Here is a 109,236-nt window from a genome sequence, read left to right as displayed (position 1 = left end):
CGCTACTCCTAGCAACTTGCGCCGACCAAGTTCCGCCGGGCGTACGTCCGACAATGTGAACACGACTATTGAAACTTATCAATCTACTAGAACAATGCATGTATTGCTTGTGAGATAACGCCGCTCACACTTTCAATAAGGGATAACTTTTGAGTATTGGTTCTCTTTAATTTTTTAACAAAATACATGCTGAATCCGACCTTGATTGAGAGCAGAATAAACATCGGTTACACTTTCTATAGGCGATAGACCGGGCGATAGATAGTCTTGATTCTCTATAAATGTTAACAAAATATGTGCTGAATATGACCTCGTTTATTAGCAGAATAAATAGTGGTCACACTTTCTATAGGTGTTAGATAACTCTTGAGTATTGATTCTCTACAATCCTTATAGTTTTTAACAAAATTCAAGTTGAATCTGACCTTGCTTAAAGCCATAATGTGTGATTTGCTTCACAGCGACGCCCTCAATTTTACTCGGATTTCTACTTTTTGCATAATTATAATGCCCAGTGGTGTACTAAAGCCTGAAGTGCTTTAATAACAGTAAATTATAACTTTTTATATTAAAACTGGGTCGACCCGGTTTTATTCAGAGTTCATCGATCGACTGCTTGCTAACATCTCCTGTGGATGTCAGCTTATGTGTACACACGTCGAGCGCGATGCTCCGTGAATATACACGACGTGTTTAATCCAATCACAGATAATCTACAATAAATTACTGAGTTTGGCGAATTGGTAATGCTAAAAACTTTTACAGTTTTACATTGCCCAGAAATCCTAGAATGTTTTTCCCCTTTTTCATGTGTAGTCCTGGGGGAATATTCCTACCCTTCAGGGCAATTTTTGTTACTCTGTAGACTACGGTGGTGGATGGGGTTGTTTTTGTCTTTTTTTTACTGTCAGTGTATTCCTACAGCGGAATTCATTTAACAGATTTAACAGGAGTCCTATTTTCAATGACTGTAGTTGTACGCGGGACTTTTATTCTTTACCATGTTTACAGGGAGGGACTCTTCTGACGCCTTCAGAAACTAATCCTCCAATCGTCATAATATTTCAAAACTTGTCAACAATCAAATCCAAACTCCATGCATTTACGAACCGAGACAGATGGGTGATCTCCTAGTAACTTTTAAATATGCAGATGCAAATACAGGTTAGTACGTGTTATAATCAACTGTCAACTTTTTGGAATTGCTTGGCGTGAGACAGAGGAGTACCGGGATTTGCCGGGTTAGGGACAACATTTTTTTGACGATTATTTTGACGATGCATGAGATTTTACTCATTTTCCAGCTTTTTGCATGAGATTTACTACCTAGGCATGATATTTTACTACCTTGGCGTGAGACCGTGAGAAAGTGACCCAATGCGTGAGACTCACGACCAATGCGTGAGAGTTGACAGCCCTGGTTATAATTAATACTGTGTTGCGTGACGTGTCATGCATGCGAACAATTTACATAGATGGTAGCTGTCGTATTTGAACCTTGCATGATTGTGCGCTAGAGTAATTTGTCGCTAGCGGTATTTCCTTAATTGGCTATTCAAAATTTTACAGGGAAAAAAAAAGATACAGTAAAAAATGTAAAAGAAGAAAATGTGATGTAAATGGAATTAAAAAGGTGAAAAGTGACGGTTATGAATGAGGTTAATGACTTTGCATCAGTTATTTTTCGGGCATTGTGAAATATCTAAACATGGTGCTGTGGACCTTGGATTATCTCTCCGGGCTGCATGCACTCCTCAGGATATTTCTTGGGGTGACAACTCTCTAGGCTGAAGGTTCATTAGTCTGAAGACGCCTTAGTCTGAAGGTTCTCTAGTCCGAACACGTAATTTACCATTTGCTGGTCCGAATTCTGAAAAACGTTCGCTAGTCCAAATATCAGGTTCTCTAGTCCGAGGGTTCGCTAGTCCGAATAATAAATAAGGTCCTCTAGTCCGAATATAGAATAAGGCTTGCTAACCCTAACCCTAACCCTTATTCTATATTTGGACTAAAGAACCTTCGGATTAGAGAACTTAATTTGGTTTTCGGACTAGCAACACTTCTGACTAGAGAACCTTCGGACTAGCAACCCTTCGGACTAGAGAGAAGTCATGATTTCTTGGTTCTAAAGCACAATGTTTAGATATTTCACAATACTCTCAAAAAACTGATACACAGTCATTAACCTAATCATTAACCAAAGGCATCTATAATTACATCTGTAACATTATTGGTGGAATCGATATGGGGGTGAGATTCTCACTTTTAAGTACAGTAAATATACTATACTTTTGTTTTCATTATCAATAAACATAACATGTTGAATTTCTCCTATTGGCCCATTTGTTGGCTTATTTAAACATTGAATGCATACAATACCTCACAGTACAGCGATCTCATTCTACATTAACAAAACATGTGAAGTATCATCGTTGGGCAGGAAAAAACTTTTATGTGTCATTGGCCCCTGAACATGTTTAAAGCAAAACCTCCCATGTAATCTCTTGGCAGTTTGTTTTAAACATGTTCAAGGGCCACAAGTACATATTATGAGGTTTTTCCTACCCAACGATGGTATGGAAATGAGGAAGTGAGTCCCTGCCTGATTGGCTGAGGGAATGTGGCATCTTCATTAGATGATCATGATCCTCATGCCATAAAACTCTTTATTTAGACCAGGGGTTCTCAATTAATTTGTTTCAAGGGCCAAATTGTGTTGAACAATAATGATGAAGGGCCAAAAAAAAATCAATAGAGCGTCTTAGCGGGTGGGGTCCAGGAGCCTGCCTTAGGGCCCCCCTGCCAGGAGTCCAGGGGGCTCTGCCACCTGGAAGCTGAGAGGTTTAACCTATTTTTAACACAAATTTTGCATGAAAAAACATAGGTACAAGAACAAAGTCATATATATATATATTTTTTTTTATTTATTTATTTATTTATTTATTTATTTTTTAATCAGTGCCCGGCCACGGGCCACTTTTAAGGGCGCCGCGGGCCGGATTTGGCCCGCGGGCCGCCCTTTGAGAAGGCCTGATTTAGACGCTACAATATGTGGATCCTGGGTGTCTCTATCGGAAGTCAGTTTGACTGAAATTCTTCTTCTTCTTCCTATATACGTGCATACCTCAATTTGAGTATTGTTGCACAGGCTTAAGGGATCTGGAATGCGTTTTGAGCGTTTCAACAGTATTTTTTTGTGGGACATGAGAGCACATCAGACATATCGAATTGCATTCTGAAAACGAAGAATGTCTTTCTGATATCAAATAATTTTAATTTTTTGAAATTCACGATATAATACAAATTTTATGACAAATTATTAAAATTTGATATTTTTTCCCAAAACACAAATATATAACAGTCCTGGGAAAAAAGTAAATTTTATAAATCTAATTTTGATATAGATCTTAAAGTGTTCCTCCCAGCTGGGAGGAAAATATGTCGATCAATTTATAAAATTTGACCTTTGAGGACTGTAATATATCAAAAATGTGAAAATATTTTTAATAATTTGTCATAAAATTTGTATTATATCGTGAATTTCAAAAATGAAAATTATTTCATATCAGAAAGACATTCTTCGTACATTCAGAATGCAATTCGATGTCTGATGTGCTCTCATGTCCCACAAAAAATACTGTTAAAACGCTCATTCCAGATCCCTTAATAATAATAATAAAACAGCATTTATCCACGCTTTCTGGATACTCAGATCCCTCAAAGCGCACCAAGGGTCGATATGCTGCCAAGCCCCTAAGGGCAGCGCAAGTTGACCTCAATGCTGAGTGTGACAGACAACACTCAGCATTGATTAAATGAACAAATGAAATATTTGAAGAATGAATAAATGAATGATTGATTGAATACATGAAAGAATGAACAAATTACTGAATGAATGAAAGAATGGATGAATGAATGGATAACTGGATTGAATGATGAATAAACAAATGAATCAACAACCCAACTAGTAATGAAATAGACACATGAATAAATGGTAACAAAACAGTCAATATTTTCCAAATATACACATAATATTTATTTGATATTTGACAATAAACAAAGCAACTGAACTTGTTTACCTCTCACAAACTTGGTGGTTTCTAATAAGAATCTTTGAGACAGATTATCTTGACTGCTCAGTGCCAGAAGTAGGTAAGTACAATAGCTGCCCTGTGAGTATTTGGCAATATACACACTGTAGGCCTATATTGTACTCATCAACACATGGCAGCTATTTCACTTACCCACTTCTGGCACTGAGCAGTCATTATCCGTTCTTCAAATACTGAAACTAGTTAAATCCATGCATAGCAATCTATTTAAGTATTTTATACATTTGAGGTAAAGATTCAATTTCCAAGAAAACATTTGGATTCTCCTTGTAGGACTTTAAAAAGCCAGTTTAAAGTGTATTATTGTAATAATGAAGCTCATGGTCATTTTACTGTTCCATTAATGATTAGTATCAACTTGAACCACATCACTCAGAATTAATTGGCTCTTCCATTTAAAATCCACACTACCCCTGTGGAAGATTTTGGAAATATCTTCCACAGAGGGAGTATGAATCTCAAACGGAATTTGCACATTAAACAACTTTTTTTGAAACTGACCCTCCCACTGTGAAAGATTCAGGTTAAATCTTTCTCTGAGGATATATGGAATTCAAATGGAACAACCTAATGTGCTAATTCCATTTGAAATTCATACTCCCCCTGTGGAAGATATTTCTAAAATCTTTCCCATGGGTAGTGTGGAAGAGCCTGTGCATCTAATTAAATGATCAGCCTATTTTGGCTTTTGGGTTCCGAGGCTAAACTTCCTCACATACTATCTTCTGTAGTATTTAATGTTGTTTTCACGGTAGGTGAAGCATTTTACATTGAGAAAGAGTTCCATTGGTTCATATGTTTCAGTTGAAAATATTATTCCCTTGTGTATTGATATAAAAGACATGATTCTACATTCCATAACCTATTGGTTTGTTTGATGTCAAATTGATAAGGATTTATTTCATGATGAGAATCAGTAATGATGATAATACTAATTAATGTTAAACAACATTTTTGCTTAATGTTAATAGATTGAGATAGAAAAATAATTGAATGTATAGCAATATATATAGCCATCTAACGACATGAACATTGACAAAAGCAAAACTGGGGTAAATGATAACATATGTGTTATAATTCACTAGTTAGTTGTTACTCATGTAATGGAATCAATAAACTGGTTTAAACACATACAAGATATGTTAGTTAACTTGCTTGTAACTTGCTATTAAACCAGATTATTATGTTAGTAACAAGTAAGTGCAACTCATGAAACAACAAAGTAAACTGAGTTAAACATTGTAACTCGTAAGTATAACTTATGAACCAACAAAGTAAACTGAGTCAAACATTGTAACTTGTGAGTACAACTCATGAACCAACAAAGTAAACTGAGTTAAACATTGTAACTTGAAGTACAACTTATGAACCAACAAAGTAAACTGAGTCAAACATTGTAACTCATGAGTACAACTCATGAACCAACAAAGTAAACTGAGTCAAACATTGTAACTCATGAGTACAACTCATGAACCAACAAAGTAAACTGAGTTAAACATTGTAACTCGTAAGTATAACTTATGAACCAACAAAGTAAACTGAGTCAAACATTGTAACTTGTGAGTACAACTCATGAACCAACAAAGTAAACTGAGTCAAACATTGTAACTCATGAGTACAACTCATGAACCAACAAAGTAAACTGAGTCAAACATTGTAACTCGTGAGTGCAACTCATGAAACCAACAAAGTAAACTGAGTCAAACATTGTAACTCGTGAGTACAACTCATGAACCAACAAAGTAAACTGAGTCAAACATTGTAACTCATGAGTACAACTCATGAACCAACAAAGTAAACTGAGTCAAACATTGTAACTCGTGAGTACAACTCATGAACCAACAAAGTAAACTGAGTCAAACATTGTAACTCATGAGTACAACTCATGAAACCAACAAAGTAAACTGAGTCAAACATTGTAACTCGTGAGTACAACTCATGAACCAACAAAGTAAACTGATTCGAACATTGTAACTCATGAGTACAACTCATGAACCAACAAGTAAACTGAGTCAAACATTGTAAATCGTAAGTGCAACTCAAACATTGTAACTCATGGTATAAGCTTACACTGCTTAGTGATAAGCTTACAATAAATTCGTAAATTCTTTACAAAGAAAATTAACTGAGTAAATTAACTGATATGACTAGCAAGAAGCAAATAAACTTTTACAGTCATATTCTATGTATTTAGCATGGCAACCTTGGCGAAAAAATATTCAATCTGGCAACCAGCATTTATATGACACTTTTGCTTTATTGCTAATCTGAATAAAATAAGATTTAACAACTTGTAGAAGCATGAGTAATGAAACAAAAGCAAATTACATTGTTATAAATGTCATCAATTGTGTCATTTATAATTAAGCATGACTGCACATAAAGCACACAGCTCCAATGCACCATTGATTTTGGCAGCATCAATCATTAGATTGTCATATATTATGACTCAAACATCAAGTTTGATGAACAGATTTTGGCAGCGGTAAATATGTCATGATAACAAAACTTTAAAGCAATAACTCTTGATAGCTAAACCAAATTTGGTTAACGATCTAATTTACTCATAAAATAACAACAATTTTACACAAATGCAGATGTCAATCTTGTGTTTAACATCATGAGCTGAACAAAGCAACGACACCTGTTGAACTATATTAAATTACAAAAATCCTGATTATACCATTGGTGGGTTGATCTGATTGACTGAAAATGTATTAATCATTCAAATTAGTGATTGCTTTAATACTAGAAAGCAACTGGATACTATAATACCTCTCTCAATGTATCATTCAATGCGATATTTCAGGGGCCGGGGCTGTGCATTTTCATCTCTCGACATGAATATTTGAATGATGTGCATGAAATCTGACAATTCTAATGCTGGTTACATACTTTCCTGCTGCTTGCCGCTCTGACAATGATTCTGCTTCACTGCGCAGTCGCACAAGAAACTCTACCAGCAGCAAGCTGATATATTGATCACTCCATCGCTTTGGCCAAAGCGGCGGATCGCTAGGAGTTTAAAATAAATCCATGTTAAAATGGGAGTGGTGCTGCTCTGATGTGAGAGCACAGAGCGGTGCTTAGTGGCAACATTGGCTTTCAGAGTCATGCCACTCCCGCTCAGCGGTGTACCGCTCTGCTTGCAGAAAAGTGCAAGCGGCATGATGAAGTAGGCAAGCAGCAGAAAGTATGAAACCAGCATAATGCACTCAGGGGAATATTGCCAGTATGAAGCAGTGCATTATGGGATATGAATTAAAAAGGTCTACATTCAATTCGCCAGATGCTTTACTTGGTTCAATATCTTGACTGAAATATCTCTCACTAGGATCCACAACATGCTCATCTATCAGGGCACAGTTCTTTAACCCCAATACATTTGCACATTCATTGAATGACCTTTGAAAATTTGGGTACAAAAACTCATACTCTGAAACTTGAGGTCAAATTGTGCACTATGATTGTTTAATTGAGGTTATTGAACTATGTCATTGGGATGAGGCCATTGTGGTCCATAGTGTCTATTGCTCGGTCTATAAAACAGCAATAGGTTGATCCAAAACATAACATTGGTCTTTAACAATATTGTAACATTTCCATAGAAAGTAAATTGTTATTTTTTCAATAAACTAATTAGTTTTCATGTCGGATATACTCGGGGATTCCCCTTTTAATTTTGAGGCGAACAAATGAGGTAAAACAAAGTGTGTGTGTATCAAGTCTTGTTGCTCTTACCGAGGTCATTCAATTTGTGAACATTACATTATGTCACGTTTGATATAAAATTGGATAGATTGAGCCCATATTATTGGACAAGATGTAGTCGAGTCCAATATTTTAAAACTCATGACGAGACCAATAAATATTGGGCGTAAAGCATCAAATTTTATCATTATTATGTATTGGATCCAATATTTCCACACACTTGGATTCATCAAAACATAATAATGTACAAACTTAGATTTGATCACAAACACAGTACTTAAAACCTTGATTTTTTCAGGGTTTGTTAGAGTACAACACAATTGTGCAAAAATTTAGAATTTTGAAAACAATTGAGGGCATCCTTCTCAGCAAATGTTACAATACTGCTTCAAAGTTCCAATCACACAGCTAGCTACTCCTAATAGTACACCCTGTATAAGCCACACACTGCTTAGATTACAGCCGTCCATATTCAGTCCATTAGTACATCATAAGTGACAAGGCTGTTTTATCATTTTTTATATCTAGCCACTTTGTGTATTATAGGTTTAATCAAATCCACTTTCACCATCATTTGGATTTATGTCAAGCTGCCACAAATATTGACACAGTTCCATATTGTGCGCTGTTTTTGATCACACAACAAATTCTGGTTGCTTTTTAGGGATGCAATCCACCTCCATTTCTTAGAAATTGGTACAAAACAGAAGTTCAACATATCTTGTGGCAGTAAACACATGATCTCAATGGGCTATTCCATTTAAAAACTCTCGCCCTGCGGGAGATTAAGCTGATGTCTTCCACAGAGGGAGTATGAGTTTCGAATAGAATAGACAATTGGGTAACTTCCATTTGAAATGCTCACTCCAGTTGTGGAAGATATTGGTAAATCCATAATACGGGGGGAGTATGGGTTTCTAAATGATTAACCCTGACCAATTACATTTGAAAAACTTACTCCCCCTGTGGAAGATATTTCCAAAATCTTCCACAGGGGTAGTGTGGATTAAACTGGAATAGCTCATTTCTTAGAAATTGGTACAAAACAGAAGTTCAACATATTATCTTGTGACAGTAAATACATGATCTCAATATGCACTTGACTATAAACATAATCTTCAGCAAATTTACTTCCAAGTTATCCATTAATATGTTCTCTTTCAAGATGTTTGCTGCAAGATAGAGGACATTGATCTTTTAATGTTGCTCACATACATAACTATTTGCAGCATGATATAAACATTAAAAAAACACATCAATAATTAGGTGACCTGTACTTCAATGATTATTTACAGCAAAGAATAGAATGCTTGACTATTTGCAGACGACACTGAACTATTTGCAGCAAGATAATGTCTTGTTTTGCAATATGCAATACAATTCTCTTTAAAAGGCCATCAATGGAGTCTATATTAGGATCAAACCGAACTCGTGGACATCTTTAATCTGACCATTACTCTTGTTTTCCGAGAATTTGCATTTATAAACAAAATATGTTAAATGTACTAACTGATTTTATCATCCATCACTGAACTATATGTAGCAAGATATGGTCTTGTTTTGCAATACAATTCTCTGTAAGGAGCCATCAATGTAGTCTATATCAGGATCAAACAGAGCTATTGGACATCTTTAATATGACCATTACCCTCTTTTTCCAAGAATTTGTGTTCATAATATCACCAAACATATGTTAAATGAAGCAACTGATTCATTGTCAATGACGTATTAAAAGGCAAACTTTGAGCAAAGCATCATACATCACACTTTCTATATTTGTTAACCTTTCATCAAGATTAAAACCATCCTAAATACTTAGTGAATGCTTCTGGTAGCGTATCATTCATTGACAACATGGTTTAAATTTTTGAGTGTGTATCTAAACTTGATGCAGAAAAAAGAAACGTAGGCAATTTGACATCAATGGTACTACAGGCTTAATATGCACCTGTTTACACCAATTCATTCACACACACAAAACAGTGAAATCTCAGTGGATCTATAATACTAAACACTGCACTCGCATGTACAACTTGGGGTATATAGGGTTGATTTTAAATATACTGGACTTGAAATACATACAATATCATGCTCTCTTACATTAAAGGCAGTGGTTGGGGCAATGTGTTTAATATGAGGGCTACTAATATCTACCATTCATAGTGACTAACCGGGACATTGTTAAGGCATCTATACTAAGGCAGTGAATAATGGGTTAACAGGTTACCTACCAAATAGGAGTAAATATAAGGACTAATAATCTGTAATCACTAGGATCCACAACATGCTCATCTATCAGGGGCACAGTTCTTTAACCCCAATACATTTGTACATTCATTGAACGACCTTTGAAAATTTGGCTACTAAAACTCATACTCTGCAACTTGAGGTCAAATTTTGCACTATGATTGTTTAATTGAGGTTATTGGACTATGCCATTGGGATGAGGCCATTGAAAACAAATAAGGACTGAGGTAATATTTGAATCAAGATAGTATACAGGCCTAGTTGATGCCTTAAATTCTGTTTGCACATGACTGAATTCACGATCAGATGTATATTACTAAACTAAATATCATAGGGCTATAGATATGTTATACAATGGTAAATTGACAGTGCATGGTGCTATACAGTGCATAGATGCATTAGAAGTAGTTGCTTAACAATTTTGTATTTGAATATATTGAAACCAAAAATGTTGGCAGGGATGTTAACCTTGTACTTACTGTCATATGACATTGAGCAGTGACCGTGAGTGAAGGAGCACTCTTAATATCCTGAAATGAGATACTTATGTGAGCTATGACCTACATGTATGGAATCTAACACCAGTTTCTAGTCAACGTAATCAACTTTCGCTTAACATACTTGTTCATTTTACATGCTACACACAGATAGCACAGATATGTGATTATTCACTAGGATCCATGACATGCTCATCCATCAGAGGCACAGTTCTTTAACCCCAATACATTTGTACATTCATTGCATGACCTTTGAAAATTTGGGTACAAAAACTCATACTCTGCAACTTGAGGTCAAATTTTGCTCTATGATTGTTTAATTGGGGTTATTGACCTATGCAATTGGGATGAGGCCATTGTGGACTGGAGTGAATCATATTTGATACTGATCACTGGATGTAACATTATATAACATTGTACTTCAAGTGATGAGTATTTGATTCAGAATTTCAATAAATTAAGACCATAATGAGGTATGTGCACACTGTATTATCCACAGCTCCAAGTTAGGATCACAATATAAGGTGATTGAATACCTTGGTTAAATATTAAATTATCTCTAGGTTACTCAAGGCTTTTTCTCTTTCATATTTCTGCTATAAACATTGATAAAAAGTCCTCTATAGAGTTAAATGTTTTAATAAAATGAAGCCTGAAATCAACTTGAAAGCACTATCAGATGATTTAAAAGATTACCATGTGTAGTGAATCGCTATAAAATAGTGTATTTTAACCCCTGAGCACTACCTGCCAATCTAACATTGCCCCTGATTTGTCAATTACATGATATCTTCATTTTAATCACCGATCAGAATGGAATTTTGCACATAATTCATCCCAATTTTTTTTGTGTGGTGAAATTATTCTAACAATATTGCTGATTGGGCCAATTAATAATGAAAACTTCTTTTTGGCCAATCGGCAGGTAGTTCTCATGGGTTAAAGCAACCAGGAAGTAATGCAAATATATTTAACATCCAACAGTTAAGTTTACACATAACCCATAGAGCAGTCTTAAGAACAAGCATCGGAAGTTGTTTAAAGTACTCTTCAAGTGATCACTGTCTACTCGAGAGTCCTTCAACGACCGGATAGTTTCAATATTTTGCACCAGTGCTTATGTGAACAACCTGGACTTTTTATATTGAAGCCTATGGCTAGCACGCAGAACATTAAAGCAACCAGAAAGCAACGTAAATGTATTTGAACATCCACGAGTTATGTTTAAACACATAACCAGAAGTCTCAAGAACAAGCATCGGAAGTTGTTTATAGTACTCTTCAAATGATCACTGTCTACTCAAGAGTCCTTCAACGACGGATAGTTTCAATATTTTGCACCAGTGCTGATGTGAACAACCTTCTCTTGAGACAGCACATTTGTGTTGTCATTTAAGGTAGTATGTTAGCCACAAAACTGAACTAATTTGAGGATATGAAGAGAAAAGAGCTTTTTTCTCCTAGTGAAACAGCAAAGTTGAAATGAAAGATAAATTATCCACTTTCAATCAAATTGATAATGGTAAATTACCAGGCAATCAACCTTATAAATTGTCACATTATATTTTAATATATGACCATGTTAACATTTATAAGCTATAAACAAGCCAAACTACAAATTGAATAAATCAAAGCTGTATGGAATAAGGACACCAAATCATTTCCCTAATATTATAAACAGACCTTCATGATGAACTTAAGCACATTTATTGGCTTACTAAATTGCCAATTTGTTCAAACATGTATATACCATTAATGTAAATTTATGGATTGGGCAATACCAGACTTTGTATTCGTTGTAACATTCATATTAATATTCCATTTAAAATCAACACTACCCCTGTGGAAGATTTTGGAAATATCTTCCACAGGGGAGTATGAATATCAAATGGAATGAATACATTAGTAAGCTCCATTTGAGACTCACCTCCCTCAGTGGAAGATTTCAGGTTGAATCTTTCTCAGAGGGTGTATGAAATTCAAATAGAGCTGCCTAATGTGTTTATTCTATTTGAAATTCATACTCCCCCTGTGGAAGATATTCCCAAAATCTTCAACAGGGGTAGTGTGGATTTTAAATGGAATAGCCCATTTTGGCTAAATGACAGCAATGCTAGTAATCATTTATAGGTTCTGATTATTTTCTCAAAGTGCAGCCTAACAAACCATCATAAATTTAACTCATGTTGAGAGAATTGGCAATTAGTATACTATGGATATTTATGACCATGAGAAGGGAATTTTGATTTTGTTTTCAAGACCTTCTATTATTCCTGTGTGTGTTACTTGCTTCCTATACACCATCAATCAGGAACACACACATACGAGAAATTATGGTCAAAATGGGCCATTCCATTTAAAATCCACACTACCCCCTGTGGAAGATTTTGGAAATTGCTTCCACAGGGGGAGTACACATTTCAAATTGAATGAACACATTAGGCAGCTCCATTTGAATTTCATACACCCTCTTGAGAAAGATTCAACAGGAAAATTCCATAGAGGGAGGATGAGTTTCAAATAGAGTTGTCAAACGTGCTAATTAGATTTTAAATTGCTACTCCCCCTGTGGAAGATATTTCCTGAATCTTCTACTGGGGGAGTGTGGACTTTACATGCATTAGCCCAACTGGGACACATTACAAGCAACATCAGTGGTTTGGGTTGGCAGTAAAAGCTGACAAAACATTTGTCTATGCTTGCTGTTAGTTACATCAGTAGCGGCGCCAGGAATCTTTTGGGGGGGGCATTGGGGGGAAAAGTGAATTGGGGAAGGGGGGGGGCAAAATGCAAAATTGCAGCAAATGCAAAATTGCAGCAAAATTTCGGTAATTTCAGGGTTTTACTGGGGAGGCAATGGGGGGGGACCTGACTGGGGGATTCTCTCCCCCCCCACACACATGGTGCCATTACTGGGTTACATGTGTATGTGAGATCCTATATAACGGTTACAACACCACCAAGTCGTGCAGTTACCTTACAACATTTTATTTGAACTGAGGTAGAGAAATTCTGAACAAACTACAATTTTTACAGCAAATACAGGAAAATAGTTATAAGCTTATACAAATTTGCTATCTTTCCTATAATTATATGTTTGTTGTATTTATATTTACAAATTTATGCAACAATGCACAAAAATAATAATATCACTAACATGATTCTTTCATTATCTCTTAAAAACTCACAAAATGGGTTAAAAGGTTAAATAAAGGAATAGAGGTTACTAAACAATGAAAATAATAAAACTTCAAAAATAAAGAGTAAAAAATTGCATAATGAATTAAGAACCATACCCAATATGTCCATTTAGAATCTACGTCGTCTGGAATCATTTGGCAAATTTGTACAAAACAACGACAAAGCCTTTCATCATGGCAATAAAAGACATTACCAAATATCACTGATGATATTAGGTTTTTTATCGGAGGCATATGAACCAAATTAGTAATTAACATGGGATTGACATTTTCATGTTAATAAGTACCGCCCTGCATATATGTGATGTGACCAAGCCAAATGAGTCATTTATCGATCGAGTACTGTACAATCTAAATTCAGCTCTAAATTTCGTTGTATGTACCATTTTGAGAGCTTTATTTTGATGACAAAAAATCTAAATTACAAATGGACATACAGTTCCAAAGATATTGTATTTTAATACAATAAAATATAGGAAGATGAATACTATTATTGAATATTATATTAGTGATTTGTAAGCGACTCACTTATTTTGATCATATCACACATTCTTTTGATTTATCAACGTATGGAAAAATATTCCACGATTTGTAACGTAAAATAAATTTTCCAACTCAGAGCTATTGAGTAATAGTGCCTTAGCTAGCAAATATTTACCCATTAGAAATTTGTCTTCAAAATACATTTGCCAGGCTTCTGCAGCCTACTTTGGGTTCAATGGGTTTCCCTATAATGAAATACAAATTTGGTGTACTTCTGAGTTCACAGAACTGTTTCAACAAAGGATATAGTTCAGCATCTGTTAAAGATGTATAGATGGTAGACCCAAGACACTGACTAGGTAAACATCAAAGATGCATGTTTAAGCTGCTTGTACTCACTTATGCCACAAATGGCATGCTATACTGAAGAGCTACATTAGTGATATATAGACAGTGTGGCTCACCATAGATATACTGAGTTAGCACCAACAACTACAAAAACAATCTACTTTATGTAGATATTATATGCTATATACAAATTGTCCAATTGTTTTGTTTGGTGAACAGATTCTTTTTATCACTAGAAAAATATAACTACAAAAAAGGAACAAGGCTTCAACCAACCCTGTGAGATGTTTTCCTGCAAAAATGGGCTTCACAATAGGATCCACAACATGCTCATCTATCAAGGCACAGTTCTTTAACCCCAATACATTTGTACAGTCATTGAATGACCTTTGAAAATGTGAGTACAAAAACTCATACTCTGCAAATTGAGGTCAAATTTTGAGCTGTGATTGTTTAATTGAGGTTATTGAACTATGCCATGGGATGAGGCCATTGTATACTGAATCAAATATAACAACAGATCTGATCAAAGCCTTGTACAGGATTAGGAACATAAAAATGACAAGAAAAAAATATTGCATAAGTCACAATGTCAAATTGTGTTTTCTAGTTATTACTTAAGTACTTTGTTTCAAAACATTACAAAGTAGAAAAGATTAAAATCTATTGAATCAAAACTTCAAAAAACTCTTTTTTTTTAAATGAAGGAAGTCCAGAAATTGGTCACTATTATTAATGTAAAACCTCAAAATAAAAATTGTGTTCTTACAAAACATCAGTGTCTAATAGCAAGATTATTCTACAGTTGTTTAACAATGGCATTGATTTGAGCCATAGAATATTTTGAGCTATTCAACGGCTAAGAAAAGAATTTGTTTTATATCGTCATATAAAACAAATTGCCTGCCTGTTTGTGTGCACTGGTATAAAAATAACACTGTCAAATTTGGGCTGTTCCATTTCATCCGAGGTGAAGCCAAGTGACATGGAAAACTTAAAATTTGACATTGGTAATCAATTTTTTACCACTGCCCACTCAGGCATTCAATATTTTTATACTAGCCTATTTTTCAAGAACAACACAACAAACATCACCTTACACAGTGTTCCCACACCTTGAAGCGTTTAAAATTCAAGGACTTTTCAAGGACTTTCAAGGTCCAAAAGCATGATTTTCAAGGACTTACCACAACACAAAAAGCTGCGTATTAACGAAAGTGACAGCTCCTCTCCACTCCCCAAATTTTGTCAAAATTATACTTCACGTAAAATTCTAATTTTCAAGGACTTTCAAGGACCATGTGCAAATTTCCAGGACTTTCAAGGCCTTGAAAAGGTGTTTTCAAATTCAAGAACTTTCAAGGACCGTGGGAACCCTGAAGGAATCATCGAGTAAGACAAAGAACCCAAATTTTGTCTACATTGGTACACAAACAATAATAATTTCAATGATTTATACACTATATTTGTACAGATATGTATGATTTCTAAACTATGCCATACCACACAAAATGACATCGTATTGAATGGCACACCATTGATATTTGATATTTTCCAAAGTATTTTTTTTACTTTTCTATTTCAGTTGAGTGTGGTTTAGTATATGGATCTACTTTACACTTATTATATACAAACAGCGTCCAATAATGAAGAGGAAGAATCCACGATGGATTCTTATTTCAGAACCGAGGAGTTATTGAATTGCATATGACATCAGAATTGGCACAAGAGACAGATTTATTACTATGTAGCTATATATATATATGTTAGCAACTCGGTAGTATCATAAGTTTTAACCCCCTGAGCACTACCTGCCGATCTATCATTGCCTCTGATTGGTCAATTACATGATATCTTCACTTCTATCACCAATCAGAATGGACCTTTGCAAATAATTCACCCAATTTTTTTGCATGGTGAAATTATTCTAACAATGTTGCTGATTGGTCCAATTGATAATGAAAACTTCTTTTTGGCCAATCGGCAGGTAGTTCTCATGGGGTTTAAGGAAATTGATGCATTATCCGAATCAAAATTGATCAATAAGTATGAATGCCTTTTTAGCAGTTCTATACATAGTACCCACTTCATACAGGATTGCAGAAAGTGGAATAAAGGGCGCACTGCCACGGTGGCAATTTTCGCTTAAAGAATTGACTTAAAAGACCTAAAATGCACACAATTCAAAAATAATACTTTGTTCTTCATCATTTATGGGCTCCATTGTGTGAAGGATTACCCAGGGACTGAACCTATACTCAGCTACCCTACATGGTAACACTGGGCTGGGCTGGGCTGGACTTGAATCCATGTTCAGCTACCCTGCATTCAAACTGTGACCTGCAGCATATCAAGTAAGCACAATTCATTCATTTCTGAATTCCATCTGTCTAAAGAGTACCATACCTCTTCTTTCTAGAACACCTTTTCTCTTTTTACTTATCATCCACACTAAACAACACAATTGCACCTTTACCGCAAATTATTAACATCTCTACATAACTTCCTCATAACAGTTTGGCACACATAATGGACTGACAGCCCAAATCAGCATCCTTGCAGTGACCATCTTTCTCGTCTCATTTGATACAGTATCTAGACATGATATCCACAACATTTGTTCATAGCGTTCAAACTACAGTTGTATTTGGCACATAGCCGTCGTTAGTCAATGGTTTACCTTGTACAATGGCCGACATTGCGTGAGGTGTTGCCGGTGCATAACCTTCACTGATGCCATTAGGCATGGAATGCGCTTGATTTGTGGATTGTGGTTGAGATGATAGAAACCCACCTTGTGTCGGTGGTGAATTGTGTGGTATATAACCATTGCTACAAGACATGGGTACAGGTTTTGTCGCTGGCATTCCGTTAGGTATACTAAATCCGTTCGGACAACCATTTGGAACATACGGTGAGTCTGCGTTACATCGCTTGGGTGGGACACTACTTGGTGGGTTAGGGGTGTTTTGGGGTTGATTCTCGCATACTGTATTAGCCCCTATAACACTGTAACTGTGGTCATCTCCTTGTATCTTCGCTGCTTCATTTTGATTTGGTTTGACTTCAGGACAGGTCTTTCCCGGTTTCTTCAGCGCTTCAGGCTTCTGCTGTGGATGATTGGGCATGAGAGCGGTAGCAACGATAAATTCCTTCTGAGGCTGAACCAGCGACCCAACATCTACTGTTGGGATATTATTAAAGTGACTTGGGCTCTTGTTGTTGTTTTGTGCAACTACTTGGCTATCAGATGGATTGTCTATTTTGCCTTGTTCAGGGTCCCTCAATCCCATCTGATGATATTCAGGTGCATCCTCGTCAGATGCTGTTGCCGGGTGATCAAGATCTACCACTACATCTGGTGGAGGAGAAGGTGATGCAGGTATCTGCGACAGTTTGGAATAGGTTAATGACCCTACATCATTTGATTCCTTACTAATTGGGGCCAGCCCTTGGCTTCCCATCATGTGATAATTTACACCGGATGAGTCGCTACCTGACGACGAGAGACGCTGGTGTTGATTATAAGCCATTTGTGAATAAGGGGGTAATGATTGTAGTCCAGCACTACCATTGGAGAGCAAGGAGCTACTGCTTCCAATTCCATCTTCATTGGGACTAAGCGGAGGACTGGGATTGAAAGATGACCTTGCGTATGTGTGAGATAAACATGGCATAGAGCCATCGTCAATGTCTTGCGGAATTTCTTCAAACACAGCATCTTCATAATCCTCACTTAACACTTCCATACCTGGATTGGAAGTGCTTCGGGCGCAACCGAGTGTACCGCAATCGGACAATATCGACTGACCCATGCCACTGGAGTAACGGTTACAGCGTCGTGCTGAGTTTGACGTTGGGCCACCATTTTTTAAGTCTACAGAGTCAACATCCATGTCGTGGATACCCTGATCTGTGCTTGCTGTTGAGCTATCCTTTGATGACATACGTTCAATGACTGGTGAAAGCAGTTCTGTATGCGAAGTCTGCAGATCGCAAGGTGTCAAATCTTTCTTTCTCGTGCTTAGGGCTGTTCTTTCCCTCCCTCCATTGGAACTTAGTTGACTCCTGCATTTTTTAAAAATTGAAAAATAATTGAAATGTTATATTAATTGACATAAAGTGAGGGTACTCTGAAAAGGTTGATGTTTAGAGAATAAAGGTGTTGTTTTAGCAGCTGCTGTCTCATATAACAAAGGTGATATTATCCAAGTATTTTATGCCAAAAATAATGATGACGTTGCCTGTGTTATATGAGAAGATTGATGCATGACAGTGGCTAAAAACATTATACAGGGGGAGTATGGATTTCAAAATGATTAACTCTGACCAATTACATTTGAAAAACATACTCCCCCTGTGGATGATATTTCCAAAATCTTCCACAGGGGTAGAGTGGATTTCAACTGAAATAGCCCATTGTTTGCATGACGGACGGATGGACGAAAAGACAGACAGAATTGACTTTGGATTAGTCAACAATATGAAAAGCACATATGGTGTATCGATTTACTAGTACTTACCGTAGGACTCAGAACAGCATCAATGAAATAGGGTTCTGGTGCAGGTTTGGTGATGTCGGAATGTTTACACCAACAATAGAATATGATGATAAGTGCCCCCAAACTAAACACTGCTAGAAAAACTGCAAGGAGCACTATCTGAGAACCTGAAATGAAGCAATAAAAAAACAATTAATAATAGAATATCAGGAACACTACAATAAAATAAAGAATTTGTCTTGATTGAATTCAAGACTTATCTTATGGACAAATAGCTAACATCACTGCAATCATGGAAAAGAATGTTGGCACACTTTGACTGTATTTAAGTGTACCTATGTCCCTCCTCCTTCAATTCAATGTTGGACAAAGTCGCGTTGTCAACAGGTCCACCAGACCCTCTAACATTAAAAGATGGGGGGTGGGGGTGGAGAAGGGTGGATACAAGGTCAGGTCTGTTACGTACTTCAAACACATGACATATTTGTTTTACTCGCATTCATATTATTGGTATGGCATGCATTTGAATTGTTTTGAGCAAAGTGTGCAAACTACTTTTTTTGCTGATTGTAGCAATAAAGTTATGATCAGAAATGAGACGAATATTTGACCTCATTTGTCTATTATGAAAATGTTCAATTACTTAGGTGCACTGATTTCCTTTTGGTATTTTGGGTCAGAAAGCTAATAGTATTATGTGCTTTAGCATTTTCGACAAGCAAGATGCAATATTGGTTAGGTTACTAAATTATATTTTCATCCTGCAGAAAGTAAATTATAAGGAATGTAGTTCTTTTCTTTAGCCCTATCTTTGAATTGCTTTTTAACAACAAACTTGTCTCATTTGCTTGATCAAAAAAAGCCTGATAAAAAGACCCCAGAAGGGGACCCCATTACACAACTTGCATCCAGCATTCAAAATAAGCCCTATCACAGTGCAATTTGCACCCCAAAAGTTCACTTTTTACGATACAACTATAAAAGTATGGTTTGTGCAAAAGTGTGATACCACATTGTACTGACTCTATGTGTTGATTATCTGAGACTGCACTTCAAATTGCTCTGCATCAGATTAAATTGCACCACAACTTTCAAAATGGGGTGCAAAAGTACACCCCATTCGAAGACTGCTTGTATCTATATATAACATACCTGCAGGATTATCACACATATCCAATTGTCTTTCCACAGCTGTACTCTTTCCACCGCTGGTAATTGCTACCACTTCAAACGCAAATGTAGATTGTTTGTTGTTGACCATGGAACAGTTGACGCGTACTCGGACATCAAGATTCTGTGTCTGACTGGCATGTTGCCAGGCTATGACAGGTTTTCCTATTTCGGGGAGTGGACGATAACGTACTTGGTACGTCACAGTCTCATCATACGTTGTGGCGGGTGATTCCCAATATAACTCCGTCTCTGATGCACTAAGTCTCTTTGGATCATGAAATAATGGTTTACTGGGAACTGTTAAATATGCAAAAGAAACGGTTTTATTAGAATGGTACCAACATATTTGTACAAACATCTATTTAATCCAAATATATAAGAGCACTAAAGAATGTTATTGTGAGTATTCGGTTCTTATTACAACACATAGCTGATCTACCTCATCTGTTGCACCCTTGCCATAACTTAAGGTTACGGATGGAGGTTAGAGATTGGATTTGAGTGACTGGTAGACCTGCTATTATTAATATTAAATAAGTGTACTAAAATCTAAAATATCCCCCTTAACATTTAACAAAATCAACACTTCCTTTAAATGAAATTGTTAAAATAAATGTTTTTTTCAGCTATTCTAAATCCATCAATGCTGCTGTGATGGTGGCTTTGGGTAGCCAATCCAGTGTCACACTCTCCCTCCCCACTCTCTCTCTCTAGGCAAAAGTCATTGTTTTGCTCATGGTCTTTGATGCCTAGGCACAAAGGGTTTATAATACTTAAGTATATGCCACTACCCATTAATACACCTGGACAGAAAGAGGCAAGCTGAAGATTAACAGTGAGGCTTATGATTTGAGGATGCTAGTTCTTAAAGGGGAACAATCACATTGAAGGTTTGCAATATCTATGTAATGCTGGGTTGTGGTTATGCCACTGAAGTTTCAATTATTTGCATATGCCATTTGCACAGAGGGTGTAGATAATTAACCCCCTTGTAGCAGAAACTCACACTAGCTCCATTTTCATGATTTTGTGACTAAACCCCCTTTAAGAACTAGCATTCTCATTTTGCAAACCCATCCATTCAAATTTAGTGACAGAATTTCAAGGCTTCTGCATTCTCTAAGCTACTGGTTGATACCTTACAGAGCTTACTTTACATGAGAATCCAGACTTACCTCCACCTGCAGTTCGCCACGGTCCATACTTGGTCCATCCACTTGTGCCATCTGAATTTGAAAACCTCATCCTGACGTCATATTCGGTAAAAAGTTTCAAATTCTTGATTTCGTATTCGTAAATATTTTGTGCCCCTGACTCCCTGGTTACTATATCGGACCTGCACAATAGGACAGAAAACATGGTTAAAAGCCGACAAATGCTCATGCAATTCTATTAAAAAAATCTTTCAATAAACAACTTTCTTCCAGAGCTGACAGCAGTGGGCAGTGTGGACAATCATAGTTCTGCAGGTATAGATCTAGGCTTAGAGAGAAAATGCAATCTCGCAGTGAATCTTGCTTTTTTAATGCCTTTCTTGCTATTAAAAGATTTATTTCTAACCAGAACTGTTTCTGTGCCGGATGTATGCAGAATTCAACAACTATTGCAACTGTATAGGCTTAAGCTTGACCAGATTTTGCAGCTTGAGTTTGCCAAAAAAATTGGGCTGAATTATTTGCAAAGCTCCATTCTGATTGGTGATTAAAATGAAGATATCATGTAATTAACCAATCCGAGGCAATGTTAAATCACCAATGCATAGTTTTTGCATTTGTATTCCACCTTATTCCTTCTAATTCTATTCTCAATATGTATAAACATTGACGGTTTAATCTAATATCATCATGCTAAAATGGTTTTTCAATATCCTATAAATTACTAAACATTGGGCTATTCCCTGTGGGCTATTCCATTTAAAATCCACACTACCCATGTGAAAGATTTTGGAAATATCTACCACAGGGGGAGTATAAATTTCAAATGGAATGAACACATTAGGCAACTTCATTTGAAACTCACATTCCCTCAGTGGAAGATTCAGGTTGAATCTTTCTCAGACGGTGTATGAAATTCAAATGGAGCTGCCTTCATTCTATTTGAAATTTTTACTCCCACAGTGAAAGATATTTCCAAAATCTTCCACAGGGGTAGTGTGGATTTTACATGGAATAGCCCTATCCACACTTACCATTCCCCATCATTATGCTTCCATTGAAATCCATAAGCAGCAATAACTCCTGATGGGTTCGTTGCCTCATCCCATCTAAGTTTTAAAGTACTGTTGGTTTTGTGTGCCAATGTCACTTCAATTTCTTCATCTTCTAATGATGATGGTGCTACAGAGGAGACAAAAGTTCATATAATAAGCTTTAAAACATATTATTAATGGGCTATTCCATTTGATATTCACACTACCCCTGTGGAAGATTTTGGAAATATCTTCCACAGGGGGAGTATGTTTCTCAAATGTATCTAGTCAGGGTTTATCATTGTATTATGGCTTTATCTTCCATAAACTGGAGTGTGGGGGGGGGGGAGAGCTCGGCAGAGAAGTGAAATAAATTTTTTATAAGTTACACTATACTGAACTAAAATTCTGAAACAAACAACTTCGCAAAATTTACAAAAACCTCAAAATCACAAACAATTCTATGCACAAAAATAATAACAGCATTTGATTCATTTACAGTCAAAACTTTTCTGAGTAGTATACAAAAGAGTTTGCCGCAACCTAAAGGAATATTTTGTGATTCTAGCATCCTATTTTATAGTATGTTTGGGTAGATATCCGCAAAAAAGGTTATTCCCAAAATTTAAGATGATTTAAATTTTGTGTTTGCGAGTTATGCATGATTATGTATTAATATTATTGATACATAGGCCACTGTTCTGTAATTTTGTTCTTAACATAAATATAAATTTGACAATATTTTTGCTAAGCGAAATATGCAAGGATTTTTTTTTGCACATTTACATTATGTACCCAGAAGTTTCCGGTGGTATTAAAAAAATTTTTGGAGAAAAGTGGGGGATTAGGCTTTGGTCATGAAATGCCCCTTTAAAAGAAATTGAATTCAAACAGTGACAATCCTCACATAAAGTTTACATGTTTTCTACTTGACTCAAGTTTCTGATGATTCAAGACCATGAACTTGTAACGTGACAAAAATGTAAATGAAAAGCAACCCTGGCAAAAAAGCACCCCTCTACAAAAAAAAACACCCTAAGGCAGCTGAGCTAATGGTACCAACTGATTTGTCAGTTAGGCATGAACAAACTAAATTTAGACTCCCATCACCGAATTGAACCATTTCCTGAATGACTACTTTCCAACAACCTCATCTCCAAAGCAAAATCCAACTTCACATGAATGTTCCTACAATATTACCCCTTTATTTATTTAATGACATCTTTAACGAGGCTGTTTTCAACAGTGGGCCCCAGGTCATGATGGATCTGGGACTGAGACTAAAATGCTAATAGCATCTAAATAATAAGGCTATAAAAATAATCAGCCAAGCTGCTCTATATATTTTCAAAGTTTTAAATGAATTGGCACCAATATCTCACAAGTATCACTATGATCCACAACATGCTCATCTATCAGAGGCAAAGTTCTTTAACCCCAATACATATGCATATTCATTGAATGACCTATATACATTTCAAAAACTCATACTCCGCAACTTGAGGTCAAATTTTGCACTATGATTGTTTAATTGAGGTTATTGAACTATGTCATTGGGAAGAGACCATTGTGGTTCATAGTGATATGCAAGAGGTGTAATAAATTAAATACTAAATGGCTTTTATTGGGGAAATCAGAGCAACTATTTCCCCCTTGGTACCGGCTACCAGCTATTTACAACAACAAATCAGTCCTTACCAGAACCTCTGGAGACCAATTTGACCTATATCTCTGTTAACAACATAAGGCAAGTATACTATGCATTATGGTTACCTAATGTGTACATTACTACAAGTTACATAAACACATTACTGTTATGTGAATTAGTTTCCTCTAATGCCGTAAAAGTGGAAATTTTTGCGCAATTAGTTTTTCATATTTTGCCAATTTTAAACTGTTTCCCTTGCTTTTAAATTTGCAATTCTTAGTTTCCTTCCATTGGTCTATACACAAAAAGGAACATATTCGCACTTGTTATTTTCACAGTAGTAGCTTGGAAGAGCGAAAATAAATGTACCGCAAAATTGAACAACAAAATAAGTCAGCAATTGCCACACACAATTATCTGTAAGAATCCAATAAATCCTGTTTATAGCAAATTCTCTACAAATTACACTAAAACTTTGAAGTAAACATTGCCCTCTTTCAAATTCCCAATTGTATACAATTTTCATCATCAAACTCTACATTCATGGTTCAATGCGAATTTCTTTATTCCATAATTAGGGCTTACCCTCTTTCCTGGAAAGGTGCATAAGAAGGGCCTTTGACATTGCAAGGGGAAATGCAAGCTTAAGATTGCAGGCATTTGATGGGACATGATGTGTGACCTTGTGGCCTTCCATATATCATAAGATATATCAACAGCCAGACATCTTACAAGTTTTGGCAAAGTTACAACTAAACAAGGAAAATTATGCTATTCTTTTCCTTTTCGCCACATGTTATCAATTATGTTTAGTAGGGTAAGTTAAAGTTTGTCTGCCTTTGTCTGTTTTTGTGTCTGCAGAGAGAATGACATCACATAATTTGATCTAAGAGTTGGTTTTTAAATATTTTTTGTTCTATTACAGTGTGCTCTAATTTTCAACTCCAAATCTGTCATTTCAGAAACTTGGCACACAAATTCATGAAAGTATGTATTTGCCATTCACAGCCATAAAATTCAAATCTCCTGAGTATGTTAGGTGGCCTTCCATAACATTACCACTATTATAGGTACTTCAAGTAATTCTTGGCTAAGGAGAAACACTTGGCATGCTTGTAGCTCTGCAATAAAAACATGTGCATACAACACAGTCCAGAAGAACGCATACACTGCATACACATTTGGCACGCTACATGTACGCAACAGGTACGTTCCACTGCAGTATTTTCTTTCTGAACCTTGTGATCTTTCTTCTTAAACATCAACAGTAACATTAATTATGTATATGATCACAATTTTGTGTCTTTGTTTTACAGAGTTGCTACTTGGTGTTGACAACATTTTCTGCAAAATATGGAAAAATCCTGAAAACACACCTTTCCTTATTCTTTTGCACAGGAAGGGTAGAGCAAAAATTTCCTGAAATCTGTCCATTTTCTTTCTTGAAAATGTCTTGAAATCAGAAAATTTCATGAAAAGTGGCTTGTGAGTCTGTGCACTTACGTTTAGTTTCATCCTCAATTGTAACGGTAGCATTAGGTCCTCCTCCTAAGGCAGTGTGTGCGTTCACATATACTGTATACTTGTCGAATCTCTCAAGTTCTGAAAATAAATAAAACAAAAAATGCTGAAGTTTCCACCTCCTGTTCAAATATATCTTTGATTAGTGATGATAGTCTCCTCTTAGCACTAACCAGGACAAAATTAAGATAAACTATCGTATGTACTTTTGGCCCTTGAACATGGATAAAGCCTTTTAGGTGTAGACTTTATATTGAAGAGGTTGCTTCATCCATGTTCAAGGGCCAAAAGTACATGTAGGAAACACCTCATATTTACTTTTGGCCCTTGAAAATGGATAAAGCCTTGTAGATGTAGACTTTATATTGAATGGTTTGCTTCATCCATGTTCAAGGGCAAAAAGTACATGTGAGGTTTTTCCCGCCCAGTGACACTATGTATCTGCTGCTACTATTTGTTTTCTCAAAATCTTAAAGAAGATGTATTTCAAACTTGCTTCATACTTACTTCTTAGTTTAAATGCCATTTTTATGTGTCGAGGAACCGCCACGGCCCCTTCAGACATATAGTAAACAGAATAACCTATTATCTCTCCGTGCTGACTCTCTTCCGGCACATCCTGTAGACACACAAATCAAAACAAAATAATATAAACCATTAACTTCCAAATTTTTCTAACCTCATCCTTTTCATAGCATAGTTTAGGCATACCTGCACATATTTATTTAAGAGTGATCCTGCCTGCCACCTTAAGGGTTAGGAATAAAAATTTGCATCAGAGCTTAGATAGCTGTACTTTGGTTCACCGCTGGTCGTAGTATAGAATTGTGATCGTTAAGTTAACCATGTATACATGCATGTGCATAGGAGCAGTTTTTGACAACACTTGCGGCGCAAGCACGGAAAAACGTTGCTGTCACTACTGAAAATGAGGGGAACCAACGAATATGACGAGCGATTGCAATCACTGTCACAGACTTGGCTAATGCACAGTAAGATCATATTAAATACAATCAGGACCTCACTTCTGCCAACTCATTCCTTGTCAGAAATAACAATTAATAAATAATTAGTGTTCTGGATCATTCAATATCAAAATGGGCTATTCCATTTAAAATCCACACCAACCCAGTGGAAGATTTTGGAAATATCTTCCACAGAGGGAGTATGAATTTCAAATGGAATTAACACATTAGCAGCTCCATTTGAAACTCACTCTCCCTCGGGGGAAGATTCACATTGAATCTTACTCAGAGGGTGTGTGAAATTCAAATGGAGCTGTCTAATGCACCCATTCCATTTAAAATTCATACTCCCCCTGCAGAAGATATTTTTCCACAGGAGTAGTGTGGATTTTAAATGGAATATCCCATTCTGATTGGCTGACTAATCAATCAACGTCTCACTGTCTGCTACAAATCAAAGGACATTCTTTATGTAAAACATCAAACTGAAGTCATAACTTACAACACTTAAAGGCAAAGAAAATGATAGCAGCATCTCATGATTCTTACCTCCCATGTAAGAGATACATCTCTCAAAAAAGCACTCTCTGGTAATGTTTCAGAATTACTTATCAGATTCCGTACAGTATCGCCTGGAGCTGAAATGAGTCAAATGCATCAAAGTGACATGATGTTAGCTCTTTGTATATCGATGTTCTAACTGACAAGGATGATGAGTGTACCCATCTACATAAAACATATCGAAAAACCTTGTATGTACTTTTGGCCCTTGAACATGGATAAAGCCTGGTAGGTGTAGACTTTATATTGAAGAGGTTGCTTCATCCATGTTCAAGGGCCAAAAGTACATGCAGAAAACAGTTCATATTTACTTTTGGCCCTCGAACATGGATAAAGCCTTGTAGGTGTAGATTTTAGATTGAATGGTTAGCTTCATCCATGTTCAGGGGCAAAAAGTACATATGAGGTTTTTCCCGCCCAGTGATGATATGGCAAAAAACACTTCATATGCCGCAACACCTTCAATAACAAATTGTTACATCAAAAAAAAAATTGGGTAATGGTGAATCCAACGGACAAGGACACAAACACATCAAGGATAAAAAAAAGATGAAAGAGGATACCTAGAACATATGAACTGGAGAGAAAAATAAATAATAAATGTAGATATTTATATAGCGTATGAACTTATGAACTGGAGTGAAAAAGAGCAAGGTATACTAACTTGGCGTGGGGAAAGAAGTCAAATACATACTAGATGGTATGCAAAGGTGGACAAATAATAATAACATAATGTACCCTAAGTAGGTAAAGTTTGATTGAGGGCACGGTGCGTGGGTTCGATTCCCCATCCCACCACCGTGTTGCGCCCTTTGGCAAGGCGCTTTTTGCCTCGCTTGCCTCACCCCACCCAGGTGCAATGGGAAGCTGTCAGGGGTAGTCACAGTCATTGTACTGATGGACCCTGCGCCACTTGTAGGCTGCAAACGTGGTTCCGACATATTCTAATGATGGCGGAATAAATGTAAAGCGCTTTGAGGCTGTTTACGGCATAAAGCGCTATATAAATATCTACATTATTTTGTCATTTTTTTTTACTTCTATGCCTACATTTGTTGTTTTGTCATCCCCCACAATACCGACTAGTCACGGAGCAAGGTATACCAAGTCAAGTTGGTATACCTTGCTCTTTATCTCTCCAGTTGCTGCATCAAGTTTTTAATGCAGCCTTTTAAATGCAATGCATAATCCACACCACCCCTGTTAAAGATTTAGCTCAAGTCTTCCACAGAGGGAGTATGAGTTTCGAATAGAATAGACAGTTGGGGAACTTCTATTTGAAATACTCACTGCAGTTGTGGAAGATAAAGCCATAATACAGGGGGAATATGGGTTTCAGAAACTCTGACCAATTACATTTGAAAAACATACTCCCCCTGTGGCAGATATTTCACAAATCTTCCACAGGGGTAGTGTGGATTTCAAATGGAATAGCCCATTTCATGTGATAACTGTCTGCATATCATTCCCCGGCTATCATTCATATCGTGTGGACGGTGTGGTAAGAAGTGTGATTCAGTTTATCATAGATGGTTGCCCTTATGTTTCATCACTTTTCTATCAAAAATCCCCCTCCAAATAAATTGTTTGACAGAACTTCTCTTGAGGCGCCACATCAAAAAACAAGACTTGGTTGAAATGTGACCAGTTCAGTTAGAAAATCTTGACAACTCTGCATCTTAAAAGCCAACGGCTGTCGGACAACCAACCCTCAAACTATAGGACATAATATTTCTGCTGCTGTTGGCTTTGCCAGAGTACCCAACACATAAGCAAGTAACAAATGAGTTCACTGAACTGCTATGATATTATTTGATTTATTTTCAACACATTATTCACGCTTTTTTGCCTCTATATAATATTGATTGATTTAGCAATAACTGTTAGCGCAATACAAACACAACTTCCATTATCATTCCTTGTCACTGATCTACTGAAATATGCTTAAATATTACAAAGGGAGTTATTGACAGTTTTGATCTGTTCACAAGGAAAAACTTGCTATCAAAATCAATGTAATAGTGAACAGAACTGAACACATTTACATACATACATACATACATGAGAGCTTTTGTTACACGCCATTTCAAAAGATCACAGCGTGAAAAACCAAAACATATGCAAAATATATACAAGAAACAATTGAAAAACAAAAGAAAAATGAAGCAAGCAAAATTATGTTTATGGAAACAGGTGGGTTTTGAGGCCTTTTTAAAGGCAGAGACTGTTTCAGAACTTCGCACAGATGACGGTAAATTGTTCCAGATCAGAGGTGCATTGTAGGTAAATGCCTTATCGGCAGCGGATTGAAAAGTCCAACTGCGTATGATCGGCACATTCAAACGAGTGCGATCTGAGGCGGATCTAAGGCCCTCGCGAGGATTCTTAAGTTCCAGACATGATGACAGGTATTCTGGTCCAATGCCGGCAAGGCATTTAAAAACATACAGCATGGCTTTGAATGTTATTCTATCCTCTACAGACAACCAGTGGAGCTGATGTAAAAGCGGCGATACATGGTCCCTTTTCTTCGCACAAAAGATGATTTTAGCAGCCCAGTTTTGGAGGGTCTGAAGGCGAGCGATATAAGTAGTGTTGGCACCCATGAGGAGAACATTGCCATAATCAAGCCTGGATAAGATAAGTGAGCGGATAATGTCATTACTAGTATCAAAGTCCAAGAATCGGCTAATGCGAGAGATATTGCGAAGGTGGAATGAAACACTGCGTGTGAGTGAAGAAATTTGGGTACGCGTAGTCATGCAGTTATCGAAGATAACACCAAGATTTCGGACTGTTTCAGATGGTTCAATGGCCTCATTTCCAATTTGGAGTGTGACAGCAGGCATCTGGTTCTTAACATGAGATGAAGCGGCGATGAAGAATTCAGTCTTCTCACGATTGAGTTGAAGCATATTGCACGTCATCCATGATTGAATGTCACTTTGGTTGATTGGTTGTCATTTATTCAAATAATGATTTTAAAATCTTTTGAAGTGCATTTCACTGTAAGTTACCAAGGCAAAAACAGTTTGTCTCTGAGCTTGCAAAGATTTTACAATCCAATGCGGAATGCATTCCCTAAAGCTCAAAATTTTCTGCTTCATAATGTCAAATTCTGCTTTCTTCTGCTTTGTAAATATTGCAATTTTATAAATTTTCACTTTTTTTTTGCAAAATGCTAAATTTTATGATTTTTACCTACTGTGGAGTGTATTGCATAGCAAAACATTGCTTATTATGTTACATTTAGAAGCTAATTTTAATATTTATATAATTTTGTTCATCATTTTCTTTTTTGTGTGTGTTTTTTTGTATGTTTTTTATTCTCTTTTTCTCAAAACTGCGTTTTTCGATTTTCCTCGCAATTCCGTGAATTTCAAGAACCTCAGGCTTTAGCGTTCCCTTTTCCCCAAATCAAAATAAGCTCAAGATGCTTCAAAACTTTTAAAAAGTAAATTTTTTACACATATAATGGAATATTTTCACTAATTTAAAGTATTAATCCAACAATTCTTCCAACAAATGCTTTTCAAACATATTTTGACTGATATTTGGCCCGATAAACATTGCAGTAAAGGCCATAATGCGATTGAAGATGAAGGTTTGTTTGTTTTACAGTTCAATTCTGTTTATGCCATGTCTGAATTATGAAAATAAATCAATCTAAGAGGCACCTCCGGGCGGCGACTTATTGGAAATATGAACCTGTGGAAAGTATTTTCTGTTAGAGATTTCTCTTATTAATCTTCAGAAATGCAGAGAGATAATCTAGATAGAAGTGACACCAACCTGTCATGACTTATTTACAATGAAAAAAAACCCCATTCGATTGCTCAGTGCCAGAATTGGGTAAGTACATTAGCTGCCATGTGTTTCTGCCATGTATAGATGAGTACAATATACTGTGTGTAAATTGCTAAATATTCACAGGGCAGCTATTGCAATTACCCACTTCTGGCACTGAGCAGCCATTTTCACTCTTTCTGGCAGTCAAAGAGGTTAACTCTACATGTACACTTTGCTTGGTAGTGACATCAGTATGTGCCGACCAACCTCCCTAGTACATGTGTGTATACACTTTACAGGATTAGATTAGTACGCACATGATTTGATAGTATGGGACGCAAAATATGCACCTACGTCACTAACAAATCAAGATGATACAAGAGTTTGGATCTGGACCAGTGGTGTAGCTAGGGGGGTGCCTTTATATACTAGTTAAAAAAATATTTGGGTCAACCAATTCAAAAATGTGTGTGTACTGCATATTGAATGATTATTATTGTTACAAAAATGTGTGTTGGAAATGTTTTTGATCACTACCCCCCCCACACACACACCTTTTACCCACCCACCCCCCACCCCAAGCGCGCTGAGTGAAAAAATTGAGTCAATAAATATTTTTACAACTTTGAGGCAACATTCTGTATCCTTGCCTTGGGCGCCACCACCCTAGCTATGTCTCTTACAATTTTTCATATTGATCTATCCTCTCTTTTCACAAGATATTTTTCTTTGTAACTTTCACTTTTTCTGACTCACCCTGTACAAAGAGCAGCCATTTCACTTGACGCAAAATATTCCTTGTTGTGTTCTTGGTTTGGAAAGTATACATCATCAACTGATTTAATAAATAGCTGTATAGTCTGAGTTTCATTTTGCCTCAGTTGACAACCATTGATTATTGGCAATATGTGTACAAGTTAGGCATGACAGACCTGTAGGCTTCATTGATTCAGATTTCAGTTTCTGGAAAACCCTTTTATCACGGTTTCCAACTACAGGTGAAAAGGCCACTTGTCGTTGCGCTTTTAGGGAAGGCATTCTCAAAAGACACAACTTGAGAGTGGAATTTATTGTATTATATGGTCCATATAAAGAACGCAACACAAGTCTATATATGAATTTCACTTGAGTATATTTTTTCAAATGCTGTTGCCTTGTCAACTTGATGGAAACGATGACACCTGCAGTACATAGAATCATTTACTATAAGTAGATAAGCCAAAAGGCAATATGGTCTTAAATCTAATATGAAATATTTATAAGATAAAATGGTACTCTAATACACGTCTATATTCCATCCACAGAAATCTGCTTAAGCCAGCTTACAGTTTATAGTCATTTATCTTTACATAAGGCAAATTATTCCTTTTAAAATCAACATACTAAAAAGGAGAAGAGCGAATTTAATTCAAGATGTTACCAAAATAACATCTTAAAGGTCAGGTCTATTGCAAAAACAAGTTTATCTCTATTCAAGAGAATAATTATTACATTACAAGTTGACACTCGTTGCAATTTTTTTATGCGTATTTCTCCTGAAAAAGGAGAAATTGTGTGGGTAAAGTTCAGCCTCGTATGTGTTCTTCCCCCGTTTGAAGCGTATGTGTTCTTCCCCCATTTGGCTGATGACGTAGGTAAATGAAACCACACTATATCATGCTCTCATTTACTTGTGTGACAAGTTTGACATTAGCAACAATAAGTTGTACTATTATTTACTATAACAATGCTGCATAACAATATGCAGACTATTGTTCTCATTTCGAAACAAAGCCCACCAGTATTGTTACTATGCATTTGCTTTGTAATATTTCATCCAACTGATATCCACATGACTTTGTGGACGTTTATATGCTAGTCTCAGATGATCATGATGAAATTCTATAAGCTCAAATTATTTATTTATTTTTTAGGCCTAATATTTCTCATGATATTGATATCACAATTTACTAAAAAAAAGAAGCGGCTGATTTTGTTTAAAAACCATTAAATTTGTAATACTTAATTTAAAGGGTTTTTTCTGTGAATAAAAACAGTATACGTTCTGTCCATTGAGAGCATTTATAGTCCCTTTTCTCAAAGCGGGCACATCTCATTTCATGACGCGTCACCTTTTTTCTAGGCCAAATCTGTCTTGTTCAAGTAACTCACCGCTTAAGTTGGTTTTTGCGGAATATCAATTTTAAACGTCTTATTTTCTCAAATATTCATTGTCTTTATAATATTAGCTTGCCAATGATATGATGTTGTTTTTGCAATAGACCTGCCCTTTAAAAAGCAACTCAAATTTAAAATGCAAATTGAGCATTAGTAGTACCAAACTATGAATGCTGAAGTATTAAGATTAAATACTAAATTATAAATCCACACAATTTTTTTGAGAATGCAATTACATTACAATCATGTACTATTCCATGGTAAATGATAATGGGATCTGTTATGATGTAGAGTAGCAATAACAAGCTTATCCCTTTCAGCATCACACTTTAATCACTCTAAATTTTTGATAATTGAAAGAGGCTCATCCTAAACAGAACCTCAGGCCCTAAACAAGAGCCAGGTAACAGCATAGCTATCAGGGGTTACTTCATAACAAACAAACAAGTTAACCCCTGGTTGTTCAACGTTTCTATTTTCAAAAACAGGATGTGATGGATGCATTGATAGATATGAATACTAGCTGCTTCTTTGATTACATTAAAACTATTCTACGTCAATTTACTCTTATATCGCTGTTGCGAGATCAATTTCATGAAACCTGGCTGTATCTTGTAACCGGATGCTATATCAAAGCTATATTTCTCTCCTTAGTAATACTGCCGCTACTCATAGAAACAATGTGTACCGATAAATAGTCTGGGATGTGTGCATCGCTAGTCAATACCATAGCTATACAAGTGGAGTGTACAGAGGGGACGTCATATAGCAACTCATTTGAACAGTTTCTATAACCTTCCACATGATACTGCCCCTTTTTGTCTACTTCTTGATATTCAAACCAATTTGAAGATTTTGATAAACAGGGGAGACAAAAACTGACATTTACGCAAAATGAAGAGGAGAACTTTGCATGATGATAGCAAGGTTTTCAAGGAATATGTCCTTGGTTAACTTTAACCTTCAGCAATGTAATTGTGATGAAAGGTTGACAACTTATTCGAACTGATAGACAGTTAATTTAACTGAAGCCCAACTATACATGTAGCAACCTTGGAAACTTGGATAGCAAAGCTTATTTTTTTATTTGCTTTTGGTCACTTTGCGAAATGAGTTACCAGCTGAATGAAGTACCGTAAAAACTCGATAGTTAGCATATGTGCTTACTATCAAGCACTTTTAAAACATGCAAACATGAACTGCCCTATCCACAAAAGTGTAAAGGGTGTAAAGAGCAAATCATCGATACACATAGTTACATACGAACAAGCAAACCTGCAAATTTGTGTCTCAACCCCATTAGCTCAGTTGGTAAAGCCCTGATGCTTTGGTACAATATCATGTTTTTACGGTATAGTTTCTTTGTGAGCATATTCTTTTATATCACAAGAAGCAACTATACTTTCCTCACCTTGTAATAGGTGAAACTCATAACAACGAGGATTGAATTATTAAGCAGTTCAGCGCAGCAACTACGCATAGTGTGCTATTTTGTATTCCACAATTGACGCGTGCTTTTGTAAATGTATACAAGTGTAAGTTGGGACTTCATTGAGGCACGCAGTTACTTGTCCAGGGGTTATTGGAGAAAAGTGGCTGAACACTGATTTTACCTACAATGACCACCTGGACACTACCGGTCATCTAACAGCATTTCTGATTGGTTGATAACTTAAAATGCTCATTGAAATTGCCAATTATGACTTTAAACTATTTATGGTCAAACTTGCAATTGCAGATGACCCTCCTTGATTGGTTCAAAATTGGACACAATATTCATTTTGGCCAATCGGCAGGAAGTTCTCATGGGGTTAAGCAGGAGTAAGCTACTCACCATCTTGTTCCGTGTATTCTGTTAAATTCCTCCATTCACTCTTCTGACTGTTTATCGCATAACAGAGAATTGCCAGCTTGTAGCTTGTGTCTGGGGATAATCCGGTTAACTCATATTCGGTGGCGAAATCAACTGTCACCTGAAATTAGGAAACATGCATGCTAAATATTTCCGAGGACATAACTGTTTTCCTTCAAACAATAATATACCATTAGAGACTATCACTCTACACAATATGGAACAATATGTGAGGTACTAAATTGTTCACCTACTTAGCAAACTGTAAAGTGTGCTGAGGCTTGTGGATCAACGTCTAGGCGCTGTGCCTGTACGTAGCGCACTATAAATCATTGCACCTTTTTTTAAATTTTCATATCTTTCACATGAAGTAAGTCCCACTACTTCTTTTATCTATGATCAATGAATTTGTGATCTACGTACGGTCAAATAAGCCCCTGTTACACACAATTCGCTATATGTGTGTCTATGATTGATGCGTTTTCATAAGCGCACAAACCCCCCTCCCCCACCCACACACCCCCACACACAAACATGTTTGTAAAGGACTTACATTTGTTGATACATTTGCTGGATTGGTCAGATTATTAGCATATCTAATTAAGTATTGCAACCTATAATAAGTACTCGGATCATGCCCTTCAGGGATCCAGTCATTCGGGACCTCCCAAGACATCTTCATCGAAGTGCTGGTTTTAGTTGTCACTCTAAAATTCTCCACTTGTGACGGCTTCAGATCTGAAAAAGAATCGTAACTTTTGTTAGAGAACATTCAAGTATACTTTAAGAGAACATAGATTTAGTGAATCATGCAGTTGATGAGCTAATTAGCAGGCAACGGGTGTCATTTTACCCTCTAATGTTGTCAAAACTGATGAAAATATAGAGGCCGGCCACGCAACACTTTTATCTGGAGGCAATGTGCACAGTTATCACATATAATTTTGTGTGGTCGGCCACACAACACTTTTATCTGGAAGTAATGTGCACAGTTATCACATATAATTTCATTAACAAACAAGTAAACTACTTGCCTTTATCAATAACTATTTTATTTATTACCATAATTACATATATTATATTTTTTTAATACCAATACATCACAAGAAATGGCTGGAGGGACAAAAAGGCCTGTTAAGTGAAACGAATGTGTCTTTTAAACTTTTTGGTAATTGTTCTTTAATTAACACAGTTCCAAAGAACAGGACAACAGGTTCTGGTTGGCTTATTCCAGTTGAAATCCATACACCCCCTTATTCTTCCAAACAAGGGGTGTAGATTTCAAATGGAGTCACTCATTCAGGTAACTGCATTTTGAATTTCACACTACCAGTGTGTCATGTCTTCAATAGGGGTTGTGTGGTGGATTTCAACTGGAATAGTCCACTGCATGGTGAGATTAAGTTTCATCAGCACTATGAACCATGTAATGACCTCATCCCAATGGCATAGTTCAATAACCTCAATTAAACAATCACGGTGCAAAATTTGACCTCAAGTTGCAGAGTATGAGTTTTTGTACCCAAATTGTCAAAGGTCATTCAATGAATGTGCAAATGTATTAGGGTTAAAGAACTGTGCCCTGATATATGAGCATGTTGTGGATCCTAGTACAAGATAATAATCCAATATTTTATGTAATTGCTATTCAACTGGTGGCTTACTTTGGAACATGTGATACGTAATTTCCCGATACGGTGATTTGCCCAATGCGTTGCTCTGCCGAACACGCACATAGATATCCTCGCCAACTTCACCCTCATCATCAACGAAGCAAGTCTTAGACTTACTGTCTTTGGAGTACTGTGGTAAGTCATGCTGTGTACACTCCTGCCACACACTGCAAAGAAAACAAATTAATATTGTAACTGCTTCAAACCACAAAATACCCTAAAACTTATGTTGCATTGGATTTTTGAAAGGAAGATACAATATTACATCTAATATTTATTACGATCAATACTATACTTTTTTTCGCCAGCTAAGAGCTGGCTATCTAATTCGGAGATCATCTTTGTTTGCTAAAGAGATTACGGGTAATAGCATTGGTTTGAATTAATTTGCGGGACTTTTTATGGTGAAAATATAATGTAAAACCTGTTATTTGATTTGTAAGAAAAAGAAAGTATGTTTTGCCGTTTCAACGAATGAAAAATGTACGAGGAGCTGCACCAATCAGATTTAGGCTCAACTGTTTTTAATAAACTCGTCCCTTTTTCCAGATTAGCAGATTATAGTTGGTGCATTTTTAAATCAACTTTGCTGGGGGCAAATTTGGAGCCTTTCTTTTAACCGACTTTGCTAGGGGTAAAAGTTGAGCCCTGGTATAGTACAGCAAAGTAGTTTACATGAGTCCCTGGTTACTGCAGTATGCACCTTTTCACATGATAGTACACATGGGAAACTGTGTGGTAATGACTTTGATCATGGTTCAGAACTCAACAGCATGATCCAGTTGACATGCATGATGGTAATTGGAATATACATAACACTTTGATGGCGATTTATAATGAAAGACAGAGATAAAAAGACTAAATCGCATCTGACGTCAGGGCAAAGGCACGCCGTGATTGGTTGCCACCCTGCGCAGTACAGCATTTTATGTCTAGTTGTCAGAATTTTATAAGCAAATTAGTCTTTTATCTCTGTCTTTCATTATACCTCTGCAGGTCTTGACTATACTTACCCGTCAGTTTCATGATCTATGCGTAGTTTATACTCCATAGTAAAGTTTGCTCTAATACCAGTATATATTGACTCCTTAAATTCACACCACATAGTCATCAAGTTCGATTGAAGCATTCTACCGTAGGTATTTCAGGAGGTACTGAGGAACAATAGTCACAAGATAATATAAATTTTATAAGTCACCAATGCCATGCCATTTGTAAGAACAAACAGGTAGATGAATTGAAATAATAAAGCCAAACAAAACTGCATTTACACAACATTGCTCTAAATAAAATCAAGATAATATGATACCATAGCTAGATCTTCGGCAAAAAATGGGTTTCATTAGGCTTGGACTTCATAAACTCAAGCAAATTTGTCCATGAAATCACTTGGAGATGACCAAAAGTAGTGGTCAAATTCTCCCTCCCCCCTTTGTTTTCAGCATCATGTATGAGAATCGTTGTAAATGGAATTTGTGTTAAACATGACTTATTTGTTACATCAAACCATACACACTATTATCCTGTGATTATATTTTGTTTAAGCTTTCTAGAAATTGCACTGCCTACACAACAACTATTTTGTTTGCTAAAATCGCAATTCCAAATGTTTTTATTAAGTTTCTTCTGTATTCACTGCTTTTATCAGAGGTGTAAATGAGGCAACGATCCACTCCCTGAAAACATGCGAGCCAAAGGCGATTTAAAATGTTTTTAAAAACATTTTCGGAATTTTTTTTTCTTTGGCCACATTTCCAGAATTCCAGGAATTTCCGTAAGACTTACACCTCTGTTTTACCTTAAGCTTAAAGGTTTATCACCTACGTACCTCCAACGTAAACATTGATAATGCCACTCAGGTAAGATTTAGATGGGTCTTCGCTATGCTCATCAAACATACAGTAAAATCTATGATTCCCGACCTCCGTAAAATTCCAGAGATGAATAGATACAGACTCGTTATCAACAATTTCATACTGGTCGAGAGGAAGCGGCATATTTTCATTATTTACCCACTCATACCACAGAATGTTTGAGGAATTGAGTTCGTGATTGCGGATCTCATGAAGACGACACGTGAGAGTCAAATTGGTGCCTTTTTCTATGATTGGGCCCGTATGACCTTGATCGATGTCAACTGTATGCAAAAAAAGGTGAGAGAAACGGAAAGGGGAAAAAACAAAATGAAAGTTAGATGGTTTATTTTTGCACAGGTCTTACATACACATTCATAAAAATCTACCAGTTTATATGCACCGTATTTGATCAATTAGCACCACAGGCTCTTTAGCTCTTTAATTTAAGTTCACACCTGTACATGTACCTCGCAGTCAGTTTTGAAAAGAGTAGGGCACCTGTTAACCCCAGACTGACAAATTCATCACACTCCTACTTGTACTTGTGTATTCGTATGTGCTGATGAACTGAAACCTATAAATACTAAAAGAACATTCAGCTTGTTTAAACTGAGCAACTCGCATTACAGCGCTTTCACATTCACCTGATCCGTTTCTGCTGGGGCCGTTACCACGTATTCCTCGCATCACCCCAAATTCACTCGAATTCACCCGCAACCGTTCGCTCAGTAGAAACACATGGATTGATGTGTTTGCTCAGTAGAAACACATGGATTGACGTGACCCACATGAAATGACATTCAAGTCAAAGAAAAGCCCATGTTTATGATTCAAGTTGTTCACAGGGGAGCACTAATAAGCTCAGGTGTGCTAATTGGCTCAAATATGGTGCATATAATTATGATGAAAGGTTTCTCTTTCCTATGGATTTTCTTGTACTTCAAGGTGTGACCCAATAAAATGACAACCTCATTCCCCACAAAATGTATTTTTCTATGGGCAACTGTGACAGACACATAGATTTCCTGTTAGAATCCAAATTTCCAAATAATTTATCTCAAAATGTGGAATAAGAATGTTTGGGTGATGGGCCTTAATGTGAGGTAGGAAAAACCATTCTACCGTTAGAATCGGACTACCCACCTGCAACTTTTTAAATACAGACATAAATAACGAACTAAGAAAAATCCACATTTGGTGATTTATTTTTGCCATTAAAAAGATGCCAAATAAATATGCCTTTTCGGTACTTTATTTCCGCACAAAACCGTTTACTCACCTTCAGTGCTCATGTACTTATGTTGGCAACTTTTATTCTTGCAATACGTTATTAAAACGCATTTTTGTTAGCTCTATTTTTTCAGCATATTTTATTAAACAAATTTCAAACTTTTACAACTTTACAACTGGCATGCAGGTTAGCATTAGTTATCAGTCACTATGGACCACAATAGCCTCATTCCAATAGCATAGTTCAATAATCTCAATTAAACATCCATAGTGCGAAATTTGACCTCAAGTTTCAGAATATGAGTTTTTGTACCTAAATTTGTAAGGTCATTCAATGAGTGTACAGATGTATTGGGATTAAAGAACTGTGCCCCAGATAGATGAGCATGTTGTGGATCCTAGTGTATCAATCTATTATTAGACTAGAGGCAGGGTGCTTGTGATATCATACATGCAAAATATGCTATTACTTGATGCTTTCACGTTATCACATGCCATGCAGTGTGTTTGAATTGATGCTAAATTTACATTTAATAATCACATGCAATCATCAGGCTATGTAACTAGAAAGCAGTTACTTTTTTTAAAACAAAAATGATAAAGAACTTAAAATCAAAACGGAAAATAGAAGGAAACTGAATGCCTACAAGTATGAAGAAGCTGCAGGGTGAAGATAGTTGAATTACCGCAATGACGACAAATGTCAAAATTAATACATATATATATATGCGATCTTATTTGGGTCACTAGTCACGATTCTATTCCTTTGAAGGGGTTCGTCGTCTAGATCTGAGAAAGAGAATGTAAGCTCATACGTGCTTGGATTATATTATATTATTAAAGGATGATTTCACTGGTAGATAAATGTTCCTGTTATAAGCTTAACACGCAGGCTAATAGTAAAATGGCTATAACTATTTCCATAGCAACCGTAAAGACCCATCATTACATCATCGGGACTGGTGGTTCATTATCTACTAATAGGATATAATGGGTTTCTGTAGAGTGAGCGAAGCAGATTTAACTTAAGTATTGAAAACAGGTCGGATGGGCAATTATTACGATGCCGAATGCATTTAGCCAATTTGTTGATAAAGGATGGATATTTTATAGCTTTCATCCATAGTTCTACCTCCAGTACATCATAGGCCAAGCAATATAATTATCAACTGAAAAACATTTTTTTTGATCAGATGATGTTTTACGAGTTTTAGTTCAGATAATTGAGTCATTATATTAATGAATGTGGAGCCTTAAAGCATTTAGAAATTGGAAGTCATATATTTTTCCTCCGACGCTGATGCAGGATCCCGCTTAGTTGGAGTAATCCACCAGAACCAGAACCAAAACCAGATCCAGTACATGTACTCCCCATTCCAGAAAAATACAGCACTATTTTTTTGGATGAAACATCTCAATCCTAATCATTCATAATCATTTAGTACTAACTGAAGATAACAGAAAAATTCACTATTTTACTAATTTCTTGAAAAAAGAGCCCAAAACATGCATTTTTGGCATGCTTTCTGACAATCTAGTCAAAAAAATCAAAGACTTGGAACAAGTCTAAGCATATAAAATCCTGATTATGTGCCAAAATTTTGCTCTAATTTGCACTTTCTTGTGTTACTTCAATTAAATGATTGGTTATTAGAATGAAACATGTATTTTCTACAAATTAGAATGCATAAATTGAAATTAGACTTAGTACAAGTCTTTAGACTAGATTTTTACAACATGTGAAAAACACCCTAAAAATGCATGTTTTGGTCCTTAATAAAAAAATTTGACAAAATAGTGAAATTGACCTTTTAAGTTAGAACTAAGTGAATAAATTAGGATTGAGCTGTGTTTCATTTTGCAGAAGTTGATATTATTTTATTAATCCTGAAAAATTAGTGCTGTATTTTTCTGGTATAGGGAGTAGGTCTGTTCCAATGCCTATCAATACAAATATAGGTCTAGAAATAACCATCATTTAGGTCAAGTTAGTACATGAATATTTTGTTTACACCATATGCCTATGTTTACACACAATCGATTCGGAAACAGGTGTCTCGTCAGAGCCATTAGTTGTCAAAACATTACGTTTATTTGTATCCTGTCCAGCTGCAGCCTTTTCTAACAAAAATCAAATTGTAATTCAACAGAGATGGGATCTCTCAACAGGTCTATGAGCACCTTGTATCACAGCTCTTTTATTCCTCTCTATTTTTTATGTGTGTTTTACACCATCAAATGGATCATTTCTACTGCTGGGAAACCGGCAAGTAACCATACAATCCCTGTGTATTTAGTGGAGAGACCGGAAATATGAAAAAAAAAAAAAACATTTTTGAGGCCTACATGTTGAGCATTTGGATCACAAGCACTCTATTGTAGCTATCAAAGTAAAGTGACTTCTGGTGTCACCCACTGACTAAATCGTCTTATGTACTGCGCCACTGCACATCGCACACTAAACACCACCTCAAAAGGTAGTTGACAGTGCTGTTACCCTGCTTCACCCTTCACTGTTTCTACTGTCCTCGCTTTACCCACCATTACCCGCCAACACTTTGCTCAGTAGAAACATGTTGCTACTCTCTAATACAGACAGCAAAATAATTAAGGTACCAGCTATTTCCACCCCTGTATATCCTAAACAAAGACAGATACATCATAACTAGAATCAGCAATATAGCTGCATCAGATTTAAGACCTCATTGTTTGAAATCAGTCAAGAAAGGATGCAAAATGCAAAGAAACATGTAAACATCTTAAAATAGGACAATTACCCCCCTTAAAGGGGGGTAACCCTATTGGTTTTGGATATGGATTGTCTTTAAAATTACATAATAATATCAAATATCGCCCCCTTTATGCTGCTTTGTGAAAAACCAGAGCATTTTCGGCGTAAATGTGAATAAATAGCCAAATTTGCAATCCAATACCTTGGTATACGTGAATTGCATTCTGGGTAGGCAAGCAACAACAACCATTTCCGTTCAGTATGATTTAATTTAATGCTGACATGCTGTACAATCAATGCCCGGCCCGTATTGAACGAAAAATATTTGTTTTTTTCGTACCGTTTCAGAAAAAAAGGAAACAAAATATATTTCCCCTTGCAATATGTACATTTCAAATGAATATAAAAAAGTTTGGGTTAAAATGGAGAGGAAAAAAAACCATCCCGACACGGATTTTGAACCGTTACTCGGGTTGAAACATGAAGCGCGCTAACCGACTGAGCTAATCGCCCGCTCCCTCCATCGTGGAAATTTTATAATTAAATACGGCACACCGTCTAGACGCGTCTCCTCAGCAGTTAGTGTGGTTCGCTTTTTTCACAGAATGTGTATGACGCGAAACCAAAGTAGCTGTTGCGGTGACTGATATTTCGTTCATAATTCTCTCCCAGAAATCCAAAGTATTTACCATTGTTTACAAACTGGTATACCTGTAAAAGCCGCTGTGTTTCATGATTTCTCCGAAATACATCGACTTGGAGCGCCAAATTTCAGGATAGTAATGAGAAAAATAGTATCTATTATGTGATACCAAAACCTCATCAACAATGAAAAAAATCGGGGGGATGATGCTGTCGATCGGGTTACGGACCTTTAATGAATGACCATTGTTCCAAAACAGCTGATCGTATGCCAAATTTGGTTATATGCATTCTAAGCAGAATTTATTTCTGCCCATTATGACCCCTCATTTGTTGCTAATGGTCCCAATATTGATGCTGCATCATACATTATTTTGAATGAATGTACAGCTGTAACCCAAGATTAGAAGTTGCAGTAAAATCACATTGTATTAAGTATCCATGGAGAGAAATGTTTTTGTTTGTGAACTTGGAGGAGGTCAACACATGTGATATTAAAATCAATAAAAAATGTCATTATTTACATGAGTGGTCATTGTTTACTTAATCCCATATTGACAAGTTCAATGTTTTCTGGGACCAAGGTCACTCCTGAGAAGTGGAAGACCAAGGGATACATCTGTTGGTATCACCTCCCAATCACAAAATTTTAAATCGACAATCTTAGAATTTTTGTGTTGGGACACGTGGTCAATTTTACTCCTTGTTTCCATCCCCAGTCACGTAAATGTTGATGGACGTTTTTCAAACAATGTTCTACGTGTAGCTTCAACCCTCCTGTAAGCTATATCCCTCCCCTTCCCCCACCAATCAATGTTGCAGACTCCAACACGGAGCCTGATGATAAGACCCCGATCAACATTGTTACGGGGGAAGGGGGATCGATTTTGGTTCATGGTCCTAAACTGTCCCAAGACTAAATTCTATGATTGTAGCTGTACCACAGAAAGGACAACTTGCAATTGCAGGCCATTTAGGACCTTGTTGGTCAGAAAAAATATTGAAATCTTCATGTTCCAATTTGACATTACATGAATAAAGATCACTGATGTGAATAATGGCAATTATTATTGATTTACGTCTTGATCCTCTCCAAATGCATGAAACCATCTATGATGAAAGAAAAGAAAAATACAATGCGAGCTGAATAGATTTCCTTCAATGGATACTGAATACAAGGCAATAGAATTTTACTGCAACTTTCAAATCTTGGGCGACACTCATTCAAATGTATGCTGCAGCATCAATATTGGAACCATTGCAACAAATCAGGCATCTTAATGCGCAGAAATCAATCCTGTTTCAAATGCATATCCCAAATTTGTTAAAGGGGGAGTAAGTACATACAGTGTTCTCGAACAAGAGAACTAGCGCTGTGCTTTCCAATGATTACAACATTAAAATTGCAACTTTTGATTTTGTTCCTTCCTTGAGTTTTCGATCGTTGTTTCTTTAATTCTCAACCAATTTCAACAAATGAGGGCTCAAAAAGACAACTAGCACTGTGCTTTCCAATGATAACAACATTAAATATCGCAACTTTTGATCATTGTTTCTTTAATTCTCAACCAATTTCAACAAATGAGGGCTAAAATCAGATAATTGACCGATGCTTTTAATTTTGACATAATTTGTCTTTGTGAAAAATATACAGGGGTGAACATACATGTTACTGGTACCTTAATTCTTCTGCTGTTAGGTATTACCACATCCCCGGACCACATCTCCCTAACTGTCTATTATCTTTGACATTTCAAAAAGGACTTGATACAACTGAAAACCTCTTTTTTATCTTGACAACACAAAACTCTTGTTTGATGAAAAATCTATGAACACAAAATCTGCTGGTAAATCTATGAGCTTTGTTGCTATGTTGACTTCATTTCCATCTTAACCCTAAAACAAAAGTTCTCTTGTTCTATTTTCAACTTTATCAACATCCTGACATGACAACACTTCAAAGAAATTTTCTTCTTCGGATATCCCATCCTTCCTAACTAAAATATGTGACAGTTTCACAACCATCAAAACAGATTTTGCATAAAATTTGATGGTTTAGTGTGTAGGGGTGTGCTTGTGAACAACGGGGAAATGAGGACACACACAACAATGGACGCACATAAACCGTGGACATCTATGGTTATTAGACAGTGTTTCTAGATGTAAAATGCCAAAAGAAAGGGTAGGGTTACAGGTAGTGACTGCAGTTGCCAGTAAACATGGTAAAGGGAGAGTCAGTCCGTACTTGGATCATTAGATCATTAAATCACTTATCCGGTTAATGCTTGGCCCCATCATGACAGGTGCATAATGGCCGGACAAGTGAGGTTGGACTGAGGGGGCGTGTGTAGGAGGGGATGTGGGGGGGGGGAGGGGGTGTGTGTGTAATCTGATAGTATTGGATGGATTAAAAGACCATTTACCTTTCATAAAATTTTTAAACAAATAACAGGATATGGCTTTTGCATGACCCACAATACTACTACTAGTAAGTAGTATTTGTTCTTTGAATAAAAAGGCAGCGGATACTACATATACTACAGACCTGGCCTTCAGAGAACAATTCAATGGTCCGCTTTTAACTTCACAAGGGCACACCGGACGGACGATATTCTCATTAATGTTTACTAGCCTAGCTTTCAACCGGGGATGACACTAAAGCTTTTGACAAACAGGATGACAACAGCCTGCATTAGGTCTATTTATCTTGAAAGTCAAGCGTGAAACAGGATGATTAAAAAGTTGTTTGCTTGCGTTCTGCTCGTCTGCCTATCCAGGCGGTGCACATTTTATACTCCCTGTTCAGCTTCCTTACTTCTCTCCTCTCTCAAAATGGAAACTAAAATCCTGCTGGGATGAACTATAAATAGTAATATCATTTTACATAATTAAACAGATGTGTAACGCAGATCATGTAGATAATTCCATGGAAACACTAATATCATTCTCTTAATTTTTTTTTAACAACCCTAAAATAACACAACTTATTTGCAACTAAAAGGATTTGTAATGCAACAAGCTTCCACGCAACTGTGCTGATGACGTGGTTAAAGAGTTACGTAGTTGATGAGACAAGACAACTAACCGCTACATTACATAAACAGATTGTCAAACTTTGGACTTTGCTCTATTGTATCCTCAGCGCAACAACAAATTCCTACAACTTCAAGGCTCTGTATTTGATTTGATTTTTGCTATAAAATCTAATTCATATTCAGGAATGACAACATTTTATTTATTCAATCAACATGATGATTCAAACGCACTGTAGTACTTTCCTTCCCCTTGCTGATGTACTCCGACTCTGAATTATTAAAACACACTAGAAATATTTAGCATTTTTTTCGTTTCAAGATGTCTGTGGTTTTTGGCCAGCAGCCCTTAGGTCACGACAGCATCCTTTTAAGCGTATCAGCGGAATAACACGCCCCTGCCGAGGCGACATCTTGATACCTACTGACATGATACTATATGCCTTCAACGTGTACATGTACTTTCTAGACAACAGCACTACAGGTTTACAAGAAATTACAATTTGTTTTCACCACTGGATCCTTATAAATACAGATGGTATTATGGGAATAGTAGAAAGGGTCAACAGAGGTCATCCTACCAATCACCATGGTTACGCTCTGCCAGTAGAAAGTGAACTTTCAGTTTGTCTTTTGGAGTTTGTTCAACAAGGTAGCAGCACAAGTACATGTACCTTTCCTTTCATAACTCTAAAATAAATGTGCATATTTGGAAAGTTTTAAAAAGTGACAACCCCTCTAAAAAGCTTATATTATAAGTATTTCTTTGAGTATAGTTATCATACCGTATTTCGTCGAATAGTCGCCCCCCTCAAATAAACGCCCACCACACTTCTTTTAACCAAGATGTTCACAAAATTCCTATATTTCAATGCTATCTTGTGTAGTAAGCTTACCAAGTTGCTCACATGGTCGCGAGTAGCAGCAATAAATGGCGAAAATCTGCATCCGACAAAAGTCAGTGTCAAAAGGTCATAGTTCGTCATTTTAGCGTAACTTTTAAGCTTACCTAATGATTTTAACGGGAATTTTCGTGCTAAAAATGACCTCTAATAAACGCCCCTTGGGAAAATGTAACGCCCCCGGGGGCGTTTATTCGGCGAAATACGGTATATTACGAGACACTGCTGGCTGGTTTGATTTCTGGACCTTTTTCTCATTTTTACCCCTCATCTAAAATGCAAAGGGGAATGATATCTATGACTTTTGTAGAATTGTAGCCATAAGTCATACTTGATATTTGAGCTTAAATCCGGGGCTAAAATTTGAGATTACACTTAGTATTTACGTTTGGAAAACATCCCCATTTTAAGTAAAACTTGCTTTTTGTAAAAGGTTCTGAGATACAACTTGTATCAGGACTTTGAACAGGTACCAGGAGACCCATTCTATTAATCAAATAAAGGTTATTTTCTATCAGGAAGCGTTGGCAATATAAATGGATGTAGTAAAATAGAATGTTATTTCCCATCCTGAACATGTCAAATCTTGTTTATCCCTTCATTGACATCTGGGAGTTGGAGTTAACACCTAAAATCAGCTAATAATTGCCTTTGTCCAAGAAATCACAGGTGAAAGCACAAGACCTCTGACCCAAACCCAGGGACTGATTTCAAGCTCAGCCCAGATGGAGTGCAAAGATAAGCGCTTGTTTTGAAGGCAAACTCTGTTAGCTGACCCGCTCATAGTTCATCTAAACCAAGTCTAAAGCATATGGCAGTGAAATGCAGTCATAAACATAATACAGGTGTCAGCGATAGATAAGAACATCCAATGTTTACCTAACGACCCTGGTATCATCATTGCAAACAATTCTATTTTAAGAAGTCTCGTTTCTGAAGTCTGTATTTACATAAATAATGATACCATCACATGATGAAGCGGCATTGAACCATGTACCTCACTATGGCCTCATCTCAATGGCATAGTTCAGTAACTTCAATTAAACAATCATTGTGCAAAATTTTGACCTCAAGTGGCAGAATATGAGTTTTTGTACCCAAATTTTTGAAAGGTCATTCAATGAATTTACAAATGTATTGGGGTTAAAGAACTGTGCCCTGATAGATGAGCATGTTGTGGATCCTAGTACAGGGGTGTGAGTGACCTCTATTGAAAAAAGAGGAACTTTGTTCAAAAAAGAGGAAAAGCACTGAAATATGCTCAAAATGGGCTGAAAATGAAAGAAAAAGCTAAAATTTTGCCTTAAAGAAATTTCCAAAAAAGAGGAATTCTGCTTAAAAGAGACGATTTCACACCTCTACTAGTGCCTTGCATGTGCATATGCAAGGTTAAACTTTGCATGTCCCTTGTTTTTTCCGTATCTCATCTTGTCATTTTGCTGATGGCACTGACTGGGATTTTTATAAATTCAATAGTATCATGATAGCACTCAATACAATTCCGATGAAGTAGTAACATGATCGTTAGCATAGTAGCTGTAATTTGGTTAGTTTAGGGTTCTATGGGGTTCAAGTCGAATTAAATCGGGTAATGGCCTGACAGGCAAATATGGTCATGGAGGTCTCTCACACACAAAGATCTTTATGTTCCTTATTTTCCCACTGTTTATGCAGCTCTAATGTAATAACTAAACCCCTAAGTTATTTATCCAATTCCGATGTAAATTTACTCACTTTTGTATTTTCTGAATACAATTTCATGCTTTCAACTCCCTGCATTACTATATGGTACCCAAATGCCCTAAAACAGGGATTTGCATGTTGTTATAGACACCCCTTTCTTATGAAAGGTGCCCTTTTTATCAGAAATTTCAAATTTATTAACAAATTTCTTAATGGAAAGTCAACATTGTCTAGAAACTTTTGGGATAACAATTACTTCGAGTTAGCATTGCCCTTCCTCAGGAAAGAAAGAGAAGTTGTGTGGATCTTACATCTGGTAATGTTATTGGTTGGTTCATACTTTTTCATTGTGACAGATAGTGCCAATGTTCTTCTCAAGTTCAGTTAAAAATCATACCCTTTAATGGACATTATAATCACCTGCAGAACCTTTCCTAGGGCAATGCATGACATCACAGACCAATAGAGGGTTGGTGATAACACTATGCATCTGTAAAGGGTTACAACAGGGCAGGGTTATGGTGTGAAAAGAGAGACACCTGATATGTTCTGTTCTCTGTTCCTGAGGACATTACATCAAAGACCTTCAAAATCACACAAAAGCTTCCAAATCACCCTCCAGAATTACATTTATAAAATGCACTCACCATCAGGGCTCACCATACACTGTGATCCGCACCATGCTCATCTATCAGGGCACAGTTCTTAAACCCCTATGCATTAGTACATTCATTGAATGACCTTTGAAAATTTGAGTACAGAAACTCATACTCTGCAACTTGAGGTCAAAATTTGTACTTTGATTGTTTCATTGAGGTTATTGAACTATGCCATTGGGATGAGCCCATTGTGGTCCATTATAGTTCTCCTTGTCATGGTCAAGCAAAAATATAGTTTTTTTTTTCATGCTTCATTGCTTAGGTAAATTAGGTGTAAAACAAGTCAGGTCCTAACCATGGACCTCATTATTCATTCTATCTTCACACACACCCACATCTTTTTTGTTCAAGCAGGTGACAACGGGGGTGACAATGTGTGAATATAACCTTTGTTGTCACCAACGCATCTTGTCACCAACGCATCCTCAGGACGCCTCTGCTCTGGGAGAGACCGTCCATGTCCTAGCTTGTAACATATCAATGTATTTATTCTGAATTTTTGAAATTTAATATAGCAAAAATTAAATTTAATACAGCTAGCTTAAAAGTTGTTGGAATAAGTTTTCGAGTTTTTAACTGAATGTTCAACTTCAAATAATCTGATATGGCAGTGAGCTTAAAATGAAAAGGGTCTTGTTCTGGTTTGCAGCTAGTATTTTATTATACAATGCATCAAAAGGTTTTCCCAACATATACCCCCTTTCTCCAAATACCCCCTATTACGGTGAATTTGCGGTCAGCGCTCTCACTCAAAAATTACCTTTTCCAAGATATTTAGAATGACCATGGTTTACCCACTACCGACCATCAGCTTTGAGTGTCCGGGAAGCTACTAGGACATAGGGGATTTGACCACAGCACAGATCTGTGATATGACATAGGGGACTTGATTCCATCTATGTATTCAGTTTCTGCCCTGACAAGTCCAGGGTACAGTCTACATGCAATGTATAATAAACTCACTCTTTCAGCAGATGCAACTATCATTTCAACATCACCCCAGAATTTCAATGGAATTCCCACCTGCAAATCCCAAACTCATCTCCAAATTAAATCCATTAATACCTGCCTATACTCACACTGAATATACTCTGCTCTATTAATTGATTCCCTATAAATGGAACCAGGAACATCAGGTACCATTAATACACCTATACTGACAGCCATGGAACCCACCATACATTCATTTTGGAGACCTGCTAAATAGCATTTCATGGAAACACTCCTTTGACAGCCAGACTAGCAGAACTAATAGGGGGAACTGAGGTCACTGTCATTTACAGACATTTTAGGGGGGATTTTGCAATTTGTCACAGGCGGTGTGATTTGGTGTGTCCTCAATCAACCTTTCTCGATAATCCTCTAGGCTGCTTGCCCTATCTAGTAATATCCATCCAGCAGACTGGCTTCAAAAATAGGACTAATTTGTCTACACCTAATTTGCATAGTAAATTCTGATGTCACTTTCTGCACAGAACATGTTAAGGGTAGACAAGGTATTGTTGGTCGAAGCAACCTAAAAATCGATTTTCATTATCTAGATCAATATATTATTGAAAAATAACACCTTGATGTTTTGAAAAGTTCATTCTACAAATCGTATACTTTGCAAACTTGCTTAATTTATTGTTGTTAATGAGTTATGTACGTTTTACAAAAGTGTTGTTGTTTCAGCCCTCTTTACAACGTAACTCAAGAACCGCAGCACCTATAAAAGTATATATGTGATATTTTAATTCTTCTACACATTCGCTATGAATTGAGCAATGCAGTTTTTGTCAAAGCTCACTACCATTCGTAAGATGCTGTGAACTACCAAATCACAACAGTTTAAAATAATCAGTAACCTTAAGGGGTACTACACCCATTGATTTTTTTTGCATTTTTTGCATTTTGTGAAGAAATTACAAAAAAAATTGGACAAAGTGGTATGCAAAATGAAGGGGCAAATCTTCTCGTTTTATTGGTGGCATCGGTATCAATGTAGCTTGCATGCTTTTGAAGATAGAAGCCAAAAGGAGGTACATCACTGATGATTTAAATTCACTTCATTTTGGAAAGCTTACTATCAACGGATTTCGTTAAAATTTTGGATATGTGTTGCTAACACATTAGGGAAATAATGTTGATATGTAAAATGGGAATAAGTGGTCCCTGATTTCTTTTATGACTTCATGAACTTGATGCTCCACAACTATAAAAAAACGAACCTGTTAAAATGCTTCTATTTTCAATGTCGAGCTATATTTTGTATTTTGAACTTGCGACACTATGTCACTGAAACTTAATTAAGCCATAGGTAACAGGTTACCACAACCACACTACAGCAATGTTGAAAAAGATTGTATTTTTTGTCACCTATACCACCATATTAGGTAGTTTTCCGTAAGCTTCATTTTTGAGATTTTGGTAACTATTTTATATTTATTTGCCCAATCCAACTCAACTAGGCAATCTAAATTGTACTCACCATTTACATCCCAAGGTATTTTAGTATATCCACCTCACACATTTCCATTATATATCCAGTAACAGACAAAATATCAAAATTGATGCCTCATTATGACATGCATGATATCCACAGACTATCACATGTATTCAAAATGGATGCCTGAATTTGACCTGAACCAATTGACCTATAACCTGACCTTTGATGACCTTATAGCCTTTTTTAATCTCTTTTCCTAACAACATATTATAGAAGATACATACATGGTGTAGTATTGAATTGTCTATGTGGAAGAGATTAGGGGGGGATTTAATTTATTCCGTGTTATAATCAGTGAGTACATTTCTATAGATAGTATAACAAAGGATTTAATGTATTCTATTCATGTATTCTACTTGGACATGTTCAATAGAATATATTATGGTTTGTTATGAAACACACATCTCAGTTACCAGGATACAGTAAACAAAAATATATAGGGCTAAAATGATTTTCTAAAATTGTTTAAAACCACTTTGTATGTAGAGATATTTTATAAGTTCAGTACATGAGATGATGAACATATTTATATACTTCATAAATTTGCAACAAAAAAAAGAAGATGGGTACTGATGAAAATCAGGGTATTAAATCGCCTTAAAGGCTCTGCCAGATGACAAATGCCCACGGTATTGAATTAAAACTGCACAAATGTCCAAACACTGACGCTTAATAATTAAACCTGCATCTTAACAAACCAATTGAAAATAATGGATACTAAATGAAAATTTTGACTGCAGATTTTGCGTAATTTAAATCATATTCCTTCGCGTCTTCCCGATTGGTCTTTTATATTCAATGATTCTCATCCCAACTGTAATAATAAATAGTTGAACCAAATCACATAATATTCATATAAACCACAAGTACTGATGAATCACCCACTGATCATCCCTGCAACGTACTTGGGTTTTAGCATTTAATATTTTCATATTAATTCATTAGTGCTAATATTCAATTTTAAAATCTCATTTCCTAATTTCATATATGATACTGATCAATTCAAGATATTGGATTTATATTTGTCGGTAGCCATAATCCCCTTTTGATTTTGTTTATGTTGTATATTGTTTTATTATCACTATATTTGGGCAAAACGTACTAGAATTATAAAACATCACTCCTGGAATAAACATACTGCTCTATAAACTACCATTCCAATACACCAACACCACCCCATCTCCAAAGGCTCGAAAATAGATTAAAATGCAAAATATGCTGAATGGCCAATGGCAGTCAGTCCAAGTTCTTTGTACGCAGGGTGCCCTTACCAGTCGGGCCGAGAGGTTGTAAGAGGTCAGTGTTCTAACCAACAACTACAGCTTATTATGCTCCATTATGCAGAAACTGGAACATGCCCTTGTTTCAAACAATATTTCTTTACTATAACATTAAGAGCGGCATGAAATGCTTGAAGGAAACAAACTATAGGTAATATAGCATGTTCACCCTTACAAGGCCCTGTGACATTTACATGAAGTATGGTTAGGTATATATCTTTGTGCGAGATCACTTTTCATGTTATAGTGAATGGACTGTGCCGCTACTGTAATACCGGAGGCATGAAGTATATGAGGCATCAGCGTAATATTTCCTGGAAAGCTGTTTCAATGGAAATCTTTTCAGTGTGCACAGAGAGGTCATAACGTTGCTATACAGTGGAAAGGGCTCAATTTACACTTATAGAGTGGCAGACAGAAATGGTTTCCTTGAAGTTAAGGAGCACACAACTTTAAAATGGTTGAAACAATTTGTTAGCTTTTCCTGTTTTGGTAATTGCTTCAATAACAATCAAGTAATGATATTTCACACACAAAAAAGAATTAATGAAGAGAAATATTCAAAGTGAGTTTCTTCAAATAACGTGTACCACCAGTTATTGCATTGAGTCATGTGATATTATTGTAAGTGACTTCGGCAAATGATAATAACCATGTCTTCCACGTACACGCCCTAGGAAAAGCTACAGCAGGGGACGAGAGAAGCAAAGAAGATAATCACTAACAAAATTGCATGCTACACTTTCATTTGAAAAGCAATATTGTCTAATATTATCAAATCTATAGGCCTAACATTTCTGTGGTTAAACAGCGCTAAGATACCATCTGCTCACAGACTCTACGATACAACCAAATCAAACTTCTTATTACTTCCTCTGTGGATCCGCTTACAAAATAATTTTATTAATTTATCAAAACTGTCATATTTTGACTATACGCAAATTGCGATGTTCCAATCACGTTCATAGTTCGAAATCAATATCTAATATCCTCTATATCAAAAAAAAAAACATTTTTTTTAAAAAGCCTGGCAGGATTTACATCAAATATGAGTGGGTTATAAAATACACATTTGATTAAATTTGTGACCTGCAAAACAAAATAAAAACTTGCACAGTTGGATTACAATGCAGTCTTTACAAAAACATACGGGATAATATCATCATCTCCGCAATTTAATTTGATCTAGTGTACATATTCGAAGCACTAAAATCAACATTTTAATCAATATCGTGACTGTTTTCTTTCTCTGCTTCAGCCAATACATATGTAATAAATCCACTGAAAATTGTGATGTATTCTGTGAAAAGGCCTCTAGACAGGCAAATTGCTCCATCTCTATCTGTCAAACTACTTCCAAAGTACAAACGCTTGCGCATCGCCCTGAGAAATGTTTGTTGATTAGTGTATGTAACACGAGTTTGATTGAATGATTATAAATGTTAAACCTGTTATATTGATGATCACAGCGCAAGTTAAACATGGGTACAGGTACATTTCCCAGTACATTTACATCACACTGAGAGGCCTCAGACAAGAAAAGAGGAAAATTACAAAAATAACTGAAAACAGCGTAAAATCTGGGTAAAAACAACCAAATATGGGCTGAAAATAAAAGAAAACACCTAAATTTTAGCAATAAAAATAGCTGAAATCATCTAAAAAGTTGAACTCTCAAACCCCTGCACACTGATAAAATTGACATCATCCTGGATAATTTTATACCAAAATTACTCAATCAATTCTGTTTTTTATCATCTTTCCGACAATCCCCAAATTGTTAATTATCAATGCCTCATTTATTTTCTTCTAAACATAGAGCTCAAAACAACATTAATTATTTATGCCTATTGATTAACTGATCAATCTACAAAATTGACGAGTGGGAGGTGATGGCAAACATCCCAACTATCTATCTAACATAAGCCGCCCTTTCTTCCCTTCCCAATCATTACAGTTGACAGGAGGATGAGGATATCGGCTCTTCCTGTTGAAATCCATACACCCCCTGTGGAAAACATGACCTTAATCTCCCACACAGGGGGTGCAGATTTCTATTGGCATCATCCATTCAGGTAACCCCATTTGAAATTCACACTCCCTGTGTGGGAGATTAAGAACATGTATTCCATAGGGGTTGTGTTGATTTCAATTGGAACAGCCCAATGCAGCAATTCAGTCCATGTTAGAAAATAACTATTAACCGATCAATAATTGGAGCTTTACTTGGAAATGGAAAACGGAGAAAGAGAGCACAAAAAAAATCTTCCTAATCGGGTCAATATGGTTTGTCCATACTAGTGCTAGGTTGAATCAATAAAGCTAGAACTGACCCGAGTTTTACCTTAAGGCTAGGTGGAGAGCTGATACAATTATCTTCACAGATTTACAAAATCAGATTAATTAAAGTGAGTGAAAATGTAAGGGTTCATAAGAAAAGTGCCCTGCTTTTGTGCTATAACTATTAACAGTGGTGTAACACAAAGGCACGTGTCTAAATCCTGAAAATTGCCGAGCGATTGATAGCGGCATCAAACATCTGCAGGGAGGAGCTTATTCTGGGAAAGGGTAAATCCAGAAAAGTTACATCACTGCTATCCATTAAGACCCTTGAAACTCAATTTCCTGTTTCCCATCATTTTTTTCCCCGGCACAGAATGAGACAACTTTTTCATTATTCATTATTTTGTCAATTTCCATTTCTCACAAAAATTAACCCCTTTGGTGCCACCCATACATGTACATATGCTAGCAAAATGAATAGGGGATCACCGAAGACTTAATTGTTTATTCCCTGCTTCTGAAATGATTTTGCAACCCGTTTTCTCTTCTAAGAACACTAGAATATTTAGAAAATTTTAGAAAAAATATTCAAAAGTATAATTTCACCAAATAATGATTTCAATTTTTTTTCTTCGGATTCTTAGTCAAAAATGCGGGCGATATTTCATAACGTGTGCGGGTGACAGGAAATCAAGTTTCAAGGCCCTAATACCACAACAGTTTAGTCTTGTGTCCGCTGAAGACTTTTCCAGTGCCCTAGCCTGTTTAACATATTTTTTACAAGTCATATAATTATAATAATTTCACTTGGAGGTTGTAAACCATTTTTAGGTACAATCATACATTTTGTAATTAATAATAATTAAAATCAAATTTAATTCCAATGTCAACTGGTCATCATTTTTGAACTGCATTAATGGAGTTGTATTTAATAATGTTGTATTTCTAATACATATTTTTGGAAAGTAACAATTGTAATGATTTTGTATTGTAAGATGGCATCAAAATATTGATTACTGAGATTTGACAGGAATCATTGATTTCTTGTTTACCACCTATTCCTTTTCTGCCGGTTTAAACCACTGACCCCTCAGGATTGGAGCACCTTGCCCGTGATAACAAGTGACCTGTGGTGACCAGACCGGCTAGCCTTTTTGTGCATATTCACTGCCGTAATGCACGTTAGTAGCCATTGGTTACTGGTTCAAGCCTAGGCTCATACATCTGTTCCGAATTTTGATATGCCATAGGCTTTGTGTTGTGATCATTTCGATCAATGGATCGTAACAAAGAAAGTGCGAGCCAGTTGACCTAGCAATGGTCATGTTCTAATATGCACTACGACAGCAAATATATGCTCAGATTATTGCGCAATTGCACCACTTGAGATGCTTAAATTCGCAGTCGCTTTTTGCTGTGGTATAATTATTTTGTTGTGCTGTAATGTTTTGTAGCATTTTCAGGCGGTTAGCGTTAAAGAATATTATCTACCAAGTATAAACACCCACTAATTGATGCTAATCCTCACAGTTAATCTCAAGCAAAGTGAAATCCAATTCTGACTTTTCACTAAGGCGGTGAAAGCTTTACGACGTAACTTAGCAAAATAATTTTCATTTTGGCATATATCTTCAATTTCATTTATTTCCAAAAGCTCCCACTTTCCATTTAATATTTGATTGATTAATCCATCCATCACTCTTCTTTAAGTTAGGCGTGCAGCCTAACTTATTTCTTTCTTGCCATTTCTTTCTTTAAGTTAGGCGGGCAGCCTAACTTATTTCTTTCTTGCCATTTCTTTCTTTCCTCTTCTTCTTCTTTCTCACAATTTGCTACTACTTCCACATCCTTGATCGGATTTCGACCAAACTCAGTCACAAGCAGTATTGGGTAGCTGGCTACAAAAGTTATGGATTTGTTTAATGTCCGAGGTCATCCAGGGTCACAGGGGTCAAAAAGGTCATTTTAACCGAAAATGCTCCGATTTAGCTGAAATTTAAATGCAATGATCCTTATGACATTCTAAACATGTTTAAAACATTTTAAAATTTATTTAAGGTCATTAAGGGGTCATAAAGGGGTCAAAGGTCAAGTTTTTCAAAATGCTCCAATTGAGCTGAAATTTAAATGCAATGATCCTTATGACATTCTTAACATTTAAGAAATATTTTAAGATTCATTGAAGGTCATTAAGGGGCAATAAAGGGGTCAAAGGTCAAGTTTTCAAAATGCTTCAATTGAGCTGAAATTTAAATGCAATGATCCTTTTGACATTCTTAACATGTTTTAAATATTTTAAAATTCATTTAAGGCCATTAAGGGGGTCATACAGAGGTCAAAGGTCAAGTTTTCAAAATGCCAGCTCTCCGCGATCAAGGTATATTAAAACGGCAATACATGAAGCAGTCATATTCAAATCAATACTATATCCACCACAGTATTGCTGCCTAATCAGATCATCACAGTCATCCGCCTAACTTACCTCGTGCCCTTGCAAAGGGCACAGTTGCTCTCTTTAAGTTCTTTAACTTATTTCTTTCTTTGCATTTCTTTAAGTTAGGCGTGCAGCCTAACTTATTTCTTTCTTAAGTTAGGCGGGCAGCCTAACTTATTTCTTTCTTTGCATTTCTTTCTTTCTTTCTTTCTTCTTTCTTCTCACAATTTGCTTCTTCTGCCACATCCTTGATCGGATTTTTACCAAACTCAGTCACAAGCAGTATTGGGTTGATGGCTACAAATGTTATGGGTTTTTATAATGTCGAAGGTCATCCAGGGTCACAGAGGTCAAAAAAGGTAATTTAATCAAAAAATGCTCCAATTGAGCTGAAATTTGAATACAATGATGCTTATGACTTTCTAAACATGTTTAAGATATTTTGATATTCATTTAAGGTCATTAAGGGGCCATAAAGGGGTCAAAGGTCAAGTTTTTCAAAATGCTCCAATTGAGCTGAAATTTAAATGCAATGATCCTTATCACATTCTAAACATTTTAAAAATATTTTAAAATTCAATTAAGGTCATTAAGGGGTCATAAAGGGGTTAAAGGTCAAGTTTTTCAAAATGCTCCAATTGAGCTGAAATTTATATGCAATGATCATTATCTTATCCAGCACAGTATTGCTGCTTCAGATCGTCACAATCACCCGCCTAACTTACCTCGTGCCCTTGCAAAGGGCACAGTTGCTCTAGTTAAGTTAGGCGTGCAGCCTAACTTATTTTTTTTTTCTTGCCATTTCTTTCTTTCCTCTTCTTCTTCTTTCTCACAATTTGCTACTACTCCCACATCCTTGATCGGATTTCGACCAAACTCAGTCACAAGCAGTATTGGGTAGCTGGCTACAAAAGTTATGGATTTGTTTAACGTCCGAGGTCATCCAAGGGTCACAGGGTCAAATAAGGTCATTTTAACCGAAAATGCTACGCTTGAGCTGAAATTTAAATGCAATGATCCTTATGACATTCTAACCATATTTAAAACATGTTAAAATTTATTTAAGGTCATTAAGGGGCCATATTAAAGGGGTCAAAGGTCAAGTTTTTCAAAATGCTCCAATTGAGCTGAAATTTAAATGCAATGATCCTTATGACATTCTAAACATTTAAAAAAAAATTTAAGATTCATTTAATGTCATTAAGGGGTCATAAAGGGGTCAAAGGTCAAGTTTTAAAATGCTCCAATTGAGCTGAAATTTATATGCAATGATCCTTATGACATTCTAAACATTTTAAAAATATTTTAAGATTTATATAAGGTCATTCAGGGGTCATGAAGGGGTCAAAGGTCAAGTTTTCCAAAATGCCCTGATTGAGCTGAAATTTAAATGCAATTAGCCTTATGACATTCTAAACATGTTGAAAATATTTTAAAATTCATTTCAGGTCATTAAGGGGCAATAAAGGGGTCAAAGGTCAAGTTTTCAAAATGCTTCAATTGAGCTGAAATTTAAATGCAATGATCCTTATGACATTCTTAACATGTTTTAAATATTTTGAAATGCATTTAAGGTCATTAAGGGGTCAAAGGTCAAGTTTTCAAAATACCAGCTTTCCACGATCAAGGTATATTAAAATGGCAATTAATGAAACAGTCTTATTAAAATTAATACTATCCAGCACAGTAGGCCTATTGCTGCTTTATCAGATCGTCACAATCATCCGCCTAACTTACCTCGTGCCCTTGCAAAGGGCACAGTTGCTCTAGTTTCTTTCTTTCTTTCTTTCTCACAATTGACTACTAGTGCTACATCCGTGATCGGATGTGGACCAAACGCATAGCCAAGCCGTATTGGGTAAGTGGCTACAAAAGTCTTAAAATGTTTTAATATCGGAGGTCATCCAGGGGGTCACAGGGGTCAAAATTGTCATTTTTGCCTCATATGTGCCGCACCCCCCATTATAATTAGGGGCAAAACATGGAGACATCTAGTCTAGTGTTTTGATAAACAAGAGATAACCACAGGCAATGGTTCTGCTGTGTGTGCTTCAAAAGCGTGTAAAATTTCGTCTGGATTCGCTTCTATTGCCAGGTGGTGAGTGCCGTGCATGCTCTAAATGCAGTAAATTTCCATCGTCAACCGTGTGGAAAATGTCATACGGCCGGGCGGTTTCACAAGTTGCCGGCTCTATCATACCAGTCGCTGCCTGGCTATTGCAGCTGCAATCCATACATCAAAACGTGTAAATTTTGGCTATTCCAACTGCAATCCATACACCCTTCATGCAAGACATGTCGGGAATCGTCCACACAGGGAGTGAATATTACAAACGGAGTCACCCATTGAGGTAGGCCCATTCGAAATTCACATGCCCTGTGTGGGTGATTAAGATAATGTCTTCCGGAGAGGTTGTATGAATTTCAACTGGAACAGCCCAGTTGGGGTGTATGAAACCCCAAGTGGGCGATTCACACGAAACAAACTGAGGTATGTTCAGATGCCAATTTTGTTACATATCTTGAGTGTAACTTGTGATGTGATGCCTGTATGCTAGATATAAACAGCTACATCATTTCCACTGATGGCTATAGGGTGTGGGTGTGTGTGTGTGTGTGTGTGGGGGGGTGATATCTTGGCTAAAACTGCATCACGCCTTCCCATGATGCATTTATGAAAATCAATAATCCCACTATATAGTTTCTACAGATGACTTAATAATGGTGAATAAGGGGTGAGGGGTAAGTAAAATGTTGAAATATGACCGCATTAAACCACAAAGGTCATGTGAGGTCAAAGGTCAGGTCAAATTTGAAGTTGCTCCAATTAGGCTGTAAGTCGGGGAAAATGATCCCTGACACTTGGGGAGTATGAAACCGCAAAGGTCATGCGAGGTCAAAGGTCAGGTCAAATTACAAGTTGCTCCGATTGGGCTGTAACTCGGGGAAAATGATCCCTGACACTTGGGGAGTATAAAACCACAAAGGTCAAGTGAGGTCAAAGGTCAGGTCACGTTTGAAGTTGCTCCAATTAGGCTGTAAGTCGGGGAAAATGATCCCTGACACTTGGGGAGTATAAAACCACAAAGGTCATGTGAGGTCAAAGGTCAGGTCAAATTTAAAGTTGCTCCAATTGGGCTGTAAGTCGGGAAAATGATCCCTGACACTTGGGGAGTATGAAACCGCAAAGGTCATGTGAGGTCAAAGGTCAGGTCAAATTACAAGTTGCTCGATTGGGCTATAACTGGGAAAATGATCCCTGACACTTTGGGAGTATGAAACCGCAAAGGTCAAGTGAGGTCAAAGGTCAGGTCAAATTTGAAGTTGCTCCAATTAGGCTGTAAGTCGGGGAAAATGATCCCTGACACTTTGGGAGTATAAAACCAAAGGTCATGTGAGGTCAAAGGTCAGGTCAAATTTAAAGTTGCTCCGATTGGGCTGTAAGTCGGGGAAATGATCCCTGGCACCTGGGGAGTATAAAACCACAAAGGTCAAGTGAGGTCAAAGGTCAGGTCAAATTTGAAGTTGCTCCAATTAGGCTGTAAGTCGGGGAAAATGATCCCTGACACTTTGGGAGTATAAAACCACAAACGTCAAGTGAGGTCAAAGGTCAGGTCAAATTTGAAGTTGCTCCAATTAGGCTGTAAGTCGGGGAAAATGATCCCTGACACTTGGGGAGTATAAAACCACAAAGGTCATGTGAGGTCAAAGGTCAGGTCAAATTTAAAGTTGCTCCAATTGGGCTGTAAGTCGGGGAAATGATCCCTGACACTTGGGGAGTATAAAACCACAACGGTCATGTGAGGTCAAAGGTCAGGGCAAATTTGAAGTTGCTCCAATTGGGCTGTAAGTCGGGGAAATGATCCTGGGAAGTATTAAACCGCAAAGGTCATGGGCGGTCACAGGTCAGGACAAATTTAAAGTTACTCTGATTGGGCTGCAATTCGGGGAAAATGATCCCTGACACTTGGGGAGTATGAAACCGCAAATGTCATGTGAGGTCAAAGGTCAGGTCAAATTTGAAGTTGGTCCAATTGGGCTGTAAGTCGGGGGAAATGATCCCTGACACTTGGGAAGTATTAAACCGCAAAGGTCATCCAAGGTCAAAGGTCAGGTAAAATTTACAGTTGCTCTGATTGGGCTGCAATTCGGGGAAAATAATCCCTGACACTTGAGAAGTACGAAACTGGAAAGGTCATCCAAGTTCAAAGGTCAGGTCAAATTTAAAGTTGCTCCGATCAGGCTGCAACTTGCGGCAAATGATCCCTAACACTTGGGGAGTGTAAAACCGAAAAGGTCATCCGAGGTCAAATTTAACGTTGCTCAGAATATGAAACCGAAAAGGTCAACCGAAGACAAAGGTCGGGTCAAATTTAACGTTGCACAGTATTGCTGCGTGATGATGTCATCACAGTCATACGCCTAACTTACCTCGTGCCCTTGCAAAGGGCACAGTTGCTCTAGTTCTTTCTTTCTTTCTTTCTTCTTCTTCTCACAATTGGCTACTACTTCCACAGCCTTGATCGGATTTCGACCAAATTCGGTCACAAGCAGTATTGGGTAGCTGGCTACAAAAGTTATGGGTTGTTTAACGTCAGAGGTCATCCAAGGGGTCACAGGCGTCAAAAAAGGTCATTTTAACCGAAAATGCTCCAATTGAGCTGAAATTTAAATGCAATGATCCTTATGACATTCTAAACATGTTTCAAATATTTTAAAATTTATTTAAGGTCATTAAGGGGCCCATAAAGGGGTCAAAGGTCAAGTTTTTCAAAATGCTCCAATTGAGCTGAAATTTAAATGCAATGATCCTTATGACATTTGAAACATTTAAAAATATTTTGAAATTCATATAAGGTCATTAGGGGTCAAAGGTCAAGTTTTTAAAAATGCTCCAATTGAGCTGAAATTTCAATGCAATGATCCTTATGACATTCTAAACATTTAAAAATATTTTAAAATTCATTTAAGGTCATTAAGGGTCAAAGGTCAAGTGTTCCAAAATGCTCCAATTGAGCTAAAATTTGAATGCAATGATCCTTATGACATTCTAAACATGTTGAAAATATTTTAAAATTCATTTAAGGTCATTAAGGGGCAATAAAGGGGTCAAAGGTCAAGTTTTCAAAATGCTTCAATTGAGCTGAAATTTAAATGCAATGATCCTTATGACATTCTTAACATGTTTTAAATATTTTAAAATTTATTTAAAGTCATTAAGGGGGTCATACAGAGGTCAAAGGTCAAGTTTTCAAAATGCCAGCTTTCGCGATTAAGGTTTATTAAAGCGGCAATTAATGAAACAATCTTATTAAAATTAATACTATTCAGCACAGTGTTGTTGCTTGATCAAATCATCACAGTCATCCGCCTAACTTACCTCGTGCCCTTGCAAAGGGCACAGTTGCTCTAGTTTTTCACTATGTTTATTAAAAAGCCATCAGAAAATATTCTTCTAAAGATAGACTGTGCAAAAATTACGCCTACTTCATATTGTTATTTGCACATACACTAGGATCCAAAACATTCTCATCTAATAGTGCACAGTTCTTTAACCCCAATACATTTGTACATTCATTGAATGACCGTTGAAAATTTGTGTACAAAAACTCATACTCTGCAACTTGATGTCAATTTTTGCAGTATGATTGTTTAATTGAGGTTATTGGACTAAGCCATTGGGATGAGGCCATTGTGGTCCATATTGATATTTCAATTACGAACACATGCTTTGAAGACAAATTACTTTTCCCCTCGGTAATTACGCTTCAATGTGCGTGCTCATGGAATTAGTAAAAACACATTATTCTTCCACCCTGCAATAATTGCAAACATCAACAATAATGTTCAACATCTGTGACTTGTCTTTTGAAATGAAAAATAATGCACGATTAAACTTTAGACTCTCCTGAGATTGAGAAGTGTTTTCAGGGAAATTACCATTGATATCAGTCCTGTTCACTTTCTGAGTTACACCCGGCGCAAACTAGTCCCAAACAAAAATGTTTGGTAGACTCATAACCGGTGCGATCTTACCTTTCCGATGTTGATTAAGATACTTCTTGCATCGATCCGAGATGCGGAAAAACCAATAGTCATTTTGTCCCACATAAATGAATAATAACAAAAAAACCCCGATCCCCCGAGTGGACTCACCCATTCGGTGACGTCACACACGATAATCATCCCTTATCCGACTTGGGCAGCCCCTACTCGCCAAACTTGTAGGGGCGGCGGGTCGGGATAATCAACATCGAAAGGTAAGATCGCACCGGTTATGAGTCTACCAAACATTTTTGTTTGGGACTAGACTCAGTACACCGGTCGATCTTACCGTTTCGATGTTGATTAAGATACTTCTTGCATCAACATCTGAAAGATCGATCTAGCAAGTAACCGACGGATGGAGGTACAAGATTGGCCAGCATCTGATAAGGATCGGGAGAGTGGGTAGCATGGTAATCGCGAGGTCAAACTATTTCCCCCCCCTCACGGCCGGGAAACAGAAAGACTACGTGAACAGACAAAAACCCCTGAACTGAAAGTTCAGTGGTTAAGAATAGGCACACTGGTTCTTACCATGTTGGAATTCGGATTGGCCGCAAAACACCTGATACCCAACCACCATATTATCTCCGCAGAATAGCCCTGGAGAACTTATCGCCTGGTCGTTGGTTTACGTTTTTGTAGTAAACCGTGGAAAAGGACGACGGGTTCTTCCAAGACACAGCCTGACAAATCTCTTCTATGGGGACCCCCTATGGTAGGCCCACGAAGATGAGATAGATCTGGTTGAGTGGGCCTTGGGGCGGCGTCTTTTGCCGCCCGAGTCCACCAACACCTGGACCAGCCACCGTGCCAGAGTCTGTTTAGCGGCTGGACCGTGCGGTTCTGCGTGAGTGATAAATAAGCGGTCATGAGCCCCTCTTAAGGTTTGTGTTCGCCAAGGTAGTGCTGTAGCGCCCTCACCGGGCACCACAACCTGTCTTCGGCTATTGATTGAACCCTGCCCAATACTGGGGAGGAAGAGGGCGAGTGTCGGAATGTACTTCGCTCATTTTTGCAAGGAAATCCGGGCGAAGAAACAGCGTCGCCCGTTGTTAGTAAACACGGAGGCTGACTTGAGACTGCGTGCAACTCTGAGCAGCGCCGTCCAAGCCAACGCCAGAAGAAAGGCCGCCTTAAGAGTGGCGTATTTAAGGGTCGCTTTTGACAGGGGCTCAAAGGGGACCCTTAATATACCCAAGACTGTGTTGAGGTCCCATGGAGGGACCACCTTCCTTTCCGGCGGGCGCTCGTTGAACATACCGTCGAGAAGAAGACTTAGGGACCCGTCTGAATTGATAGTCGACCCGTCTTCGAATCCTCGATGAATCGAGAGAATGGCTGACTTATAGTTGGCTATCGTTGCCTGCTGAAGTCCTGACCTGAACTTTTCTGTCAGAAAATCTGCCACTAGAGGCACAGAGGCTCTAGTGGGAGATGTATTCTCTCATCGCACCATGCGTAGTAGGGAGCCAAAGCGCTGACTATCGTGACGGAGGGTAGACTCTCGTCTACCCCGGCGATGAGAGAAGCAGCTTCTGATGAAAAGCCTCCCTCCGCCGCGACGTTCCTGATAAGGGCCATGCAGCTAACTGCAGGTGCTCTAGTGGTAGACTTGGTACCTCTCCCGGGCATCCGGAGTAGATTTGGTAACTCGGGGAGTACTCGCGGCTGTGCCGCTAGTAGATCCACCATCGGTCGAAACCACAGGTGTTTCGGCCAGAACGGTGCTATCAGAATGACGTTGCAATCCTCCCTCCCGATCTTGGTCACCACCCTTGCGAGTAGCGAGATCGGGGTCAGCGTCAGCAGTCCTTCCTCCCCAGTCTCCGGACAGAGCGTCCACGGCGAATGCCTGTGGGTCTGCGACCCTCGAGCAGTACACCGGCAGCTGATGATTGCGATGAGATGCGAACAAATCTATCGAGGGGTGGTACATCACCTCGAAGATCGTCTGGGCGACCTGCGGAGCAAGGGACCATTCTGTAGGTCCCGACACCTTTCCTCGTGACAGATCGTCCGCGAGGATGTTGGTGACTCCGCTATGTGCATCGCTCTCAACGTAATCTGCCTGGCCTTGCACCTCCCTATCAGGCGGAGTGCGTGCAGGCACAACCGTGGTGACCTTGTGCCCCCTTGTCTGTTGAGGTAGGCCACCACGGTTGTGTTGTCCGTTTGGACAACGATATGAGATCCCACGATCACCTTCTCGAAATGCTGGAGAGTTCTCTCCACTGCCCAAAGTTCGAGAAGGTTGATATGGAACTCCGTCTCCGTGGCCGACCATAGGCCCGAGACTGAGTCCCGTGGATGTAGCCCCCCAGCCCAGTTTTGACGCGTCGGTCGTCACTGCGTGACGCACCGCTGGTGCAGGGAACCTGACACCTTGAGTCAAATTGGGCTGATGGGTCCACCACCAGAGTTCCTCTCGCGATCTCCGACATCGGAACCGCGAGGATATTGGGTGACGACTGGGCCTGTAAAAGGCTAGAAGGTGTAGTTGTATAGGCCTCATGTGAAAGCGGCAGTGCGGTACGAGGTCTACCATACTGGCCATAAGGCCCAAAACCTTCATCCATGCCACAGCGGGTGCTCCCTCTGACTCGGCCAAGAGTCGGGCACACCTCGCCATGTTCGTCACCCTCTCGGGTGAGGGCGCCGCGATCCCCTCCTTGAGGTTGATCTGGGCCCCTAAGAATAGTGGTGTCTGCGTCGGGACCAAATTGGATTTCTTGGACGTTGATCAGAAATCCCAGGTCCGCACTGCCGTCGGACTACTAACTCCACGAGACACTGTGTCTCCAGTGGGTGCGTCCGTAAATGAACCAATCGTCCAGGTAGCAACACATGTTGACTCCCTGCGCTTCAGGTGCGCTGCCACCGCCTGACCAGGAGTGTAAACACTCTGGGGAGGTGGACAAGCGAATGGCAGGCATCGAAACTGGTAAGTTTGACCCTGTACCTTGAAGCGTAGAAACCTCTGATCTTGAGGTGCGATCGGAACATGCAGATATGCGTCCGAGAGATCTAGCGATGCCGCCCACATACCCTTGATGGGGCATGCTAGCACCGAAGCGAGAGTCTCCATTCTGAACCTCTTGGGCCTGATGAACTCGTTCAACGGCTTGAGGTTCAGAATGGGCCTCCAGTCGCCGGTCTTCTTTGGAGCCAGAAAAACGTGCTCCAAAAACCCTTGGTGAAAGGGGGTAGACCGGGACAATCGCTTGCCGTGAGAAGCTGAGTGACCTCTGACAGTAGTGCCCGACGCTGGGGGCCGTCTGGCGGCACTACCGTGGACCTCTGAATTGTGCAGGCGCACGAGGGTGGCTGGTAAATTCCAGCCTGTAACCCCCACTGACCACTGACAATACCCAGGCGCCCGGTGAGATGGCATGCCATCTCTGGGCGTAATGCACAGCGGCCGCCCACAGGGGAATCCCCTGTGGGAAGTCAAACCTGCCGGCATGGACTGTCGACCGCCCGTGCCCTCAGGACCGATCTGGTTTGCCACCCTTAGAAGAACGGCTCTTCTTAGGGGGCTTGCCATCCGGGCCAGCACTACTCTTGCGCTTCCCAGCCTTTTTGGGAGGTGCTGGAGTAGCCTCGGCTCGGGTGTAGTCTGTGGTGCAGCGTCCTGCTGAAGCCGGAGCTGGCGCTGAAGAACGCTTAGAAGACTTCTTCTTCTTGTGCTTCTTCTTAAGCCTTACTGCCCTTCCCTTGGTCAGGGCAGCCTCCGACTTCTTCAGAGTGCTCTCATTGGTGGCCTTCTTTGCCCGGTCCTCAACCGTAGCGCAAAAGGCCTGTCCAAAAGTAGCCCCTGTCCCACCGAGTCTGACTTCTTCATTGCATCAGCAAAGTCGGAGCCGTAAGTTGACTGGAGGGACAGACAGGCATTCTCCCGCGGCGAGATGACATCCTATGGGCTAGGCCCATAGAACTCTCGTTGAGGTTAGCTGTTAGCACCGCTAACAGATTAACCTCATGGAAGAGTTCCGGCGTTGCCCGTGGTCGTTCGCTACCTTCCTACCGAGGTGCTCGGCAAGCGTGGTAGCGACGCTAGAGACTCTGATAAGCGGCGTGCTCGCTTATCGATGAGCTTTAGCTCCTCCTCCCACTGGGGAGAGCGACCCGGCGCCTTGGCCGCCAGCGGCAGGCGCTGGCAACGTCTGGATCCATGTCAGGGACCCTGAGGTAGGTTTCAGTAGTCCTCCTGCGAAACACGCAGTGGAAGCGTGCAAGCAGCGGCGTCGAAGCTCCAGCGAGCCTGACAGCCCTCTGAAACCTACCCTTGAGGTCCGCCGGGAATGCAAGTGCGGGCGACCCTTGTGTGGACGCAGCGCTAGCTGGGCATCCTACTGAAAAAGATGCCCTGGTCCTCCTGAACGGACTCCTCCTGAGAGAAAGCCAGGCCCAAACCTTGGGCCACACGGCTCATCACCTCAGCGGTGTCCGCAGGCAGACCATTGCTAGCGAGTTCCTCACGGGAAGCGGGGAAGGATACCTGAAGCTAGCTGCACAGTCTCAACAGACTGTGAGTCGCTACTGGTTTCATCTTCCGACTCCTTTCCCTCGCCTTCAGACTCTGACTCACTCTCTGATGAGGAAGAGGTCTGACGACGGGCATCTGAAGGTGGACAGGGAGGTGTCGCCACCGTGTGGCTAGCCAACTGAACACCAGCAGAAGAGGGAGTACTCCCGCTAGACCCCGAGATGCTAGCTATAGCACCCCGGGATCCGCACGCTCTCGCTGCTGTCGCCCTAGCCATAGCAGTGTGCGGCCTACCCTGAGCTGTATCAGGGTTAGCCACTCGCCGCCGGGTTGGGTAACAACTGGTGGTACTGCTTGCCCAACGCTAGGCGGCACTTGCCACGGTGGAAGACCGTGGAAGAAACCACCCTGCGGCGGATACCACGGGGCATACCCTGTTGGTAGCTGACCCTGAAAGGATCCGCCACCAGGGAAACCCCATGGAACGGCAGTACCAGTACCGCCTCCCCCTGTTGCCACAGAGACTGTGGTAACCAGGACGCAGTACTGCGGTACCTGCGTGGTTGTAGCGTAGGTGCCCGGTAGGGCTCGGCTGCGCACCACTGTACCCATGCCTCACAGCGCCCCCGCTAGAGGATCAAGCCGTGTGTATGGGTACCCCGCCATACTGGCTGTCCCTTGGCGAAAAGGAGCTTGCCTAGTATCACGGGTAGCTGAGCGTGTATACCCTCGATCAGTCACCCGCTACCTGAATAGGTAGTATCAATCAATGGAGCCATGCTCCGCTGAATAGATAGTGATCGATCATAAGAGGGTAATTGACCCATTGACTGTAATGGATCACCACGCTCTGCTGGCTCTCGAGGACATAAGTGGGTTGTTGATCAGCCAGGCTGTTCAAACTACCTACCCTAACCTCTTGAGCCTCGCCCAAGGTCGCTGTGTGTGGCGGACCACTCACGGCAGCTATGGGCGCGTGCATAGTGGCTACCACTGAAGTCAAGCCGTAGCTCGTCTCGGTAGCTGCCACTGTTTGCACTTGGGTCGCTGTCCCGTGAGAGACTGCGAGCCCAACCCCGTATAGCCGCTAGCCAGTCCCGGAGGACAGCCGGCAGCCATTCCAAGGCCCAGGGAATCACTCGGCGGTCCCACCATGGGCGCTGCCGTGTGACAACCCCAGTTGGTTCTGCTAAGACTACACCTGAAGCGTTAGCCCGGTATCGTCTCTGCTAAACCCATGCGTTTTCATTCGACCCTTGCGGGAACGAAAAGGCGTGCTGCGTGCCGTGGATCAACCCAGGCAAGCCCGGGTTCCACTGGCACGCTGCGTGCTACAACCGGCCGAGGCAAGTCCGCTGCACGCTGTATGCTAGATTCAACCCAGGCAAGCCGGGGTACCCTTGGCATACTGTCCGTCGCCGGCTGCTTCCGCGGGTGCTAGACCCGCTCGTTCGCCAGCAATAGACGGGTGTCCACCTGCAAGAAGCTCGCTAGAGATCTCACTGGTAGACTGGTACTCGCCTGTTAGGGCAAGTACCGCCCTGCTGCCTGCTACTAGCTTAGACGTAAAGTCAGTGCTTTCGCTGGCTGCTAGGCCTTCGGGCTCGCTAGCAGTCCCCGGAGGGTCCGCCTGCTTGCCCGGGACCGGAGCCCCAGAGGTTACCTTAGCGTGGCCCTTGCCTGCCTCGCTAGTACCTACCATATCAATCTTACCTGTAGGCCTCTGTTTCTTAGTCTTCGTCTTCTGTCTGTGTCGAAGACCTACACGAGCGCTACTTTCTAAATCCTCGAAGTGGATGTCCGATAAGCCTATGCAAAAGGAAGCACACTTATTTGATTTAGAGCAATCCCTGTGGGAGTAGCAGAGTGGATGCGGGTCCCACTCTGGTACAAGGGAAGGGCATGATTGACAAGGCCTAGACATTGTGGTAATCGGGAGCGTACAGCACTACCCCCGAACACAAGCTCAAGCCCAATAAACAGACCCACACGCACAGTGGCTGACGCTGATGTAGTGGTATGATATAAAAATATATATACAAAGGGATGAAAAACTGAAAACCTTTTGGGGAAGATTTGTCAGGCTGGTCCCTTCGGAAACCCACCGAACTCTTAGCAGTAACTCGGCGTCATCAGACGCGTACTGAAAGATATAACGATAGAGCACACCATAAACATAGCGATAATCACTCACCATACATGTATACACAGTACTGTACAAACATCTATTGTAACTTACTAGTCTGTTATAGTTGTTTTACGTGAGAACAAAAATAACATGGCGTCCTAAGGGCGGCCATTTTGAAAACGTGTGTCCCGTATATGAACGGAAACGCACATACAAGCTAAGTTTTTGGATCGTTTTTGTCACTTTTCTAGCCGAAAAATGTCGTCAAAACTATCTCCCTAGCGACTATACTGGCTGGTTTTTACCTCAGTGTAACAAACAAACTGTATATCTCGTCCTTTGGTTAAGTAATGATACTTAGCGTTGGTAAAGAAAAATCCACACGTCTATCTCATCTAGAAACCAAGGAGGATAAGGGGTGATTATCGTGTGTGACGTCACCGAATGGGTGAGTCCACTCGGGGGATCGGGGGGTTTTTGTTATTATTCATTTATGTGGGACAAAATGACTATTGGTTTTTTCTGCATTTCGGGATCGATGCAAGAAGTATCTTAATCAACATCGGAAACGGTAAGATCGACCGGTGTACTGAGTCTTACGCTAACATTGATAAAAATTCCACAAATATTTTCCCTACTCCTACCGCTTGTCCACACCTAGCCTGTACTCTTAGCACTACGCCGACCAGTTCCACCAAGCATTCACTTTTGATCGGCGTAAACATTGGCTACCACTTCCTCTGTTTCCGTGACCTATTTCAACCACGCAAAATGTAATTCCTTTTAAAAGTTTTAAAAGCATGTTGGGTCTGTATCTCCTAACAGGTCATTCTGCCGACCTTGATTTTCCAGCAGCCAATCACAAGCATGCACGGCTGCGATATCGCAGCGCAATGCTATAAAGTTGAACAAAATCCAACTCCATTGCGGACCGAAATTTCAACTGCGCGATGTGAATTTTCACCACCGAGCTCGTAAAAACCTGGCTCAGATTTCAGTTTTTATAGCATCGCATCGCGCTGCAATTTGGAGTAAGAATCGGACTTAAGAATCGGACTTAAGACTATCCATGCCTTACTCATGTTACTGTCTGGCCATGGTCTGGCCTGCTGTCTGATCTTTCCCTGGGAAATGAAGTTTTCCAATTTGGGCCTTTAACTGAGTTAACCACAACAAGAACTGTCTTCAAAAAAGACAATGTCATATATGAAGATCATATTTTGTTGCAATTACATGACAAACAACATTAACAACTAATTAAGACTATGTTAAATCAAAGTATTCTTCTTTAAATCTCACTTTGCATGTATACATCCATATGTCAGGAATCCCAGAAATTCACTTCAAAAAAGTCACATTCACAAACCAGTTTAAACTGTGTTTTGATCCTATTGAGTGTATTTTTGTTTTCAATGGAAAATTACCGTACTGATCGCTGCAGTATAGTCCCACCCCGTTTTGGGTGAACATTTTTCAAAATTGGGGGTGGGACTATACTCAATTTCAAAAAAAAAAAAATGCTAGGATCATTCATGGTTGACCTAAAAATTTTTTAAAATTTCAAGATGTTTTGTATTTTTAATATGAAAATTGATAATTTGTATTCATGTCATAGCCTATTAATGATTTCAAAATGCATTGAATTTGAATGCATTTTGAAATCATTAATAGAGTATGACATGAATACAAATTATAAATTTTCATATTAAAAATACAAAGCATCTTGAATTTTTTTTTTTTAGGTCAACCATGAATGATCCTAACATTTAAATCCAGGTCCTGGGACACTCCAAAGCCGGTGGGACTTTACTCGAAGGTGGGACTATACTCGCATCAGTACGGTAAGTAAACAATCATAAACTTAAAATAGAATCAACACAGAAACTAGGTCCTATGATATCGATAAGATTAAGAAGTAAACTAATGAAATCAGGAAACAGGAACTATATGCGTGTCAAAGACCTGAAAACAATAACACAATTCATGTGGATGTGCTATTTACTCTTGACGAAAGGATAGATCGACTCCCTATCATTTCATTACTCAGAATTTCCTTGCTTTGAAAATGAATTCACAACCTTATAAATATATACAACACGTCTAATCCAATCACACTTCTTGATTTGTAAATATATGTGCACGAAAATTAAAAAATGCAGGTTTCACAATACTTTCAAAACTGATGCGCAGTCATTAACCTCCATCTCATTACCTGAAAATGATCTTTCCCGGATTTTTTTTTAAATCTCAAACTGAAGATACTATATTTCCCCCCGTAAGCCTCTCCCCATATTGCAAGAGTTGTCCACCATATTGTGTTTCATAATGCTTCGAACGTGCTGTCACTTTTCCCATTTAGAGCCTATATTAACGGCATCAACAGCAATGATGGAGACTCGTCAAGGGACACCCATCATAATGTCAGCATTCTCATCTATACCAACATTTTTCTCGGTAAAGCCCACGGATTTTCACTTTCCACGCACATATAAGATCAATACACCATGAAACACAGAGATATTTACAAGCACTTAGGTTAATAAAGAAATACAGCATACACTATGGACCACAATGGCCTCATCCCAATGGCACAATTCAAAAACTTCAAACAATCATAGTGCAAAATATGACCTCAAGTTGCAGAGTATGAGTTTCTGTACCCAAATTTTCAATGGTCATTCAGTGAATGTACAAATGTATTGGGGTTAAGGAACTGTGCCTTGATGGATGAGTATGTTGTGAATGATACAAGGTGACAGTGCCTGTGCATAATTGATAAACTATACAGCCATTTTGGATGGGTCAAATTTTAATAGACTCGTACGTCAGGGTTGATCAGTCAATGATATTACACACAAAGAGGAAACGGCCACATGGGATGCGACATTTTCGCATCCAAAAATAATTCGCCCACCCATGCAAAACATCACACTTTGGTGAGGAATACATTGTCTGAATAAGTATCTTGTTATATTATACTAAAAAGTAAGGATGAACATGCAAGAAGGTGTAGGCTGTATTGGTATAGTTCAGAGCAACAATGTCTTATACACCCTAGCTGCTTTTTGGAGAGGGGAAGGAAAGAAGGAGGAAAGAAAGAAAGAAGAAGGAAAGAAAACTTCTTTTCTCTGGTGCGGTTTCGAACCCCTGACCCTTCGGGTGCCACGCCCGTGCACTGGCCTACCTTGCCACGGGGGAGTAGCTTGCCCAGCCAAGCTTTCCGTCCCCATATGACTGTTCGCATGATGATGCAATAGCATCACGTGGGATACCTGCTTGTGCCTACGCTTTCTGAATTGGTTTTTTTTTTTTATCTTTAGTAAGGTTAGGGTTAAAGTAAACATATAGGAGGAAAATTAAGATGTTATTAACCCTTACGCCCTAGCTGCTTTTTGGCGAGGGGGAAGGAAAGAAGGAGGAAAAAAAGAAAGAAGAAGAGAAAACTTCTTTTCTCGGGTGCGGTTTCAAACCCCTGACCCTTCGGGTGCCACGCCCGTGCACTGGCCTACCTTGCCACGGGGGAGTAGCTTGCCCGGCCAAGCTTTCCGTCCCCATATGATTGTTCGCATGATGACGCAATAGCCAGGGTTCGAATTCGCCTGTATCACATAGCAGTTTGCTACTTATTTTGAAGCAACTGCTACCCAATTTTACATTTGTATAGCACTTTTATAGTGCTTTAGTATATGGAAGTATCCTGATTATGACGAATTAGCCAAAAACTGCTACGCAAATTTTTTTAACGAATTCGAACCCTGGCAATAGCATCATGTGGGATACCTGCTTATGCCTACGCTTTTAGTAAGGTTAGGGTTAAGAACTTGTAGTAATGTGGTCCAAACTTTGTTTCATCTCGAGTTTATTTGGTAGTGACATAGGCAAGTATTTCACTAGTTCAGAATTGCCCCCTCTAACCTAATTCCACAAAGCGTATATAATACGTACAAGGGCGGTTAATGTCGGCACGATTGCGATGTAACCGCATAAAAGTACTAATGTCAATGCCCATTTACCACACTCTAGATGAAATGTAGTGTATGTATAATTAATCATTTAATTAACCCCATGAGAACTACCTGCTGATTGACCAAAACAAAGTTTTCATTATCAATTGGACCAATCAGCAACAATGTTAGAATAATTTCACCACACAAAATGGGGTGAATTATTTACAAAGTTCCAGTCTGATTGGTGATTAAAGTGAAGATATCATGTAATTGACCAATCAGAGGCAATGTTAAATCAGCAGGTAGTGCTCAGGGGTTAATCATGTTAATGGCTGCATTCATAAGTTGGTAATAACTTGTAAAATATGTCCTTCTTGTCTTTGCAAAGTTAATTGCGTTACAGGAACTCAATTTTGGTACTCATCTCTGCCCTGGTTGATGTTCCTAAACGTGCATATAAATTCCAGCTTCAACCTTGAATGTTAACTTCACCCCTTTTCAAAGGAACTAATTTGGTATACTTAATTAATTTGTGAAGCTACCTGAGCCCCATTTGATACTATTTTTGAATTCCCGTTAATTTGCTGACATCCAAATCACCTGGCAAAGGCCTACATTTATGCCAGAGTTGCCAAGACGTAAATCAGACATTGCTTCATTTCTTCTTATTGAAGAGAACAGATTTCCTGGGGTGTATTGGTCACTTTCCTGTAAAATTAACCGCATGGACACTACTGCCTTCTTACGGAACCCCTGATTGGTTTATTACACTTTATAATCATTTCAGTAACCAATCAAAACAGCTTTTAGATCTCTCAACAATTTTTATCCCCTTCAGCCCTACTGACTATTCTTACCATGTCTCTGATTGGTTCAATACATGATATAGCCCTCTTTATAACCAATCAAAATAGTTTTTAGTAGTCCCCATGGGGTTAAAAAATATAGTCGGTGCAAGTGTGCTTGCCACACCGATTTCATGCAGAAAGACACATGAACGCCAATCTGTAGTCAACGCCCAAGATGCCACCACCAATTACAAATGGGAAGCCTTTTATAAACATTTTATATCCTACAAAATCCTGCCTTCAAATTTGACCATTTTTATGAACCTTTAAATTTACTTTTACTCAGTACAGCGTATTTATTCTCACATTACAAAACATTGGAATGGTGACTTGTTGCAATTGAGGGAAACGCCCACACATTTAATTAGCTCTGACTATGAGTTTGAGTATGGCCCTAATTCAAGTGCCAATATCAAATATGCTCATTTCTCTAATGCTGGGCTAGCTAGCTACAGAGTGGAAGAAATGAAATCCAATAAATAATAATGACAGATATCTGTACGTCAGCGAATGATATCATCAATGGTATCATCATCAGCATTGGAAGATGATATGGGTAACGCCAAACGTAGTCACAATTAGCCTTATGACCCAAACAGATGATATGACTCGGAAAGCCTACACATGGTGTAAAAAGCCTACAACAATACACAACTGTATGTAATACAGAAAAAAGCTATGATTTCTGCTCAAGTAGGCCTATGAGGGGAAAACTGTATAGTTGTAATGACAGAAACCAAAATTATCATATTCAAAATCAGAAAAATTAGAGAATCATTTGGGCACATATTTTTCCAGTAAGCATTCAATTCAATGCATGAAAATCGTTATGATTTCTGATTTGTATCTTTCTGTATTTCAATGGCTCTTTCAGTCTCTAATGAAAATGTATGAGTAGGTAATACTAGTATATCATTACCCATTCAAGGGTAGTACGTACTACAAGTACTGATTAAATAGCACACAAGCAAATGGCAAAAAATTACCGATTTGCAAAACAACAAATTTCTTAAAATGTCTACAACGAAAAACATATGAAACTACTCCCGATTCCAGAAAAAAACAACAGCAATTAATGTTGTTGATTTTAACACATTATTCCATTTTACAAAATAAAACAACTATCGTAATCCTTTTATAAGTTGGATATAACTACCTGGCAATAAAAACGAAAAATCAAATTTTGATATTTGGCAACTTTTCAGGGAAAAGGAGCAAAAACCTGCAATTCGTTTTTATCAGAGTTACACAACTCGAAAGATTTAGCACAAATCTTTTAAGATATTAATAGTAATCTTAGTATTTAATGTTAATTTTTAATAATTGGTAATAAAAATAGAATGAGTGCATAGACTGATATTAAACTTTGTACATGTCGTAGGCTTAATTGTCATACTGATGATAGCATACAAAAAAAAGTGTTTAGCACTTATTTCCAAAACAAATTGGCCAAATATTAAAATTGCCAAGTAGGTCCTACCTCTATCAGTAAGGATTGAGCTCTTGTTTTATTCAGCAAAAAATGATCTTATATTAAAAATTTTAAAGTATTTTTCTGAAATTGGGAATATATTTCAGCGCTGAAGAAAATCAAGAACAAACAGGGCGGCCCAAGGCTGTGACCTACATGTACTTAATGTAGACCTAAGATGTACCGATTTATTTGAAGTATTATGATGATGTAATCATACACCAGCAGTCAAGCAAACTCCTATCTGCTTCATGTCGTTTCCCACCAAAGCAAAATCAGTCGGAACTCAGAAATATTGATTTTGAAATATAGCCAAATAAAGGAAATATTTCCTTTTGTTTCCTGTTGTTTTGGAAACTGTTTAATTGCTCATATCTTTGGAGCTGGTTGTTCAATTTCAATTTGGTTTTCTGCATAATCCAGATTTGCAAATGCTTTTTACTATCCTATAAGAAACTGAAAATTTAATATTTCCGAATTCCAACTGATTTTGCTTGATCACATCACATATATAGGGGGTGCCTTTGAATAAAAATAATTACACCCATCAACAAATAATACCTGGACCTACCATGTACTAACTGAAGACTCTCAGGATCACACATACACAATTTTTTTTGTTAATTTTGCGAAAAAAAGTTATAGAAAGATTTAAGAATGAGTTTTTATGACAAAACAAAACAAAAATTTGAAACATAAATCAAAAGGTGAAATGAGATGATAATGTGTGGGCTGATGGGCTGATGTTTTGTGTTTGTTGAGCTGAATTGGGTTGGTGAAAAATTGAGGTAAAAAGTGAGTTTCCATCCGGACAACTTCCTTACCACAGTTTCTTTCATCCTCTCCCTTTGGGAACCAAGGAATAGGATGATTACAATCCTCCCGCAAGTCGCATTTTGTACCATTTGTGCATCCTTGCAGCATGCCGCAAAATACTTCGTATGCCTCGCAATCCGATCTTCCTGTGATTTTTCAAAGAGGACTGTCAAATTGGAAATTTTCGCACAATTAATTTTTCATGCTTTTGAAAGCGCGAAAATAAATGTAGTGCAAACATTTCCACTCTTACAGTAATGTACCAATGTCGAAAGCCTTAATGCTCTGTGTGCTAGCCATAGGCATCAACATTTAAAAACTCCCAAGTTTTGAGATATTTTCTCAAAACATTAAGAGCTATCTCAAGAACCACTGAACCAATACTAGGCTTGTTTGTACTCATTTTAATGCATTTTTTATGCTGATACCAAATATGGCCACGAAAACTTACTTTTCTGAAATATTTGAATTTTTAAAACAAAATTTGAAACTTGCGTGGAGAGAGTTAAAGTATAAAGCCTGGTGGATAGTCACAGCGTTTTTCTCGCAGCGGCAAATCGCCGCGATTTTTTTCCCGCCGACGAACAGCGACTTTGTCGCACTTGTTCAGCGGAAAACGCTAGCGAGTCCATTTTTTGCCGCCGACGGAGTTGCGATAGAAAAATTTCCAGTTGAAATTTTTCTACTGAAAACGATTTTAGCTGGCGATTTTCTGTCCCAAGTAAGCATGAAGAAATCACAGACATCATGGCGAACTTGACCGACGAACAATATCCTCATACGTCGGGGTGATTATCGTGATGTCCAAAAGAAAATGAATTCCTGGCAATCCATTGCTACTCGTTATTAAATATCGAAGGTGTGGATGCAAGGAAGAGATAGATCTTTTCAGCACAATTTAATAGTCAGTATGTGCATCAGTATGTGCGGTGATCTAGGCTACTTTCATGATCCTCAGTGGTAGACGAATCCAACGAGCCAAATCATGGACAGGATTTGGTCGGCCATTACTGGGTACCCGCAGTACCAAACTGGTGTTGTGATTTCCCAATTGGGTGGATTAAAGCCGCTTAAAATTCGATGTTAGATTCTTTTGTGTTGTAAACTGCCATCATTCTTTTGTCTAACACGGGTGATAGAATGCAGTTTAAAATACCCTCCAAGGCCGCATCATTTCACATTTTAGGTGAGATGGGGCCGACTGGGACCCAGCTATGGCTGCCATTGAGGTGTAGGAATGCGTGAAATTGGATTCGTCTATAGGGCCTACCATTTACTGTATAATTATTATTATTATTTTACTACAGGCCTATAGAGGTTATCCACTTTACTCATGCGTGACTTCTAACAAAAGGCGCTGATTCCCATAGTATTCCTCATTCAAACCAATTCAATGCACGACCTCGGAGTTACCTGCATGACTTTGGCGGGCTATTTTGAAGCAGTCATGGTTACACATGCAGGTACTTGTTTTGAAAGTCCTAAACAATGTATAGCAGTCGCTGATAGGATATGCAACTTATAGAACATGGATAACCTCTATTAGGTTTTTTAGCCTGACCGTTTGACTCCGCCGGAGTATTGGCCAATGTGCAAGACTGTTATTTTCCTACATGTGATCTATTTCGCGGCAAATATTCAAAACACAAGAGACTGGAGAGAGAGAAAGAAAATCTTAAATTGTCCTTCAAAAATCACTGGTATCCTATTATACTTCATACGAAAATGACACTGTTATTAAATGCATAAAAATGGAGAAGACGCTATTATTTAGGCAACATATGTCACCATAATAGACTGGCAACGGCAGCCTATAATTTTTTTCTCGCAATTGAAAGCGTGATAAGTCGCACACTTTCGCCGAAAAGTCGCACACGTTGGCGAGAAATCGCGGCGATTTGCCGCTGCGAGAAAAACGCTGTGACTATCCACCAGGCTTAAGGCACTGAGTCCTACAGAAAAGAAAAGGCTTTCAAAAATGTGAACTTGATATTGCCGAAGGCATTGAAGTGTGATAAAATTGGAAAGTTTGTCCAACTTTTTGATCTCTTCCTGATCTTCCTGTCTAGGAGGATGAAACCATTTTGTTCAAGGGGTGAGGACCTATTACACTGATGCATCGTCAGTGTCTGGCCTGCTCAATGTTGATCTACATGTACCCCTCACTTAATACTTTACCCCTCACTTTAAAATGTAACCTTTGTCTTGAGCTGATTAGCACAGTGTAATACGAGACCTCTGTGGTGGTAATGAAAATGATAGTGATAAAGAACAGTATTGTGAAAACCTGGCCGTATATATGCATAATGAATGTTACATGACGCCATGGCATGAACGTTTCCAAAAAGATGAAACTTTTTTTATGATGTACATCACAAACATTTTCTACTCTTTGATTTAATGTGAATTGAGAGCAGAAAAATACATGTATACAGAAATTTGGTTCTTTTGGAAACCATTTAGGACAAACAAACATTTTTTACAGACAAACAAAAACAAACAAGGACAAAATTGTGTTTAAACTTATAACTTAGAATGAGACTAGAACTATATGTTTATGCGACATTAATTAAAGGCATATACAATTTCCCAGCTAAAGAGCTCTTGACATTAATGAACACTAAACTACAGCTTTTCACATGTAAAGTTTCACTGGCTCAATTCAAAGAAAAAGGTTGGGGACAATATTCAATAGAATTGCTCATGTATGATGGGAGCCTACATTGTACCCAGCAAACACAAAAACATTTAACAGAAAATGTTTAAATTTTACATTTTAATACCATTCAAAAACATTTTTGAAAACTTGATGCAAAAGATAATGTTTTTTAAGTGTTCACAAAATATTTTGCGAAAGTGTTTTTTCATATAAATTGTTTTGAAAACTTGTTCATGACCTTTAAATAACCCGAGTCCCGACATTTAAATGTTTAAACCAAAACACCTAATAACCTGTTAATAACATTTTAAAAACATTTTTTGTTTACTAAATGCATGATGCACACATGCCATTTATTCTAGGGCACACTATTTTACTTTTAATTGGAATCGAATTCAGCAGCTGAGTCACATTTTTTTAAAATCACAATTAATATATATTCTATCAACATATCGTTATGTTAGCCTTAATTTATTGGTGTCAAAATTATGACCGTACATTCCTTTAACCATTTAATTACACAGCATTAATTTAAGTGACTTAAATGTCATTACTTTTAATTTGATATAAAAATACAATTATCAATGTGTTAAGAATTACATATGGTACAGATAGGAGTTCCAATAACTTTGTAAACATGGATGCGCAACATCTGCATTTTAAAAATAAATTCTCATGCTACAAGTGTACATGTATAACATTTTATTCCCGTAAAATGTAAATAGGTGGAACAAAGGCTGATCTGGCAGTATAGTTTTTCATTTGACATTGATTTCTTGGTGGTAATTTGTTCTGGAAACCACTTTCTGTATTTCTTTGGATGCAGAAAACAATGGAATATCGCACTCAGATTGCCCAAGGAAAAACCAATTCGCGTTGAACTTGGATTATTATTTTTATATCCTTTCAGGGGTCAACTGAGTCAATCATGTCACGCACCGTGTTTCTTTGCTACCATTGTTCAATTATATGTACTACCATACATGTATACATTCTTTCTGAAACTCTATTGAACTTCAATTCAATTGATCGAGAGATAGGGTTCATGATGTGGTAGGCCTTTTTTTGTTGTAAGTACAGATTTGCTTTAAATTCATAGCACTAGTAGTCTAGTTAACATGGCTGATTAAAGGTGAATGCATACAGTAAATGAAGTTGTCATTGGCAGTTGCTATGAATGCAATTCTATTCTAACATTAACCAAGCAATTTGTGGTAGTAATTAAATACCACTAATGACCTTTTCCCCTTCTTCCCATCATGCACTATTCCAGGAGGGTATGATGTAGTCCCTCAACCTCATAGATTGTGTTTGCAATTATTTTGTCTTAATATGGTCATTACGATTCCATATGTGGATTATCATAAAGGTCATCGATGTTGCAGTTACAGAGCGATGTAGAACATCTGTGTAAGAGATTATTGTTTACATTTTTTTTCATCAAAAATATCACTGCGTGTCCCGTAATTAGGTTTCATCATTAGGTCTATAAAACATATAAAAAGTTATGTTTCAATAACAGAAAACTTTTTCCCGATGACCCCATGTCGATCCTGCATACAAATGTTGTTTTTTTGCCCCCAAAAGGTAATAGTCATTGTGCGCCATTATTTGCGATTCCTTTTTTCAGATGTAAGGCACCAGCCGATATGTACGCATTCCATAATGTAATGAACAGAAATCTGTACACCCCTGGTGTACACCCCCCGTTGAGATGATGTGTTATGCAACACTCAAAAGTCTGAATGCGGCGGAAGTACCCCCCATGGAATAGTGCATGATGGGAAGTAGGGAAAAGATCTATACCAAAACCATGTTATGTAACAACTTCCTGATTGTTAAATACTTAATAACCGCTTTATCTATGTACTGACATCGATCTAATAGAATGAATTATATTGGTCATTGTGTACATGCTGCAGTATTATTGTTTTAGATTATAAATTAAATGAACACTGTTCATTTTACAAGGCAATCAATGGACAGCACAAAATCAATACAGGGCAAGTAATTCCATGTGACAAATCACATTGCAATTTTCTTTTGAGTGAAAATTGTGATTTTGGGATAACTGTAGTGGAACAAACCAACATTTTGATCACATCCTATCATTGGGGCCGGGGCAGGGGTCATTGAGTACTTTAAAAAATCTAGTTAAAATATCAGTCAAAGTTGATATTTCGGGTTGGAATTTTCAACATTTCACACAGTTTACGTTTCAAGGAGGGAAGGAAGGAGGAGGGAGAGAGTCAGCCTCCTAAAACAAGCACTTTCATTTGTAGGATGATGATAACCGTTTAGTTTGTTCCCTAAATAGTACTATGATTTTTTTACTAAATTCAAATTAATTTCTATGAAAACACATTTTGGAGTTAATACAAATTATCAAAATATTTAATATTAAATACTAGCTTCATCAAGAAATAAATGTGTATTTTGTATTCATACATTACACTTCTTGTTCTTTTGAAATTATAAATCTTTTTTGTTTTCAAGTTTTACAGATATGTATAAATTTTCCCACCGGGAGGTGGTCTATGCTTTTTTTTTGTCACTCACAGTCACATTCACCTGCATGTGAACAATGTGATAGTAATCATACATGTATGATATTGTACCTCGCAGCAGACGATGGTGGACTACATTATTCACTGTGGCAACAGCCAATATCGTAAACAAAACAGACAATATGACGGCAACACTGCCTGGACATTGGACGCCCGTGCTGAGTTGTGTTTTTAGCTCTATTAGCATCGTTACAAAAAAAAAATGCACAAAATATATTTCTCAGTGAATGTATAAATTTTCACATAAAAATAAATATTTTTTGGATTCAAAATAAATGTGAAGAAAAAAAAATTATAGCCAGGAGTGAGCGGGACTCGATCTCGGGACCCTATGCACCGCAGGCGAGACCCATTACCATTAGACCACGCGAACCGTGATACACAATGGGGGAAATTTTAGGTATATATCATAAACATACCGCATGTTATTCATACAAAACATTCAAAAACAGTATTTACAATGAGGTTCACTGGCGAACCTCAACGGATTTAGACTGATAAAATAGTGCTTAATAACATACGTACAGTTTTGGAATAATTTGAGACATTTTTGTGTTTACGTGTAAAACCAATGACAACGTCAAAATTCAGCCAATCTTGGCCGGCCCCCCCTGCCTCGCAGAACATTATATCATGTCTTATCCCATTTCATGGGAATCAAAACTGACATCAATGATGTATTTTTCTAACATTTAATGAAATTCTTTGCAACAATTGATTTGCTGCTTTTTGACAGCTTTGAATTAAGATACAATGCTCGGAAGATATTTACTTTAAGGGGGTACTACACCCCTGCCCAATTTTGTGCCTGTTTTTGCATTTTTCTCAAAAATTATAGCGCATTGGTGACAAATAAGATATGTATATTATAGGGGCAAGGACTACAACTTACAACTACAACAAGTTACAGTCAAAAATGAGGGAAAACCAAGTTTTGATCAATAAATCAATAACTACTTGCCTTGGGTCGCTGAATTTTCAGTGGAGTAGTTGTAGTCCTTGCCCCTATAATATACATATCTTACTTGTCACCAATGCGCTATAATTTTTGAGAAAAAAGCAAAAATAGGCACAAAATTTGCCAGGGGTGTAGTACCCCCTTAATTTCATATCAAGTGCTGTCATGTGAAGCTTTGATTAAACGTAGTCGTACAGCATTAATTTGCGACATGTTATTAAAAATTGATCAGGCTGTATAAAGATGAACGTTTCAACTGATGATTTGTCAGTGGTTTTAGGAACTCAGCAATTTGTAAACCCATCGATTACTAACCACTATATAGGATACATATCCTGCACCCACTCTATGTAACCACACATCAGTCTAGTCATCACAGGATAATAAATGATATAAGAATTTCTGTCGCAATTATTATTTTATTTGGCATCAATAGAAATAGCAAAAAAAATAGTGACATCAACTGGCGTAGGAATTTTTATTGCATTTAAATTTAAATTAATTCCCAGAATCTGGTAGCGAACTTTTTACATTTTTTATCAATAAATTTAATGAATATGTTTGGAGAAAAGTTAATTACTGGATAATAATTATGTCTTTACATTTATACAATTTATTACTTTAATATTGGTTGGAGTGGCTGTTTTTAGTTTTAGTTTGTTTCCGTATTTTGTTTTTGCTTGCTGTAATTATTTCTTTTGCGCTTTATTTTGTGTTCTAGCTTCTAGTATGCAAGTACATGTATTTTCAATCAATTAGTATTCATGAACATGAGCAAGATGTACTTTCCAGGACTTTCCTTGACTTTTCCATGACTTTTGACATTTTGAAGTTTTGTTCATGACCTTTCCAAGCCTGGAAATTGATTCACACAATTGTTACATGTGTGTTTACCAGCCTATTATGCCACCACAAGAATTTGAAGTTAGGATCAGGATTTCAGAATAGGATTTATGGTGGAAATTAGTTGATTTAGTGACGTTTTGACGTTGTCATCACATAGGGGTTTGTACGATTACAGCATGCTGACATATAGCCTACATGTGTTGTCTGTTACTTTGACAAGGGTTAAACAAGAATACTTTGGTTAAACAGACTTTTATGTTTTGTGCACTAGATATGAATTTCTTTGTTATTCATTCATTCGTTCATTCACTTTAGTTTAAAATTGCTATGTAACCATGGTAACAATTGACACATATTTGTCATAGAGATAGAGTGTTCATTTTCTGCTGTGGATCATGTTATAAATGTGGGAAATGTTTTGAATTTAGGCATATTTCCTTGCGAAGCAAATAATATGATTGGAACCCAACTTAATCTTGAAATTTTTGAAAAAATTTGGAGAAATCGTAAAAATCTTTTTTTTACCCAAAATATTTGAAATTAACTTTCAAATATTTATTTATTTCAACTTTCTTTATACAGGGTAGCTAGTACTACGGTACTACACTACTCAAAATCAAAATTGAACTATTGATCTAGGCCCAGGTCCATCTTTTGCTATTTTTCACAACAAAAGTTTTCATAGTACTTAACATTTTGTATATTCTTGCGGAAAAAATTTTGACCCAAATATTCAATTCCTGAGACATTGGTATCCTGTTTTAAAATATTCTGCACGATAAGCACCTGTTTAATGGTTTTATTTTAAGTTTCTTACATAATTACATGTTTAAGAAATACATTTAATTGGGTGGTAGACTTATAATCCAGTGAAAAAATACTGGGAAGTCAAATTAACTGGTTTAAACTGTGAAATTTGGTTTGGTTGTTTTAATAACATTTAAATGCCAGGTAAAAAGGTCATAAAAACATTTTTTTAAACATTCTACATGTATAAAAAATTATACATTTTTAAAATGTTGTCAATTTCTTAAGGTCAAACATTTTTGGCCAAACTTTTTGCAAATATTTCGTCAACACTGTAATAAAAATATTTTAGATATTTTGCACCAAGTTTTCAAAATATAATGTAGACAAATTTAAGACTTATTCATACAAGCAACTTAGGGTAATTTCAACTTACGTTTTTGAATGTTATTAAAAACTTTTGTTTTACATTTTTCTGTATACATGTACAACGTTTATTGTATTTGCTAGGTTCAAACAGAATCTGTGGTTCAAGCAAGTTTGCACTTAAATGTAGGCCTATATGATAAATTGCAGATTCACACACAATATCACAGTACTATAGGCCTACATACATGTACAAATTCTGCACATTTTTCTGTTGCTGTAGGCCCTATATGAGGGCACATTTGGAATGTATATATGCCTCTAATTCACACACATTTTCTGCTACTTACTTAAGTTTACGCATATGATTTAAGGGACCTTTCAAAATTGTGAAAGTAAGTTGCCATGAAAAAATGAACTCGGCATTAGAGTTATGGCCTCATTGCAAACATCTGGAAGATATATATTCAACATGACTGTACTTTCTTTCATATCACCAGATCACCCAGATGCATGTACAAACCTTTTCAAATACTGTTCTGTACCAAGATCATGTTTAAAAAATTTCTGCTGTTTAAAAAATTGGCTGAAGATCAAACTCAAGGTAAATTGGCATTGTTTCAGAGTACAGTCAACCCCCATGTATCACCTTTATGACACAGGAATCTGGACTAGCTTAAAGTTGTAATAAGTTTGTTCACATCATAGATGTTCACATAGGCCCTACATGTAGTTTAAGGTGCTATATGAGGTTATTTCTGGAAATCAGGAATGCTCTGATCATTTTTTTTTTTAAAATAGATAATTGAGCAGGGCAAAGTACACTGATCAACATGCCTCTTGTTTCAAGCAAATCTGACATACGGTTTTCATTATGTATCAATTTATACTTTCTTTGTATCTCATTGTTTTTTATCAACAAACAATGTAGTTGATAAAAACAATAAGATACAAAGCAAATATCAATTGATATATTTTGAAAACCACACAAGTCCGATTTGCTTCAAACAAAAGGCATATTGTAAAGTGTGCTTTGCTATGCTCAATTAATCTGTTTTAAACATGCAGAGAGCATTTCCAAAACGCCTCAAATACCACCTTGTCCTCAGAGGGTCTTAGGCTACATGCACAGAGAGAAAAATAACTCATCACACAGCCAATTTATGATACCACCCAATTAACATTTATTTTTTGCGGAATTAGCTGAAACGGTCAGAGCACCACACTGATGCACGAACAAGTAGGACTATCTACAGAGATTACCCATTGATAGGGAACAAAAAGGTGGGGAAGATTCTGGACATATTATTTGATGATTTTGATGGTGGATCCCACTTGGGGCAACACACCTCCAAATATTTTCCGGACACGACCATTGAAACTACCAAAAAGACACGGTCCAGACCCTGATCCCCCTGAAAAACATGCCATACCCGGCTGAGCACACGGCTGCAAGATATCTTGCCAGCCCACCCCCACATCCGGAACGGGGACTGCGCACAGACCTGGCCAGCTATCCCCAGACACCACAGGTCTGGGGCACGACCCACCAAACCCTCCCCCAGCTACAAAACTGGGTGGGTTGGGCGGGATTTTCAAACGAACCTGACCGCTCCAGCTGAAAAAGTGAATGAGATGGAAAGGGAAAAAACCGCGAAGTACCAGACGCTCACTAACAAGAGATCTGATTGGACCGAGCCTGGCAAGGTCGTAAGGCAGCCAATCAAGAAGGGGAATAGCCCCGCCGCAGTTACTACCTCACAAGGGTGACGTTACTGATATGGCTTGAGCTGGGGCAATTAATACAACCTGCCTTACTCCCCCCGAACATCGAGAAAAAACCCAGCCAAAACAAAACCAACAGGGAGACCCCATGGTGACAAAAACGCTTTTGAATAGACAAGCTATTAAAAACCGCACTTAAAGTCGATATGTATTTGCCAATACATTGCATGCTATGTTTAAAGGGGAAGAACCTTGCCTCTGATTCTTAGAATGACGCTAGCTCTGTCATCTCCCACATTCAATATCAATCTACATGTAGGTTGTTTTCTGTGTGGTGCACTTTGTATGACATAATGGCATTTAAATGACCGAGTTGAAGAAAAGGTCTTGTTTGCTTGCTAGTAATGCTGTTTGAGTAGATAATATGCCTAATTGGTTACTAGGGTATACATAAAAGGCTTGAAATAAGCAGGCGTGGGGAGCAAATTTGCCCTCGTAAAGCCACAAATTGCTCCTGGAGCAATTTTCTAAAACAAATTGCTCCTGGTTCCATTTTTGCACTAATGCAGTAGTGCTGGTTGGTACACTGTATATTGTGTTTAATATGCAGAAAAGAAAGGATTTACATTTTTGTAATATTGTTGCTCCTGTTTCTTCAGAAATTGCTCCTGGTTCTTGTAAAATCCCAGTGAACCAGGCGCAATGTTCAAAAACAAATTGCTCCTGGTTCCAGTCCGCTTATTTCAAGGCTTGAGTACACATGGTGTATTCATTGCTCTCTAATTACAGATCTTTTACACTAGTTGATGAGTACTATGATCATGAAAGAGCCAGGGGATCGCACAAAACTTGCAACGTTATCGCAGTTTGTTATAAATCCCTTTTACTTATGATGCTATCAATCGTAAATCTCCGGAGAGAAATTGAATATCTTTAATTTACACGATGCGTAAATTGAGGAATACGACATGTCATCAATTTTGTTAGTGCAATCTTTACACTCGAGCAATTCACCTCTGGCCACCAGGTTTATAAACTTGGCTTGAGCAACGATTGAGATGGACATATATCATGACCGATTCATTCAACAAATCAGCACGGTACATTTGTTCGCTAAATCAACAGTGTAAAAGAATTGTAACAGGGATGTTATATTAGTTAGAAGTTAACTTATTTATTTTAAAAGGAGTATGAAGTATCAAAAATCAGGAAACCAAAAGCAAAATTTTTTTTTAAATACGAAGAGGAAATAAAAAAAAAAATTATGGAAAAGTTACAGAAACAATACTTTGGGGAATACCGTCCACGGCATGTTGTGAAGGGTAATAAAGGGCATTCATAAAATATTCACGGTGATGTGTAGGGAATTCCTGGGAAGACTTAATTTGTATTCATCACTACCACCACGACTGTAAATGTGTGAGGGAAATGTGAAGATATGCTTAAATATGTATGCAACTTGGCGCGTATATAATGTGTTAATTTCCGCACCAACTCACACGTTTTGTTGCTTCAAAGGTTGTTCAAACAAATAACTTTTGGTCTCAAAAGTGTAACATGTTGAGTAGAAAGCTTAGTTTTACAGAAAGTATTTTGTTAAACAAAGAACATGAAAAGAAGAACTCTATGTTAGATAAGATATTGAAGATATAAAAAAACAAAGTTAAGCTTAACTAAACTCCTTCAATACAAGATTCTAGTTTCTCTAAAAGAATTTACTTCTTTTTTTAGTAAATTATAATGCTTTGTTAAAGGATAACTTCAGAACCCCAATTGTACCTGTATCAGCAGTTTCACAAAGTATGATTTACGGAGAACAGATGTATACTGTCGTACCTAATTACTTCATCAGAAACTAATGATGTAAAGAATTCCCAATTTAGTTTCTTTGAAGCAGGAAGGCACATGAGAAGTGGCAATGGTATTCAAAGACACACACGCAATGTTCTTGCACTATGTCGATTATGCCATAGGTTCGTATCTATAGAGTCAATAGCTAGTACAGAATAGGACCACTGACTGTAAGAAACTTGCAAGATATTTTGGTACAAAAAGACAATCTGGCAGGTGGTTGCATGCTGGTACATTCATGTATGCTGGTTGACATATTCACCCCTTGTGTACATGTACGTCATTACATTTTGTACTAACATGTAACAGCACCAACTTAAGCCCGAGCAATTTGGGATTCTGAAATTGCCTTTACTTAAAACATATAACAACATAATAATATTAAAACATGCCCATTCTTACATTTTACAATTACATGCAGCAAGAGTCAGTTGATATTGCATAAAATTTATGGTCTAAATTTTATGACCAACATGATCATGAAAATGCCACATGACACAACTTACATGAATCTCATGATGCAAAAATAGGCCATGAAGTTTTTGTAGTACAATTATTGTATATTGCTCATGCATTGTGTTAATATTTTTATAAAATATTATTTTAGTGATTATTATTTTTCTAGAAGTAATAGAAAATTTCTCAATTATTACAGAGATTTGAAACAGGTAGTTGATTTGAGTTAATAGTTACATAATCTTATGATCTTAAATGGGAAGCCCTGCCAGAGCAGTTCTTCTGGGTGAACCAAACCTGCCCGATTATCAAATTAATCAGTGACAATTTTATCTCTGAATTTGACAGGTGCTAATTGACATTTTATGTTTAATGCGCACAAATTTCGAGATAACCTTGTCACTGATTAATTTGATAACCAGGCAGGTTTAGTTCACACCAGAAGAACTGCTCTGGCAGGGATTCCTCTTTAACTTTTCAATTTGGAAACCCATCAGGTTCATGTTGGTTGAATTAGCCTAGCTCCATCATAGGATTTATTGCACATTTTAATTTGACTACAGAACATGGTAGGCATACTTTATTACACAGACCTCACAAGCCATGATACTTGTGCGTGCAATATCGCTGGCACCCTTCATGACATTCGGAGTATAATGTGAATTTGATTAATTTACAGCCAACTTAATGCTGTGCTCATCCATCTGATTATTGCATTGATTATTAGTTTGCCTGGCATCCATCCACTCCAGTCCTCATCTTAGATACGAGATGATTACTTATTGGATTAGAAAAGATGCACAACATTCATACCATCCATCCATAGAGGGGTTGAATTTCACTGAACAAATTTAGTCAGCCGGTTTTACTAACGATTTAGATTCCTTTCCGACTGAAATGCATACAAAACCAGTTATATTTGATACTTGAAGTATGAGTCCTTTCACGGTTTCTAGAGGCCAAAGTGGTACAAATTGAACATGGGCAATGCCATGATCTATTATCAATCCGCTATCCTATACACATCAGTGGCGTGCGCAAAAGGGGGGGGTCGGGTACATGCTCTCCATTTTTATCCGTCACTTGAGGGAAATGCACCCAATTGGGGGAAAATTGGGATATTAGCTACTAGTACTACAGTGGATTGAGACCCTGGACCCATCCCCCCACCCCACCTTTGAAAACTTGCGGATGCCACTGACACACATACTTCTGAATTTGAATTTTTAGGGAGCCTTGACACAAATCTTAAATTTTACCAACTGAGCCTTGTTTTAATGAAATATTTTTGCCAATACAATTCCTAATTGAAGAGTCATTTTGACATGGATCAAGTCTCAATACAGTATGTAATTAAGTTAAAACCTGACAGACTCCAATTGCAATACTATTATCTACTCCTAATATACAAGAGGAACATACACAAAAAACAATGCAAGTCTTTGTAAAGTTCACATAACATTCTGTATGTGGTAACTAGTCAACCACTAAACCAATTTTGTTCACAAAACCCATGCATATTGTTCAAAGAAAGATAAAAAATAGTGCAATACTTACGATATCGTGAAAAACCATGTGATGGTAAAACGATAATTATGCAAATAAACGCGATTGGGAGAAAGTAACTCCTATGTGTATCGAGGGACCAGCGAGCATCTTGGTTTCCGAAAGCCATGGTGGCAAATCAAAGGTTCTGTGAAAACAAAAAGAGATTGCCTTTCTTAATTAGTAATAATTCTTTCAAATGATCACAAAGACAGTTTGTCATCAAGTAATTAACATGATGCTCGTATTCCATACGTATAATCCATAGGGTCTATGTTTCCATACTGCGCATTGATGTAAAGTATAACACCATTACAGTGGTTACACCACCACATACATGTAAACATCCTCCCTCCTCCACTGTAAATCTCTACTTTCACTAGAATTTTAATTTTTCATTACAGTACTTGGTAGACCCACACATTCACTTCAATTTATTTTGACCTATTCTCACAAGGTGAAACTGAAATTCACTAGTATCCATATGCTTCTACTATCCATATATGATTCTTAAGTTTTACAACTTTGAGTAACAAATGATTGTCAATTATGTAATGCTGTTCCTCTGAAAACATTAAAAATTTAATTCCTGGTTAATTTTGCTTTTAACAGGAAACTTGTCGTTTTTAAAGCAAATAACATTGCAACAGATTATGCAGGTTATTATGTAATTATAAATGATGTTGTTCTTATTTTAAGTATGACACACAGTGGTGACGCTAGGATGATCTTTTTTTTGGGGGGGCGGGCAAAGTGAATCTCTGGAGGGCAAAATGGCAGTAAATTTTCATACTTTCAGGCTTTTACCCGCCTGCGGGTAACTGGGGGGGGAGTTCTGACGGATTTGGGGGGAGGGGAATGTGCCACTAATGACACAAAATCATGCAATGTTGCATACTACATAGACCCTGTTCACATTAGAAAATGTCTTCTTTCGATGAACCTCGAACGAAGAATAAAAATGTTTTTTTCCTAATGTGTACGCACTTTTCTTCCTTCGACGTTCAACTAAGCTAAAAAGGTTGTTTCGACGAAGGAATACTTCGTTTGACGAAGCTAATTTTGTAATGTGTACGCTCGGTTCGTTCAACGAAGGAAAGTGATCATGTGACAAGTGACCTTTGCCGGCTTTAATAATAGCTGGGCGTTAATAGCTTCGTTCGAGCTTCAACAATTTTCATGAAATGTGTACAGTGCAATGTCTTCGTTCGGTCTTCGTTCAGCGTAATGTGTACGCATGCTTAATTAGTCAATCAAGATTAAGTTATCTTCGTCGAATGAAGAAATTTTCTAATGTGAACAGGGTCTTAGTTAAGGCCATTGGACTAGGAGAGTCCATACTCTGCCATGTTTGTTTTGTGTGTTGCTTGAAGTTTACATAGAACAATACCACCACATTATTTGAACATGTATGTATGTCCTTGTCGATGCCATGGCAACTTCAGATATTAAGTGCCTGCTTGTTTGCGATATGTGTGATATTCGTTTTGGTGAAACGTGCGCTTAGCACTACAATCACAAACCTTTTCAATGCTCATATGCTTTAATATCAGATTCTGAATAGCCACATACATGTACATCTATTTTTTAGCCTCCATGTGTGGCAATCCAATGGAAGACTTCCATAGCATTATGCACAGGGCTACATAAAGTCTACTCTACAATACATGGGACTTCTTTGGTATTTTGAATATTACTCATTTCTAAAATTAAATCTGTTGTACTCAAACTATCAAAAACAAAATCTGAAATCAAACAAACATTGTACACTCTGTGCTCTTTTCATTGAAAACATATTGTTTGCTATGATAATATTTTTCCGGAAAATCCATTCTCAGTTTTCCATGAGTGTATAAATGAGTCTTATACTCTTATGACATATGCGCAAAAAATAATTTTCCACAACTACAATGTAGCCACAAATTACAATCAAAAAAAAAAAAAGTTTGCACACTTTGACAATGAAACTCTTCATTGCCACTCTGCTTGTTCTGTGAGATTTTATATACCGTATTTCGTCAAATAAGCTCCCCCGGGGGCGTTACATTTTCCCAAGGGGGGGGGGCATTTATTCAAGGTCAATTTTAGAACGATAAAAAGCGCTAAAATGATGAAATATGAACTAGAAACACTGACTTCTGGTTCACTTCCGGGTTTCCAATCCAGATTTTCGCCAATTATTGACGCTATTATCGACCATGTGGGGAACTTGGTAAGCTTACTACACAAGATAGCATGGAAATATCGGCATTTTTGAAAAATCTTGGTTGAAAAAAAAAAAGTGGTGGGGGGCATTTATTTGAGGGGGGCGACTATTTGACGAAATACGGTATTATCACATGTGTCTGATGAAAAGTACAAGTTTCCTTTCCCTTCTCTCCCCCCATTCTCCCTCAACCAACATTGGGGAGACTGGGAGCCTTAAATGTCAAAAGTGCTTTCATCAGCGGGAGAGGGGTGGCGATTTACATTAGTATGCCAGAGTGTGCCAACGTTATTTTCCTTCATTGCAGCTAACGGTCCATGAAAATATAAAAGCAAAAACCTTCACATTTCAGAAATGGTTCATCAATACAATGGATATGATAATACCTCCAACATTTTATGATAATAACTAGTGTGAGTCATTATTATTATCACGGAACAAAGTTCAATGACCTTAACAGTAGAAATATTCCCTCCACATTAATTTTCACATTGCCTCTCAAGTACATTGTTGTACATTACACGAGAGGGCAAAATATATCAGTCTACATGTGAGAATGTTTAAAATCTAAAAAATGGTAGAAAATTAAAATGTTAAAAAAATACAAACATTTATATTCAAATCTTTTACAAATTGAAAACTCAAAACAGTAAATAAATGTTTATTTTCTTATCATCACTGTTTATGGGTGCAGACAAGCAAAGGTCAATAAAACCAGCTATTTTAAGATACAGCCCAGATTTACTGGAATTAGGACTTTTTTTGTGGAATAGGTATTATCATTATTAGCACTGATGGTACTTGAAAAGGCCACTTCAATGATGAATAGACTGAAGAGGATATCACTTGATGATCAGCTAAATACTGATCAACATCAGTATTCAAATCTGATAGTTTATTTGGTTTAAATCCGGATGGTATTGGCAGAAGTATAGGTATAAAACATGGTAAATACACGTCTACAGACTTTTTTTTTCTTTTTTTAGTTTTTTCAATATTTTTTTTTTTTGTTTATTTTATAGTGCTTTTTAATTTAGATTAATGATGAAATTAGGCTTAGTATTTTGCATTCAATTCAATGATTACAATACAACTTTCAAGTTTCAACCTTGCTTGCTTGAAATTTGATTTTTCATTTTTTTTTAAACATTTCATTTTTTGTTTAATTGTAATAACAAGAACGCCCCAAATTTTTTTTTAGATCTATACGTATACATGTGACATACATCACAAAATTAAGGCAAAAATGTGAAATTTTTAGCTTTGAAAATAAAAATATGTATATCAAAATCTAAGCTTTTTCGGACATCTGGGTCAGTCTATTAAAATGCTAGTATAATGCCACAAGTGAAGAGCTGTGGACAGTGCACTAATGTATAAAGAGGATATATCGTTAAATACATGATATAATTGAGTTTTCTAATGGTTCAAGGAATCCAATGGCAGGCCACGACACACTGCAGATGCATGAGATCATGTTACTTACTGGGCGAAATCCGCAAAGTCTTCAATATTTACTTTATAAATTGCATTCAAAGAAATGCAATTTAACTTCTGAGAGATCAATATCTCATTTACACTAAACAAAAGTTGTACAATCAAATTCTACAGAGTTTCATCTATTAGTAAACAGTAACCGACAATTTATCTAGGTCTCATCAGACCTTTACCCATGAATTCCAAAACGAGTGTACATACATAGATCTACACACCACTTTAAAAAATAAAATATGTCACTGCAAATTGGCCGGTCAGCGTAAGCCCTCATGGCTTGGTATCCCTAGTGCCAAAAACGCACCTCGTAAAAAATGACTGCATCTAACGTCCGGGCAGTGTTGCCGTTTGTTTTGCTTACGATACATTGTTTTGGCTGTTGCCGCGTTGAACAAGGAATGTCCTTTACCCCCCTGCAATATTGTTAAATTTCTTGACCATTCCAATTTTTTTCATCCATCTGATTATGCTGTTAAGATTTTTAAACATTTTTCGAATTCAAAGTCAACTTTTGCAGTAGACTTTTGCAGTGTGAACGAACACGTAATTAGAAGTCGACTTCACAATGATAATTTGAAGCATGAGCAAGTGATGGAAAAAAAGTTGAATTCACATTTGTTTTAAAGTCGCCTACCGTGTAAACACCCCGTCAAGAAATGCTAATCTGAATTTGATGTTGCAATTGAAGTCGACTTCTCTCTGTGTAAACGGGGTCTAACATATCAATGATATTTATGAAGATATAACCGACATGACCGAGTTACAGTTACTGGAACTAATTAAGGTCACCGGATAACCTCTGGGTTTAATAATTACATGTGAGTGTAATCATAGGCCGATGGTCTCAATGGTCTGTGGTGTAATATCATCTTATGCCTGGTCAAGCACCCTCACAGACCCGAACGTAGAGAGGGTGCTTGGAATATCCACCATCTTAAAATTATTTACAACAGATGGCTGGCATCCCAGCCCATCAATTTAAGCTCTATGAGAAGCCTATATTAGTTGCAAAATGAGAACACAGAGTGGCTTATTCTCAATCTCGCATTATACCAGAGGTTAAAATAAAATGATCTCTAAGTAATTATCAAAAGATCATCTTGAAACGTGCCGGTGAAACAATTTGTTTACAAGTAACAATCCTTGTTCCGACACAGATTCTATTCATTCTGCACATCACATGGTCACTGGGGTTGGACGATCGATTGAGTAATATATTGAGTAAATATTTTCCAACCACGTTGCAAAATGATCGGAAATAAATACACCATCAAGCAGGGTTTTCTTTAAGCATTTTGCTGAAGGGGTATTTTTATAATATTATTTTTGAAGACATTTTTAACAATGTGTGTGTTTTTGGAGCAGTGGTGGATCTAGAGCAGTCAAAAGGGCAGAAAATGTAAAAAATGCTCTAAGAAGTAAAACAAACTTGTGCAAAATGAAGACCTAATTGCAGCGATTGGTAGACCATTTTGGCACTATTAATGTGTAAAATTTTAGTTCAAAAAGTTTGAAAAAGCCAAAAATGTGTGAAATGACGGTCTATGAAGCCTTTCGTTTGCAAGTTTTCCCCATTCTTGTAGGCCTATAAACTGTGTTCAACATAGAGCCTAAATTGGCAAATGTCGATAGCAGAAGCGAAAATGGGCACTTGTTTATTCACTACGCATTGGGGTGTCTGAGGGGGTGCTCCCCTGAGAGGGAAAATATTTCAAAATTAAAGTCCAATTGAAGCCATTTGGTGCATCATTTAATTTAATTTAATTTCAAACTGACACTATATAGACTCCCAATCACTAAAACATGCATGGATCGATGCTGACAAAATGTGATGGACCCTGCATATCGGGAGTAGGTCCTAAATGTCAAAAGCCGAGAATAAATGCACAATATCGGGTGTTTCTCTATTCAAATCATGCAATATTTGAACGCGTACGTTTTCAAGATTTTGTACGCGTTGGACTTTGGATTTGAAGGGGTCCGCAAAGTACCTGAACGCGTAAATACGCGTGTTTTGTGCGTTAAAGAAAACCCTGCCATCAAGGCGACTCGATTGGTAAGCATCATTGAAACTAGCAATTTAGTATTTCTTCTTTTATTTCTTGGATAAAATTGTAGTTCACAGTTTTGATTAGTTTGATGAGAGTGGATTTAAAAACCAGTCCACTAGTAAACATTGTACGTAATAAACATTTCACATTTCCGCCGGAGGATAATGTGAATCCATTAAGATGTGGCGATCAATTTCACAATTTAAATCTTTCTTTCGTTTCTTGCTATAAACATTTAAATAGTACAGGGAACCCATACCGTAGAAGCTCTGCACAACGGTATGGGACAAAGTATATACAAAAAGCTAGTGCAACGCAATTGCAAGATTTCAATTAGAATTTGTACTAAAAAATACAAGGCTCCTGTAGCATAGTTGCATGTTTGTCATAATAATAATTACACAGCTTCTTGTACTTCTTGCCTACACGAGTCCTATGCTTGAAATTGTAAATAAAAATTCATTAATTAGCACATGATCCAAGTCGGTGAGATGGCACTTCAGTGCAAACTTAGATAGGGCATCACCAATAACGAAAATGTCATACCGATAAATGATGTGTCTGTTTGCCCGTTTTAAAGAAAGCATCACTAGCTAAAGACAGGATATCAGTCACTTGGGCAAATAAACATTGGATTTCATTTCTTGTTTATTGTTCACTGTATGGAAAGCCTTGTGATGTTGTCTGTTGTATCTTGTATAAAATTGGTAGTACGGTATTTATTATGCATTATTTATCATCTAACAAGCAATTTCTGCATTATCATTACAATATAGCGATCACTGAATATATAAATTTTATCATTCCATTGATCGAATTCCATGACTCCCATGTCATGACCCCTATCATTCATGCTATACATAAATTTAATTATTTCCATTTATAACCAACCCTCAAGGCTCAAACATTTATCACACACACACAGTTTATTTAATCTATAATATTTACTAATACTAAACATTCTCAATGCAATTCCATTGACATTGTAAACACAAAATGGCTGCCAGCATGACTAATACTGGCAGTAATCTTTCCTCATTACATTAGTCCTTCCTTGAACTTCAATACATACATATACATAACATAGTGTATGGTGGTCTCACTCAATGTAGGCCCTATTGTAATTTGTGTCATGATGGTGAGGATGACATTCAGTCACATTGCCTGCGGATCAGGAAATAGATTTGTCAAGATCTAAACCCAGATCTACCACTAACAACGTAAATTACGCAAGATTGGACCCTATTGTAAATATTCGAAAAACAAGCGAGTGTTTACTTTCACGTGTATTACAATGGAATCTAGTATAGAGCATTGACTTACCATTGATTTGAACGACACCACACCAGCTCACTGGGAACAAGGCATTGACTGAGTCATTCACTGGTAACTGAAGTTCGGCCGTCCTATCCTTACAAACGGAATGGGTTTTCTACGCATAAAGCTTCAAGTGCCACTTTGTAGATCCACCTTCTATATTCACATTATACATTGATGAATAGTAGATAGTATAACAGAAATTTCTACAGCGTTTTACATAGTTCTAACGAGTTATTTTGCGACTTTGTTTGCCCCACTGTATTGCCTTTGATGTGAAGTCCGATGCTGTGTTATGCGACACATAGACTTTATCGCAGTCTTTATTTGTGTTGTTTGTACCAGGGGGCGCAGGAGAGCGGCGCAGTGCCGAAACTCTGCTCATTGCGAAAATGGCACGGCATAAAACTTTCATACAAAATGAACTAAAAATCATCATAATTTATTAATGTACTTGAGCGTTTTAGCCAGTGAAACACTATAGCGGAAAACATTGGAAAAACAGAGAAATGAAAGAATAGGCATGATTCAAAGTAAGAGCAGTTTGCCCTACACAAAGCAGCACTTGGTGCAGAAACATCAAAAGTGAAAGAATGATTTTAATTGCCTCAAAATCATAAAAAAGACCCGGAAAAAAGGACCGTTGGTCAACAAAACGATATTAAGCTATGATACCATGATGTCTTCATCAAATTTATCTTGATCAGTTTCAACAAAATACTAATTTGCTGACATGGTGTCACTGTCACACTGTTTTGGATTCAGCTTTCTGTTTTAAGCGGCCCGAAACGCGAAACGGTCATTCCCGGTCCATGGAATCCCTTCTTTTTATGGGAATGCTCCCGGGAATGCTGTGACATTCGCGTTTTGGCTGAGGTATCCAACCATATCAAATTTACAAAAAATAATTTTGCAGTTGATTGAAGATCCTACCAGAAAGTAGTACCTAAAGCATCAAACTATAAGTATTTGTCCTTAGAGATGTCCGCGCAACCGCGGCGGCCGCGGACTGATGCGTCGCCGTCGATACAAACCTTTAAACCGTGGAATCGTGCACGTGTCAACTTGAAATATCAAGAGAAGTTGGTTTTTGGTTTCGAAGAAATAATAACATGGTTAAGGCAGCTTAATGATATTTCCCCGGCCGCTGCGGAGGAGATGCACTCCAGTTGAACAACTTCACATAATTCTTGGCATGGCACTCCTCCTCACTCGGCGTCGAGAAGTTGTTTTGAGGAGGGCTCAATCGGCTCATCATCATTTTTAGCCAACGCTCGATATACCGGATATATATTGTGGCTTAAAATCCCTGAAAATAGGCCTACCAAGAATTCTAGGTCAGTCGAGCCTTGGAATATTAAAATTATGATTAGTTTCAGCATGGAAGTATAAGAGACGCCGCATTGTTTTTATATACCTAGTAACATCCGGATCTCACTACATTTCTACAACCAATGAAAATCAGTTATTTAGCGTAAATAATTTTATCATTCTGCCAGCTTGCAGCAAGCATTTCTTTCATGAGATGTTACTGATAACGACCACATGTCACCGTTTAACTTCCGGCTAGAATACCTGGTGTTTTTTTATTTATGTATCTGCGACATGCAGAATAGATCATGGAGGTAGAGAGACCATCACTTTTTCAACAAAAACGGGCGAATTTTACAAGTGCGCAATCGCCATGACCGTATAATATGATCAGGCACGGGACGATGGGTCAGCCCCTTATATACAGACAGGGGTTTTCGTCTGGCCCCCTCCACCCCCTAATATTTAAGATATGTATAAGCTCGATTGTACTTTTTTGACCATTTCCCCTCGAAAGTTGCCTTCAATACTGATTGGCCCCCTCTAAGGTAAGTAAAGGTACTTTATGGGTTTAAAAAACCTGTAAAAACGGAGTACCCTCTCTTTCATTGGCGATTGGGAGCTATTGGGCACTCCTCCATGTAATGATGCTACTACTATTAGGGGGATCGCTCCCGGGATGCACCTCCTCCACAGCGAGTCTGTATACCTTCCTAGCATTTAAAAATGCCGGTATCCTTTTATACACCTGGGTGGAGAGGAGTAATCGAGTTAAAGTGCCTTACTTAACACGATGGTGTCGCCGGGGCTCGAACCCGCAACCTTCCGATTATGAGTCGGAGCCCGTTCCGCTTGGCCACCGTGCTCCCCCTCTCAGTGGCGGCACCAGGAAATTTTTTTTTTTTCGGGGGGGCAAAGTGAATTTCAGGGGGGGGGGGCAAAATCAACAAATTTTGCGCAAAATTACCGCAAAAAGTGAAATTTTTCGTAATTTTTGGTTTTTTCTGGGGGGGGGGGCAACAGGGGGGGCAAGACTTCTGACTGGGGGGCGTTTGCCCCCCCATGCCCCCCCGTGGCGCCGCCACTGCCCCCTCTACGTTATCCCGCCTATACTGCCATACTATATACTGTTGCTTGCGTCACACCATCAGTAGCGTAGCCAGTGGGGGGGGGGGGGAAGCCGGGCAGACTGTCCCCCTGACAAAAAATTGAAGAAAAAAGTGCCCCTCTGACCAAAGGGCAAAGGAAAAGAAGGGCAAGGAGCCCCTTTTCCATCAAAATTCACCTCGATCATGGGCCAAAATGGTGTAAAATACAAAATAGTTGCCAGCTGCGCTCGCACATTGTCATAATAAAGCCATAATTATCACGATCTGCAGGGCAAGTGTCAAATTCAAAATTTTTGCGCGCGCACATCGTCCCAATAAAGCCTTTTTGGGATGCTCGAAGATGTACAGGCTCTCTAAAATAAAAACAAAAATTGCATGTTGTAACTGCAACTTTTTTAGCTGTGCCCCTGAAATTTTATTTTGCCGCCCCACCCCGACCAAGAAAGCTGGCAGTACGCCCCTGCGCACCATCCACCACTGAGCACCATGGGACAGCTAATTTGTCATTCAGAATTTTCTAGTACTTTTTAGACCGTCACATGTATGCTTCTAGTTTGTCATGGGGGGTAGATGGGGGTCTAATCCCGGGGTCTAATTGGATGAGAGCTCATATCACAGACGCCTGAACATTGATTCTGAATGGCCTCTAATTTTTTTTTTCAAAATTAGTGATAAATGAAAATTGCTGTTCAAATTGAAACAGATGAGCATGTGTTGATTATGTTTTTAGAAAAAAAATGGGGTCTTGTGTGACAGTGATGCTGAACAAGGGGTCAAATAAATACGCGTCACTTCCAAAGTTTCAGTGCCCCGAGCTTGTCCTGTAACTCTATATTCTACTTCGCCGCGACTCAACCACATTTACTCACTTTTTAGATCTGAGCTTTTTGAGCTTGTCGGTGATTGGTCGATTATTAGGGCTATATATCATATTGCACTCCCTATTCTGGCATAGAGCAAGAAACTATGCCAAAATTGTATTGCCCTTAATATAATAGCTCCAAAGTCAGGGTCGGTCGGTCGGTTTACTTTTTTCTAATTTTTCCTGGTTTTTTTGTTGCCTATAAACAATATCAAGAAATGCAAGTTCACCTCAAAGTACCATGATAAACAATTCGGAGTTTACGTTTCTTAGGCTTGTTTTTAATAGGCCTATATTAGAGTTGTGCAATGTGCAATTGAAATCTTGACCTGCTTCGTTAAAAAAAAAAATTACCGCGAGCCAGTAGTGCCGAAATTGGGCTTGTTCTCCTCCCGGGCGGGCCAAAATGGGGGTAGAAATTACCGACCCTCCATTGAAACATATAGCCCAAAGGTAAATGGGGGTCTTTCGGAGCTGCGTCCGGTCAAAGCCAAGGGTCTTTCTTGGCTTTCTGGTTGAAAATCGCCTGTAAAAAGCTGAAAAGTGAGTAATGAGCAAGTGTGCTCTATTTTGGTAAAATTCATGGGTCTTGTGCGTGGTCGACGGTCCAACATGTCTTGTATTATATTAGAAGAACAATAATTTTCTTAATCGGTCAAAAATTTGATTGACCAAAATTATAGCTCCAAATCACTTATCACTATGTGCTTGAGGGCAACCTTTATTTTAACAGTTGACCGGGCAGTTGACGCAGGCCTGAGTTGACGATATTTTTGCATTGCGCCAACAATTATTCTGTTTCGAAGACCGTTCCAAGACTGCAATGAAGGCTAGCACGTTGCCTTGTTTCCAGTCTTGACAGTACTTCACGTATTTACCTAGAAATCAACGGTGAGCGAATCACAATGCAGCATGCATAACAAGACTAACAGGAGTTTCCCAGAAAATGACGTCATGATAAATGACGTAGTAATAATTTATAATTAATTTATACCGGAATTCTCCCCTCTCACAACCAGAAACATGGAAAGCTTGCGCAAAAAGGGAAAAGACTGAAGGGGAGGGGGTGGAGGGGAGAAACTGAAATATGGGTGGGTCGCTACTTGATGTGCCGTGCTGTACCTGGTCACCCTCCGGGCAGTGGCGCCCGACAGTGGCGTAGCGTGGGTCATCATAGGGGGGGCACCGTTTCATTATCATTGAGGTATAGGACTTTTATTTTTCGGAGAAGAGCAGGTAGGGTAACTACTTGATTATATTTCTACATATTCATACTACATACTCTGAACATTTTAGAAAATTCGCAAGAGTCCGTTTTTTTAAAGCACATTTTTGTTCCTAAAATGGGGGTTACAGCGCCCTCAACGGGCACTCTCTCCATAGGGCTACATGTAAAGACCAGTTATAGACAAATGGCCCTAAAATAAAACGGCCTCGGTTCATTTTTCCTCAAATTTTGCATATGATGTAGATTTAACATCTGGAATGTAATGCAAGTGGTGTCGTTGCTGCTCTTCTAAATTCATTTTTAAAATGTCCGTCCCAGACCAAGGTGCGCCCCGGATGGGTCATCAAATGGAGGCCCCCTCTTGGCCCGCCTAAAATCGCTTGCCCCCCCCCCCTCGGCCTGCCAAAAATCTTTCCCCCCCCCTTGCACATGCCAAATTTTTGGGATCCCAATTTGTAAACCTTAAATCCGGGCCTATACACATGCGCACTTAGCGAACAGGAAGTTTGCACTCATATTTAAGCATTTCCGTACGGTTTTCCTAAGCCTTTTTAGAGCATTTTATTTAAAAGGCGCCCAAGAATGTGTGCCAAAACACTTGCCCCCCCCTCTCGGCTTGCCAAAATTGCTTGCACCCCTTTCGGCTCGCCAAAATTCCCCCATAATTATTGCACAGCCCCTAAACAAACAAAAAATTGTACCACAGCCAAAAGCACGAAAAGGTGTAGATTCACTATAGGAGCTTATAGGCCTAGGCTATTTCAAGGTAAATCATCCAACCCCATGTCAAAAAGCCTCTACGCCCCCGATCTACGCCACTGCCCTAATCATTCTCTACTACCTTCATGCCCCGGGTTCATGCCCCGACTCCGCATCATCATTTTTGTGATATGCAAGCAGTTACAGTAGCCAGGGGGCCGGTCCGCCGGAACTTGAGGAGCTTTGAGGGGCCCGACAAAAAATGAAAAGAAAAGGGGAAACTGGAATACGGGAAACGCGTCACTCCGATAGGCAAAAATACCAAGTTGTCCCAAAAAACCCTTTTTTAGAAGCTCCCCCTTCCCCGACCAAACTGGGAAGCTGTTTACGCCCCTGGTGTCGGAGCCTCGGAGGGTTCCAGGGGCGGATTTAGGGCCTAGGGGGGGGGGCGCAGCCGGCGCGCGCCCCCTCTACTTTTTGACTAGCAAAGGGCGCCGGCCTAACTTGATACAAAAAATGAAAGAAATTAAAAAAAAATGAACAAATTCGGCCATGAACAGTAAACAATGGGCCAAAACATTTTTTTGTCGTCGACTAAAAGGCGCCCCCTCTATCAAAAATTCCTGGATCCGCCCCTGGGTTCATGCCCGCTCTTTAATTAAAGTTTAAACATGTTAAAGAAAATAACAGCCCTATAACAGTTCCTGTTTTTCTTGTAAACAGCGCCACCGCTTTTTGAATACTTAAACCTGAATCTTGTCAAACGGGCGGTGGTAATCCGAAGAGGGCTTACTTCTCAGATGATGGTGGATGCGATATCGCTATTTTGACGTCGCCATTGGATTAACACATAATCATGAAATCTTCACAAACAATTCTAAATTTGTTATGTGGTGTCAAAGCAAAATTATCTTACTCTAAAACCGTTGGGGTTCTGCAAAGTACCCCACTGCAAGTATGTTAATTGTCCATTTATAATCGCTAACCGTGTATTGTGAATGGGGCTGTCAGCCCTGTATCTTCGCCAGCCTCGTACGTCCGTGTTGCGTGTCCTATGCCGCCTGTTACTTCTGGTGAAATCGAATCTCAGACCAGGTAGTGAATGACGTGCATTCTCAAAATTCAGTAAATTTCAGTGTAATTGAATGGGATTATTTTGAAATTTTAAAACGCTTGAAATATCCCAAACAAATAGGCCTACAGTTGCAAGAAAGTGTGCAATTTGTACAATATATAAAAGCAATAATGATAATATCGGAGTTGCTTCCAGTAAGCGCTATTTGTGCTATTTGGGCAATTGGTGGGAAGAAAATTTAAATGATATGTAGGCCTACGATGTTTATAACAAAACAAATTTCCAAAAACCGCCCTTGGGGTGGGGTATGAACGTTTGGACAGTATCAGTATATGGTCGAATCCAACCAAAAGTGTCCACGGGCCAAAAATAAAAGTCCGAAATAAAAATGTCTCCACAATTTTTTCCTTTTGTCCATTGATTAATGACATATTGGCCTAATAGGAACCAAAAGTGCCATTACTAATCTTGAAAAATAAATCCAGGACGTGTGATAGTAAATGTGATATCAAAACCCAATGTTACCTACGAATACCACTAGGATGCTTTCACTATCGCAATACTAATCAACCTAAAACAAATGGAATATTCCCATTAACGCTTTTTTCGTGTAATGTAGACCACAGGGTGTCAGGAAAATGCTAGCTCAACCAGAAAATATTTGTTTTTATTTTTATAACACAATCAATATGATCTTAGTCAATTTATGCTAGTTTATTTTTGAAAATGAAGTTTAGGTCAGTTTCTGTATTTTATTTATCAAATCAGTATGAATCAATTTACACATTGTATAATAAGTAGGATATATGTTTTCAAGAATAATAGGAATTATACGCATACACCTAACGCTTTATACAATGAAAAGGTGAAGAAACCCGGGTATTCGTAGGTAACATGAGCGATTTAACAATATCTATATTGAGTTTAGAGGTTTAAATTTTGCTATTATGGTAATGCATTAATAAAATGGTAGTTTTTAGATCTCTTTCAGATGGTACGTCCAAATGAATAAATGCTATTACCTTAGATCAAAAATTTTTGATGCTTTTTAGCAAGATTTTGACCACTTCATTTTGATATACAAGTAGTTAATCAGCAATTTTACATAATAAATAATTGTTGAATGAATCCGTATATGGGTAATAATAGTGTCCTGGGGTACCGCTTAAAGTTTTTGACAATTAATTTCCATTGGTAGGGACACTTCATTACACATGTCATGTATTATGCTGTATTCGTAAGTAACATTTCAGTATTTGTAGGTAAGAATTAGACTTTCGGTGGATATCGCAATCAAAACTTCATTTTATAAAGCACTTTGAATGTATTATTTTCTTTATGTGCGTTTATTGATACTTTAGACCCTATCGTGTATTAATAATGTCGGTTCACAGCGGTTGAAAGAGGATTGAAGTAAGAAACAAAGGCACTTAAGTGACTTTAATTTGCTTAATTGCACACAAATCGCTTAAAACCGTTATTGCAGACTTGTGAAGTCCATCTTGGAGTCAGTTACGTCTTGTGGCCTTTCGTTTGAGGGTAACTACAATTAGCTTTATACCAGGGTCCATCATTGTGTTGTCTAGATCATGAGACAATGAGAACAGTCGTTTTTTCCATGGTATTCGTAGGCAACCTTAGCGAAAACGTCAAAAGTTACCTTCGAATATATCAATTTGGACACAAATTACTCAGAAACCAGAAGGTCGGTAAACATTTAAAATGAAGCACACATGGCAGTTGACAAAACAAAGTATTTATCCCCTTCTAATCTACTATGAATCTGATTTTTCTTTCAAATGAGCAGACCGTCATCTATTTCAGTACATATTTTTCAACAATTAAGCCGTATTCAGTTTTGCATGGTGGGCATGTATGTGAATTCGCTACTTTCATTGACATGATTTGATAGCAAACATACAGGTTTTCGTTATGTACCAATATGGGCATTGGCATGAATGGCGGTGTTTCACAATACTGTCATGATGTCAAATTGTATTCGTAGGTAACATTCGGTTACCGAAATTTACCTACGAATACTTGCTTTTATTGTTGACATCTCAGAAATATTTAAACGCAGGCTATTGAAACTTGGTAGAAATAAAGAGTGTATTATACCCTGCACCTATTGCTTAACTATTGTTTACTATTCTCTCACTTTGTGGAAATGACACAGCTTTTAACATGTATTCGGAGGTAATGCATATTTTTTACCAAACCTACCTTTGTGCCATTTAGAATTTCTGGCAGCTTAACACAATAATAAAGATGTCCGAATGCAATGCATTTCAGTATTGGACATATCAAAGCTTGTATCAATTGCGCATTAATTAGTGATTAGTGATTTCCATTTATGGCCCTGAACATGCCGTGTACACTTTTCGTTGGATTCGACCATATATTGTGGGACATTAGAGCACATCAGACATATCGAATTGCATTCTGAATACGAAGAATGTCCTTCTGATATCAAATAATTTTGATTTTTTGAAATTCGCAATGTAATACACATTTTATGGCAAATCATTAAAATTTGATATTTTTGATATTTAACAGTACTCGAAGTAAACTTTATTAATCTGATTAATTAGGTCTTTTCGGGAAAAAATCCATATCTTCAATATGAAAGGTCAAAATTTCAATTGATCGTCGGCTTTTCCTCCCAGCTACATACACTTTAAGAATATGTCATCGGATTTATAAAATTTACTTCGACTGTTATATATATCAAATTTTAATAATTTGTCACAAAATCTGTATTATATCGTGAATTTCAAAAAATGAACATTATTTGATATCAGAAAGATATTCTTCGTATTCAGAATGCAATTCGATGTCTGATGTGCTCTCATGTCCCCAAAAAAATACTGTCGAAACGCTCAAAACGCTCAAGTTCCAGATCCCTTAAACACTCAACTTTTCGGGGATCGGGCTGCGCCATTTCTTTCGTGAACCGCTTTCATATAAACCGAGAAAATTTAAGGAAGAATGATAAAAAAACAAGTCCGAAAACCGCCCCATAACTACGGTAACCAGGGGCGTAGCAAGCGGGGGACAGGGTGGACGAAGTCCATGGGCCCGAGGGTTCAGAGGCCCCAAGCACAAAAGCGAAAATTAAATAAGGGCTGATAATGGAGAGCAGGGCCGGATTTACCATTGGGCCAGATGGGACAGGGTCCAGGGCCTCCAAAATTTTAACCCCAATAACAGCATGTTTTTTGGCAAATTTTCCGCGCTTTGCGCACTTTCAAATAGCAAAATTCATGTTTATCTGGGGCTAAAATAGAAAGTGAATATTTTCGCGTGCTTTGCGCGCAAATGTCCTAGTAACATGGGAACAAAATATGTTAGTCCCCTCTATATAATTTTATACGTAAACCAAAACTTGGCCACTGACTTGAGTGCACATGCCTTCCTCGGTACGCGAGTTCGGGGCCTCCTGAAATTTTGGCCTGGCCCAGGGCCCCCATAAGGTAAATCCCGCCCAGTTAAACGGGCCCGTACTGCTCCTTGTCCATGGGCACCTGATGATCTTGCTACGCCCCTGACGGTAACACTCAACTCTGCTCCCAAATAATATTGCATAAATTGCACAAATTGCTGACGGCCAGAAGGGACTTGGGGATGAAAGTCATAATTGTAGGGTTTTTACCAAAAGTTCGCCCTGACTAGTGAATTCTTGGCCTATTTGAGACGGATCGTTCCGTACTTGCAGAATGTACCTAGGATTCATTGACATACGCACCAAACACAGTTTTCACTTACAAACCAATTCTTTAATACTCGATAAATTTGTGTCTATTTTTGCGTTTTTCTCACAAACCAAATAACACAGTTGAAAAGTTATGTATATTATTGGAGCAAGGAATCCAATTACTACACTGGAATTTCAGTGACCCAAGACAAGCGATTCGTTATTTATGGTAAGAAATACGGTACCGCTAGGCTGTACCTCATTTCCCATCATTATACTGAACCGCTTGTCTTGAGTCGCTGAACTTTCAGTGTAGTAATTGGATTCCTTGCCCCAATAATATACATAACTTTTGTTACCAGTGTGTTATTTTTTGAGAAAAATGCAAAAATAGCCAAATTTACCACAGGGGTGTTAGTACCATAGCTATTTAGTCTGATTTTAGTGTGTTCAGTGGTAATACAAATTGTAAATACCACGGGTTACAATCCACCATTTTGTCTGTCTGATTGTTTACGCAAATTCTGTGGCGCAACTCCAGTGATGAGCTAAATTTAGATTGCTTAATTAAGGGGGTACTACACCCCTGGCCAATTTTGTGCCTATTTTTGCATTTTTCTAAAAAATTATAGCACATTGGTGACAAGATAGATATGTACAGGGTGTCCCAAAAAAAAGAGGCCCCACATTGCGCCCTCTTTTTCTCCTATTTCTGAAAAATTGATCAAATATATTTTGGTATGTAAAGAAACCTTCAATCGTTAGCTTTAATAAACCAAAACAATTATTTCAATCGGCTCATAACTTTTGAAGATATGTCCTTTCAAAGAAATGTATCCGTTTTTCACTCTGTCCACGGAGGAGGTTTGGCTACTTCAA

General features: G+C 38.0%; 1 protein-coding gene and 1 long non-coding RNA gene across 3 annotated transcripts; one reads left to right on the top strand and one right to left on the bottom strand.

Annotated features, from left to right (window-relative positions):
- The first annotated feature begins 5,349 nt into the window (after positions 1 to 5,349).
- On the top strand, positions 5,350 to 5,732 carry LOC140153564 (uncharacterized). 2 transcript variants are annotated; one of them, XR_011859121.1, is made up of 3 exons: positions 5,350 to 5,438; positions 5,491 to 5,623; positions 5,677 to 5,732. It is a non-coding gene; the product is annotated as an uncharacterized lncRNA (long non-coding RNA). The 2 variants fall into 2 exon arrangements; XR_011859122.1 differs by having other exon boundaries at positions 5,491 to 5,593; positions 5,647 to 5,718.
- A 7,802-nt stretch (positions 5,733 to 13,534) lies between these two features.
- LOC140152337 (uncharacterized) lies at positions 13,535 to 98,837 on the bottom strand. The gene is given in 17 exon segments (XM_072174641.1): positions 13,535 to 18,584; positions 18,586 to 18,666; positions 19,122 to 19,267; positions 20,253 to 20,570; positions 21,449 to 21,609; positions 22,462 to 22,609; positions 25,613 to 25,711; positions 26,138 to 26,249; positions 27,145 to 27,233; positions 34,937 to 35,075; positions 35,508 to 35,692; positions 36,619 to 36,794; positions 37,641 to 37,781; positions 38,456 to 38,764; positions 77,600 to 77,737; positions 91,324 to 91,459; positions 98,386 to 98,837. Coding segments are annotated over 13 exon segments (3,126 nt in total). The 5' UTR covers positions 37,757 to 37,781; positions 38,456 to 38,764; positions 77,600 to 77,737; positions 91,324 to 91,459; positions 98,386 to 98,837; the 3' UTR covers positions 13,535 to 17,228.
- Positions 98,838 to 109,236: the final 10,399 nt, after the last annotated feature.

The sequence above is a fragment of the Amphiura filiformis genome, chromosome 5 (assembly GCF_039555335.1).
Source record: "Amphiura filiformis chromosome 5, Afil_fr2py, whole genome shotgun sequence".
NCBI classification, from domain to species: domain Eukaryota; kingdom Metazoa; phylum Echinodermata; class Ophiuroidea; order Amphilepidida; family Amphiuridae; genus Amphiura; species Amphiura filiformis.
Note: the sequence above shows the minus strand (reverse complement) of the source record. Positions and strands in the feature narration are given on the sequence as shown.